At 34.5% G+C, this 113,741-nt stretch overlaps 12 protein-coding genes and 1 long non-coding RNA gene across 18 annotated transcripts; 7 read left to right on the top strand and 6 right to left on the bottom strand.

Annotated features, from left to right (window-relative positions):
• The first annotated feature begins 397 nt into the window (after nucleotides 1-397).
• Nucleotides 398-2,963, top strand: LOC130626103 (uncharacterized). Its single transcript, XM_057441208.1, has 2 exons — nucleotides 398-529; nucleotides 1,335-2,963. Exon 2 carries the CDS (start codon nucleotides 1,343-1,345, stop codon nucleotides 2,633-2,635), a length of 1,293 nt encoding a protein of 430 aa, XP_057297191.1. The 5' UTR covers nucleotides 398-529; nucleotides 1,335-1,342; the 3' UTR covers nucleotides 2,636-2,963.
• Nucleotides 2,964-2,995: 32 nt separating this feature from the next.
• Nucleotides 2,996-8,869, bottom strand: LOC130626101 (kelch-like protein 28). The gene is made up of 2 exons (XM_057441206.1): nucleotides 8,034-8,869; nucleotides 2,996-5,204 (listed from the first exon to the last, which is right to left on the bottom strand). Exons 1-2 carry the CDS (start codon nucleotides 8,761-8,763, stop codon nucleotides 4,063-4,065), a joined length of 1,872 nt encoding a protein of 623 aa, XP_057297189.1. The 5' UTR covers nucleotides 8,764-8,869; the 3' UTR covers nucleotides 2,996-4,062.
• A 64-nt stretch (nucleotides 8,870-8,933) lies between these two features.
• Nucleotides 8,934-9,971, bottom strand: LOC130626104 (flagellar calcium-binding protein TB-44A-like). The gene is made up of 2 exons (XM_057441209.1): nucleotides 9,819-9,971; nucleotides 8,934-9,602 (listed from the first exon to the last, which is right to left on the bottom strand). Exons 1-2 carry the CDS (start codon nucleotides 9,912-9,914, stop codon nucleotides 9,054-9,056), a joined length of 645 nt encoding a protein of 214 aa, XP_057297192.1. The 5' UTR covers nucleotides 9,915-9,971; the 3' UTR covers nucleotides 8,934-9,053.
• A 402-nt stretch (nucleotides 9,972-10,373) lies between these two features.
• Nucleotides 10,374-19,205, top strand: LOC130625610 (eukaryotic translation initiation factor 4E type 3-like). The gene is made up of 8 exons (XM_057440712.1): nucleotides 10,374-10,605; nucleotides 15,103-15,175; nucleotides 15,331-15,422; nucleotides 15,912-15,972; nucleotides 16,058-16,124; nucleotides 16,971-17,065; nucleotides 17,324-17,384; nucleotides 17,904-19,205. Exons 1-8 carry the CDS (start codon nucleotides 10,406-10,408, stop codon nucleotides 18,014-18,016), a joined length of 762 nt encoding a protein of 253 aa, XP_057296695.1. The 5' UTR covers nucleotides 10,374-10,405; the 3' UTR covers nucleotides 18,017-19,205.
• Nucleotides 19,206-22,256: 3,051 nt separating this feature from the next.
• On the top strand, nucleotides 22,257-31,421 carry LOC130625480 (zinc finger protein 286A-like). Of its 4 annotated transcripts, none has more exons than XM_057440581.1 (8): nucleotides 22,257-22,524; nucleotides 25,458-25,704; nucleotides 26,111-26,347; nucleotides 27,023-27,352; nucleotides 27,436-27,705; nucleotides 28,210-28,830; nucleotides 29,312-29,538; nucleotides 29,629-31,421. In XM_057440581.1, the coding sequence occupies exons 1-8, from the start codon at nucleotides 22,405-22,407 to the stop codon at nucleotides 30,322-30,324; spliced, it is 2,748 nt and encodes a 915-aa protein (XP_057296564.1). In that variant the 5' UTR covers nucleotides 22,257-22,404; the 3' UTR covers nucleotides 30,325-31,421. The 4 variants fall into 4 exon arrangements, with proteins under 4 accessions (XP_057296564.1, XP_057296566.1, XP_057296567.1 ...); XM_057440583.1 differs by lacking the exon at nucleotides 22,257-22,524 and adding an exon at nucleotides 23,973-24,349; XM_057440584.1 differs by lacking the exon at nucleotides 22,257-22,524 and adding an exon at nucleotides 24,482-25,143.
• A 949-nt stretch (nucleotides 31,422-32,370) lies between these two features.
• LOC130625795 (uncharacterized) lies at nucleotides 32,371-36,435 on the top strand. Its single transcript, XM_057440906.1, has 7 exons — nucleotides 32,371-32,507; nucleotides 33,219-33,458; nucleotides 33,986-34,236; nucleotides 34,348-34,456; nucleotides 34,627-35,257; nucleotides 35,522-35,549; nucleotides 35,625-36,435. Exons 2-7 carry the CDS (start codon nucleotides 33,245-33,247, stop codon nucleotides 36,084-36,086), a joined length of 1,695 nt encoding a protein of 564 aa, XP_057296889.1. The 5' UTR covers nucleotides 32,371-32,507; nucleotides 33,219-33,244; the 3' UTR covers nucleotides 36,087-36,435.
• Nucleotides 36,436-39,301: 2,866 nt separating this feature from the next.
• LOC130625291 (uncharacterized) lies at nucleotides 39,302-42,863 on the top strand. Its single transcript, XM_057440345.1, has 6 exons — nucleotides 39,302-39,866; nucleotides 40,040-40,272; nucleotides 40,397-40,505; nucleotides 40,825-41,743; nucleotides 41,840-41,870; nucleotides 41,987-42,863. Exons 1-6 carry the CDS (start codon nucleotides 39,659-39,661, stop codon nucleotides 42,662-42,664), a joined length of 2,178 nt encoding a protein of 725 aa, XP_057296328.1. The 5' UTR covers nucleotides 39,302-39,658; the 3' UTR covers nucleotides 42,665-42,863.
• A 145-nt stretch (nucleotides 42,864-43,008) lies between these two features.
• Nucleotides 43,009-59,239, bottom strand: LOC130625290 (gamma-tubulin complex component 6-like). The gene is made up of 28 exons (XM_057440344.1): nucleotides 58,622-59,239; nucleotides 58,140-58,245; nucleotides 57,310-57,465; nucleotides 57,065-57,213; nucleotides 56,329-56,530; nucleotides 55,437-55,680; nucleotides 55,014-55,077; nucleotides 54,835-54,913; nucleotides 54,368-54,477; nucleotides 54,206-54,297; nucleotides 53,908-54,041; nucleotides 53,622-53,771; nucleotides 53,462-53,543; nucleotides 52,524-52,612; nucleotides 52,277-52,380; nucleotides 50,123-51,747; nucleotides 49,431-49,523; nucleotides 49,188-49,341; nucleotides 48,730-48,871; nucleotides 48,185-48,344; nucleotides 47,482-47,519; nucleotides 47,041-47,097; nucleotides 46,759-46,834; nucleotides 46,196-46,250; nucleotides 45,829-45,928; nucleotides 45,665-45,726; nucleotides 44,384-44,583; nucleotides 43,009-43,759 (listed from the first exon to the last, which is right to left on the bottom strand). The coding sequence occupies exons 1-28, from the start codon at nucleotides 59,137-59,139 to the stop codon at nucleotides 43,656-43,658; spliced, it is 5,145 nt and encodes a 1,714-aa protein (XP_057296327.1). The 5' UTR covers nucleotides 59,140-59,239; the 3' UTR covers nucleotides 43,009-43,655.
• Nucleotides 59,240-59,379: 140 nt separating this feature from the next.
• Nucleotides 59,380-61,611, bottom strand: LOC130625294 (ribonuclease P protein subunit p21-like). The gene has a single exon (XM_057440350.1). The coding sequence runs from the start codon at nucleotides 60,853-60,855 to the stop codon at nucleotides 60,391-60,393; it is 465 nt and encodes a 154-aa protein (XP_057296333.1). The 5' UTR covers nucleotides 60,856-61,611; the 3' UTR covers nucleotides 59,380-60,390.
• An 11,898-nt stretch (nucleotides 61,612-73,509) lies between these two features.
• Nucleotides 73,510-83,051, top strand: LOC130625292 (ras-related protein Rap-1b). Of its 3 annotated transcripts, none has more exons than XM_057440347.1 (6): nucleotides 73,510-73,719; nucleotides 75,935-76,003; nucleotides 76,563-76,619; nucleotides 76,698-76,838; nucleotides 77,026-77,123; nucleotides 82,160-83,051. In XM_057440347.1, the coding sequence occupies exons 1-6, from the start codon at nucleotides 73,663-73,665 to the stop codon at nucleotides 82,299-82,301; spliced, it is 564 nt and encodes a 187-aa protein (XP_057296330.1). In that variant the 5' UTR covers nucleotides 73,510-73,662; the 3' UTR covers nucleotides 82,302-83,051. The 3 variants fall into 3 exon arrangements, with proteins under 3 accessions (XP_057296330.1, XP_057296331.1, XP_057296329.1); XM_057440348.1 differs by lacking the exon at nucleotides 82,160-83,051 and adding an exon at nucleotides 78,147-78,497 and having other exon boundaries at nucleotides 73,513-73,719; XM_057440346.1 differs by lacking the exon at nucleotides 82,160-83,051 and adding an exon at nucleotides 79,501-80,002 and having other exon boundaries at nucleotides 73,514-73,719.
• Nucleotides 83,052-84,795: 1,744 nt separating this feature from the next.
• LOC130625296 (uncharacterized) lies at nucleotides 84,796-86,929 on the top strand. Its single transcript, XR_008981696.1, has 2 exons — nucleotides 84,796-84,907; nucleotides 85,847-86,929. It is a non-coding gene; the product is annotated as an uncharacterized LOC130625296 (long non-coding RNA).
• A 3,249-nt stretch (nucleotides 86,930-90,178) lies between these two features.
• LOC130625293 (60S ribosomal protein L18a-like) lies at nucleotides 90,179-95,034 on the bottom strand. Its single transcript, XM_057440349.1, has 5 exons — nucleotides 94,900-95,034; nucleotides 93,744-93,923; nucleotides 92,204-92,333; nucleotides 91,699-91,808; nucleotides 90,179-90,300 (listed from the first exon to the last, which is right to left on the bottom strand). Exons 1-5 carry the CDS (start codon nucleotides 94,915-94,917, stop codon nucleotides 90,208-90,210), a joined length of 531 nt encoding a protein of 176 aa, XP_057296332.1. The 5' UTR covers nucleotides 94,918-95,034; the 3' UTR covers nucleotides 90,179-90,207.
• A 4,602-nt stretch (nucleotides 95,035-99,636) lies between these two features.
• Nucleotides 99,637-102,355, bottom strand: LOC130625124 (blastula protease 10-like). The gene is made up of 7 exons (XM_057440195.1): nucleotides 102,307-102,355; nucleotides 101,823-102,008; nucleotides 101,442-101,624; nucleotides 100,830-100,950; nucleotides 100,193-100,280; nucleotides 99,854-99,944; nucleotides 99,637-99,767 (listed from the first exon to the last, which is right to left on the bottom strand). The coding sequence occupies exons 1-7, from the start codon at nucleotides 102,353-102,355 to the stop codon at nucleotides 99,637-99,639; spliced, it is 849 nt and encodes a 282-aa protein (XP_057296178.1).
• Nucleotides 102,356-113,741: the final 11,386 nt, after the last annotated feature.

The following is a 113,741-nucleotide window of genomic DNA, read 5'->3' on the forward strand; positions in this document are numbered from 1 at the left end:
TTTAAAGGATAGAAAGAAAAGAGGAAACCAAAAACACATGTCACGCAGCTTACTCGCACGTTATACAATGTTTACGGTTCTATTATCCAGTGCTGTAAATCACACTGTTCTGCAAAATGCGTTGGTTGGTTCGCTCTCCGTGGGGACAAAAGAGGACGATTCAGGAAGATTTACTTTTATTCAAAACTTTATTATTTCACTAAAAGAAACATTCTTACTCATTAATTCCCGATAAAATATATATGCTAATTAGTGCATAATATTTCGATGTTACTATTCCTTATTTTTAATACATGCTCACAAAAAATTGCTTTGCATTCATTGCTGTTCCCCCGGTTACTAATTACTGTTCGGTACGTGCAGACCGAGCATCTGGTTTGAGACAAAAGACATAAAAGAGACAGACCAGACGTATTGTGCGTGAGTGGGACTTATCGTGATGTCTCAAAAAATCGTGTCGTAAATTTAACAAACTTTCGTAGGACGTGAGGTGAAAATATATTTTTAAAGCGTTGAAAAAGAAATTAAAGTAAGTACGTTTTTTATTTTTAAATCACTAAGCGCGTTTTTGCACAAAACTATCCAGAAATTTATAAAATTGCAATGTAAAACATTTCTGAATTACAGCCTGATTGTTGTAAACGAATAACAACACGAGTTATTTTCACAAATCCATTTGAATTCCTCGACAAACTTTTCTGTGGTCACAAAATGCCCTAAATTTTCATGTAAAGTGATTTTTTTTTTTTTTAATAAAATTTCATACATCTCGCTCGCAAGACAGTTTTGGAAAGTTAATATGCACCAAAACATATGCAATGAAACAAAAAATATATTTATTTTTAACGTGTAGCAAAATATTTTTGTGATGCAAATTTTTTTTACGTTATTTTTGTTTAAACTCTTTGTTTATTACAAGTTTCTTGCGTTGCGTGGGGTAAAAGATACACATCTTATGCTCAATCTTATGGAACTTCTCTACGTGCTATTTACGTCCATGTACGTGCTTCTTGCTGAATGTTCTAAATTCGCTCCTGCTTTGTGTATTAATTTTAAACAAAAATCAAAGCGTCCTGGGAACGAGGTTGTGAAAACCGCAATCACGTAAAACACGTTTTTGATGAATTTGTATAAAAGCAATTCCCCACGCATAGAGAGCAATTTAAATATTTCAAATCCTGTTTGTCAACAAAAAAAATTTAAAATCGTTCCCAGTATTTTTACTCCTATTGAGCAAGTCAGCGAAAGCTTTTTGAAAAAAAAAGTTAAATATTTATGCCGAAAAAGATAAAAGTTTTGGTTAGTCCATTTAATTTACACGGTTCGTTTTCTAGCACTGGTTATGATGGAAGAGTTCAGTGAAAAACACGATGAAAAAAGTTTTATTTTCGATAGTAAAATGAAAAATTACTCGGACTCTATTACCGCTGAATTTGATCGAATGCGTGCCGAAATGATGGAGAAAATGAGAAAAATGGAAAATGAACTGCGAAAAGAAGTGACAAAACCGAAAAGCTTCGACGCTTCCACTCAAACGAGCGAGCCAGGACAGGATAGAAACTCCACTTCAAGCGTACACAGTGCAAATGCAAAGAAAGAAATTAGTACCCAGACTCCAGCTGAAAGTGATGGAGACCAATACCTTCTGTTTCACATTGATTGTAAGTTAAACGCTATGAAAAAACTATTTTGTTCCAAAATGGATAAATGGCAGGCGACATATGAAAATACATTAAACCAACAAGCTGAAGCAGCAAACCATAACAGAATATATACTCACACACCTATGCAGGAGATGCTTCAGAATAAACGAACAATGGGATTGGACACTAGCATGGCATCTCCGCATACCTATATAACAACTGGAGGTAAAATATTACCTACCCACCCTACTTCATTGGTATATAAAGTGTGCAAAGGTTTTCGTACCCGTGAGAGTCTTGATCCAAATGAACAGCATATTCGCTATGAAGCAGAAGGTAGATCTATTGGGAGAAAAAACAGAGGTGTGAGTAAAATTTGTTCATACTCTCCTGAGAAAAACGTAAGCCTGCCGACGAAAGGACCGGATTCTGATACCGAAATAAGTTCCAATTTCTACAACAATAGAAGCCGTGTACGCCAAGGAAATAACTTAGAAGAATTTTCGGTGCCGGTAAAGAATTCTTGCGATGCTTATGAGTTTTTTCAAGATGGTGGGAATGTTGCTGAAAGTACGTCGCGATCAAGCTCCGAGGCAGATCCAAATGAACAGATGGCTGATAAAACCGTTGTAAACAAACCTATTTTCGAAAATCCAAGCGAGAAAGCTATCCAGTGTAATAGGGAAAGCTTGACGAGAAATCTCGTTGAGTCTATGTTTGAGAGACACATCCTTGCAAGCTCTAATGTAACTGGCGCACGAGGTAAATTCATGCTTGACCCGATAAAAATCGCAAAACTTCGCGAGATAGTTTTCACGCAATTTCCGGCGCAGTCGCAAGATGAAGAAGAGGATATTTGGCGTGTGCTAACGACAAAAATAAATACAAAATGTCGCGGAGTGAAGCGATTGCTAAAGCGAAAGATTATATACGGAGAAGCTCTTTATGATGATGAGAAAGGTGCAAGCACAAAAAGGATGCAAGCAAACTAATTCTAGAAAAGGAGAGAAAGGGAAAGAAAAATTAACCCCATGAGAAGATTCGCATGCCCAATGTCTTGAATATTAAAAATTATTTATAAATGGCAGCGTTGAGAAGTTAAAAATGGTGGTAATTGCTTAAAATGTACCTGACAACTTAATTTTCCTGTTTCCGTTCTTTAAAGTAGTGAAAAAATAGAAAATCCATTTTTATGCATTTTCTGCTTAAAATTTCCATCGTATTGTTTCTTTTAAAATATCAAAATATTCTACTTAAATGGCGGAAAGTACTGGTAGTTTGCTTAAAAATGACAATAAATAAAGTTGTTTTATATTGCGAATTAAAGATGGAGGGAAGTAAGAAGGCGATAATTTACAAAAATCATCTTACCCTAATAAGTCATAAACACTAACGTCGCAAAATTAATAACCCACGATACAACGGTCTGTAGAATTAACATGCTACGGGGATGAAACGCGTACAATGAGTTAAAGAAAGGCTACACCCCCTAGAATGCGAGATAAAAATATTGACCTGGCCTCTGTTCGAGAGTCCGGATTTTTCAACTTTGTTCCCGGTACATTTAGTCTCTCATCGTCACTACGCTTATTGACAGATCCGACAATAAGTGCCAGCAATGAGAAGTAACAAAATCCCTGCCAAAGCGGTTAGGGTTTGTTAAGGGAACCCGAGGTATAAAATGATGTTGGATTTATAATATAGAGCTTAAAAAGTTGGTGAACACGTCTTTTCAATTTTTTTAAAAAACTCTTTTCGTTTTTAAGATATTCACATTTAAAGAACTTCAGATTTAATTATGCTGCATAAATAATAACGTCATATTTAAGCAATAGCATATTTTGATATTTTCCGCATTCAGTAATTTTAGACTTGGGATCTGCATGTCGGTTTGCAATCAAATTTTGTGAGTAAACATATAAGACCTATACAAGTTTACACAAATTTTTTTTTTGCAAACCAATCCGCGGATCCCGAGTTATTGGGTCATTTGAAATTAAATTAAGGGGCCTGGGACGAGCAAACGAGTGTCATTTTAGCTAAAAATTATGTTAATCAATTCACCTTTAAATTTTTATGCATTGATAAAGTTTGAATGCACATCCCATAACAGGTCTAAAATTACTGATGACAGAAAATCAATGTCAAAATTTGCTACTACTTAAATATGATATCATAATTTATGCAGCATAATTAAATCTGAAATTCTTTTAATGTCTTTAAATATCTTGAGAACGAAAAAAGCTTTTTAAAAAATTTAAAAAGGCTTGTTAAATACCTTTTTAAGCTCTATAATATAAGTCCAACATTATTTTAGACCTCGGGTTTTCTTGGAAAGATATACTACTTCATATTTTGAATAAGATGACTAGATTATGTCACAACTAGAGATTGGAAAAACTTTAAGAGAACTTAAAACTTATACCCAAATACCCCACGGATCAAGATCCATCCAACCTTCGTCATCGTCTGAATCGATAAGGGAAGATTGTAGCGAACCACCACCATCACTACTGTCTTCTTCATAGTAATTACAATCGCACTGTGTCTCAGGTTGGTTTTGAATTTCATAGTTAAGGAGCGATATTATCTCATACTTCATACTTTTAGTACGATGGGAAGGATGGATAAATTCTTTAATGTGTTTCCAGTGCACACCCCTTCGTCCAACAACAGAGCACTGTAAAACCAGATCATCTCCCCAAGCAGACGAACCTATTGCCAGTATTTTGTCCTGCACAGCCAGCGCGCAGTGAATCGGCGTGGCGTACGGTACAGTTACGACAGTCCACTGACTTTCGTTCGATTCTAGAAATTCAAAATTGTTCAAGTCAAAAATTCCATTTCCGCCACCGAAAACAAAAACTTTCTCATTAAAAAATACTGCTGAGCTCAATATTCTCTCGTGGTTTAAGTCCGGTAATCTCTCCCATTTTTCTTTGCGAGGACAGTATCGTTCTGCTGTTTTTAAACCCCTAATGCCACTGCTACCTTCGCCTCCAATAACATAGACGTGTTTTTTTGACGCCGTTGCCGTGGCGGAGACCCGAGGGTCAGTCATTATTGTCTTCTGGCTCCACGATTTTGTTTTAGTGTCGTAACATTCAACAGTTTTCTCCAAATTGTTTGTTCTGTCCTCGCCTTTTCCTCCAAGAACATATAAACAGTCATGAAGAAAAGCCGAGCAATGTTTATATCGAGCGTGTGCCATGGATGCCAACTGGCTCCAATGTCCGGACGACACGTCATAACAGTATAACATATTACTGGTTGGGGTATGCAGCACAGAAACGTTTTGCGTCCCCCCGCATGCGTATATTTTATTGTTGGCTACACACAGTTCCCCAGGTTGTCGGCCCACAGGAAACCTTTCTAATCGACGAAAACGTTTAGTGGGTATGTCGTAACAATACGTCTCTCCATGTTTTCCTAAACAGAAAACGACTTCTTCTGTTCTCTGAGACGTGCGGCAAATAGTTTGACGTCTTGACGATCGTGACTGAAGCTTCTGTTCACAGGCGAACATTTTGACAAAATCATAAGAATGCTTCCCAGCCAATTCTAAAAAAAAGTGAAAAACATCTAAAGGAAATAAATTTTCGCGAGAAATAAATTTCGCGATTTTACCAATTTTTGATTAATTCGCGAAATTGAATTTTCTTCACAAAAACAAGTGTTAGGTAGCTGGGAAGAGATTGCTAAATACGTTGCCCTTTCGACAGGGAGGGTAATCTATAAGGCAAAATCGTGTAATTAAAATTCCACTAGTTTTGAAAAAAACTTAATTACGAAACCTATTTTTGCGAATAGGTGGTCGCAAAATGCTTTAATGGTTCGCTTCTCTTCTAACTTAAATTCACTTCTCTTCTCTTGTATGAATCAAACAGTTCTCTTCTGTTTCTCACACTTCTCCATTTTGACACTTCTCTTCGGCACTTAACATTTCTCTTCACGTGGTCCCAAACTTTCTCTTCACAACATAATTAACAAATTTCCTCCGCAATTTTACACCATGGTCTGTATATTTTTTTAATTCTCGCAAGAAAAGTAGTATACTTGGCTTAACACGTGCTCAAATTACCAACAGCTTATTGCAGCAGGTCTTGAAGCATGTGCACGTATAAAATAATATTACGTATCAATTCAGATTAGTAGCAGAGTAATTCATTTTATTTATTAATAAACACAATATTTGGTTGCTCAGAGTCCTCAAAATGGTGGTGTCAAGCAAATGCTTTTTCTTTATAATGGATGTGGTTTTAAGAATAACAGGCTGGGATTTTAGGTTGAAAACAAAAGTTCTTTTGTTTAGAACAATAGAAAAGTAAGAATAATGACCAGCCTGGATAGAATTTGTTCTTATAAAAAAGTGTGTATTGAAAAAGATGAAGAAATGCCTCAAACGGAATACCACAATAGCTATATATTTTTATCTAAAATATACAGCCCACTACACATAAAATATTTGGGGAGTTATTAATTACTAAGAACATTTGATCTTGTTCAAGGCCGGGAGCCGGTTTGCCATTTCTTCACCCTCGTCCCCAGGAATTTTCGTGGTCACCTCTTTTATTTCGAAAAGACAAAAATGAGGGTGGTCATTTATTCAAAATAAAGCTCAATCAATATTCCGGACCAAAATTGACTTTGGGTTTTTTTTCAGTTTATGGAAGAGGACCTTTGAAAAGAGAAGATTTCGGACGAAAGAAGAGAAGTGTTTTTATAAAACGAAAAGTGAGCCATAGGGTAATTTGCCCGAAATTTATGTTCGTAGATGCTAAAGATACAATAATTTTTGTCAGAAAGTAAATACCACTGCACATTTTTTTCTTCATCAGCAACTCGTTTATAAGCAACTGAACTGAAATTGAAAAATCATTAACAAAATTCAGTTCTGCACAAATTCAATAGAAGAACTTTGCTTCGTAGCTGGTGGATCATACAGACTTTGATCATCTGTAAGCTTATTTTTTTAGTACCGGGTTTAATTTTAACTACAACTACAAAAAAACATGGCAATAGTATTCATCTCAGAGCAAAGGGAAGCCTCGGGAAGCATTTCGCGATTTTCGCATTCTTTTGTGTAATTCGTGAAATTGAATGCCCGCAATGTCGCAGGCAACTTATTTTGCGAAAAATTGTGATTTTCGCTATCGGTTATTTTACTCACACCCGGGGAAATTCCGTGTTTTTAATTCGCGAAAATTAATCCTCACGAAATAATTTATGACTCGGAGAAATCAATTCCTGCGAAAATTCCTATATTGGATAAGACGATGGCTTAGAAAAATAGTTAAAAATAGTCAAAAAAAAGCAGGAGATGGAGTTAGTAGTTAAAAAAAATTGTGTTCACGAATTGACCTGCCCAGAAATCATTAACCTTAAATATCTTCGTTATCGTCGAACTCATTCAACTTAAAGATGAATAACTAGGATTACTGTGGTTAGCAACAAACTATCCTAAGCTTAGTAACAAAATTGGCCCAAACAAATTTGGCAAAAATGGCCATCAACACGTAAAGGTTCGTTGAAATATTATCATCCGATTGGTTTATGTTTTTACATTCTATTTTTCGACTAAATTTCATATAAACTAACCATCATCGAAAAATCATGTTGTTGATGGGAAAAAATCTTCTATATATTAATAATACCCGCATTTTGTCTGGACCGCGAGAAATAAAGTAACAATTGCGATATATATTTTATCCACTTTGTTGATAAATTTCAAAGACGGTCGAACCCGTGGATTTTTCTACAGGATAACGACAAACTACTTGTAGGGAATACGCGAAAACTAAATGTGCTATGCGCAACCTGAAGTCTTGTGAAAATTTAACAAATTAAGGTGTACGTCGTATAACTAAAAAATTGGGAGTGAGCTACAACATGGTATCACTACGACAGCCGTAAGCTTTTACGCTATGTTGTTTTAGATGCACTGTATAAAATACAATGCACAATAAACAAGTAATTTTCTAGAAACTAAGGTTACAGGTTAATTAGGTGTCCCCACCACAATGACCTCCTTATTCTTGCGGCCAACATGTCAAAGGAAATTCATAAGTAAAAAAAAAATATTCATTTGAGTATTAGTTTTCTTAAAAATTATAGAAACTTGGTCGGCACATAAATAATATATGTAGATTCCTCTATAGTTTCTAGTATATTTTTGTCATACAAAAAACAATTTGAATATTTGTTTTGCATGGCGATTTGGGAGTTTTCATAAGCTTCAACAAATGTTTAAGATATGAATCATGAATGAATCACCATAACTACAAACTTAGACATCTCAGGGTGGGGCAGTGAGTCTAATTACAGAGCTCCATTATTAAACAGTGTGAACTTTTAGATGTCATAAGCTTTACAAATAAACAAGAAAGTTACCTTTGAGAGCAGCTTGTAGACTACTTAGACCCTCCCTTGATAAAAACTTGACACGAATAGTTTTAAACAACAAACGTACTTCATTGACTTCAACATCTTGTCTAACTTTTAACCACTTTTGAAGCAGCAAAGCTACTGTGTCTTCCGTTTTACAGACAATGTCGTCAAAGGACAACAGTGTTTTTAAGTCTCCAAATCCCAGATTTAAGACCTCATTCTCAGAAACAAGTTTCTCAAAATTTCTTTTAATAAAGTCTGTGCATTTTAGAACAAGATCTTTGTCATCATAATTTACACCAATATTACGAACACGCAAGCAATTTGATAAGCTTAAATTCTTTTTAAGAAATTGGAAACATTCATTCGTTATATCCTTTAACAATAAAAGACTTGAAGCATGCACCATGTCCACAACTGAGAGCATGTCAATGGTAAAACTGCCTTCATAAATAAATTCTATGATCTGTTCAAACACTTCTGATGAAATGGATTCTAATATTATCTCTGTCTGTTTAGACTCAACTAGCTTTCCAGTAAACATAGCTTTAAAATAATCACTACAGGAAGACATTATACTTTTGTGTGCATTAAACTTTTTCCCATCCACAAGAAATGATACATCACATAAAGTCCCATCCTTACGGAAAGAAGATAATGATTTAAAGGTATCAGTGAAATGCGATGGCTGACGCATTGTCACTCTGTCCTCTATTTGCTGTTGAACAAACATGCCGATTTTTCTAAAGTAATAACCCAAAAATTATAAGAAAAACATTGCATGTATTTGATATAATTTTATAACAAGACGACCTTCTAAAGCTTGGAACTGAAAACTTGTTGAAATAATTGAGATACACAGTTGTTTTAGTTACCAGAAATCGAGACAATTAAAACTAAAGATTTCCAAGATGCAGAGTTTCTTTTAAATAAACGTAATACAAATGTAGAGTGAAATTATAATTAAAGAAAAGTGCAAATAAAAATATATGATATGCATGCAAAATATATATAAGTGTTTTCTTAATCTTCATCATCTTCTAAATCAAGATTCTTTGTAATTGCCCATTTGCAAAATTCATCAAATAAAATAAAGCCACCACCGTTTGTGTCTATTTTTTTGAATTCTTCCTCTGCATCTATTTTTCCTACCCATTGTTCAATAGTACTTTGAGCATTCTTGAATTCAGCAAGCTCTATACGTTTGTCAGAATCTTTGTCAACACGAGTAAATGCTACAAAGTACTCAAAATATTGACGTAGCGACAACAAGAAAAATTTGAACTCTTTACGTTCAATATAATCATCTCCAACAGATTTGCTGGACTTTTGACTGTCTTTAGCAATTTGAAAGGCTCTTATAATTGCTGGCTTGGCATCGAATACAGCATCAAGTTGAAGCACATCTCTGATAGCTTTATCAACTTCAGCTAAAGATAAAACACCATTGCCGTTGTCAAATTCCTGAAACATTTTCTTTCTTCTTGCTTTATCCTCATCTGATTTTCCAGTTGGAAGTTTAGCATTAACTTTTGCCCAGTCAATTTCAGCCATTTTGGATGTAAGTTGAATCTAAATTAAAGTAAAAACATTTTTTATAAATATTCCGAAATAAATGCATGCTTTTTTATTAGTAACAGCAAAAAAGCTTATTTGTTGGTCTTTATGTTATAGCAGTAATCAGGTCAAAAAGTCGAGCCTGTGAAAGCATAACTTAAATCACCAAAATTTTGTGCTTCATATGACAAAGCTGCACTAAAAAGAAAGTGAGACGGGAGTTACACCTACCTTATTGCGGCCAAGTTCAGAGTCCGAGAGTAAAGAGGGGTTTGCCGAACTTCCAGCAGTATTTATAGGAATCTCTGGGGCAAAATAGTCATGCATTGTTTTGAAAAAATGGTAGTATTGCAAGTATAACGATTATGCTTGATTGAAAAGATATGTAATTTTTATAGAACCTATTTCTTAAAATTATAATGCATTTACAATTGAACTAAACTTGATATCATTACAAAATTTTATGATGTTAGCAATAAATGATATCGTCTATGCTCTAAGAATAATTTTTTTTTCTTTCCGAGAACACAGTTGACGGGGACGTCATATAGTCATAATATAAGGTGTCAATTGCAGATCCTTGAAAAGTGAGCCTCTGCTAAACTTTGAAAATAGTATGAACATCTTTACGTCAGGTTTACGTGACGTTGTTCAATAAGATGTTACAGAGGAATCAAATATGATGGTATATTTAGGTTGTGTTGTATATTGAATATATCTAATACCTAATATAACAACTAAATGATGTCGCAGCCGAATAACCAGGTTTAGTTTATACTTCCCAGGCCTCTAATTTTTTGCTTGCAGGCGAATAAATCATGGCTGCCAGTCTGGGAAAAACATCAAGCGACTCAATTGGCATACCTGGACGACAAAATCAGACTCTTAAGGTACAAGAGCCAAATGACCTAAGTATAATTGCAAGTCCCAAGCTTTCACCTACATCAGTGGTGTCACTTGCTGACACTGAAAAGCTTGGCGTACCCTTAAAAACACCATGGACTTTCTGGTATGACCGGTGAGTCTTATTTTAAAATAAATTGAAAAGTTTAGAAATATTTTGTGGAACTGCATTTGGGTCAAGGTCAATTAGCATTAACAGTTAAGCTATTTTACGACATATTTCTCTGATACTTCCTACAATGTAATGTGATGTGTATTGTTTTGATTTTGTGTTAAAAACATTGGCATATTACAGTCAGGGAAAACCGCAAATTAGGCTATCACGCCAAATTAGGCTAGTAGCTTAGTTAGGAGATTTTTCATAGACTATTTAGGCGAGTATCTCCTATTTAGGCGATTTGCTATCTTCTTTGTTAAATATAACGGAAACGACGTATAGTCGCGCCATGTTTTTTTAGCTATCCAGTGGCCTGTCAAGTCGTCTTTGGTCAAGTAAAATTTCATGTAATTTGCTTCGCGGAACTAAAAATTATAGGCCAAAAGACTTTCTATCTGTTAATTAGGCTATGCTAGACTAATTAAGCTATGATATCTTATCAGAAGGTTATTTCGCGCCAATATTTTCCAGAAGCAACCGTGGCCGTAAAACAAAGAAGCCGTAACAGCGCATGCATTCTTAATCGAAACAAACTAAACGCTATATCTTCTGACAGCGCAAATAATAAAGAAAAATATATTTGGACCACCGAAAGGAGGTTCTATAGAATGTTTTTAGCTAATAAAATCATTGCGACTATGTAACAGAACAGCGATAGGCAGCAAAAACCATGTTGATAGCCTAATTAGGAGAGATAAATCGCCTAAATAGGCTATCGTAGACTAATTAGACTATCATAGCCTAATTTGCGGTTATCCCTGACTGTATTAGTAGGTAGCCAGCTACATGTAGAAAAGGTAAAAAAAATTAAGTTATATGATTTACTTCATTATTCCTGCCTCTTTGTTATTCTTACCTCTCTAGGAAAACCACCATTGGCATAGGTTAAAAAAAAAATCCTGCCTATCCCCCAATCTTCCTTCATGTGGGGTTGCTGTAATTTTTTTACGTTTACTGTATCTAGCTATGTTCTCAAATACATTAGTTGCCACGTGTCGTAATGTTTTGATTTTGCATCAAATGGACATGCTATGGACATGCATATACAAAAATATAAAGAACAGACTGCAGTTGAAGTAAAAAAAAGATTGGAACTAAAATTATTAAAATGCCCATACAGAGAAGATAATAATTAAGAAAAAAAATTCCAAAAAGTTTTTATTCTCTGAAAATCTATAATAGATCGTTTAAAAATCGTGAAAACGGTGTAGTAGAAAACGAAGAGATCGCCATAGATCGTTTAAAAATCATGAAAACGGGATTGTAGTAAACGAAAAGTTTGCCATAGATCGTTTAAAAATCATGAAAAACGGCATCGTAGAAGCTAAGAGATCGCCATAGATCGTTTAAAAATCATGAAAACAGGATCATAGAAAACGAAAAGACAGCCATATATCGTTTAAAAATCATAAAAAAGGGGATCGTAGAAAATTAAAAGATCGCCGTAGATTGTGTAGATTGAACCTATGAATATGCAATTTTTTTAGTCTTTTCAAAGTCAACCTTGTATATTTTACTTCTTTTATTTCTGGTTTTGTGTAAAGTTTGTATCATTTCTTTCGTATTTTAATAAAATTCGTTTAAGGTTACTGTAAAGGAAACAATTTTTTTTTTAGGTTTTTTGCAAAAAAATCATGACATATAGAAAAAAAAATTCTCTTTCCAATGACATAATTTATAGTCTATGAAAATATTTGGAACATTCTATTTTTCTGGAAAAAGCCTTTTTAGAGCTAAAAAATATGTGCAAAATGAGTTAAGCATATTTTTTGTAAACATTATGCATAATATGGAACCGTAACCGTATAAAAATATGCTTAATAATATTTTTTAGATAGTTTACTTTCACTATCGAATTAAAAAAAATCAAAGTTAAGGAATTTGCATATGAGCTGTCTCTTGTAACCCTGACTTCTGTCTATTTATGATTCTGAGCGCGTGTATGGATATTCAGCATAAAGAAAAAGTTTGCACTTCTATCATCTTTCTGCATACTCACTTCACACATTTTTATAACACCTACGAAAATCTTTAAAAACTAATATCTAGTTAGTAAATTTTTGCATATATGCCTTTACGTTAGTGGTCTCTTTTTCCGAAAGCTTCCTATTGGCTCATTGAAATTTTCGGTAGCTGAATAAATTATGCACAAAAGGTTCTCGGATTTTTTTGTATAAATTACTGAATAGCGAATTATGATGACAGAAAGAAAAAAATATGCATTTTTTATGAATGATTATATAAAATTACAAATAATTTCATAACAACGTTATTAGAAAAAAATAACCGGGAACATTTTTGAATTTAATTTATGCTGAATATAATTGTGCAAAAACGAGAAGTCTGCGACCACGTGTTCGGAAAAAGAAGCCATTTTAAAACGTACGGTGAAAAAAAATTGGTGTGTGTTTATTTCATTATATTTTCTTTTTGGAAAATTACCATCTCACGAAAATAGCACCATCAAAAAATTCTTTCATCAAGGATTCAGAAACAAAAAACATAAAAAAAAAATATAAAAGTATTGATAAATTATAAGGGTTTTTCTGAGACTACTCATCAAGTGAGTTTTTTCCTTTACAGTTCGTATCATTTCATTTTGTATGATAAAAAAACTTTGTTTAAGTTCGTACTATATATTAAAAAAATTCGTATAAACTTCGTTTTCATTTTTTATTTTAAACAAAGCACTTCATATGACATTTGTTTAACAAAACGAAGTACTTCGTAGCGTTCGTATAATTATACGAAAAAAACATACAAACATTTTGAGATCCCTAAAGTCGGTTCGCAAAAAAATCGGCAATGTAACCAATTAAACCACCATCTAGATGTAACCTGGGAACACCATAGATCAATGACCATTGGCTTGTTCAATCGTACAGTACTGGAAAAAGGTTGTTTAACATCGCGCTTCGCGTATCGCAACGGTATTCTCGATCCGCAATAGATGTTTTTTTCCTTTCAAATTGCATTGAGAGGGCTTCGCGATGCATTCGTCTCGATATCATTCTCGGAGCTATCGAGGCCATTAACACTTTTTCATAATAGAACTATTTTAAACATAAAAGTGTTTTTAACAATGATCGCGGATGTTTAAATATAATTATACTTCCTTTGTGTTTTATTTTTTAACTTACACATAACAATTGAGGGTGTGCAGCTAGCAATAATCTTCCTTTAGAAAACATTACAGAGATTGTGTGTATTTAATTAATATGAACTATATTTCCACATGTCTGGTTGATCTTACACACTTTCGATGATCTTGTTTATGCAGAAAATGTTTTTATTTTACACACATGGATTAAAAACTTTGATGAGCGAACACTTTTAAATAAATTGGTTTTTCATGATGTACCCACTGGGAAAGAGCTAACGTAACTAGTCTTTTTCTTATGATTTCTTTTTTTTTTAGATACTAAAAAAGGTCAAAAACATTATTCGACTGATGTGTCTGCTGGGTAATACAAAAGCACAAAGATAGGCTTACTGTTTTCCTATTTATTTCGCCGGTACTAAGTTATTCACTAGGCAACCTCAAATGTACCAGGACTTTTTATATGTTAAAGGGTGACAAAGACAGATTGCAATCGGAATTGTGGAAAACATTTTTTTAGAGAAAACATATTTACATAAGAAATAATTAAAAAAAATAAACTATAAAAAAAGTTCTTTTCTTCGTGCTGCTTCATTTATGGCGTCTTTGTACTTCTTCCAAACTAAATTCTTTTCTGCAGCACCCATCACGTGAAGAGAAAAAACATATTGCTCAATTAAATTTAGTCAATTAATATCTAATTGTTTTTTTCCTTTTAAACCAGCGCAGTTTCCTTCTCTTCTTTTCTGCCTCGTGATATTTGTTTGTTATTTGCATGTGTCTCAGTAACAGAAAAAAAATACGTTGAAAAAGCAATGCGCTAGGTTTACTTCAATAAATACGAAAGTTAAAAAGTTTCTTATAAAAAACACATATTTAAAATAAAATAAAAGATAAAGCAGCGTTGTTTGAAACAAAAAAAACTTTCTCTTTATTCTCATTAGCACCTACCATTGTGACACATCGAGACAGATTTTGTCACGATACTAGATTCTCGATAGATCGCGACAACTTATTTTAACTGTTTCTTATTATTATAAACACGGTACATTGCGTATTGAGGGAGTCCGCTCACGTTGCAAGCTCGATATGTTAAACAACCTTTTTCCAGTACTGTAAATAGCCACTTTGGCCTATATGCAAACGCATATACAGAACTTTGTAATTTATATAGTTCCACCACAGCGCAGTACATGTTAGAATTTTAATTAAAAGTTGTGTTTTATTGCACTGAAAAGCTTTGTCCTAAAATTACTTTCTATGCTTTTTACACATCAATAAAAATACAACATGATTTTTTTCTTGTGCAGTACTTGTATGTATATAAAAGTTTAACTTTTGAAACTCTATTTCAGTTACAAACGTGGTTTGTCTGCTGCTGAATACGAAGCAAACTTAAAGAAAATTTATACAGTAAGAACAGTGGAGGTAAAACATTTTTCTGAACATTCAGTTGCAATATTTTTTTTTCATTTTTCTTTCTTCAGAGTACTTTTTTATTTGTAAATTTGTTTTGTCGGTAAGTAATTTGAATCCTGTTGGTAGTGTGATGTAATGTATTTGAATCCTCGGATGTTTTTTAGGGATTTTGGAGTGTCTACAACAACATACCTCTTGTTGGTGAGATTGGTCTTGGTAGCTATCATTTAATGCGAGACGAGAGGCGTCCGTTATGGTGGGTGTACTTTTCAATGATTTTGCAGTGAAGCACGATATCTGATTTTTTTAAATTAACAGCAGTCAGTGAAAAAACATATCTTCTTAGGGTAGTGGTACACAGTTGCATTAATTTAATTCGATTTATCAAATTTAACAATTGTATCATACTAACGCATGTTTTAAGCATCAACTTTAATTTCAAAAAAGTCAACAACAAAAAAACTAACAAACTGTAGGGCGCTATAAAAACAAGATAAAAAGTAGATGTGGGAAGGAACTCCCTGGAATTTTATTGCCACAAAATCTCCTTATACAAACGAAAAGAAAAAAAAAAATTTTGTTTTGACTGAAATTTATTTAGTAACGTAATTTATAGACTCTTTTACCAATGTTTTCAAAAAAAACAAAGCAAAAATCTATTTTGTATATTACCACCAAGTTTTAATGCTCTATATAATTTGGACAAATCGAGTTCCATTAACAAATTGTGTATAACCTTACTTAGGGAAGATGAATGCAACGTTAAAGGTGGTTATTGGAAGATGAGATGCCCAAAAAACAAAACTGTGCGTTTATGTTTTCTTATCATTTCCTCATGTTTAAATGTGGGAATTAAAAAAATATATATATAATCTTGACATCAATCTTTAGAGTACTGTTTGGAAGGAGTTGCTGTTGGCACTTATAGGAGAACAGTTTGATGGTGCTGTTGGAAAAGGTACGTTCTATATACTTTAAAGTTGAAAAATTCTTAACAAGTAATTTCGGACATTAAATTTTGATGCAATAATGTTTGGACAAAGTTTCAAACTGAATTTTTGACTAGCCTGTGTTCTTCTTTAAAAGATTGACTTTAATAAAAAGAAAAAGTAGTTATCTTGTTAAAAATTTACAGATATTATTAAAATAAATCACAGTTGCTATTTTGGTCAAAAATACTTTGTGTATCCTTAGCGAAAAATCACCTTTCGTTACAGATAGAATACAGGCATTATTAAAAAATATTAATCTTAACTCCATTTCTAAAATGTTGTAAGATTATTGCTTTGCCCGAACTGAGAATTTATAAAACATTAGAGCATAACTTTAGGATATTGGAAATGTGTTTGGGTTGGGATTTTAGGCTAGCATTTTCAGACAATTGAATTTTTAAGTAGCCATTATTTGTAACTCAAGTGTGACAACTCGCCAATTGAAGAAAGTATATGCTACACGTCAATATAACATTTCATGGGAATAGATATTATGGTGCATAGACTATTTCTGTTTTGAAAATTTATCTGTTCCATGTTAATTGTTTTTCTTCGTGCCTAACATTGACTGCTCTAAGCCTCTGCATATAAATTTGTTTTATTAACACAATTTGGGCTCGATTATCCAAACATTATCGTTAACTTGATCAACTAAATAAATTATCATTGACATTCCAGGAGGGTAGTTAAAAGCAAAATCGTTAATTTGACGTGTACTTTACAAGCTATGAGTCGCCAAAGTGTTTTATCACAATAGACCTTCTGTCAACATGCCCTAAAAATTACTTTGTCACTGGTTATTTGTTTATTAGGTGATCTGATTGTTGGTGCAAGTGTTAGTGTTCGAGATAGGGATGACATCTTGCAGATTTGGAACAACGATAGCACTCAAATAAACGAGGCAAAGGTATGTTTGTAAAGTTGCACTCTGTTGTTTCATACAAGAATTATAACGAATCATATTAGTTATATTCAAGTTTGTTTTATAAGAGAAGAATCAATGAATAGTTCGAATTTATCCCCACTGGTTAAGCTCGTTGAGTCAGTGCATAAAAATATTTTAGAAATGATGAGCAACAAAATTGGCTTAAAGATGACATGTAGTACTAAATAATCCTCTGTTTGTTTAACCGTCTGTTATCTGAATGTGCTTGTTACCTTACAGGTTTTAGATAAACTTGCAAAGATCATCCCAGACTTTGACACAACAGGCGCTTTTTATAAACGTAAGTAGCATACAGTTTATTTATGCTCAGATCTTACTAATTTATGGTAAGCTGTTTAATAGGTGTAACAATAAAGCAGTGACATGTCTGCCATTTTTAATACGGATTCTCCGACAAGCAAAGAAGATATACAAAATAGGTCAGTTAAAATAGGATGCGTGTGACCAGGGGAGAATGGGTTGTTCGATCGCAAGTGGTTACAATGAATTTCAGAATATATATTACACTTCTATATTTTGTAAAATTAGCTCAAAATCCTTACAGCAAAGAAAAATTATTTGTAAAAAGATTGACCAGTACCCGGTAAAAGAGCAACGGAAATTTTAATGGGAGAAAATTTCATAAGGAAAATTTTAGAACGTATTTTTCTCCCCTTAAAGTAGAGCAGGCTTAACCTGTACTGCAGGAAAAATCTTTCAAGATGGTACGTTGACTGTGAAGGGAATTCTTAAGGTAGAGTCAGGGATTTTTGCCTTTGTTTACTTTTGTTATACTAATACGTCCGTTTGTTTATTTTAGAACACCAAGCACATGAAGCGTTCGAGTTAACATCGGGAAGAAATCGCAAGTCTTCGGGTGGTGGCCAGTCGCCGTTTGGAAATCTTCGTTCAAGCCCCTTCTCGTCGAGATAATAATTAACTCTGTTTTGTTTTTGTTTATTCGCCGTATGACGGCTGCAACACCTGCTCAAATCCAGCCTATTCATGACCTGTTCAACTACACCTCGGTCCTACTTCGTGTCAGTCTCTTTCTCTATGTTGTAACTAGGATTTTATTTTTTTGTAGAGCATTCATTCGCTATATATGTTTGCAATGATGAAACATAATGTCTTTTTAAAATTGTAAATAAGAATTTTGTGTCCCCACTTTTAATTTTACACGAAATTTTGTTGTTAATGTTGTTGTTGTTGTTTTTTTTACACTTTTTTACTGTTGTTTTTCTGATGTCTACGTCACTTCGTCTGCCATGTTTTTATGCGTAATGTAATTATAATATGCCACTTAATTACCAGTTCCCTGTGGTTGGCAGCTGTATAACTTGTAAATTTGTAAATAAGAATTTGATATGTGTGTGACAAAAGGGCAAAAGGAAAAATTTCTTTTTTAACCGAAACAAAATATCGCTTCTCTAAATTGCGTCTGGCTTGTTGGCTGATTTTAGTGTCTCTAAAGAACGATTTAAACTTACTAACCATTCAGGGTTGGTTCCTTGCTACTCGAATTTTCCCAAATTACCTTGAGTTTTGAACTACACACGGCTTTTTATAAGAACCTGTAACATCTGCTTACTGTTCTTATTTTTTAGGCTGATATGTTCTTATTTTGTTCGTAAAAGTAAGAACACTGCTTCGGAAGTGTTTTTGTTGCTAATAGAGTTCTATAATCGTGTTGGTGATAAATCGATAATCGGTAGCTTGAGAGATTTAAAACAGACTTATATTCTGGATTGTACTTATTTTATAGCAGTTTATTTGAGCCTAAAGCTGTTTTCATGTTGTTCTTATTTCTCGGCAAAATCTGAGGCTGGTGTTCTTAAAACATTGTTCTTATAAGAAAGCGTGTCTACAATGACAACAACTTTGTGTTATTTTTTTGTCTTTGTTTGCGTTCATCTTTTTGTGTGATATCACTGTTCCCTCAGTTTTATCTAAATAACTTTCACGTTTCTTTTTATAACTTTACCTGTTTTTTCAATTTAGTGGTCCTAATTATTTCCCTGTGCACTGTAACGTAACTCGCTTTGACAACATCCCGGAAAACATTTTCCTTTTCTGTCATGTATTATTATAGTCAGTGAAAATATTTTTAGCCATCTTAAAATGTTTGGTTTGTTTTTGTATTTTGTCTACTCTGATATTTAATTCCATGTTTGTTTGGTTGGTCTTGAAATTTCGCAGTTAGGCCGTTAAAATCCTCGGCAAACAAGCCAGGGTGTTTTTTAGATCGTGTTTATATGCAAAAAGCCTGAGCCAGTAAGTAGTCAAGTTCATACTTTAAGTACAATGTCAATAGTAACCGGTGCAGAAAAAAAGAAACTTGAAAAACAGATTTCGCGGATAAAAACAATCGTGTCTAAACGGGATAACTCGGTTCGTTTTTAGAAAAAATGCGCACCAGTTTGACTGCAAATTTCACGGAGATCACGGCGGGTTGACTGGCTTATTATGTAAACACATTTCGGTGCGGTCTAGTTTTGCTGCGCTGACTTGTTTAACCCGAAAACCATGCTTCATATAAACAGCTTCTAAATTCACCTCCGGGTTTGCCAGCGGAACAGGGAATAGGAAAGGACAATATTTTCAAATAATAATACCCGTATACGTCTGTCTTTCTGACACGCAAAATGGTTGCTTAGCTGCGCGGGTAGCGAGACGCACGCAATGCGGTATAAAATATTAACAAATAATGGGGAAACCAGGGAATTTTGTTAGAGTCACTTCCTAATTTGTAAATTAATGTTAATCAGTGAGTTTGTTTCGTGTGAACTTCTGTGAAATGATCTTTCATGTGGAACATACTTGGTGAAGGAGGATTTGTTACCACTGCAATGCTTTTCGAAAATACGAAAGAATTGTTTTTACCTTCCGAAGGAAGGTTAAGGATAATTTAGTATCTTAAAATTTAAAACCATATGAAGCGGACATTGTTTCTCATGCTCCAACTAGAAAATTGGCTCAATCTCGATTTAGGTTGTACCTGGACGACGAAAAGCAAAAAAGGAAGTAGGAAATAGACAACTTTCCATTGTTGATGATGAAATAGCAGATTTAAAACTTTGTAATAAAGAGTTAGCTAAAAAAGCTAGTGAATTGAATGATTTGGTAAATGTTAAATCTTCTTTCTAAGGAGACAGCGCAAAGCAGAAGAGAATGAGAGGGAATTGTGTTCTACTATCGACAGTTCTCTTGGATTGTTGCATGAGAAGAGGGAATGTATAAGTAGAAAATAGAATAGAATCCATGGTTTAATAATTTTGTTTGGACTAACAGTGAAAAAAACTCTTTTGTTATATACCTATTTGGACACTTTTTTTTTGCTTAATCTTAAAAAAAGAAACTTTGACTTTACACTTTGTTGCTTGGTTGTTCATATTCATTTTGTTTGCATTGTTTACATATAAGGTTTGGAAATACTTTTTATAGTCACACTAAAAAAAGTTACAGCTTACTGTCATGCTTTCTCACATAAAAAACAGAAAACCCTTTTATCTGTTGATTTGCCTACTGTAAACCAGCTGCATAATGTTTATAGATTGCTATAAGGACGAAACTGTTGCTATCTAATTTTTGTATTTTCTTGTTCTCCCCTTCCTTTCGGCTAGCTACATGAAATCAGAGAAAATCATGTCTTTTTTTACATTTTTAAATCAGGGAATTTGGTTTGTAAATTTGGGTGGCATTCCTGCACTGAATGTGCTTGCTAGTCTCACGAATATAACGGTGTTATGTAGCTATAAAGCATTTGCTGTAAGTTGCTTATACCGTATATTTGTGTATATTGGTGAAGTGTTTACTGTTTCGTAGAATTTCTTTAGATTTTAACCATGGCTATATTTATTGACCGGAATAGGCGAAACTATACTTTTGGTTAAAAAATACGTTTCCTTAAAAATTGACACAATCAATTTCGCTCGAAGTTTAAAACAGCAACAAAAACAAAAAACGGGTGTAATAATAATAATAATAAAAAAATCGGCAAGATTTTCAACTTCCTTTCCAAGCGTTCATTCTCGTCTTTTCGAAATTGAGGGTGGCGACGATGTGGTAAGGGTTTACAAGCGTCACATAACAAACCCTGAGATCAAGGAGGATGTACAGTTCTTATAAGTATATAAGTTACAAACCACAATCCTTCCAAATGGCAGTATTATTATTTATTTTGCAGTAACCTACATTCTCGTCCATAGTGCACTTTGAGATTAAAACCTCCATTTTAGAGTTTATCTCAAAAAGAGCTCTGGGGTCGAGAGTAAAGTAGCTTATATAAAGTCCACAGAATACGATCAAATAAAATTTATCAAGATATTTAATAATACGCTAGAGGTTTTCCCAGACAACCGGCTTTATTATTTTTGTTTGCGAATGCGACAGTTAAAACTTATAACTATTCCAATGTGTCATTATCAGTTTAAATGTGAATTTCTACTCAAAAACGCAATAGAACGTTTCGGAACGGAAAAATGACGGAATTGATGGATGAAATCTTCCGTTCCGATCCAAACTGAAAATTGAGGTTATTTCGTCAGGATAAAGCAAAAACAAAAGAATAATTACCAGATGGTTAATTATTCTTGTTTTGCTCCATTTTGCAACTGAGTGGAAATTCAGTTTTAGTTGGGAGCCAAAAAAGTTTATGGCAGAACAAAGTTCGCGTAAAGAAAACAAAAGGCAAAAGGTAGGTATATATGCGGTGTTTATGTGAGCAAAGAGATCCAATTGCTAAACATAACACACAAACAAGAAAGATCAATCTTGTCCAGAACTTCCTCTTTACACGTTTTCCGCATGCAATACTATATCAGCGAGAACATCAATCCCAGGACTGGGAACGAAGTTGATCTAGCAAGTCCGGGAACGCTATTGGGTGAAAAATTTGTTGGAAATTAAATAATAAGCACAAATCAAACAGCGTCACTCACAATTATCCCCAGTCGGATACTTTTTGTAAATTTCTACATTTCTTTGCGCATTGATGCTTTTACTACACTTATGGCCCAACTATTACTGGGAATAATGAGCACTAGGCTGCTCCATAATTATTCTACAGTTCACATAATTTCTTGCATAAATTATCATTAACAATTGAAAGTTTGTCGGTGTTGTTTTACAACCCCCCGCAAGAGTTTTGACGAATATTTTAATCAGGAGGTTTATTAACATTCTTTGTAATGTAGAAACAGCTGAAATAAATATATATTTTTGTGAGAACTTGAAATGTTACCAGTAATAAACCTAATAGTTACGTGTTAAAAAAGAAAGAATTAATTGAGTTAAAAAAGTTGATTCAATTTTTTTAAATTATGGAAAGTTTGTCAAGAAGTGAGTTGCATATAGAGAACACCCATCCACAGGCACAAAATGGCGGTTCTCTGGGTGAAGAAGAACCTGGTGGAACTAATTTAAAGCTAAAAATTTCTCAGGTATTTAAATTTCTTCCTTTCATAACATTTCTCTGTCATTTAGTATGGTGTATTTTTGTGTTTTTTCCAGAATTTATAAATACTCATTGAATAAACACCCTAAAAATATGGCTTTTGTGGATCCATATTCCCCCTGTAGTCGTATTTTTTCAGGGAACTATAAATGTATTTTGTTGTCCCCGTCGCGTGCACTTAAATTCCAGACCAGGATGTAGCTTAGATACTTATAGCAATTGATTCATTTTTTGATGGTTTTACTGGGTCTGTGAAGTTTAAAACTTTACTTTTTCTGGTCCTGTGGCAATGAAGCTATTCATCCATGACTTGTTGCTGAAAAAATGCCTACAAGAAAAACAAATTCAGCAGCTGCCCCCTTACAATATCTTGGATTTTGTCTCTAGCTGTATGCAGCAAAATCACTTTCATTTTCTAAAGATAAGTTGTGACTACCCTAGCCAGCATAAAAAAGGTGTTGCTTCTTTTTTAACCCCCAGGAGATTTTGGTAGAGCCAAATTTTAAAGTCAAGGGTTACCATCTACCTTAAAAACTTTTCTATTGTCATAGCTAATATTCATTTAAAGTTAAACTATTACAGATTTTTATAATTGTTGTAAATAATTTGTTAAAATTTACTTAGAAATGTACCCTTTTTGCTATTTTTATGACAGCCTTCCTCTCTGAAGCAAAAAACTTTAGCGGGTGAAAAAGATGTAAACAAATGATGTATTCGAATAAAGCAAGCATGATTATTTCAAGAATTACTGCGTTTGTTCAAAACAAGCAGCTTTCTATTTTCCCGATCAACAAATGTCACAAGGACGTATGCTTAAACTAATTACAGATCAGCATTTTTTTAGGTTAGCCATTATGATTTTTTGGATAACACGCCATTTACGTTGTCACCTTTTCATGTATATTTAAGCCTGACATATTTCAGGCTTGTTTAGTTTTACAGAGTTTTCGCTAATATAGCTTTACTTTTATTCATTATTCTTGTGGTTCTTGTTTAATTAAAGCTTCTTCTGTGAGAGTTTGACCAAAAAAGTGTGTGTTTTGCCTCAACTAAAAGTGGTACCATGTGACATTTCGACCAGAAGATTTCATTTTCAAATTAAAAAGATTTATAGCTAGCTTACGGCTGTATAACTTTGCCACAATTTCAAAAAACTTACCTAGAAATCTGCCTGCTATCACATAGGCCACAATTCTTGTACTAAATGATAGCCAAACTCTTGCTGCGTAACATGACACTTCACAGTATCGCCCTGCCTTAAGCGCTCATCACCTATTTTAAAAACTGTTTGCTTTATGAATGACTTGTAAATTCGCCATGCGTCGTATCAATTTGCCATATCGTTTTTTTATTATTTTTCAACAAATATCAGCATATGTTGTGAGAAGATGTCATGTTTTAATAATTTAGTACCACATAAAAAAAGTGTTAAAATCATTAAGACTTTATGCATGGCAAACGTACAAGGCCGTCACATACTTCTTCAGTTTAATGTCTTCTTCAGTTTAAAGTATGATTTTCTTTGTGCTATGTTGGAGTATGTACTTAGTGATTGTTACACTATAGAAGTATACTATCACTAACTATGAAAAAGTAGCAGGAGATGCAATGTCACTTGTGAGGAAGCACCATCACAAAGAATTTTGAAGCTGGAAAACTTACCTGCCTGGAGAACTTATACGACCGTATGCTATCATAAAAAAAGAAAGAACAATATTTTCCTGTGCTGACATAAAATAATGTATAGATTGTGTGAAGCTGAACTTTTGAAAATTTAGGAATGACTAATTGAATGAATTGCATTATATACTGTAAGTTGTCAAATTCATACCTTGTTTTCAGAGCCTGTTGTCTCTTTGATATTTTCAGTTGGTGAAACTTTTAAAAATTTGCCCCAGTTGTTGCTTATAAAGCTAAAAAGTATTTCGTCATATGATTAGAATATTTTAGGATATGAATTTTCTTACAATCTAAAGAAATCAATTTTGTTTTTACTTGTGGTCGTTTATTGGTGGCATTGAGAAGTTCTGTATATAAGAACTGTATATAAGGCTGTATATAACGCTGAATTTTGAAGTTCTTCAACCTCATTTGCAGCACCTGTTGTCTCTTTCTTCCAAATAGGGATGGTAAGACAAACATCACCCTGTCCAGATTTGGAAAAAGAGACGTGGTGCTGGGAATGAGTTTGGGAGCTATGTTCATATTAGTAGGCTGAAAATGCTCCAAAGAGAAAAGCAACCAGCCAGAAAACAGATTTAACAGGTTTTTTTAAAAAGATGTACTTACTTTGAAGAATATGGTGGCTAAGAATTCTAAGCTTTTTTCAGCAAGGCGTTGACCTCTCCCAAGGGCCCCTTAACTTTTGATGTTGGGATGATGTTGCCTTCTCAATATTAAAAAGTAAAAACCATCCATGGAGACAAGATTGACAAACCTTTTCTTGACATTTGTCTCCTTTAGTTAAATATATAGTTATTAATTTTATTAAACGTGCAACAAGGTGCAAGCACAAATCTAGACTGATAAAGAATTCAGTGGCCTATCTGGGTCTTCCACAAGTCTACACAAAACGTGTAGAGGTGAAGCTTTTAGTGTGAATTAGGTAAGATATTTAAGCATGTTCTCCATGTTCTTTGACAAAAAAATTTTTTTTTTGGAGATACTGGATCAGAAAGAAACTAATAAGTTTAGATTCATTGTCCATTCATTTTTCAATATAAAAAACGTTGTAGTTATAAACCTGCCTTAATGTGTAAGGTTGAACCACTAATCCTTCAGAGTAAATATGGTATATAAACAAAATTTATTTCCCTCTCTAAAAGTGTTTACTATATTGTTACTGATTTTTGCATATGCTTATTTTCACAAATCTTGTTAAAGTATTGCACATTAAGTTGTTTTTATTACTAAACACAGGCTCAACACCACACACAACATCAGTTCCAAAATAACACAATGCTCCAACAACACAGAATGATGACAGCCGATGAACAAGGTTTTGTTTTACAACATGGCTTCAGTAATCAAAATCTGCATGCTCAGCAGCAACTTCATCAAGTAGACTCACAACATCAACAACAGCAGAATCCATTTTCAATCACCAGCGCTGAAAGTTATGCTTCAAGTCCAAACTTTCCTCCAAGTAGTGGGTTTGGTTTACCAGGTAAAATGCTTACATGCACTTGCTCATTGGAGTTTTTAACTTTCTGGTTGTTTTTCTAGGTGCAATGCCTGTAAATTCAATAAAAAAATTTGCTCTTGTATAAATAAATATATTATATATTATAATATTATATATTATAAATTTTTAAAAGAATTAAAAAATTGGGGCCAGGAAATGTGTATTGCGATTTAAATAAAACTTACCACAAATAAAACAATGATTTTACTATGATACTACTATGATTTTATTATCAATAACTCAATAACCCACCAGTCAAACTCAACAAAGGTTGTTGTTCTAGTGTGTTTGGTGCTGTTTGGTACCATTGTGTGTAAGCTTGAATGTTCTCACCCTGGGTGCATTAAAAGCTTAGAAAGGAGCAATTTTTTATTTATGTTTGATTTAGGTTCTTCATTTACTGACAATGCACAAATGGACTACACCAAGACAACATCATCATTCAACACAACATTTTCTGCAGCAAACGACTTCACCATCACATCGCTCCATCAAACAATGACCAGCACTGAGCAACAATCGTCTGCAGACGAAAATGCAGCAGTAAACTTTGAACGGGAAGAAACAAAGCTTAGTCCACAGAAGGGACTGATAAGTCAGACCGAAAATGATGACGACTCCTCAGGTAAAATATTAGAGGTTGTTTTTCCTTGTAGTTAAAAAATCTAAACAAGAATTGATTTATTGTTTTATTTTATTTGTTTGTTTGTTTGCGTTTCTTTATATTTTTTAATTTGCTGATTAATGATTGCTATTCTATGTTCTATATTACTATATTATTTCTAATTTGTTCCCTTCTGCACACTGACTAATTCTACTTTTAGTGTGTACACTTCTTCCCTTACCTGTATGTTTATATCTAATTGAAACATGAAAAATTGAGAGTTACTGTTTATGCAGTTTAAGAGTTTTAGACTAAGTTAACATCTAAAACAATTTTATTAAATCTTACTATACCAAAGTTATTTAATCATGTGCTATTGTCAGTTTACGTTAGCAAAACAAAGCAAAGTTTACAGATTCGAGCAATTTTTACAACTTACTAACTTACTCGGTATTAAATACATTAAGTTTAAGAATTTTTCTTTTGGTAAAAAAAAATGTTAAAAGAATCTGTGCAGTTGAATTTAGGGTTGTTGACAAATAGAGAAATGAACAGTAGTCGGTTATAAGGAAGAAGTTCTCTTATTCTGTCTATTGGAAATAAATATATATGTTATTAGCCTTTCAGTATTGTTTACTACAGCTAAAGATATCACACCTAGTGGACTGTGTGTCTGAAGTGCTTCTTAATGTTTAGATGAAGATGTTCATCAGTGTGGTCGGTGCAAGCAAGTCTTTCACACTCTAAAAGAATACATGCAACATAAAACATCAAAAGTTTGTAAATATCCTAAGACTGAAAAACAAACTAGCCCTGTTGCTCCTATGAATAATCAAAATATCCTTGAGGCTGCTGCGAAGAATACTATTTTTCGCGACTCTTTTATACCCATGGGCACACCTACCGGGATGGACTCCGAAAATAAAGAAGAAGAAGACAAAGTTAATGAGCTTAAAGCTGAAAACGAAGAGTCCATGGCTGCATTGAAAAGTTTAAAAGAGGACAATAACGATGTCGTAAAAAGACGTATGTTGATGCCTATTTGTTTTTGTTTGAAATGTTAACGTTTTATCTAATACACATTAATGTTGCATGTGTGTGTTTTATAGGACGTGGCCGTCCACCTAAATCATCCTATCCTGTAGCGCCAGCAGAGCTTGATCAAGATGACGATTCGCCACCCAAAGCCAAAAGAAAGTCACGACCACCTCGTCGCCACAAACCTGATGAAGATGCAACAGGTGCACAGCTGGACTCTGGACTGCCAGACGAAATGATGGTTGATGGGCACCCAAAGAATATTTTACTTTCTGCTCTAGATCCATCAGGATTGCCTACTGTGGAAAACATACAAAAGTATTTTAGTTCCCGTGGAAGAGGTATAAGTCCTACAAAGAAAATTTGTCATACACAGTTCTTATATACACTGACAGCATTCAACAAATTGTTTATATCTTGACTTTTAAAACTCCCACAAGTTCTATTCATTTACTATTCGTTAAGAACAAATTTTTTGGCCTTATGGTGTACATTTTATTAATATGCTTACATTTTTTAGGATAATTCTAATGGCCTAAAAAATTAGAGAAATTTTAGAAATTTCAGTCAAAAAAATATCAGGAAAGTCAGGAAAGTAGGGAGTTAACATGGAGTGAATACAATGTTTTACTTCTCTTCTAGTTGTTCTTCAGCCACAGCCTGTCCAATATGTCAGGGATTTAAGGAATTTGCATTGAGTATTACTTAACTTTTCATTGGCAACTTCATTAGAATATGTGTAACAAAATAGCTACAAAAAGAAAGAAATATCAGGAAAATCAGGAGTTAATATTAAGTAGGCGTATTTATATATTGTGTTTGACTGTTTTGTTTATTCTGGTTAGGGCGTGGTCGAGGAAGAGGTAGGGGAAGACATGCATTGCATCGATGTCCAATCTGTCAGCTATTATTTCCTAACCGCGTGACAATGATCGAACACAAACGAAAACACACCAAATTATTTAAATGCAAAATATGTAACGAAGGTTTCTATACTGAGGACAAATTGGAAAAACACTCAACAAGGGAGAGTCATACGTATGGTTGTGATCAATGTGAACGAATACTAACAAGCAAGCCAGCTCTGGTCCGTCATAAACTCAGCCACAGTGACAAAATACATAAATGTGACGAGTGTGCAAAATGTTTTAAAACGGACAAGGACTTGAAAGGTCACAAACTTGGCATGCATAGTGCTACTCGTGATTTTGTTTGCGAAGTATGTGGTAAAGGTTTTTCGCGTCGTGAAAAGTTGAAGCGTCATCTTATGATACATGCGCCGGACAGACCGATCTACACGTGTCCGTTTAAAAATCATGTCGGTTGCGACAAAACCTTTTACCGTAAAGACAAACTTACGCGTCATTTATACTCGCACTCGAAAGTAAAGCCCTTCAAATGTGATCAGTGCGAGAAGAGTTTCGCAAGAACGGATAATCTTCGTGAGCATATTCGCTCGCATACAGGTGAGGGGATAGTTACGTTTGTTATCAGTGTTCTTACACAGTCATTCACGGAAGATGTGCGGAAGCCCATTAGTGCTGTCTAATTTGCCACTCTAACTGAAGCAAACAAGTCTTTGCAAGTAAAAAATAAAATATTTTTTTTTCACTTAAGGTGACATTGTGAAGCAAGATTAATAGCACTAATGGGCTTCCGTAGTATTGTTTATACAGACGTTGGTCAGTCCAATTATTAGCAGTGAACAGTCATGAGAAATCATAATTCAAGCTATTCAAAGTGTCAGTTTTAGCCAACATAAATCTATCTATCGAGCATCTTCAATCTCACCGGTTGTTTAAAAAGATTAGGCGGCTAGTGGATATTTAATTTCACGAGAAACAGGAATTTCATTTCGGAAAAGCCGTTCTTTAGTCATACTTGCTTTGTTTGATGTTTGACCTCTCTGATTAGAACAATAATTTTTGAGAAATATTTTGTTTTTAGGCGTTTTCAGGTATTATTGTACTGTATGCGGAAAGGGGCAGCCAGGGCCAAAAAAATTCTTGCAACACATGCTAAAACAACATAACGTAGAAAACGCGGACATACCACAACCGTTCGACGAGCTGGCTCCCGAACCGCTAATACAACAACATAAAGCAGTGGTTCAAGCCGAAACAGCCGCCCGACTTGCCCGAGCTGCATCTAGTGTTAAAAAAGAAAGAGATAAGGTGATGTTTCTGTTCCAGGCGTATTTGTCCTGCGTGGTAGCCTTACATCACCTTAATTATTTGGGGTTATTAACCTAATTTTTTGTTTAGAATGGTCAGAAATTGCGCAAGGATAGTATGGGCGTACAGGAGATAGACCTCGAGCCGCCGGCACATCATGTTACCTTGGCAACGATGAACAGTTTAGGGTTACAACCAACGCTGATTGCATCGCCCACGCAGCAAGCTGTGTCGTCAGAGCAACAAAACATGTCGCAAGCAAGATCGGGAATCGAGACATTGTACTCGATCAATCAACATACTGCAGGCTCACCTCAGTTTCAAATTAGCCGGCACATACCCGAAAACATGGTGCGACATTTGAGCGAGAGTATGCTACGCGACAGTATGGTGCGAGACACGTTGAATCGTGACAACAACATGCGGGATAACATGAATCGCGAGAATCTCGCCACGTCTCAAAATATGACGCGACACATTGATAGTGGAGAAGAGAATATCAATCGACAGTTGCGGCAAATTACTGAAAATAGCGCCAATCAGCAGACGCGGGAGGTGCAAGAACAACAACAACAACAGCAAGGTTTGCCCGCGGCTATTACAGTGGAGGCTGGGGAAATCCCTGTTTCAAGAGGATTGCATCTACTCTCACAGGGCGTGCTACCAGGAAGCCTGCAGTTCACAACTTTATTAAATAGTGATTTAGTTGCAATTGGTGAGGCTGTTATACGGAATCAAAGTGGAATACCAACTATGTTTCAACAAAAGTTTGGACCTGCGCAGTAACGATTGTACAACCGTTATGTGTTACCTATAGGTTTGCTGTGCAAGCTCGCATCGAATGCAAAGTGTTGTTAAAAAGTGCCGACAGCGATGATGGTGTTTTGAACAGGGTTGTCTGCACTCCCCAACACATCAAGGTAACCCGAACCCGAAATATGAAAGTTGGTTATCTCTAAGTAATGCCTGACGTACTGCCATTCCACTGACGCTTATAGGCAAAACAAGATCACGTGATTAATCACTAATCAGAGACGCTTTTGTTTTAGTAACTAGTTTTCGTTACGGTGGAGAATGAGATTCTATCGGCGCCAATGTTCTATATGTGTGATATTTTTATAAGAACATTAAACCTTTTTGAAAGGCTGAGAGCAAATTCTTTAACAAATTGTACGTATCATTTCATTTTTTATTTAAAGCTTCAATATATTCTTTCTAAAGTCTTCCCACTAACTTTAGAGATTGTGTTATTGATATATTTTGCGAAATCTTTATCAGATGCTGTGGATTTTTAAGTATAAAGCCACGTGGACTATCATAGAACTGTGTTTTATATTTCTTGTTTTTGTGTAAAAAAGAATGTGTTTATAACTTTTCGCTTATATTAGAATGTATAAACAATAGAGGAATGGATATTTTTCCAGCTATATTTAACTTCGTCTTGTGCTGTTAGAGAATACTCACAAATAGAAAATTGTGTGCTAATCTGAGGTTGAGGAGGAGGGAGGGTGGCATGCCGGGAAATATGGAGTTCTCGAAGAATAGAAAAAATATTTGGTTGTTAATCGCATGTTCTGGTTTCACTTTTTAGTGAAAGGGCTGGATGTTAAATGCACAGTTAAAACCTACTTTTATTCCATTCAAATTTTTAGCGTAATCGCATATTTAAAATGACGTTTTCAACGTCTTACAGGAAATTGGGAAGAACAACCTCGTCTCTAGGACTTTAGGTTTTTTACATCAGGACGGAAACTGAATATAAAAAAAAAATCTAAGAAGCCCTGTGGACGAGGTTCGGAAAATAAATTATGTATATATATAAATTTAACTTTGCAATCATTTTGCGTTGTGTGCTAACTTGGAAAGATATTTAATGTATTCAATCTTTTGTATTTTTGTATTACCCCGGTTAACCCTGGAATACACCTTTCCCGAATTTCATAAGTTATAATAATTATGACGTCATCCAAAATTTTATAATGTTCTGTGCTCTTCAAATATGGATATTCAGATAGAATATTAAATTATCACCACAAAAATGAAGTCTTTAGAGCAATATAATGTTCTGGTTGGATTTTATTTAAATTTGAATAATTATTTTGAAAACGAGGCTATCCTTAGGAAGCTCGGCTATATAAAGGGTCTGGCGGTAACTTTCAGCTCTGAATTAAGGCACTTAACAAATAAAAATATTTACGAATTTAGGTAATTTGTTCCACCTTTTGCTAAGGAACTTAGGGATAAGAATCATTTTTAACATCGACCTCTTTAATTGAGTTTTGCATAATTAGAAAATTCGGGAAAGGTGTATTTCCTTTATCACAAGTAACGCTAGTAGCGTATGTTTTAACAAGAAACCCGTGTATACGGAACTAGATGCAGAAGCATCAGAATAATTAAGAAACTTTCAGTACTGAACTTTTTTAGCTTATATTATTACAAACTTTTTTTTCAAAAAAAATAAAATTTGAAATCGAATCGAACAGCAAAATTGGATTAAGTCAGAAGAATAACCCTTTTATTACGTAGATCGTATCGTTTTGGCTGCTGTAAAAATTAAAAACCTGATAAGAAACGCATTACTGAAAGCACAAAAAAATAGGAAACATCGAGTGCCAGAGTCCTTTACTTGGTTTCTTACAACAACAAAAAAGTGTATATATGAAAACTCCCTTCGCTGAGAAAATAAAAAATCCTTCACTACTTGTACTTCTTATCACTATGGTAACTTTAAAAGTACTTTTGGTTCGTTCATTAATAGTATTGAATACTAAATAAAAACTCGTAATCCTTATCATAACGAATTATTTATTAGTTCTTTTAATATCTTTTCTATACAATATTCATTGGTGTTAAATGGACGTATCCTCAGCGCTAATTATGAAAAATGACGCTTGATATTACACGAGAAAGTTAGACAGTGTGGTATAGAGGGGAAAAAGTCGAAGTCAATATTGTCAGTTGTGGAGGTAATAGAGCAAACTTGAATTGGTTATATATTTTTATAATAACCAGGGAAATTTGATTTTTTGTTGGAGTTTTCTTATTATTAACATGTTCAGCCTGAAATTGTTCTTATTTTGTTCTTATATTTTGAGCATTATTTTTCAGTCATTCCCAGGTTGATTGTTTTTAATTAAATTGTTCTTATAAAAAAGTATTTTTCGTTTCGTATGTCTTTGGTAATTCTGAATATAATAAGAGATTGGCTAATGAAAAATTTCCAGGTTAAAATTAAACCTCGGAAACGCTACAGGCCCTAGGGTCGAGGTTAGTCAAAATTTAACTGGATTAAAAGGAAAAATTAAGTGACCAACTATTATTATTTCTCACGACGCTCACTTTTCTCAACCTTGTTCCCAGGACTTGTTAGACTTTTTATATTTGGACGGCCTAAACAAGCCTAACAAGTACTTGGGACAAGGTTGCTCCTTTCTCTCATGATACTAGGGTGGTCGCCTAATGTTTTCGTGATTTTCCGTAGTGTCTGTTGGACTGAATCTCTGCTTCGTTTAATATATAAACTTCAACCCTCGATCCCAATCATAAAAGCAAAACAAAAACAACTTGAAATTGAGAGTGAATTTGATTTCGTAGTAGACTTAGAATAAATAGTATTTTTCCCGAAGCCAAAACTTTGGGAAATTTATTATAATATCGTAACTTCGTTCTTTCATTAGATTGGTTAGATAACTGCTGAGTAAGCATGATGTGGTTAAATCATCTTTTATTAATTTCATGGTTGAGCGGTTGTTCATTTTTCCAAGTAAAACGTCAACAAGACTCCGATGTTGTATCCGACAGTGTCATTGGTGGAGTGTGTGGACAAGCATCATCATGCATATGTCCAAACCAGGACAGTCTTGGAACTACTTTTTTCTCTCCGGCAGGTGCCGACATGTGTGTTAATGAAATATCAGGTAAATGTTTCTGTTTTAAATCTTTAAGCATAGATTTTTCTCTCTTTCGTAATAGATCTCAGATAGCGCTAGAATCCCTTTATGTGTAATATTTACACTGAAATGTACAGTAGACTTTCTCTTATTTAAACACACGCCAACCTCGTACCCAGGGGTTCTTTCAATTTGTCATTAATGTAGTTAAGTAGGTGCTCGCGGCTTTGACATCAGACAACAAACTCTGGGGACGAGGATGAACACATACGGGACCCGAAAATTCGTTTGAATTATAGAGAGTTCAAATTGTAGAAAGTTGGACTGTTTGCAAAAATTTGCGAGAATGTCCCTCGTCCAATCCACTTTTATTCCTGTATCAACAGCCCTGTCTTTCTCCTTACGGCATTTTAACCGCTTGTCTGATCAAAGCATTGCAAATATAGAACCTGTTACAAAAAGCTAACCGCATTTCTCATGCTCGTCAATAATGCCACATATAAAACAAACGATGTTTGACATGTAAGTTGAGTAACGTCACAATTTAAGTTTAGATTGCAACTTGCTGGTTGAAGATGAAGACAACAAACTTCACAAATTATTTGCAGTAAAGGTCGGATCTTCTTCGCAGATGTTACACTCCATCACAGTTGTCACTGGAAATGCTAGTGTTTCTGTGTGTTCAAACGACAATCCTGTCGCGTCACCAATCTTTGTTCGTGATAATCTAAACACACTGGTTTGGAACGCCAATTGGTCACCAGAGTTCAAAAATCGCGTGGTGTCTGAGAAGTTTGGAAACAAAGTGAGTTTTCAATTTGTTTATCTTTTTAAAGTCAAAGCCCCTCCCCAGGTCCTTTTACCGACCAGAAAAAGTCAACATTCCCTAAAGACAAATATTTGTGTTTCGCTTTAGGTGAAGCTAAATATGAGCACCCACTGGAGTGGTTTACTCGTAAAAATTTATATTTCCTGCGGGACAGAAGAACAGTGCGTGGCTGTCAAGTTTTTGGGTACACAAGAATGTAAGTAAAAATTATATGAAGTACAGATAACTAATCAAGACCTTTATTTATATGTTCTCTTGTCTATATTTTAATTTGTCAATTAATCTGTCTGCTCCCAACCCTTCCACCTCTTTTCTTGCCTTTTTCTTCATTATTTTAATCTAAAAAAAACTTACCCCTGTCTGCAGATCCGTTACAAGAACAAGCTGTGTCCACCATTCTTGGTTCACGCTTACCTGAAAAGACATCTGTGATCAACAGTTTATCATTGAGTGTAGCATCACTACCTAAAAGTCGAATTTCCTCCACTGCAACATACACTAGTATGTCTTCTGAGACGATAACGCCGTCAACCCAGGATTTGTCAACTTCATCTCTGAAAACACAGTCGGCAAAGTTAACGACACTTACAGCGTCAATGACGACAGAAAGCCCCGCCAAACATAAATCATCATTTGAAACAATGTCTGAAACGCCTGCAGCAACGTCGGTAAAAACGCCTGAAGCAACGCCGCCAGCAACGTCAGCACCAACGTTGCCGTCATTCTCAATAAAATCGTCATCCCTCGAACCCGTGTTAGCCACACCTTCATTAATTCTTACAACTGCCAAGTTCACACACAACTTTGAAAGTATAAACCCAACCACTTCAACAACACATACGAATCAGGTTTCAAGTTCGACCACGGTGGTTATACCAAAGCAAGACAAATTGTTGGATGATGACGATGATAATAAGTTTTTAGAGATATTCATCAGTTTGAGCGTAGCTTTGATTTTAATCATCATAATTCTCTTCATTGTATGGTTCTGTAAGAGGTAAAAACTGTATTTCTGACATTGACCACCCGGCGCTTATTTAATTGTTTTGAAATTTAGGAAGGTTACTAGTTACGCTTCAACCTCTTTCCACAGGGCTTTTTTCTCCAACTGACAACTTTAAACAGCCTTCTCCCTCCTTTTTTTACAAATAACTACCTGTCTCTTGAGATACAGCGTGCTTGATAGTTTCCTTCATACGCGTTACGCACGCCATGCGTGGTCTCATTACCTTTAATTATGCTCACTTCTTTATCGTTACAGGAGAAGACGTAAAATCAAGATGGAGGAGGTAAGAATGCTTCCTCATCGAGGTTCTGATGTTGTGTATATGTAGTAGTAATATTAATTCTATCTCATTTGTTAGGAACGACGAAGGAACAGATTAAGAGTGGAGTATGCATCTATAAAATATTTAAACAACAGCGCAAACGGCTCGATCTCCTCCGCTGCTGCTGTTTTAAATAGCGCGAAAGCCCTCTCTACGAAAGGACTAATCGAGGAAGATGTGATGAAGAGCAATCCAACGTTCGAGTTGAGCGATAGAAGTTCAGAAGTCTCTCCTACGCATTCCGACGGCACGCTGCGAGAATTATCACCTTTGCCGGACGATAAGCCCATGTACGATGTGATTGAAACTTCAATATACGACAACCCAGGGTATACTAGTGAAGACGATCCAAAGCTTGAAAAGAGTGAGTACCCATCAAATGAAATGGTAGATGATGATACCATGTTTCATTTTAACCATGAAGATACCGGTCACGTAGAAAAAGTACGGAGGCACTCCTTAGAACCAATACAAGAACATTCGTATAATATCATATAATTGAGCTAAATTCCATGCTTCATAACCACCGAAATTTATTCTTCTTCATATTTTCAAGCAGCACAGAAGAATAGTCACAAACGAACTTATCTTTAAAATGACGCAGTGTCGTGCTAAGAATGGAACGCATACTACAAAGTTTTTAATAAATTACTTTTTTATATTTTAAGCGAATAAAAAGTAGGATGCTATAAAAAATGATAAAGGAGTTCCGTTGATAAATTGTATATAAAAGAATCTAGTTGTTATATGGATGGGTCATAGATGACGTCATCAAAACACGGCCCGGTAACAGGATTTTTCGCGGCCTATTAAACTAGTATCATAGAAAATAGACAAAGTAATCAGACAGAGGGCGTTTTCATATTTTTTTTAAAAAAAATTGAAAATATTTGAGATTTTAGAGTGAGGAATGAATTATTGTTGAAACCATGTAACATTTTTATAAATGCGACAGTTGTAAAACTAAAATTGAGGAGACTTGTCAACATTAAAGTAGAGGCGAACAAAATATTATTTTGCGGCATCCAGAAAATAAATTTCAAACGAGAGAAAATTCTTATAAATTTCTTAATCCTTAAAATCTACTACCTTAGAAGTACTAATTTTCGCAGGTACATTTTTTCTCGAATTTCGAGTTTTTGGACCATTTTCGCAAAATTAAATGCCCGCGAAATATTTCGCGATGTTAAATTTGCGAAAATTAATACCCGCGAAAAAATCTAAATTTATCATGTAGAGGTGATAAACAAGACAACCTTAAAAATACCACGCATATATTCCCAAAACCTAATCGACTACAAAGGTGGAGTCGTGAACACGTAAACAACACTAACAACCGCTAAAGCACTAATAAAAAGATACTCATTGCTTGAAAAGGAAAATCTCGTCTTAGGTGCACCTTGGGCGAAGAGCCTATTTCGCCCTATGGGTTTTGTTCTACGCCGAAAGACTACTGTAAAAGGGATCATTCCAGAAGTAGCGCTAAAAGAAGCCGAATTAAAATTTCCCCACCAAATTGTCAACTCCGTGGAAATATACCAGATACCACCATCACTAATTATCAACTTCGATCAGACACCTTCGAAATATGTCAAGATTTGTTCAAATACAATGGAAAAGAAAGGGACAAAAAACGTTCCAATTTCTGGAATAGATGATAAAAGATCACTGCCACGTTTTCTATCACCATGGAAAATAAATTTCTTCCGATACAGTTGATATGCAAGGGAAAGACTATTATGTTCTATGTTTAGTACTGTGGTTCGTGAGTCTGTGTTTTATACTGTGTGTCAAGTGTTTGTATATAAACCTGTAGTTAGTTTATGTTGAGCATATAATACGAAAAAAATTACTTGTATTCTCTCCATAATAAGTGGCGACGAGGATGGGAGCCAGAGTCTCCTGAAAATTCAGTTCCGAATGGATTCTCTTGGAGCACTAATTTGAAGCACTATAGCAACGAGACGGAGTCTTTGAAGTTTCTTAAGGAGATCATTATGCCGCACGTAAATACTGAACGGGAAAGGTTGGAGCTTGAAACACAACCAGCTTTGCTTATATATGGCTTCTTTCGAGGACAAACAAATGATAAGTTTCTGGATGTGCTGAAAGACAACAACATTTTGTCAACGAAGATACCACCGAACATGACACATGTGTTTCAACCACTGGATTTAACCTTGAACAAGTTCGCAACTTCATGAAGGGAAAGTTTACTGCATGGTTTTCAAGACAAATATCTCTAGGACTTGAAAATCGTGTGGAGCTAGATAACTATCGTCTTTCAGTTCTCAAACCATCGCACGCAAAATGGCTCGTTGAATTATATAATCATATGTCCGCGGATGAGAGGAAAGAAATTGTTGCCAATGGTTGGAAAAAAGCGAGCATCTCTGGCGCTATCAAACTTGGTTCAAGCCATCTCTAGATCCATTATTTGCAGATATATGCCCTCTGATTGAATCTTTCCAATTACCTGAAAACCTGAGTTTATCGACTCTCTTACCAGAAGAGCTTGATCGTTTTCGCGAGAAAATCCAGGAAAGTGAGGATGACTCCGACTCAGAATGAGAACCTGACGGTGATTCTGATAATTACTCAGCATCAGAATCAGATGATGATGGAAATGCGTTTGATGCATTCGACCATGGCTTATGATTAGTAAGAAAGCGGCAATTTTGTTAGAACATGTGTTTTAATTGCTTCAATTTCCCATTTCGGAAGGTTTCTCGTGGAATGCAAAGTTATTAAATTACATTTTTTATTTAAAGTCTACTTCCGCGAAAATCAATTCCCGCGAAAATTCGCAATACGAACAATTCGTGAAAACTAATACTCGCGAAAAATCAAAATTCGATTCGCGAAAATTAATACCCGCGAAGTACAACTTTTTTGATTCGCGAAAATAAATACCCGTGAAAATTAGTACTCCTAAGGTAAGATTATTACTATAATAACAAATAAATAACTGAATTTAACAAGTATCTAAATATCGTGTTAACATGAATTTAAAACAGCAGACAGTGCAGTGCGCAGTTCGCCTCTCCAATGAGGGAAATTTAGGAGTTTTGAGAAGGCGTCTTTGTCAGAAAAACCGCTTCTCTATATGTATAAAAAACTTTCCCCAACATATTCTCTTTTTAAGATTATCCCAAGTCTGGATTTTTTTTAAAATAATCAGATTTAAGTCCATGCGCCAAACAAAAACCATATCTAACATTATAAAGACTTAATTATTTCTTTTAAAGAAAAGTACCAACCTTGTTTCCAGGGAAATTTTTCACATTTTCGATATCTGAGACAGCGGGAAAAATTGCTCAGAAACGAGGTTGAAAAAAGTTTAATCAGTTACAATGATGGCAGCTCGGGAAAAAACCGTTCGGCTGCTACGCCCCCAAGTTTTTTATATTTGGTGGCCGGAATACGAATAGAAATCTAACAAGGCCTGGGGATGAGGTTTTTAAGGCCGCATTGTTTTCCCACAAAAGCCTTCATGTTTAGCCATGTTCTATAAAAGGATTGCCGATAATACAGCTCTATATAGTTTCCAGCGAAGGAGCGGCGTGTCCCCAGGGGTTCTTGCCAATTTGACATCGAGGCCGGCGCGAAAGAAACCGTCAAGTAAGCGAAAGGGCTTTGTCATTAGGCAACAAACCTAAGAGACGAGGATGGGCGGATCAGCCGTTATTAAAGTTCATATATTAGAAACTTTTTTGTAAACATAGAAAACTTTCCGCAATATGATAATGCGTCATCCGAAAAGAGAATATAATACATATTTTATTAAACATAAAACGCATGGAGAATATTCAGCTCGTTACTCACTGAATGTCTATTCGAAGAAAAGAATATCATTCAATCTTTTTCTAATTGAATAATTCATTTTGTGTTCTGTACTTTTTATCAATATTTTAAAACAACGATGTATTTACTTCATCCTAATATGCAACTTCCAATTTATTAAGGAAAAACAAAACATTTGTGTGACTATTACTATATCTGCTGTTGATAATTTTGAAGTTAAAGATAAAGCAAGAAAACTAATCGTAATTTGATGGAAGATATAACAAATGGATTCGTCGCCGCTGTACGTCACCATTTTATTAACACACTTGCATGTTAGTTTTTCTTTCCGAGTAAACCGTGCTATAACTGGTGACGTAATATCTGGCAATGGGATAGGAGATTACTGTGGTCCGGGCGTGACCTCTTGCTCGTGTAAAGCAAAAGAGACGTTTCTATCAGAATTGCCTAAGGCATGTGTAGCCACAGTACCAGGTAAAGATAACATGTACAGTAAATACCTTAAAGGTATAAAATTTCAAGGGTATTTAATTTCGCCATTTTCGCAAAATTGCGAAATTAAATATCCGCAAAATTTTGTACCTTTAAGGTAAAGTTGTTGCTGTTTTTGAGTCATTGGTAAACAAGAGGAAGTTCCTTTTTTTTAGAATGTCAGTTACTTGTGGAAGGGTCCTCTTCATCGCTGTACACAGCAAATAAAAGCCCCGGGGCCTTCTACGTCCTTAACATAATAACAGGGTCATCACAAGCAGTGTGCGAAGATGGGATGGCCGTCACTTTACCTGTATTTGTTAGAGATTTTCAAAACATCATGATATGGAACACACTGTGGACACACGATTTTAAGGAGAGGATCAAAGCTGAGGTTGTAGGAATGAAGGTGAGATTATGTCCCCCCTCTCTGTGGGATTATTTTGTTTTCCCGCAGACATACTTTGCGCTACTTGTTAACGAATAAGTGTAAATGCAGCACAAATATATTGTAGTCAACTTTATTTTCTTAGGTCAAACTTAGTCTCCGTTCACATTGGACTGGTCTGTTGATGAAGATCTACATTAACTGTGGCAACAAAGTGCAATGTTTGGCTATAAAGTTCAGAGGAGAACAGACTTGTAAGAAAGTTGTGTGAATTTGTTTTTATGAAAATTAGTGGTATGCAGACGTAGAAGCTGTCAGGTATTGTTTTGTAAGACAGCGGGATTTTACCCTTTAATGCCCAAGAATGTTCAAACATTTGGAGAAAATTTTGAAAAAGGTTGTGTTTTAAATCCTTACTGTCTTAAACAGAGTAATTAAACTACCTTTGTGAATATTTTCCTCCGCTACATCTCGAGAACTAACAGCACTCTTTTCACAGCATAGGGAGGGGAGGATTTCCCGGCTACTGAAAGATTTAGAATATAAAAAGCCGTCACTTCAACATATTTTCAGATCCACTGACGTTCGACGCCATGTCATCAATCATCGGACCTTACTTTCCATTACCATCCATTGTACAGCAGTCCACCACGGCAATAACAACGACATCTCAAATCAACTACTCTAAATCCTTTTTTGTGACGAGTACAAAAAACACATTAACCAGCACGTTGTCTGAAAACGTCATCATAAAATATTCTACGTCAACGCGTCGAATATCAACAACAACGTCGGATAAATCATCTTTTCCAGACGAAACAACCTTGGGTGAAAAAACCAGTACGTTAACATCAACCAATATAACAGCATCATTTAAAACATCAACATCGTCATTAAATGAAATAACAACAACACTGAAGTCGGAAAAAACAGTAGTAACATCGACACTGGATACGAAAAGAACAACGCAGACGGCAAATATAAAGATATCATTATTGACAATGAATAGAGAAATACCAACTAAAACATCGACCAGAACGTCGACAACAACAGCGACAAAGCCATCTTTACCTTCAACACTAACAAGTAGATTTTCTGTTAATAAAACAACAATGGCCGTCACTCAACGTGCAGTTTCTTTTAAGACCTTCACTCAGCATGCAGGTACAACATTCGCACGATCAGTTCATGACGTCACAACTTCAAGAATATACGGCAGCATAATACAAAAAACTGTATCCAGTATGAAGCCGACACCGTTACTTACCGCACGTTACTCGAAAATAATTGTCAATTCTTCCTTGACGTATGTTGTACGACCTACGACACACAGGCTAAACGTCGTCGTTTCGTCAACCCTGATTATCGTGCCAGCAGTAGCAGCACTTTCATCAAACGACGATGGATTAAGTGTCGGATGGATAGTTTTAATCATATTGTTGTTGTTGATCTTGCTCATACTTCTCATACTCATATGTTGGTTGTGCCTTCGGTAAGTTCACCTCCAATACCATAATTCTACGCCCTTGTTTTACCGCCCTCCAAAGAAAACCATTTAGTCTAATGTGTTTATTTTACAATCTTTCAGGAGGAAGAAAAAGCGGGTGCTTATAGCGGAGGTAGGTTTATATTAAAACATTTTTAGTTTTCTGGCCAACACGAGCAAAATTACAAAATGGTAGACAAGTTGCAATACTTGCAAATGTTTAACTTCTGTTTAAACTGTTCTCTTTAGGGAAATAAACACATCATTGAAAACGAGTATCCTTCTATCCTACAATTAAACCAAATGGGATCGCTGTCCTCTGCACCAGCCTTCCTAAACACTCATCAAACGCCAGATTTCAAAGCTTCAAGAGATAATCCAGTGTTTGAGTGGGACGAAGAAATCCACTTTGATCCCAACATTGATGTTGCAGATGACGTCATACCACTTACAATTCTTCCGAAAGACGTCACGGACGATTCTAATTCACCGTCATCATCAACCGATAAACGACCTTTAATTATTCATGACGTGTTAAGTAACGTTGAAGACAATGAGGAAAATAAAACAGATGTTGCCAACGCAAAGCTGACTAATCCTTTCCTAGACAGCCCTTCAGTTTCAGGCAGCGAGACCTCTGATGTTAATACTATATACGACATACGGGAAGAAACGAATCAAGACGGACAACTAGATGCTGCTGGCGGACGGCAAAACATGCCAGACGGCCAACAAAATGTTCCTGATGACTTAGATATCGGATTGAATGGTTTGATAGAAGAACCAAAACGTGCTGCACCTTTGCTAAATAATTCACACAAGAATAATCGGTTAACCAATAACCGGCAGTACAACAAGAAAACTATTTACGACTCACCAGAAAGCATTAGTAGGTATATAATGGAGAGAGGTGATAAGTTGCGATAATGTTTGTTTTGATACAGAGGAGTTAATCGTCAACGCGGAGGAGTCCATCATCAATCGCTAATACGGAGGGGTTCATCGTCAATACGGAGTAGTCCATCTCATTACGGAGGGGTTTATCGTCAACACGGAGAAGTTTATCGTAAAAAAGGAGCAGTTCATCTGTAATACGGAGGAGTTCATCGTCAACATGGAGGAGTTTATCTCAATACGAATGACTTCATCGTCAAAACAGAGGAGTTCATCTCAATATGGATGATTTCATCGTCAACACCGATCAACTCCTCCGTATTAAGATACGGAGGAGTTCATCGGTGTACATGAAGGGTCAAAGAGCCTTCGATATATTCAAAACATTATCATTTTTTTATAATAAATACCACAAACTCTTGTCCTATGTAACATGTACAAAATATAAATTTTTACAAAAAAAAGAAAATGCAACAAAAAGGGACGAAACAAAAACAACCTTTAGATTCTACAACAAAGAAAAAATTTAAATATCTTTCTAAATGCAAATAGAGATTCTTTGCAACAATCTTTTTTTATAACATTAAATATATAAAAATATTTAAACGTTTTAATTTTGTAAAAATGTTTTGTTTAATATTTACACCCAGGGTTCCCACAGTTTTCAACTTTTTTTGAGAAAATAAAGGTATTTTTAGTGAAACAAATGGACGAGATTTAAAGACATTTTATATTTTTTCAAATAAGTTGAGAGTATTTTAGGTGATTTTTGTGATGAAGTTTTGTAAAATTAAAATTGAGGAGATTCGAGGGGAAAGCTGTTAAAAATGGTACTTGTAAAGTAGATTTGAGGCGTTCTGAGAAGACTTTTCAAAATTTAGAAGGATCGAGAATTTTAAGGTGAACAACACAGTTATTAAGTCCCAAGTTGCCTAAAATTCTTAGAAGTTTAAATATACAAAAAATAAGTATAATATAAATATACAAAATTTCATAAACTTTCAGTTTGATCGGTACCGTAATATTATTTCTTAACAACAGCTGTTGTATAGTAAGCGTTAAAGTTGACCTGTAGTAGCAAGTCATCCAGATGATCTTGGTAGCCTCGCCTAACCAACTTTGATATCACTGAAACAATAATTAACAAATACGGGACGTTACGATCAGCATTTTTTTACTTCTAAACGTAGAAACCTTGTGAATTTTAATGACTATCCCTAAAATTATTCTGAAACGAATTATATGAATGATTTTTTTAAAGACAGACAATAAAAAAACATTTGCATTTCGCCCATGAATAAACAAATTTTGAACTTAGTTTGGGAGCGTATTAAAACCTAACCGGTAGCCTTATGGTAGAGCATTCGCTTCCAGCGCGGGAAGTCGTGGGTTCAAACCCCGGCCGAGTCATGCCAGATACTTTAAAAGTGTGAATCTATCCTTTTTGCTTAGCGTTCAGCATGAGAATAGGATTGATATCTTAGGCGGTTGTCTAGTTGAGCGATTGCTGTGCTTCCACGACTTTTGTAGCTCAAATGGGAGCTTTAAATGCACTAGGACCCCTTTCGCAGGACACTTGTTTATAGCAGCACCAATAGAAAATTTCAACAATAATAATAACCTCAAAAAAAAGTGAGAAAATGTAGTGCCAATTTTCAGCCAAGCACGACTCCGAAAATATTCTTAATTTTTACGGTTTTCCAGGCTAGTGGTTAGTATAAAGATGATTACTACAAAAAATGTATGAAATACCTGAGAAAAGAAATTCTCCACATTGTTTAAAAGCTCCATGCACAGCTTTTAATTTTGAAAACAAAGGATGAGTTACATATCCACTTTGCTCGTCTTGTTTCCACGACGTCGTGAGCAGTCTCGCTTCGAATTTAGCTATCATTCCAAATATGTCGTTTATAAGTTTGTAAACGGGAGCGGCATTTTTGCTGAGAAGGGATCTTAATTTAATATATATAGATAATTATTCATTTATTCGTTCATTCATTCCTTCATTTATTCATTCATTCATTCATTCATTTATTCATTCATTCATTTAGTTAGTTATTCATACAAAATATTCAGCCTAGCCAGGTTTAGGTTTTCACCCATACCTCTCGGTCCTTAGCACACAGGAGCTAATAAACAATACCCTATAACCTGAAAATACACAAGCTTAAATACAGTGAAATTCCACTGAAGCTGACATCGTCTTAAGCGGTCAGCTTTATAAGACGGACAGTGGTATTTGAAACGGATAGATCTTAGGCTAAACTTTCATAAAGAAAGTCTCTATTAAGCGGACAGTCATAAAGCGGACAGTCAATAAGACGGACAATTTTTTTGCACTATATGAAATTTTTACTATACACGCTCCCTATATAGCGGACATTATAAAAATAGAATGATGACAAAAAATATTCATCAATGTTTTTACGTTTTTCTATTTCGGACAACTTTATTATATACCTTATCAAACACTTTATATTTTTTCTGCCCATTTAACACTCAAGAAAGAAGGTAATCCTTTCAATCAAAGAATACTTTCTTATATTTCATGGTTTATTCCTTGCTATGAATCATGTTTTATACCCAAGTACATACTATCCTCGTAAAGCTTAAAAAACTTTTTTCAGTCAAAATTCAGCCTAAAACTATATTGCTGACAAAATCTTGACAATTTTTCGCACCAATGGTATTCGCTTTGTAGAGGCTACTCGCGGGTAATTATATCTTGCTTTCAGAAAAACAATGTTACAAGCAAACCCAAACAAATAATTATTATTATTATCAGCTTTTTGCTGAATGACGTCATTATATTTCTTAGTGTTTGATTCAAATGCAGCAAATATTGAACTTTCTCTATATTATTATTACCCATTGTTCGAGTGTTTGAAAAGCCGAATAGCTATTTTGTACTGAAGATACATGAAATAGCGAAACATGTACAGTAGAAAAAATCTAAGGACCGGCGAACCCGCGTGTTTTAGCACGGGCTAACCACTAGTAGAAGTAAAAACAAATCAAGTAAAAATGTGCTACCTGAAGATAATTTTATTGAGATAATTCACATGACATCTATGAAGATCATCCAAGCTGTCCACCTAAAGAGAATTTGGAAGCAGTGACTACAGTGCGATAAAAACACCTCCTAAATGCATCTCTTTCCCTCGGGAATTGTTGAGTAAAGTTTTTAGAAAGCATACCTTATTTTGAAGATCGTGTTGAAACTCCGTCCAACTAACGTGGATTATTTGATTAACAATGTATCTTTCAAGATTATTTACAAAGTGTTGCATTTCATGTCTAAAAAACAAAAAAACAGAGGCATACAACTACACAGTAAAGGAAGCAATAGCCTAGTGGTAATTCTGGGAGTGATTTTAAAAAGTAATGGGTACAATGTTGTTATCTACTCAGGCAGGAGTGTATTCTTTAAGAAAGTTAGGTGGCTCAATAGGAGCTTTTGCTTCTGGTGGCCTTCCTGCGGTATGGTAAGTGAAGCCCAACACTTACTCATGTCAACACAATTTAGGAAAGGGAGGCAAGACTTAATTTTAGGAATTCGCATACCTGTAAAGTTGGAGTTGTCTAAGTTGAGGCGAACTTGCAGATACCCTGTCATGACCTACATAAAAAGAAAGACAACAATTTTTTTTTCGCACTAAACTAGATAAATCGCCTGGTTTTCTTTGATTTTTTTAACAACATAATTTTTAAAAACAAGTAACTTAAAATCAATGTGAATCGAAAAAGTTTTGTTTTCGGTACACAATTGAGCATTACTACTTTTTTCAATTTGATATTCAGGACTTGGGTTTCATATCTCATTTAATCATCTAATAAAAATCATCTTTGTCAACTGAGTTACAAGTTCTGCATTACATTTTGTAGTTTTATTAAGTTTGGCACGACTTTAACTAAGAAAAGTTTGACAAATTTTTTAAAGTTCCTTCTTGTCTTCGATTAAGGTAATACTATTATCCATCTTCTAATTCTATTGCAACTCTACCCGAAAGAAAGTACTCGCTACACGCAAATGATGGACGCGGACCATAAAAAAACCATATCGCTTGGGATTTGCCTTACTAACATTGTCTGTTTAGACCGCTCCACTATCTTTATAAGTTGCTTACCAGCCTTCTTCAGGTTGACCCAGACCTCCTGCAGACTCCAACCAGCCTTCTTTAGTTTCAATAAAAATGAAAAAACCTAAAAACATAAGATTTATAGCAGTGTATGGTGAAAGTGAGACAACTTGGAAATATCAACACGGGCTGTGTAGACTTTGAGTAGTTCACATTAATTTCACGACGCACGCATGCGTCACGAGTTCTTTTCTACAAGGAAGAGTTATTAAATTAGTCTGTTACCCGTCGATTTTACAGCATGTTTTCAAATGGCATGATCACACTCACCTTATTATATTTCGTGATGCTATTTTCCGTTACAATAATATTGCATGGCCAAGGAACCTAGATGGAAAATATTAAATAAAATCAGAAGCGGCTGAATCAGATTTGACGAAATAACGATATATCTGAAATATGTGAGGCATTCCTGTGGCGACTAGTTTCAAATTAATTGTCCAGTATCCTTTAAAGATATGTTATAAATTTTCAGACATGACAGACTTTTTTTGCCATACTGAGCTTCGAAAAAAAATTATTTTTAAAAATGTTCTTCAAAAGTTGTTGAAAAACAAAATGCTTAACCGTACAAATCTATTTGATTTTTTGACAAAATTTTCAACGTTCTTAACTCTTAAAGCTTAACTTTTTGGTCTACAAAGCCTTGTGTCTTTGCATACTTAGTTTTGATAAAGAACATGTAAACGGTGTCAAAGAGAAAACAGTTACCCGATATCGCAGTTCAAGGAAGTCTAACGCACCAACATCTAAAACAAATGTGGTTATTAGAGTACAATATGTTCTGGTATTTTACAGAACAGGAGGTAACAAAAAACACGTTGCAGGTTCATCGTGTCCACTCAATATTAACTCCTATATATTCATGACATTCCTGATATTTTTTTGACATGTTCAAAGTTCCTGAGATTTCATAATTTTTCCAGCTGCTTATGGCTAAAATTTCACAATTATTGGAACCTCAAATTGCCATAAAAACTTAGTTACAAATATATTGCGAGAACAGGCAGTAAAAAAAAGTTAGGTAATCTAATCTTCGCAAATATTTTAAAGAATGAAAATAGTTCTGACCAACAGTTTAAACCTAAAATTCCTAACATTTTTCTGAAATTGTTTTGATTCCTGACATTTTTTTGTATTCCTGAGAGTGTGGACAGGAATTGTACCCTCAACTGTAATGTCATTCAAACAGGACTTTCTGGAGTCCAAATGATTTCCACATGTTAACTAACTAAGAAGCAAAATTCTTAAAACGTATGAAATTTTGGTTTTATGTAGAGATATAGGATATATATGCCTATATAGAATATATATACAGGCATCAAATCAAATAAGTTACCTGGTTTTAAAATTCAGGATACAAGAATTAACATTCAACACGATTAAATTAAACAAACAAACAAAAACATCTCACCTGACGCCTGAAACACGTCTGGCATCCATTTTAGTGAAAACGTGAGTTGTCGCGCGTATTCTATTCGCGACGCGTACAATGACAATCGCAACGCTTCTATCACGATGTTGTTTAAGCGTATCGTGTTACAAAACTCTTGAGGTTTCATTCCTGAAGATATCTGCGAAAGTAAATTAACTTAAGTTTAATTATTTTTCGCAAAGACTTATTTTCATGAGGTCTAAAAAATACATTTCGGGAAGATTATTTTTCGCCAATCCGTCATGTCGAGATGTTTTCGCGAAGAATTTTTTTCTCTAATAAATCACTATGATGCTTTTTGCGCAGAATTTTATTACCAAATCTAGTATTTTTTTCGCAATTTTAATTTATTTCAGGCCTGTTCATTGAGATAAGATAGCCTTTAATTGAGCTTACTCATATCACAGAAACTCGCCAAAATTTACGAACAAAAACTAAAGAAAAGTTAATTTTAGCAAAAAAGTTATACCTAGACTTAATCAATTTAAGGTAATAAAACCAATATAAAGTCTCTTATTACGTACCTTTTCAAATAACTGACTGCATAAGCTGTGGCCAAACTCTCCGTCTTCCAGCAACAGAAACTTGCGAAAAGCATCAAAGTGAACTTCAATGCGTAGATCTTCAAGAAAATACTTCACAACAGCACTGTTAACCAATGAAACCCTTTAAAAAATTAAACCACATATTACCAGTGAAAATATTTTTTTTATCCAGCTTAGTCTTCCTCCTAAAAAATATCAAACTAGGTAAAAACCTGCCGCCCCTTCGCCCACCCCTCTCCCGCCCATCACCCGCCACACACTTCCAGGACTTTTAAATCTCCAGACCCTAACTAACAAAATTGAAAAGAAACCACACCCTCGAAGAATTTGCTCAGAAGTGGAAGAGCCATAGGACAGCAGGCTGCAAGCTAGAAGACTTAAGCTCTCCTGTGCAGACGTGGAAATTTGATGCAGACGAGTACATTTAATATACTTACTGTGCTTGTATAGGAATGGTCAGTGATCTTTTTATAATCGTTTCTAGCGGTAACTGCTTCATAATATCACTGTTTTGATCCCGCTCTGATTGGTCGAAATGCCGAGCAATTGATTGGTTGGTATCTCCAAACAAATATGGTTGCGGATCGAGATCTAGGGGCACGAAATTGGTACAAGTAACAGGCGCAGTACTATAACGCGTACACAAAATAAGGAAGAGAGCAAGCACAATTCTAACGTACCCAACACACTGTATTCATCACGAAAAGGTTCAACGATAGAGTCCATCCATACTTCGTCCTTGGTTAGTGCTTTTTCCTCCTTTGTTGCTTCTTCTAAAGAAAACAAAAATAAAAAATCGTATTCTAAGATTGTATGCTTGAGAATGAGTTACTCTTACCGTGTCCATTTTTTATCGTTTATCGTACTGATTCGCACTGGGTTTTTTTCACAGGCGTTTAATTGGGAAGGGCGTTTAATTAAATATCGGGAAGGGCACTTAAGCAAAAGGCGCGCCTAATCAGGAAGAGCACTTCTTAATTTTACAAACATTTAATTAAATTCAAAAAAGAAAAAGAGTTTGTTTTTAGTTCCTATTAGGTATATACAAAATTTAACAAAATGTAAAAACAGCTGTATAGGAAGTTTCGTATTTATAAAAAAAATGCATTTCTTATTAGAGGGGGGGGGGGGGGGGGGGGGGGGGGGATTTACAATTAAAGAGTAAATGCTAAAGCTTTCACAGGAAGGTTCGTTGAGTGCTACCAACTAAGGTTTCACGATACTTAAAGATATGGGAGGTGGTGAAATTTAATCGTCAGATTGAAGATTTCGCGTACATACGTGACTTAATTGCCTTTTTGGTTGAATTGAACCAGTACAGTATTGGCAGGAGAACAAGCTTAACGGAAAACATACAGAAAGTGAGCCAAACCTTTTTTTATTACGTCAGGATACATCATCTTTTTAATTTGAGTGGGACGTTCAAATTCTCTTGTTACATGTTGTTGCAGCGTTGCAGCGTTCTCTTCGCTCGGATATAACAGCTCTTGCATCGTTGAAGGTCTTTCGAATTGTCGTGAACCATGTTGCGCCACGTCAGCAACATCAGAAGAAGGGTAGAGCAATTCTTTGGCTTCTGCACCTTCACTGTGAGAAGCAGCATCGTGCGTATTCCTGTTCATCAAACCGCCTGTCGAATCCTCTTCATATGAATACAGTAATCGCTTTGTTTCATCACCCTCCACCCTATGACCCCTTGTAGAAATATAACCATCTGTTACATCACCATCAATCGGATATAACAATGATTTAGCCTCGCTTTCTTCTTTACCAGTCTCGTCTAGCCTTAAGTACCCAGTGTTGATGGTATCGTTTCCGTAAAGAAGATGTTTAACCTCTTCACTATCATTTTGTTTGGAAAACTTTCTCACTGGTTTGTTCATAATGGGAGAGATTGGATACAATAGCTCTTTTGTTTCGCCACCCTCATCATGGTCATAGCCTCGCGTACTTTTGCGGAATATTGCCTTACTAGGATGAGTAGGATATAACAGCTCTTTCGTTTCACTACCCTCGTCACCATGTAACCCTCTATTGGATTGGACTGCTGGCGAATCATCCATGTTCAATGGATACAAAAGCTCTTTCGTTTCACTACCCTCGTCACCATGTAACCCTCTATTGGATTGGACTGCTGGCGAATCATCCATGTTCACTGGATACAAAAGGTCCTTTGTTTCACTACCCCCGTCACCATGTAACCCTCTAGTGGATTGAACGGCTGGAGAGTCATCCATATTCACTGGATACAAAAGCTCTTTTGTTTCACCACCATCCTCACCATGTATCCCTCTAGTGGATTGAACTAGTGGCGAGTCTTCCATGTTCGCTGGATATAAAAGCTCCTTCGTTTCAGCACCAATGTCACCACGTAACCCTCTAGTGGATTGAACTAGTGGCGAGTCTTCCATGTTCACTGGATACAAAAGCTCCTTCGTTTCACCACCATCATCACCATGTAACCCTCTAGTGGATTGGACTGGTGGCGGCGAGTCTTCCATGTTCGATGGATATAAAAGCTCTTTTGCTTCACCACCCTCATCAGCATGACATCCTCTAGTAGAATTAACTGCTGGCGAGTCATCTATGTTCGCTGGATACAAAAGCTCTTTCGCTTCACCGCCCTCATCAGCATGGAATTCTTTACTGGATTTTGCCCCTGGTGACACTGGGATATTCGTGATTCTGTTTACATGGCTGGCTGTAGCGGATTCATCACTTTGATCATCTTTTGAATCTTCTGTTAAAGCAGGTTTAGATTGGACTACTTGATTGGACTCGGGACCAACTGTCTTTCCATCCAGAGTATCCACAACCATATTCACTAATACACTATTCTTATATGAATTGTATTTTTTTATTATCAAATCGTTTTCAGCTTTCAGGAAATGCTTCCTCTTATCGTCCAACTCATGACGTTGAATTATCCAGTGCGCATGAAATTCGCGTGCTTCCGCCTTACGAGAGAGCCCCTCGTAGAAAGATATCAGTTCTTCCCTACAAAGGAAAATAATAATATAATTATCTCTCAGTTCACTTCTCAAAGAGGGCGAAAAAGATATCTACTCATCCAAAAAAAATCGTAAATAAAATTAATTATATAAATAGATCGTATAAAGAAATCTCTTTGCAGCCTTATGGCGAACCCCCGTCTGAGTAATTTTAATAGTTCATGTTAACAGGCGGACAAAATGCACGAAATACCGATCCGGGAAATATGTACGACGGCGAAATATCTGAGGGCCGGAGAACCAGTGGATTATTCCACAGGCTAACGACTAGTTCATTTAATAATAGCTGTATGCTGTGTGTTCAAAAGAGTTGCGCTCCTTCTTTACTCCGGGTCCCCCGTAGATTAAATAATTTGCAACCGGCGAACATGTGGGTTTTGCCACAGGCTAATGACTAGTGGTGTGTAAAAATCGGTCTAACAGAAGTACAGCTACTTTAAGCAACGCTAACCTGCCTGGCAGCGAGGGGGATTCGATCCGCCATCCCTAGACCCCTCAAAATACACAAGGTTCACCTCGCTTTTTGTTTTATCTCGTCCTCTTCTGTCTCCACCTTTTTCATCTCGTTTAACCAGAACTTATCTTCCTCGATCTTTTTTACCCGCCTTTCTTTTCTTTCCTACAAAAAAATTGATAGCCCTGTGTAACAAAAAAAATTGATAGCCCTGTGTAACAAAAAAAATTGATAGCCCTGTGTAACAGATTCACTATCTTCCTTCATTTTTCAGAGTAAACAAAAAAAGTATGACATGAAAAGATCACCTGCATAGCAGACTCGAATTGTCTTTTTAAGTCTTCGTACTCCTCTTGTTTCTTTTCTCGTATCGCAATACGAACTTTCATTTCCAGATCTAATAGAAAAATAGCGGAATAAATTAAACTCATCTAGGGTAGCTAACAAATTTAGGAAACAAAATTCAAAAAATTTCCAGGACTTTTTCAGACAAATAAGCTAAAAATTCCAGAACAGTTTTGTGATGGTCAAAGATAGTGCTCAAACATTGTTACGAATAAGTTAAACTAACAGCTGATTCAGGCAATAAGTCTTTTTTAAATTTTTTAGGCGCTTGCCATTTTGTCATTACGAATCCAGGGCTCTTGCCTTATATAGATTTTTATAAGCAACCGAATTGCTACGGCTAAAATTGGGTTCAAAACTTAAGCAGATGGTCAGGCATAAAATTTAAAAAGTTAAGCACCCAAGACTTGGATAATCTATGCAACCTGGATAATCTATGCAACCTGGATAATCTATGCAACCTGGATAATCTATGCAACCTGGATAATCTATGCAATCTGCAACGCAGTTCTTTAAAAGCATGTCTTTTTGAAAAAAATAAAAATATGGTAAGATTTCAGTATCACGCTTAGCAACTTAAAATTTTAGGCTGAAACGGAAAATGGAATTGCTTATAACAGAAATGTGTATACATCCTTTTCTAAGATATTTAATAGGAATTTAAATGTATAATAAAAAAAGTAAAGAAAAGAAGAGTTTGATATAAAATAACATCTGACAATCAACTGCGCAAAACAATATCTTTGGATGAAAACATTGCAACTCGATACGACAAAAAAATAAAGGTATTAGTAGAAACTATAACCAGGACTTCGGGAGATGCTTTTCAAATTGCAGGAGGTTTTTAGAGTTGTGTCATCAGATGTCAAATAGAACAGGCAAGTATGAAGACAACACAAACCTTCGATGTCTTTAATCATATTCTGCGTGATTTTCTTTTCTCGGTTCAGCTTATCTTTCCATTCCTCATTCTCCTTCAACCTCTAGATAACATATTTACAAAATTTTTCTTTAATGAATGTCTGACTAATCAAGTCCAATCAAGGCAAATAACAACAAACCTCCATCTCCTTCTTAGCAATATCTTTTTCTTTCATTTTTTCGACAAGTGTGACATACTCTCGACATTTCTCTTCGATTGAATCAAGCCTTACGGAGGAGAACGTGATGCTGATTGGTGGTGGAACAATGGAACGTTTAAATAAATAATGCTGAAAAAGATCAAGATATAGAACACTATCTGCTACTAACAATAAACAAGCAAGAAAAACAAGACATCACTTTTTCTCATTAGCACATACAATAATGGTAGAGTAAATCCAACAAAATATTAAAGAAAATTTATACATGTATATTTGTCAATTTCAAAAGATTGATGGCTTTTCCACATGCAAATATTTGATCTGCTAATTCGTCCAAAAACAAGGGAATGGCCTCTTTACTTTGTTTCATCTGAAAACCCTGGGTCCAAAAATGCTTATCTAAAGGCAAGAACGACAAGATATCAACAAACACAACAAAAAAAGATTTTAAAAAAAGCAAACAAATATACTTGAAGTAGAGTAATAAGTCGCAATAGTAAGAATTATCAACCTATATATTATCGATCTATATAATGCCTCATCACGTTAAAATATAGGCTTACCCCTATATCGTAAATACTGTTGGTCGATATGAACAAAAAACTCATTATACGGGTCATTGCAGACTCCGTCAAATAACCAATCAGATACCAGCCTAAAAGTGAAAACAAAGTCAGTTAAAAACAGTTTTGCTTTTAAAGGTTTACAAAGTTTGTATAACCTACCTAATAAACGGTGCAGATACTGATTTGAACAAAAATAAAAGAAGCGGATATTGCTCTGTAGAAGAGTTTTTCACAGCCAGTGAGTATAAATATGATAGTAGATTTGCACCCTAAACATAGCAGTATGACTTATTTACAAGGAGTGTTAATAAATAGAGTTTTTAGTGATTCTGGGGAACAAGGTTCCATGATAACAGCAGATGAAATATGACAAATCGAGAAAAAGGCTAAGACATAGTTACAGCCAAAGTTAATCTGAAAACACAAATTGAAGAAGTAGAGAAAGGTAGTCAGAAGACACAAAACTTGCAAAATCCTCAAAAGGCTAGAAATAAAAAAAGCGAATGGTGAATGTTATACGCACAGTGGGTCAGATTTATAGTTTCTCAAAAAGATGCCATAAAAAATCCTTAGGTCTCAAAAAATTCAACATGTTCAGGAATTCTGCAAAAAAAATATAGACATACCACTGGAAATTTCGGTTTGGGAGAGTTTCTTGATGTACGCTTAAATGCTTCTGAACACAAGCATATATCTGCAAGAAATCTGTAAAGAAAAAATATATTATTAATCAGAACAACGCTGCAATGCGGGATTGTGGACAAAGTTAAGAACAAAAACAGTGAGAAAACAACAATGAACTAACTTCAACTGTCTTCCACACATGTCAAACAAACCCCACAATTCCATCAGTGTCAACCCATCGTTACCTGCAGTGAGTAAACAAAAACTTTTTCAAGAATGTTTATTCAACAAGATTTTCATTGATAAGTTATCCAAATCTTTAGTGGTGTAAACACATTGATTTTTTAACATACATAACATCAGTTGCTAATTCTGATTCATAAAATCAGAATTAGCAACAAGGCTGAAATAAAAAATGGAGTTATTTATGAAAAACGTTTCTTCAATGGTAAACACACATTATTCTTTCAAAAATCAACAAGTAAAAATATATTTTGCTTAAGTAGGCATTAATTTTTAGTTTTTTCAAGAGTTGATTACTCTTAACTTTTGTGCATTACGAAATATGAAACACGTTGCATTTATGTCTCCATCTTTATCTTACCTTCTACCATGAAAACTGCTGACCAATAAGAATACAAAACATTATTTAAAGCATCAATAAAAGACTTCAAAATGTGTCCACCGCTAACACCAGTGATGGGCTTATCTGCATGATGAAGACAAAACTTCTTCAGCTGACGATAGTGAGTTCCAACTTGTGCAAATTTTATCGTTAAACCGTTTAAACTTTCAATGCTTGTTCCGGAACAGTGCAAGTTGAATTTTGGTTTTAACGAGCAACTCATCTAGAAAATGTGCATAAGGAAAACATAGCAGGCAAAGAAAGAATATTGTTGAGTCAACATTAAGACCAGTTAATCTTAAAGCTTACTTCCTGCAAAAAAACAAGTTGGGTTCATATGAAAGATCTCTGAAAGTTATCTAAGAATGTTTTTATTTTATTGAAAAATCTTTATTGGTTCTCAAGATATCTGACTTAAAAGTTGTGCTAATTATGCGAAATTATGACGTCATGAACTAGCTCTAAAAGATGTATTTGCATATTTATAGTAATATTGAATTTGAATTTAAATGGCCAAAACATTTTTAACCCTTGTCAAAACTGTTAAATACCACACCTACTCAGAGCTAGCTTATGATGTCATGCAAAATTAGTCAAACTTCTAAGTCCAAATTCTTAAGAACCAATAAAAAAATATACAAATTCCTAGACAACTTTTCAAGCTCTTTTATATAAAATTAACAGAGGTGCTTACCTCTGTTAATTTCGTATGAAATCAGTGGCATGCTTTTTAAATTTTGCTCACAATGATAAATGATAATAATCTAAGTACAGCCAAATTCCTTTTTTTCATGTAACACACATAAATCTTACATTGCACCCTAAGATATGGATGCAATAGACGTAACAGAAATAATGTCAAGAATCATACAGGATAAAATACATATGAACTTGATGGTATTCCAATCAGTGCATGTAACGAGTCTCGGTAAATTTGAGCAGCCGAAACCAAGTCCACGTCCACCTTTTTGCCAATGATTCGCTCCACTTCAGATATTCGTATGTTATACATGCAGTCAAATGCTTTGTCACCAAGCTCTGTGATGTAAAGATTCTCCAACTGCATGTCGTAACTGAATAAAATTACAAAATTGTATATTCAATCATGTTATACAATTGAAAGTTGAAAGCTGGTTAAAAAATGCTATCAATTAATGTCAAATTTACATAAACATTGGCCAATGTTCCCCGAGTTTACAGAAAATCAGAAAATCTGAAAGGTATACAATTTTTTATTAATTTTACAAATCCCTACAAAGATACTCACAAGACATTATTTTGTGCACATACATTAAGTTTGTGCACATACATGTACTACCATTGGAAAAAAATTTGCAACAGTGTTGCCACTCTTTCTACAGGGTCAAATTTAAGGAGATGTAAGGACTTTTGATGAGAACTTTTGATGAGAATTTTCAACCTTTCTTTAAGAAGATAATCTAATTTTTAAAGCAATCAAGAATATTTAATGAAATTTTAAAGGCGATGCTGATGAGATGGAGATTTTTCAAAATTGAGGAGAATTAAGAATTAAGGTGTGGCAACCCTGTCCCTGAGTTTTAAAAAAATAATAAAACATAACATAACAATGCAACATTACATCCAACCTGTTTATTTCATCCCATGCAAACATCTTCAGTTCCCCAGCAGCCTGTGCTTCATCCCAAACACTTATGTCATTATTGGTTAAATCAATGGATAATGAAGAAGGGGTGGAAAATTTAGACGGCTCATCAAAGCCTTCATCCAGTGATAACTACATTCATATAATAAAAAAATACAAAAAATAAAATAAAAACAAGAGCATTTAATTAAAAAAGTTTGATAAACACAATATTGAACATTGTTGTACCTCTTTAGGACTTGCCACAGAAAGCTCACGTTGGGCTGGGTATTGAGGAAGTTCTGGAAGGTTCAAGGCAATATCCATTGATGAGGACAAACCACTAGTCAAGCCACTGAACAAAGTGGATCGGGTTAGAACAGTATGTGTTGATTCTTTTGAAGACTAAACACAAGAAAACACAAAACTCCTATTAATAATTTATTTTCTTAGAGTTCTCTATACAACAACTCCCCTAACTTGCTTTTACATTAATCACAGACCAGTAACCACACCCATTATGCAACAACAGTTACCAATCAGGTAGCAGTGATTTTGCTGAAGCTTAGAAAAATAAATGATCTCCTCATCAACAGGCACCAAATAACATACAAACAAACCATAAACAATCCTATTCTATTAAAGTTAGAAACACTGAGGCTGCAGAAATCAAATTTTATAAATTATATTTCCATTCGACAACTTTAAAGGGAAAACAAAAGTAAAAAGACAAATGATTGTAAGATATGCGGTTGGTATTCGTATTTACAAGCATTGAAATATCACAAGCTTGTAATGACCGAATGAAAATAACATTTGGAATTCCCCAGTTTAATCATTTCAATATTAACTAGCTACAAATCAATTTTTGGGAAGGCTTTGTATAAATAAACGTAGAAGGACCAAAATGTTACTTGTCATTTGTGTATTATTAATACTTTGAAACATAGAAAAATTAATAAGTTCATTATGCATAGAAGGGGAGAATACTTAACAATGTATAGCTATAGATGGTAAGGCTAAGCAAATGCATTGTAAATATTACTAAAGAAACCGAAATAACAGAAAAGAAAAAAAACCTTATTCAAAAATGATGTTGATGCACCATGAAAGAATGATCCAGGGGGTTGACTGAACACATCTGTTTCTTGCAACAAAAAACTGTCATCATCAGCATCTGTAATCCTAAATCAAGACAGAAAAACTGAAAAATAGCAACGAAAAGGCCACTCTTCTCAGAGAAAGTTTTTGTAAGATTTTTTTGTTTCTTTATTCTCTAAAGTGAATTGCACAGCAAGATGTAAACCGAAATTCTTAAAACACTATTACTCTCTTCTGTAGTTCGAAATTCGCGATGTCAATATTAATTGCTAGGGGATTACTTAGATTTGTAAATTTCTTTGACAATGTATATTTTGGCGAAGTTTAACCTACTTCAAAGATTTCACGTCAATTTGTCTGCAGTTCAAGTAGATTTTAGACTAGATTGTTAAAAAAAATTGAAATAACAAACTAATCTGCAAATACAAAACAAACTTAAAATTATCACATGCATACCAACCTTCCAAAATGGTCAACACTATCATTCGTCATGGAAACAGCTTTGTTATCAAATTGGAAGTATGGTGCATCAATATTGGATAACTTCTTGAAACACAATCTTTCATGACTTTTCCCTTGGCAATCAGACGTTTTAGAAAGCAGAAGGAGAATGTGTACAACCTGTTCGATTGCAGTATCTTTTATATTTGTTAAAGTCTCGCTCTGATCAGATAATTTCAAAGCATCTTCATCCCTTCCATTAGCTTTCAAGATCAGAATATTTTCTTCCAAACCAGAATAAATGTTACAACATGCCAGATTTGTTGGAACATCTGTGTTACAATCAGGTACGACATATGGTGCATGTAATGCCAAATAAAATTTAGAATAAAGCAGTCTTTTCAGTTTCCCGATTTTGTTTTCTTCATACTTGCGTCCCAACACTAAAGCTTTTTTTTCGTCTGCGTTCACAGTGAGATGGTGCAAAATCAAGTCATTAAAGAGTTTTGTAATGCTTTCCTGAAATATGCTAGCCATGTTGACATCATATTAGAGACATCAACTACTGTGCATGCAAAACAACTATTGATTTTTAATAATATAACACTAAAAATATAAAGTAAGTCATTAATTTGCACCTGTTCAAGTAAAATACTTGCACACACAATAAAATAGCAACACTGATTACATTGAACTTATAACCTTTCCAACAAAAATAACTTCACAACGGCTTGAAAAAATTGATGTCTTCCTGCATTCAAGTTTTCTTATAAGAAGCAAATTTACTTTTAACTACTAACTCAAAAAATACTAAGAAAAGTGAAAAAAATAAATTGATGCAATGATCAGAATCTTGTTCAGAAGAGTTTATTTTCCTTTCTTTCCAAAAAAAATCACTTCTTGCAGTCTTAAAAATAATTTTGGTTAGATTCCCATGGTATACTGAATCACGTATTTAGGAATAATAAAACTTAATTCTGAATATTCATTGCCTCAAAGGTGTTAAAGTTTTACCCTAATCATGAATTATTTTAAAACAGCTTTTTGTAGTGTTTTTTATTCACAAATTTAAAATCTCTTCACAAAACTAGATAAGCTCTGTAAGGAAGGGTGCTACTTTCCCAAAACCAACGTGTTTATCTTTCTTTGTTTTATTTTATTAAAGAAATCTCTAGATATTTCCTTCAAAAAACAAAAGTTTAAGTCAAAAAATAGCATTTTTATAAATCAAAAATGGATACTATGGCAAAGATCAGTTTTGCATATATCTAGCAAGATTTAAAAGAACAGTGAATGAGAGTTGGAAGTGATGTAGTTTTGTAAAAGAAGTCGGTTTTTAAAGACTGAGTGTGTTTCAAAAATGTCTGGTTGTAAATTTTCAAAAACAGAAAAATATATATGGATGATAATAGAGTGTCTTGAATAGCTTAAAAGAGCTTTACGTATACCTAATAACCTGCTATATACAATAGCATTACAAACTTTGGTAAAAATGGCACTCCACAACAGCCTTTCATCTCTAATAAAGCATCAAAATGCATTTTGTGTTATCGCTTTCTGACAAACTTTTCCAAAACTTCCCAGGTCAATAACAATTTAAAAGGGCCATCCTAATACAGCATCCTTCACATCCATCTACTGGACAACAGAAACTGACATTACATTGATTGTCTAGCAAGAGTAAAAAATCTCTTGCTCACAAAAACCAAATGTTAATATTGTTTTGTGTTAAAGTCATCATGCATGATCTTCTTGTATCAGAAGATGTGAAAATAGTATTGGGTATATCTATTTTTTACCATCTTTGACCTTATCTCCATTTTTCTTTCTCGTTTTATGTTTTTTCTTTGCACTAATTTTACTACTTTGTTTAGATGTGTTTGCGCGTAATACAGCATTGCAACTCAGACATGTCATGACGAGCCTCCTATTGTTTCGAATACGAATCTGTGCTGTAATTCCGGCAACAAGCAGCATATTACAACCGTTACAAATACTCCTCTTCATTTCACGTGACCATCTCAAAACTTTCCTTTCTTTTATTTTACGCAAAGTTCTCATATAATAGCGAACCAGCTCTACATTTTCTGGTTGATTTCTTAGAATGTGCAAAGCACTCTGGTATAAGTAGTTCATACGTTCATAACCATCTCTTCCTTTGAGCTGCATATTCTTTGCTTTACCAGGCTGGGCAGTAGCATGCTGTGGTTTTGTTTCAGTAGAGTTTTCATCCGGCATACATTGCATATTCATTTGTACTAAAATATAGCCATGTTAAAAGGAGAATATTATGTTTCAAAGATTTAATTTAACACAATTTTAATTTAAATGTTATACTTAACATCAAATCCTTTAGAGGGTAACAAAGCAGTTAATAAGAATAGAATATGCATTATAAATATATTCTCACCCTTTACCAGGAAATCTTGATACTGATTGATAAGCAGACAGAAAAGAAGTCAGGCTTCGGATAAGTGGTTGCAATTCGCAATTTGCGAATTCAAATGCTGTCTTTACCACAGCTGCAAATTTTTGCGAACTGGGTTTATATTCCTAATTTGAACCCTGAAAGACTTCAGGGCTATATTATAAAAGTTCATTCATCCTTGTGAATATATGAAATATGTTTTGTTATGTATATTTTGCAAAAAAATTGAGACTCAACAAAACAAAGAGCTTTAAGATAGTGCCACAGACTAAAACAAACAACACCAAAATTGGTGTCGCTATGGCATGCATTATGTTCAACCACTTGGGTTCAGGTATATGTTCAACCATTAATAAATGCGTTTTCCATTATTTTTAAAATGTCGGAATGATATCAGTGAGGGATTCTGAATGCTATATACCTTTCCAATACATACATGGGTAAAGAAAAATAAAAGGCAAAGAAGTTGTGATAAAATCAAACAATAAAAACATTAATATAAAAAATAAAAAAACTTCAGTGAAATTAATAAAAAACTGCTATAGTGGAAAAACAAATTTGTTGCAAAACAAAAAAATTTCATTATTTTGGAGGAAAATAAAACATCATGTAAAAAAGCTATATGAAAGGAAATTTTCGTTATAATGTTAAAAATTTCAATATAATGGGTAGAGAAATTTGAGCTTTCTAGTGCAATGTTATTTAGATTGATATTTCAGGCCTGGTCAGGAATGGTGTTCGATCACAGGTACACTCCTCAATGCACTTCTAAATTAACTTATATGTGCAATGGCAATATTCTATGGTGTTTTCTACAAAAATTAAATTTCTGTAAACAAATTTTTAACTTTAAAAAACACCTTGGCAAACTCACTACTTTCATCAACAATTTATGTTTTCACAAATTTCATTGCAACATATTTCTAGCGTTCCCACTTTATATACAGCATTGTTCTCAATGTAGTCTTTTAATATTAGCGTAATAATTAGTTCGTGAAACATGGGTTTTAATGTTTAAGTTACTCCCAAAATAAATTTTCTTCACTTTCAATGATTTTTTTATTTAACAGAGAAAACTATTTTCTTTAATAATAGCTGCTATGGAAATACAAAATGAGATATATAAAAGACAGGCAACCCCATTTTTCGGACAAACAACTAGTACATTTATAAAAAAGACATGAGCCTTATGGTATGTATCTATGTAACAAAACAAGTAGTTTTAACCATCAGTACCTGTAAACACAAGTTAGTCAACTTTTGGAAATGGTTAAGTTTAATAAAAACTGTGAAATAGTATGCAATAAAAACACTTTAAAAATACATTAATAATTATTAAACTTTGATGCACATAAAACAGGTTAAATTAAATAAATTTTGTTTTAATGGTGATTTAATTTAACCATATGTAACTGTATAAACTGTTTTTTAATAATGTTATTGATGCTAAGAACATTTGTCGGATAAATTGTCCCATATAGCTTTTAATAACTTCATTCGATGCAGTACGAGGCTCTAGCAAAAACAATGCCTTTTTAGTTATATTAATTTCTTTTTTAAATGTGTGACCCCATAAGTTTTGGAACTGCTTGTGTGCAAGTTTACGGTAAGGAAATGTCTAATCCAACGTGGCATTGTGGTTATGTAGCTCGCTTCATAATCACAAGGTCCATGGTTTGGTCCACAGTGCAGGCATGTTTAGCAAGTGCCTTACCACAGCTACGGGTCAACCCACGCCATATGAGGGAAATTGGGTAGGTAATGTCGGTGTATACTTAATGTATACATTCCGAACACAGGACCCACATTGATAACAGTGTTTCCTGTTAATCTTCCATTCTAGGCAATTACTAATAAGAATCAATTGGTGGTGGGGTTTAATTGTGTTGAACCAATCTTGCTGGTGAAATCATTGTGTTTAGAATAGTGGTATATATTGTGTTGTGTATAAATCAATTGGGTTTATTTGGTGTTGCATTATTAGAAGAACTGTGAAGATAACCTACAGGTTAGTCATACACATATTGCGAGTTTAACAAATGGTAGCAGAGGAATAAAATTGCAAAGTATCATAGAGAAATGTCGAAAAGTTGGGTACCCCCACCATCATTGAATAGAGTCCAGTTACAAAGACTGAAAAAAAGAAGTTCAAATATGGCAAGCACTCACAGAACTAAAGGCAGAAAAACAATGGCCAGCTATATTCATGGGTTTGAAAGGAAAAGCTAAAGAAGCAGTATTAGAATTGGAAATTGAACAAATCAGTGCCACAACTGGGGTAAAAGCTATTACTGACAGATTGGACAAAATTTACTTAAAGGATGAAAATCAAACTGCGTACCTGGCTTATGAAACCTTTGAAAAATTTAAACGACCCTCTGAGATGAGCATGAATGATTACCTTATAGAGTTTGAACAATTATATCACCATATGGAACTTCCTGATGGAGTTTTGGCATACCGAGTTTTACAAAGCGCTATTCTTACACCAGAGCAGCAACAGTTGGCTAGAGCAACTATAAATGAATTACGCTATGATTCAATGGTATTACAGTTAAAGAAAATATTTGGTGATCATCTGTGTCAAATGATGCTGTAAAGATAGAGCCTGTTTTACAGGCAAGTGCAGATTCTATGGAGCAGAATTACTTCACTAAAAGAGGTGGATGTCAGCGTTCAGGGTTTAAAAGAGGAAGGGCTGCATCACCAAAACAAAGATATGGATGGAGGAAAACCAGATCCCGCAACAGAGTAATGAATCCGCCTGATGAATTTGGAAATATTTCAAAGTGCAATATTTGTCAGTCCATTTATCACTGGGCTGTGAATTTTCCCATTCTTATGAGAATCAGGAGTCTAAGATGTGAAAAAGGAAGAGAGTCGTTCAAAAGTTACATTTTTTTCTAAAATTAAAGAAAGTGAAATGCAATCCCTTGTTGGTGAAACTTTGTCATGTGCAGTTTTAGACTGTGGTTGTACCAAAACAGTCTGTGGTAAGAATTGGTACCAATGTTTCATTGAAAATATTGATAGTGATAAACTGCCAGAAGAGTATCCAGGTGGAACAAGATTTAAATTTAGAGATAGCGAAGCAGTTTGTTCCATAAAATGAGTAATCTTACCTGTATCATTGGTTCAAAAGAGGTTAATCTAGAAACAGAAGTTGTACCCAATGAAATACCTTTGCTTTTGAGTCAAACATCTATGAGAAAAGCAGATGCAGTTTTAGATTTTAGCAACGATACTGTTAAAATGTTTGGAGAATGCCATCCTTTAAAATTTACCACCACAGGTCACTGTTGCATACCTTCAAACAACAACAGAATAGAATTAGATGAAAAGAATTATGACCATTTGATTCCTCAAGTTGCCTTTGTATGCACAAGTGAAAAATCCAAAAAAAAACTTTATAATAAAACATTTTGAAAAAACAACATTTGATTGGTCACTAATACTCATCATGACCATTTTGTAGCACATTCAGTAAAAGTGTGCTATTTGCTCCTTGCTTTGTTAACACATCTGCTAACTGATGTTCATGGGCTATTGTGGTTCGTACGTAACATGAAATAAACACAAACCACAATGTTAACAAACCTTTTCACAGTACTGCAACTCACAATTCAACTTGTGGTACTCCTCTAGCATTTTTCCTGCTAAATCCACATTTTGGTCAGTAACAGTATCTTCATTCAAAATTTGAATTGCTGTGACAAAAAGACCAAGATGGCAGAAAATTTTATCTGGAATAGAACCTTTCAATAGTGGTAGAATGTCCAATGCTTTTGTTAAAAATTAATTTTTAGGATTCTGTAATTTCTAATTAAAACCCTAAGATATTCGTAAAATCTCTGCAACTGTAAGATTTTGTACAGTATTGTTGATATTGCGATTTGTGTTAATTCTGTTGTTATCTTTCAGTAACCAATACAATAGTATTAGAGACTGGTGAAGCCTTCAAGTTACCTCATCAAGGTAAGAATCATTTAACAATGGTAGCAGAGTTAAAAGGTACAGATCAACTGGCCTGGTATTTATGATCATTGTGCGAGTGACATTTGAGTTGAAAGAAAGCAATTGAGGGCACACACCCGGATGTGTTCCTTGAGGTAAAAGAGATAACTTTCCCTTTTGTTGGCTATTTGTTGACACGTGTGTGTGCAAACCAATTGGTGAAGTGGTTTGTGAACAATGGCAACAACAACATTGAAGGCTCCACCAGCGTTTAAAGAGGATGATGACTATAGCAGTTGGAAGAACGATTTGGAGATCTGGCAGATGTTTACAGAACTACCAAAGAAAAAGCAAGGTCCAGTTGTATACCTGTCACTGACTGGTCGGGCACGGGAGGCAGTACGCGACCTGACACCTGCAGAAGTGGGATCAGATGATGGTTTGGACAAGATTATATCTAAGCTAGATTCAATATATTTGAAAGATGAAAGCACAAGAGCATTTATTGCTTTTAAAGAGTTTTATGACTATAAGAGGAATAGTGGAGACAAATTTCCTGATTTTATTGTGCAGTTTGAGAAGCTTTACAATAAGATATCCAAATATGATATGGCATTGCCTGAAGCTGTCAGGGCATATTTTCTTCTCACAGCTGCGAATATGTCTGAAGAAAATGAAAAACTGGCTCGTACAACTTGTGCAGAACTCAAGTATAAGAATATGAAGGACACAATCATGAAGATATTTGGAGAACTGAACACAGCAGAAGACGCTGCACATTTGGGAGCTCGTCCTGTGAAACAAGAATGCTTATATGGAAATCTTCATGCTGATACCAAGGACAGCTTGTCAAGGAATACACGTTCAAGAATGAATCCTGTTGATAAGGATGGGAAACTCATGAGGTGCCATGAATGTGATTCAACAAGACATTTTGCTAATAAATGTCCTCATAGAAATCAAGAGCAAAGAGGTTTCAGATCACGGAACAATAGACCTACAGAAAAGAAACAAGATGTAAATGAGATCCATATCACCCTTTTTGCAGCCTCCGCAGACCAAAGGCAATATTGTCTTGTTGGAGAATCCTTTGGTAGAGGTGTCTTGGATTCTGGCTGTACAAAGACAGTGGCTGGGGAGAAATGGATGGATGAATATCTTGGGACTCTCTCTGAATCAGATAAAAATGCTGTAGTTTCAAATAGTACTGATTCTATATATAGATTTGGTGATGGAAAGGAAGTGAAAGCTACAAGAAATCTAATAATACCAGTTATTCTAGGTGGCAACAAGTATAAATTGTCTGTTGACATAGTAGAGATTGAAATACCACTACTGATTAGTCGTAGTACCATGAAGTCTCTCAGTATGAAGTTAGATTTTACCAGTGACTTGGCCCTTATTGGGAAGGAAAGAATTAACTTAATATGTACCACAACAGGACACTATTGTCTTCCACTAACACATTGTGATCTTGATGCTCAAAAAGGAACAAAAATCATTCTACATGGAGAAAATTTGAAAAATATTAGTAAGACAGAGAAAATGAAGAAAGCTATGAAACTGCACCGCCAATTCGCTCATGCTGGCAAAGATAAGCTACTCAAACTTGTAAAGGATAGTAATTTGTATGACAAGGAATTTTTGTCATGCATCGAAGAATGTTGCAATGATTGTGAAATATGTCACAAATATAAAAGGCCATACAGTAGACCAGTTGTGGGTATACCTCTGGCAAACACTTTTAATCAAGTAATATGTATGGATTTAAAGGTTTATGAACATAATAAACAACACATCTTACATATCATTGATGCTGCAACTCGTTACTCTGCTGGATGTCTTATCAAATCGAAACATAAAGATGTCATTGTCAGTAGAGTGTTTAGATTTTGGATTGCATACTTCGGATCACCAAGTACAATCTTGACTGACAATGGTGGTGAATTCTCGAATGAGGTTTTACAAGAAATGAATGAAAAGCTCAATATTGAGACAAAAACAACAGCAGGCGAATCTCCTTTCAGCAATGGTATTGTGGAAAGACATAATAAAATTCTGGCAGAGACCATGTTCAAGACAATTGAAGATACGAAGTGTGAACCAGACGTAGCACTAGCATGGGCCCTCAGCGCAAAGAATTCTTTACAGAATCATGGTGGCTACAGCCCAAACCAATTGGTATTTGGCCATAATGTGAACACACCCACTATTCTGACAGATCATTTACCAGCATTGGAGCCAACTACGTCAAGTGAAATAGTGAGAAAAAATCTATCTGCTCTGCATAAGGCAAGGGAGAATTTCATTAAAGCAGAATCCAGTGAGAGAATTAAAAGAGCGCTGAGACATAATGTTAGAACATATTCTGATGAGACGTATTTGAATGGAGAAAAAGTCTTCTACAAGCGCAAAAACACCAAGGGTTGGAAAGGTCCAGGTGTGGTTTTGGGACAAGATGGTCAAATGGTGCTTGTCAGACATGGTGGTAACTTTTACCGAGTGCATCCCTGTCAGTTGATGAAACATAGCCAAAATTGTAAAGTTAGTGAATTCAAGTCAGATCATGTCAAGAGGAAGGAAAGCCATTTGAATAAGTTGTGTGATATGAACGATAGCGTCAATGATTGTGATAATGATGATGATGATGATGATGATGGTGGTGATGATTATGATAATGATGATGATGATGATGATGACACAGCTGATAAGAATGTGATAGATGTTTATGATGATTCTGAAGATGTAGAGCAATATCATCAAGAACAAGCTAGAAATGTAGACGAAAATGACCAAGAAGATTCTGGCACAAGTGAAAATGAAGTTGAGGAAAACAGGGATACTCATAAAAATAATGAAACTGAAGAAGACGAAAGTAGTGGTTGTACAAGTGACATTTTCAGAAGACCATCTACAGAATCCAAGAAAGTTGAATCGAAACCAAAAGCAAAATCATACATCAAATACAATCTAAATGGAAGATGGTATCGTGCAAGAGTTCTCTCAGCACAACCCAAAAGAAGTGGCACTTATAAAAATTGGGTTAATGTGTCTAATGATGGTGATAGAAAGCCAAAAAGCATCAATTGGAATGATGTGTCCAAATGGGTCAAGCTGGAAAATCCGGAATTCCCTGTCTATATGTGTGATGTCGATATGTTTTCACAGAAAGTAGTTGATGCGAAGGAGAGAGAATTGCAGAATTTAAAAGAAAATGATGTCTTCGAAGAAGTTCCAGACACTGGTCAAACAACTGTATCAAGCAAATGGGTCATAACTGAGAAGTTCAAAGGTGAAAAAAGGGTTGTGAAAGCTAGATTGGTGGCTAGAGGCTTTGAAGAAAATTCACAATCGTTGAGAACAGATTCTCCAACTTGTGGCAAACAAAGTCTTCGACTTGCTATGGCTATCATAGTTAGCAATGATTGGCAGATCAATTCACTTGATATCACTGCAGCTTTTCTTCAGGGAGATGCTATTGAAAGAGAACTGTTTCTACAACCACCAAAAGACACATTGTCATTGGGAACAGTGTGGAAACTAAAGAGATGTTTGTATGGGTTAAACGATGCATCTAGAGCATGGTACAAACGAGTGAGAAGTGAAATGTTGAAACTTGGTGGTGAAATGTGTACCTACGACCCTGCTGTGTTTTGCTGGTATAGAGTCAAGCAAATCACTGGAATTCTTGTTTGCCATGTTGATGACTTTGTGTATGGTGGTAGTCCAGCTTTCCACAAAGAAGTTATTGCTAAACTTTTAGAAACGTTCAAAATCAGTACGCAATCAAGCTCAACCTTCAAGTATCTAGGATTAGATGTGGATCAATTTAAAAGCAAAATTAAGATTAATCAAGTGAGCTATATAGAGTCTTTGATAACTGTTAATATTGAAAATGATGTTAACAATGAACGAAAATTGACTAGCAAGGAAAAGACCATGCTGAGATCGTTGAGTGGGCAAATTGCTTGGGTGGCCGGACAAACCCGCCCTGATGTGGCTTATGATAGTTGCCAAACGTCTAATTATGGCAAGGAACCTACAGTTCAAAATTTGAAAGATGCCAACAAGATTATTCGAAAAATTAAGAGCAAGCATGTTGCAATAACCATTGCCAAAATTGCAAATATGAAAAATTGTGAAATTATTTGCTACACAGATGCAACTCATGCCAGTTTGAAGTGTGGATCATCACAAGGTGCATTCATCATATTTGTGAAACACCTGAGCGAAGTTATACCAATCTGCTGGCAATCAAAAAAACTACAAAGGGTAACCAAAAGCCCAATTGCTTCGGAAACACTTGCTCTGAGTGAAGGAGCTGATGCTAGTTTTTATTTGGCCAATGTCATACAGCAAATCTGCAAGTTGACGAAGGTTCCAAAGATCACTTGTATTATCGACAACAAGTCATTATTTGAAACCTTGAAAACGACAAATGTCACAAAGGATTTGAGATTGCGAGTTGATATAGCCAGATTGAGGCAGATGGTGGAACAAGATGAGATTACTGTCAAGTGGGTTGAAGGAAAACACCAATTAGCCGACTGCTTGACAAAACATGGAGCGTCTCCAAACAAGTTGCTTGAGGTTTTGGAGACATCCAAAATATCTCTACAATAATTGATTGTAGTGATTACCGTTGTGTTTTTTTTTTGATGATTTTAATTTGTTTGTCATGTTGACTATGACAAACAGTTGCAGCATGCAATTTGATATTCTACTTGTGTTGGCTTTAAAATTGTGTTACTGGTGGCAATGTTGATATTGCGATTTGTGTTAATTCTGTTGTTATCTTTCAGTAACCAATACAATAGTATTAGAGACTGGTGAAGCCTTCAAGTTACCTCATCAAGGTAAGAATCATTTAACAAGTATGATCATACAAAGAATAATGAAAGAACTTATAATATATCAACAATGTTGTAAGATCTTAACACAATTATTAGTAAGAGTTTTGTAAAATCTTACACTTTTTTGCAAAGATGTTGTAAGATCTTACCACAATTCTTTGTAAGAATCTTGGAAGATCTTGCAAGTTCTTGCCAGGATATTGGAAGATCTTATCAAGAATATTGTAAGATCTAGGTAAGATTCTTAGTAAGATCTTAGTAAGATAAGGAAGTAAACAGAGTTATGTGACTTTACTATCTATATATTTATATACCAAGCAAATAATGAGGACTCTAAGCAGCCAAATTTGCAACAAAGGTTGTTTCTTACCATCCGCAATATAGCTTTCATTATAGCTAGATAAAATTATGTCCAGTAAATTTGAGGCAAGGCTTTAGCTAGGACAACATGAGGAACTTTTTTGATGCACATGCAATGGGACTTTTTTCATTCCCGGTCTTTTTCAGGAGAGGCGTGCGATCGCACGCGCACGCCTTAGCACACGCCTAAATCGTTTCAGGCGTGTGATTAATCACACGCCTGAAAAATAAATATTGAGCTTACAAAATCAACCTTTATTTTGTAGCGTGCGATGGCAGCCCTCAAAAGAATTTTTGGACACTGCTCAGACAAAACGTCCAATAGATTTCCATCATGGTCGGACACTTTTAGATCTCAGAAATTATTGAATAGTCCTGGTCCTTTTAATCCACGAGCAAGCCTATTCATAGCCTATTCATAGCCAACTCCTGACTTACTAGTTAAAAGAACTACGCAGACATAAATCTCTTTTGCCTGCTCCCTTCATCATTGGTAACCAGGTCTTACACAAGAAATCCAGCCATGCGGTTCTTAACTAATGCGGAGGTAAACGCCGACAGAGCACGGATGAAGCAAGTCTGCAAAACTGCACTTACAGGCAGAATAGACATTTTATCATGGATTTAATTGTAGATAATTTCTTCAGGTCCGAATTTAATGGATATTTTCTTTATGCCTGTAAAAACGAAACCCATGTGCGGTGTAAATTTTTTTGAAGTTTTAAGCCACGCAGATAAAGATTTTTTTTAACTTGAAAACAAAGCATATTTTTGCCTATTTGGTTGTGATGACCTGAAAAGTGAACAATAAATATAAAAATGACAGTATAGTCATGCATACTATTTCGGACATGTAGAAAAGGAAGTAAAGATTGAGAGAGTCGCTATACCAGTAGACACTCAATCATTGTGTTTGGGGTTCACGATTTAAAATGTCCCTACTTTTCTACCGCAAAATGAATGCGCAACAAAAAATAACCTCGGAGCTTGTGTCGTATGCGTAACATTCTTTGCACGTGCGCTTTACATCGCACACGTTACTTGATTTACATGTGCGAATCATCGCACACCTACTCAAATATTCCTGAAAAAGACTGCATTCCATATGCCAAAAAATGTTGTGTGTGTAGTCACAAGAAAAAACCTTAAAAAATTTTACAAACGAAACCACGAAAGATGTAATCACCTAATGACTTTATCAATAAAAAAGATAAATCTGGAAATGGCGAAAAAATATTCCAAATAAAACGATTGAACGATTGAGGGTAATCACTTAAATTTTGTTCAGCCTTTTTACATGAAGAAATCAAGAATCTCATGCTTATTGTAAACATTTTTAAATGTTCGTTAGAGATAGTTGAGAACTTCTGTTACTTAGGTGATATGTTGGGCAGTGAAGGGGGTGTTGGAAGAAGTGTTACTTGCAGGATAGGTTCTGCTTCGAAAAAGTTCAGAGAGTTACTTCCTTTGTTGACTGGCAGAGTCCTGTCAATTGAGGTAAAAGGTAGGTTGTATGAGGCCTGTGTAAGAAGTGTTATGTTGTACGCTAGTGAGACATGGGCAGTGAAGCAGGAAGATCTTGACCGTTTAGAAAGGAATGATATGAGAATGGTTAGGTGGATGTGTAACGCCAGTCTGAGAGACAGAAAGAGTTCAGATGAGCTAAGAAGCAGGCTAAGTCTCCATAGAATTAAAGATGTTATCCAGATAAGAAGATTGAATTGGCTGGGGCACTTGGAAAGAATGGAGGAGGATAATTGGGTAAGAAAGTGTAGAGACTTGATAGTTCCAGGGGCAAAGCCCAGAGGCAGGCCTAGAAAGACTTGGCAGGAGGTTATAAGGACAGACTTGATACAGAGGAAGTTGAGTTTAGATCTAACACAGTCTAGATCAGATTGGAAGAGGGTCATTAATAAACCCCGTCCAACCCATGCTAGCATGGAAAACGGACGTTAAGCCCAGAATGATGATGATGATGATATGGGTGATTTTAATTTGTTAATAGAAAATATAGTGCTTTGTTGCAGTGTTGCAGCAACCTGCAAAGGGTGGCAACACAATTTTTTAAATATTGTTGTCAGCTCAAAATTCGTCCCTGCAACAGAATAGAATGAATCTATTTTGTCCCATGTTGCAGTAACATTTTTTTTTGTTCCGATAAACTTTTTTGATGTGTGGCAACATATTATTAGTTATTGGGCACAATGGGACTTCTACATGAGCGCACAATGCATCGTTCTGTATTGCAAGATCATGAAAAAAGTTCTTTGTGTGGCCCTAGCTTTAATGTCCTGCTGCTAATAAACACTCCTAGCATTTCTGGCAAATTGCCTCTCTTATGAATGACACAGAGTAAAATAATTTGAATGTTTCTTTCCAAATAAAACAGAGTACTATGCTAAACCTAAGTGTTCCTGTTGTACCTGTGAAAAATTAGTTTATAATAAAAACTAGACATAACTGTAAAGCTTTAAGTAAATCAGCATTTTTTTTTGCTCTTGGAAATATAAAAATGATACAACTGATCATTCTTCTCTGCCACTTGTCTTTAAACTGATTACAGGTCCGTATTTTTCAGGGTATCTATATGATTTGAGGGAAAATACACCATTCCACGCAGTCAGGTAGCTATAGATATAGCTACAGGTTGAATTTTTTATAGAATCTTTGTTTTCTAACTTCAAACCTGCGATATTGTGTAGTTTTAGGTAAGTTTTAGCTAATTTAGCTTTATTTTAATTCAGATACTTGTAGCTCTTGTTTTATCAAAGCTTTTCCTGTGAGAGCTTGACCGAAAAGGTCTGTGATTTCCCAAAAGTTGTACCACATGACATACCAACCATGCAAGGGTGGAGGGAGAATAAGGTCAAACACCAAATAAAGCAAAGCATGAAACAAGCATAATATCCAAGTTTTTTTTTTGTTTAATGCTGAAGGAGGACAAGGAAACGGGGATACATATTCTAGAGCCTATGATGATTTGTCTTATAGCTAACGCCAACTCATTTTAGTGGACTGTGGGCCTTTTGTGTAAAGCCAATTTGAAGTTGAAGCGATCACAAAGAAGTAAAGGGTCTTGCCTGGTTATCACAATTTAGGATACGGAAAGCTATTTTAAAAAACTTGTTGTCTGGAGGACTCTGTTTTGAGTGACTGGGCAGGCGACCGAAATCGAACAGTGGTAAGAGTTCGAGCCGTGTACACAGCTCATGGAATTCCGTGCAACTCCAACGTAACTCCGTGCACCCTGTGGATTATATACGGCCCTATCCTCTGCTTAAATAGATTACTACGACCGCACTATAAATTTTTGAAATAAACAAGGCGGCTCCATACCGAATGAAAGAGCAAACCGTGCAATTTTCTGGGTGCAACACTTTTATTTGATTATAATTAAGTTCTTCAGGCTAGCAAAAACATTCCTTTTCTTGTCCTTAGATACTATTAGAAATTAGAATTTGAACAATGAGGGAGTACAAACTTGTTGTTTTGGGATCTGGTGGTGTTGGAAAAAGTGCACTGGTAAGTAAAAGTCCCTCTGCTGGCTGATAAAGTTCAAGTAGCAGTGATTTTTATGTTGTGGTTAGCCCTGCTGATTTCGGTGGAGTTACCCCGACAGTTGCTTTCATACTGCTTCTTAGATAGGTGCAGTCCACAAAAAGAGGGTGCAGACTCACTTATTATTCCCTAACTCGCCCCAATTCCGAAATTTAAAACAGCGCGTTTATCAATTTCTTGACTCAAAAAAAGACTACTTTTGAAGTGTTATAATGAGTTGTGTGACCTTATTAACTATATATTTATCAAGCAAATTGTATCAAATGAGGTTTTTTAAAAACTCTAGGCCAAGGAGTTTTGAACAAAGTTTGTTCGTGGTACTAACAGACTTTGACCATCTTAGGCGATAGGCGTTTAGGCTTATCTGCTATGGTGTGACGAAAAGATTATTTAACATACCTTAAGTGGATAAATTTTGGCGGGAATTTAATTTAATGAATTTCAGTGAAAAACTGACTTTGCCAAATTTAATACTTGCCAAATTTAATACTTGCCAAAATTTATCCACTTAAGGTATTACATATATACATTATAACAGAAACTGTAACAAAACTGAAACAAAATTATAAATAATATCTGTGGTTAGTTATGGAGACAGTTGGTAATGACAACAAGCTTATAATATTTGTTGTTGTTTTAGTTTATCCCACTATGTCAAAAACTCTGAACATACTTGAAGTCTGGCTTATTTTTTTTGCATTTTGAACACTTTTGTCAACAGTACCTAGGGCTCTAATAGAGCTTAAAGCTCTGAAATGGAGCATATAACCAGGAATCTTAGTTAATCTTCTGAAAAAATAAGAACACAAAGATTGTTGACTTTTTATTATGTTGATGCGTTAGGTATGTTGCATAAAGTTGATCCTTGGCTTGTTTGCCAAATTGGATTAAAACGGTGATAATATTCTGACACCATGTGTAGGGACGAGTTTAGGCATTTTCAGGGTTTTTGTCATTACCCAGAAACACCTGTGCTGTTTGATACTGCTTGGTACCACTTGAACTATTCCAGATGCAACACATATGTTGATTTGGGTCTTTCGTTGGCGTTTATACGCAAGTTTTAGGGTTTTTCAGAATATACAAATCTCCACCCAAAACCTTGTTGTGTTAAGAGTTATCCATTAACCTTTCATCTCTAAATTTCCATAACTATACCTAAGCTCTATCAAGACATCTCTTCAGTAAGCTCTAGCATCTTGTTGCCTGTGTTGACATTAAAAAGGGTTAATTGGTACTCCCTTCTGTTTGTTTAAAGACCTTATTTGTGTGTTTATTAGTTTGTATTTATCAGGTGTTCATTTTAAATGTGCATGATGGGGACTGGATGAAGGTAAATAAACAAGTCTGCATAACTGCATTATTGTTGTTGGTACAATTTTGAAAATAAAATATGTTTTGTGTTAATTTAAAAAAAAACAATTATTTTAAAGTACCAAGGTCCAAAATATATATATTTCACCATTAGCCATTTTTTTGTCGATCTGGCAGAGCAATCAATAGCTCAGATATTTCCTCATTTCTCAGAATTGGGTGTGTCTTTGGTTGCACAAACTATTGCTCTCCCCTTACAGATAAGCCTTAAATGGTATTGATAATTTTGAGGAAACTTGCTGGAATTTATCAGTAAAATCAGAATTTTTTTCTAAGATTTTGCTGGGAACTATGACTTGCTGTAATTTGTCTGATGCCAGTATTCTGAAGTATATCAAGAGGCTTGTCTATCTTAGACATAATATTTTTACACTGAGTTGTATTTGTCAGTGAAATAAAACTACAGAAGCGAACTTTGTCTTGAAAACTCCATCTTGTAAATTTGAGGAAACAGTAGCATGTACGATGGCTAATATTTTACATCCCCAAAGTGTATTAAAATTTAACTTTTACATACTAATTACAATGGATCATTTTTTAAATTCAACCTTTCTTTTTTCACCTTCCTTTTTCCAACAACTTTTTTATTTTTTTATTTATTGGATTTGTCCCACTCTCTCACAGATTTCCAATATTTAATTTTGCTGCTAATATATTCATCTACCAGTTCAAACTCTTTAAGGCTACTGTGAAATATAGAAAATGTATAAAAATAAAGAGTAGGTCATGTATGCACCCCTTTTTGTTTTGTTTTTTTGTATTCCTTTCTATTATGTTTGATGAGTTATTTAAAACTTTAATTTAGACTGTCCAATTTGTCCAAGGTATATTTGTTGAAAAATATGATCCAACTATAGAAGATTCATATAGAAAGGTTAGAAATATCTCTTTTTGTTTCATTTCAATGTTAGGTAAAACTTAACTCTAAATATACTTAGCTGGGGGATCACTATCTGTTTTAGATTCAATTACTTAAGTTCTAGAAGGAATTTTAACATTCTGTTTATAGTTTTTCGTAGCCAAATAAAAGTTATTTAACATATTTTTCGGTTTTTACATAATTTGCATAAAAAAGGGCGAAGAATTTATCTTCAGGTAAAAGAATATCCCCCCTCCCTCTGTATATTTAGGGTAAGCAACCTTCAGTAATGATTTGTTAAACTTTTAAGAAGGACATTGTTTTTACGACATTGTGGTTAAACTCAATAATTGTTTTTGTTGTAGACACAATGTTTTCTGTAAATGTGAAGTATGTGTAATTAATAAAAGTTGATTTTGATTGCAAGCCGCAGTTTCCACATAAAAAAGCCACATCTTGCATTCTTAGCATTACTACCTACACCTAATGTGGGTGTTGAAAGTCTTTCCTGTTTCTGAATAAAAATATGTGCAGGGTTTATTTTGATGTCTGCTACTTTTGTTGTTGTTTCTAGCAAGTTGAAGTGGATGGGCAGCAAGCCATGTTGGAAATCCTTGACACTGCTGGTACTGTAAGTAGAGTTATCCATCTGTATAAGTTGCTTTACTTTCAAAGTTTATCTGCATTGTTTTTCAATCTTTTTTCTTAGGAACAATTTACAGCTATGAGAGATTTATATATGAAAAACGGCCAAGGCTTTGTGTTGGTGTACTCTATAACTGCACAAAGTACGTTTAACGACTTAATGGATTTACGTGATCAGATACTAAAAGTGAAAGACACAAACGACGTGAGTTTGTTTTTTAATTCATTTAATGCAAATCTCCTGGGTAAAGAGTTAACTAGCGATAGGGCAGTTTCATCGAAGTGTTTTACAACTTTCTAAGGTTCGAATCTCTCACTAATTCGAATTTTAATCTTTCTCCATGACATTCAAATTAAAAAGAGTCAACTGTATTCTGATTTGTTATTTGCAGGTACCTATGGTTTTAGTTGGAAATAAATGCGATTTAGAAGACGAACGAGTTGTAGGAAAAGATCAGGGACAAAATCTCGCCAAGCAGTTTGAAAACTGGTAAGTGCTGTTTTGCAGTGTTAAAATAGTTAAGCTTTATGATAAATTGTTCAGGGTTCCCACGCCTCCTAAATATCCTAAATAATTCCTAAAAATTCTAAAATCTCCTGATTTTTTTTTGTAAAAACTTCTAAAAAAATCTAAATTTTTAGGTAACATCCATATGTCGAACTTAATTTTTATAATGGATTTTCTTTTCTGGAATACAAGTCAAAAATATTTATATCCTGCAGGCATCAGCTAATGCAAAAATAAAGTTTGATTAATTCATTTTGTTTTTCTTGTTCAATTTCTTTGACTCTCCTGATTCTTGTGATTCCAAATTATACATTAAATAATTCAAATTCTCCTCTTTGTATGTGTTGACCCCACTAATTGGAAAAATCTCCTTAAAAAAATAGCTAAAAAAACCTACTAAATATCCTTAAAAATATGTAGTTGTAAAATAAATGGGAACCCTGTTACGCTGTGTATATACTGCCAACAAGAGCGCCAGATTTTTTTCAAATGGAGAGATGATCTTTTGTCACTAACCCACTAATCATTCTAACTAACCTACCTACTACTTATTCTAAAAATAAATTCACGTTTTGATCTACATTAATTGTTATTAACAGGAAATTAACGGATCGTAATAAAATAAAATCATAAAAATTTAACGAGGATTACTACACTTCTCTGTTCAATGTTATTTTTATGCACGCATTAAAGCACCAATTTCCTCATATCCTTGTTAATGGTGTTGCTTTTTAATTAATGTGACTGCTAACTTTGTTGTAAATATTTTTGGTAATTTTCAAATTCTAAACTGATTTATATTGGATTCGTGACAGCGGTATGATGAAATATCACTTTTGTGTCATTCGCGTTATTTAGATTCGCTAATTTCCTGTGATAAAATGTAAATTCAAGTTGTTGCCCAAGCAACACACCTAACTGCGTTTATTAAATACACACATACTCATGCCATTATCCATACGTAAACATTATTCACTGAATCCATTCTCATTTATTTACTTTTAGCACATTCATGGAAACGTCAGCTAAAATGAAAATTAACGTAAACGAAATTTTTCACGATCTCGTGCGACAAATAAACCAAGTAGTACCACCTCCTACTAATAAAAGTAAAAAGAAAAGCGGATGCACTTTATTGTAAATGATTTTTCCTCTACACGTCATTTTAATGGAAGTCTAACAACACACTATCCTTGTTTAAACTGCTGTCGTTAAATGGAGCAAAGAGACGAGCACACCGATATTTTTACGAACTTCTGTCTCTATATATAATTATATGATATAATATATGTATTCATTTTTGACACATGTGGAATGATTGTGTGGTTTTAAATGTGGTTTAACCAGTAAACAATCTATTATGTGTTCTTACTGCTTCTCCTTTGTTCTAATAATACATCTCCATCATAATTTTAAAACTTAACTTTTGTCATTTTTTTCTTAGAAGCTTTAATCTGCAATATGTTTGTTTTTGCTTGATTGATTATAAAGCGGTTAATCAACACCTTTCCCAAAACCTCCTAACTTTAAAATTTGTACTCATATTATTGACTTCCACTAAAATTTACACAAAGTTCACACAACCAACATTTTATTTTTTCTTTCAACGTATTAATTTATTATCACGTTTTCAAAAAAGGTCTTTATTGTTACCAACTTTATTTCAGTCTAAAATTTGATTAAAAGCCTAACCGAACAGCTGTGCATATAAAAGATATATTGATTAAATGAAGCCTGCGCTTGACAAGCTAATGTTCAGGTTTATTTATACAAAGAAGCAGAATTTATTCACATTAATTTTCACGCGTATTAAGTTTCCCATATTTGCGCAAATAATTACGTTATGGCGCAAAATTAAGCACAAAATTACGATAACGGTTTACATAAAGAAAACATTTGAACCCGAAAAACCCGAAATTTTACCCTTTTTTGTTATTTGTTGGGAATTTAAAGAAATTTTTTATCAATTTGAGGGATGATTATTCGTTACTTAAGAGTAGTGAGGTCTGGCCTGAAAAGAACACGCTTTAGCACCCCTTTTTTTGCGTTATTGTTCTGCACGAGTTGACTTAATAAGCATAACACATATACCATCACATTGAAATCTATACACTGCAGTATATAGACCAAGCACAACCCCCGTTTCCATATTTTTTTGAAACTAATTTTCGTTAAATTGAGAAAAACTCACAAAATTCGAAAATATTTATTCACTGAAGATAACCGCCCAACCCAAAAAAACAACTTAATGCACTGATGCTATTAAGAAGTATATGACACGCCCGCGTTACGTAAAATTTAGTGACGTTGTTACACCGCACTGACGTACACTATTGCACACTGCACCTTTTCTTTTTAGCACGTTCCTGGAGACCTCGGCCAAGATGAAAATTAACGTCAACGAAATTTTTCACGATTTGGTACGACAAGTTAATCGACGCCAGCCAGACAGTGAAAGAAAAAATCCTGGCAAAAAGAAAGGCGGTTGTGTTTTGTTGTGATTCAGTTTGTTTCAGGCCACTTTTCATTTTGGCTGCCTCGTGTCGTCATATATGCAGTTTATACGATCGTCTGCATCTAACATTTTAAAAATGACAATTTGAATAGTTTGTCAAGTTTTACCCATTTATATTTTAAGGTTAAAAAAAGTAGAAATGACGTAAACGAAATGAAAAATATTTTTGTAAGAGTCGTAAATCTCGCATTTTAGGATGCGTTTTTGACTATTAATTTTATTTTCATTTTTACAACTCTTTTCTGACTAAAGGTTTCGTTTTCAAGCTAGCTAAGTGTCAAAGTTGGTTATTGTTCTCAATGGCGGACCTTTGTATTTATTTTTTCAATATATTAAATTTGCTACATCTTTGTTCCAAATTTCCTTCCTTGTTTTAATGAGCCAGGTATGATTTTAATTTGCAATTTCTTCATGCCAATGTTACCACACGAAATTTAAAGCACGTCAAACTCGTCCCAAGAGCTCTTCTATCTTTATGATATTCTGTCGAGTAGAGCCTTGGGGACGAGATTAAAAGCACGTAACCCCATTAATTCTTCTTTTATAATATTCTGTTTTATGTTCTTATTTATAACTAAAGTCCTTGGGTCGAAGTTAGGTATTTCTTCCACAATGAAAGGTTAGACATTTCTGTCCTTGTCTATACTATTACTTTTATTCTAAAGTGCCGAAAATTTCGTAAAAAATATGTCTGGCGAATATAAACAATTCGCGAAATTTTTGAATTTTGTAAATATAAATTTTCGCGAATCGATATGCTCTTTAAAAATTTAACGAGCGTTAAATTTCGCGAGTCGCCCAAAATTGAATGAAACTGAAACAGGCCATTCTATGGTGACATTACTTTGCAAAACTATGCAAAATTTTCTGAACTCAGTAATCTTCAGCAACATTATTTCTTATGGGAAATGTGTTCTTCATCAGGAAGGCTTTTTTCATTAGCACACAATTACCAGGACCAAGTTCCAATTATCCGACCAAATTCTACTGATAAGGCATGCTATATACAAGTCATCTTATTCAAAAAAACAACAAGACGTATGATATACGTAAACAACCTCGCGAATAAAGTTTACAAAAAGCTGTCAATCAGATTGTGATTTCTGTTACGAAGTTAGAAACGACATATGCTATTCAGATAGGCTATAATAGTTGTTACGCACTATGCAGTTATTTTTCAAAATTGATTTGTGATATCTTTTTGAACGGAAAACTCCTCGAATTTGAAGCCCAGAAGAGGAATGCAGAAAGTTGATGGTTGTCTTCGTTTCTCTCTTACGTAATGTTGTGGAAATTTTGCAGACTATACTTTCCAGGCATTTGGGAGACCTTAAGTCTGCTTACATTCACCTTTGTAAACTTTGATGGAGACACTTTTACTTTACCATTTAGTTAAAGAATGATTTTGAACACTTATCTTATATAACAGCAAAAAAAAAAAAAGTAAAAATAATTACCAAGATGAGATTCGAACACACGACTACTCCCATTTCGGTGGTCAGAGAGGCAAAAATTTCCATTCTTGTGGGACACATTTGCGTTTTAATACAAGCTCACGAGCTTGTAACAAGCTCACGAGCTTGTAACAAGCTCACGAGCTTGTAATTAGAAGGAACGCTTTTTTTATAAGTAATTGCTAAAATGTGTGGACATCATGAGAAACAATCCAGGCCTACTTCAATAGAGTAATTGTATGGCTTGCCAATGTTTATAAAAGTTTGCGATTTGTGTACATGCAGGAAAAAAAGCAAGGTCGTATAGGGTAAAATCAACCTCATCCCCAGGACCTTTTTGTGATGGGGACGGCGCGAGGAATGCCAGTATCTTGATATTGGCGGTGGTTACCAGCATTTGGCTTTTCTTGTTCATTTCTCCCCCGTTTAATTTCTTGTAACGTGTTGGTTTTGGCGTTAAATAATGTTATTAACGTGATGACATTTAATTTGCATGCTGTCATAGGCTTCCTGTATTAGGTCTGCGCCCTTGTGTGTTTTTATCAGGTACATCAAATATTTTTGCATCATATTAGAAACGCATCATGCAAAGTAAAATCGTATTGTTTATTGTTGGGCCATTGCTAGCGTCATCAAAATTCAAATGATGGATGTTTTCCATATTGTTCTTTTGCCTAAGTGGATTATACTACAGGCCTTATCGGCTAGTTTTATGACAGTACAAGCGCCATATATTTTCGTGTTTTGAATAGCTTATGATCTCATTCTGCATTATTTTTTGATAAATATGTTTTGTTTATAAACCATTCGTCCATTGCTAAAAGGCCGCCATTTTTTAATATTTGTGCCTTGACAACCGCAGAGCAGATCTTTGTGGTCACACCCTATTAAATTGAAAAGCTTCCCTACATTTAAGTAACAAAATTTTGCCGCCTAAGCCAAACACTTATACTTCGCGATGCAGTATGAGTGCCCGGGCGACTAGTTTGACGCTTTTTAGTGATTGTGTTATAAAGTTTGTAGCTTAATTTTGTACGTTCGTTTTTTAGTACGTTTCTGGAGACGTCTGCTAAACAGAAGATCAATGTTAGTGAAATATTTCATGACTTGGTGAGACAAGTAAATCAGAGACAGCCCGACCCATCAAGAAAGAAAGGAGGAAAGGATCCAAAAAAATGCGCTATATTATAACTTATTTTCAAAGTACCTCGCACATATTTTTGATGTCGTGTTTTTTACTACAAAATGCCATATCGCACATTCTGTCGCCATATCTATTGCGTCATCTGCAATACATGACTTGTCCGTTGTCGCACTAGTGGAGCATCGCATTTTTTTTTTTTTTATTTATTTTTTTATTTTTTGATTTAAAAAATAAAATAAGTAAATGGTCTTCCTTTTTTTTCGCCATGAATATCACACTTTGTTAAGTCGCATTACACGCTTGAGCAACATTTTATAAGCAACACGAGGCTAAATCTTTACAACAGGACTAAATCACAGCTAGCCTGAAATAAATAATTAAGCGATACAACAGGAATTTAAAAAATAGCAAAAGTTTCCGAGGCTTTCCTGGTGCTAAAAGTCAAACAATTTTCTTATAGCGACAACATGATTAAAATTTGATGTCAAAAGGGCACCAGTCTAATTGAGCAATTAGATTGGTGAATAAAGTCTTTATTAGATAGTCAGCAAGCAACTAGGTAACTGAAACTGTAAAATACAGACTTTAAGTAACATTGAATCTCGGCGAAATTTCGTGTTGCGTATAAGAAAAGCGTGTAGTTCACTACAAAATGAGATGTAAAAACGTGGTATATATTTTTTTATCATCGCATTAAGATGACGCGTAAATATTATACGTTTTTGTACCGTCATAAAATTTAGTTGGTGAGAACAGAAATTCCGATTATATTCACGAAAAATTACTTTACAATATGTTATCTCGAATTATTATTGACTTCCGACTCTTAAACCTCTTCTATTCGTCGTTAACTGGAAACTCGAATCATTGTTATCCACTAACGCTAACTTCCACAACACAGTTCGAATATAAAACTAAATATTTTATATTTATAATTTCTTGACACAAAACAGACATTTTTACTGTCTGCATTTTCTTGTAAACCTTTTCCATTGGTGTATAAAAATTAGCTAACATTCCGTTTATATCAAAAGGGAGCCTGTTTAGTTTGAACCAGCCTCGTTTCCATAGCTTTTTTTCCCTTTTAATATATCAAAGAGGGGTATCAACTTCATCCTTGCTAAAAAAAAATAAGAAACCGGTGGGGACGAAGTTACGAAGAACTAAATTACAAGTTATACACAAGAAGAGGGGTAAGCGTTGTTTACAACAACCCCCCAAAAACAATTCTTTAGCGCGAAGCAAATGAATGAGCAGATACTATTAAAATCGAGTCAACAGTAAATCTGTACCTAGCATCAAATCAACGCGGATAATGCAAGAAAAAACAAGAAAAATTTAGATGGAAATAAAAATGGAAAAGTAAAATAACAATAATACTGCAAACGTTTTATTGCTTTGTATTCACAGAAGAAAGATGCTTCGGAATATAATTACTTCTATGATTTCTAAAGAAAACGCTATCAGGAAACAGTTACTTTCAAAACCACAACAGATAAAAATTAGAAAAAAGAGAAAACCTTGGTTTAGAAAACGTCGTACTGATAAATGGTGGGTTGATATGATGTTCGTTGCTGTTTCAATAGAAGAATTATGAAAAAAAAAATTTAGACTCTCTCGAACAAAACAAATTCTAGCTACCATTAGAGTTCATGATATCGTGTACCCCGCATGCGCCAACTCGCTTCTGACCCGGGACAAACTATTACATGGGGCGAGTCAGCTCACTTACGCAACCTTGCCCGGGTTGAAAAAACGAGCTGGCTGAGCCAACCCGTTTTCAACCCGCCTCATATAATCGATTGTCTTTAAGAAGAAATTTCTACAATAGTTGGGTTGTGTTTAAAAATAGATTTCCCTTTAAACAAGCCAGCACCGGGTCAGCTCGCCTCTATAATCAGCCCTGCCTCATAATGAGCCTCCCCAAGAAGTGAAATTTATCGTTGATAGTGGATCCAGTGTTACTACCATTGACAAAGACATGGTATACTCAATGTTTCGTTAAAAAAGTTAAAAACAGTTTTAATGTCATATGGGGCAGAAGCATCTTTGGATCTTCATAGGCAATTATAAGTAACATTTACCTTCTGCAACAACAAGTTAGAGTATATGTTATCAACAAGGACAGAAGTGGCTGTCTACTAAGTTGTGTTTAGTTTCTTTAGATCCCAAAAATTAAATGGTTAGCAACATACCACAGAACTAGATCAGACTCTAAAATAAAAAAAGAAGTTTTCCGAAGGTATAGGAAAACTCATTATTTTTAAACTGAAGTATGGTGGCCGAGAGCTGCCACACGAAAAAACTCTGTTTAATTGCATTTTTAATTGATTTATAAATTTATTTAATTTCGATTTTTTGTTTTTTATTAACTTTTATTTTACTTTTACTTTTAATTTAATTAGGCTGTTTAGTCACGTGATCAAAAGCCGTAGAATTTTTTTTGCCGTAGCGAACTCGCATACCGTAGACAGATTTTCCCGAGATTTTATACGTATGTGCCCATCCAAAGCTATTTTCCGACTATGTTTTTCCTTATTAGGCATTTTTCGATAGGCACCTCTTTGCACAGAATAGGCCGAGGTTTGTTTTGATTGATGATAGAAGTTTGTAGCTGTTAACGTTGAAGAGTTACAGGATTTTGAATTTTAAGGTTGCGATTATTTTTGTATTGTATGTGTTATTTAAACTTCTATCATATCAAGTAGTAAAGTTTAAAGTATGTAGAATTGTCCTTATCAAATTAATAGTTAGTTAGAAAAAGGAAAAGCTGTCGGATTTCACATTTTTTTGTTGACACTTTTGGATCCCCCCTGGCAGACAGAGCTAACAACAGCTACAAACATGGCGGACTAAATCTCAAAAATAAGTTTATGGGGTTATAGCTACTAGTTCACTTTTGTATATTAATAAGAGACTGTTCACAATAAGAGATGTTCAATGTTTATAGTTGCATATATTTATAGTTTAGCTAGATAGTGATAGATAGTAAAACAAAGATTTAAGCGACTATATAGCTAGGTGGTATTTGGGGTTATATTCTAGCTAGCTAGTTAAGCTTTGTGTTTGTTATTTTATCACTATAATTACCTCTAGTATGGATGCTAAGGTATGTCTAGCTAGTTTTCACAGCTTGTTTAGTGTTTTGTATAGATTAAAATTTTTTATTAAAAATGAAGAATGTGGGATCAGGGTTCAATCATTTACAGCTTTCTCAAGATTTTCAGACAGAGTTTAATGTTCAAGTAGAGTGCGATTCCTGTAGTTTATTGACAAAAATTAAAAGATTAGCCATTAATGTTAAAACATTGAGGAAAAAGAGAAATAATGAGAAATTAAGAGAGTTGTTTGAAATTATGTTATGTCGTTAATTCGGTATATAATAATAGTTTATGTTCACATGGTATACATTAGTTTTGTTGATATATAATATTTTAATGGGAAAAAGTCAGTCTATTTTAGTCCATTTAATTTTAGTATATACAAGTTTTGTATTGGCATTTGTAGACTGTATGAGATTTTGTTCTGAGATTTTGTTCTTTGAAATATGCCGCTCTGCCTATCCTATATGCTTTTTTTTATTACTAACTAGAATTTGACTTCAAGATATCTTGGCCAAACATCTGAATGCAGTGGTTGTACAGTTAAACGTGTTTATATACTTTGTAAAAAAAATGGTATTTCTGGCATGACTATAAAATGCTTATATTATGTCAATGACTTTATATTAAAGTTTTTATTTAGCTTAATTTTATGATTTTGATATTTGTTTCTTTCTGGATTTTTGCCCATCTCTCCTCTACAGTATTTAACAGCCTGGTCTGCAAAACATCAATAATATTATATAGTTTAATTTACTGTTTTTATCACAATTCTGTTAATTAACCTATACAAACTTCGCAGATGGCTTATATACCTGGTTTCCTTTTTAGTTCTTACCCCCGCCTTTTTTAAATTTAACAGTCTGGTCTGTAAATTACACATATTTATCACATGATATTTTTTGTAGTTTTAATTACTGTTTTACCATGGTTCTGTTTTTTTTTTAATTTAATGCAACTTCGCCAACAATGGCTTATTTAAAACTGGTTTCTTTTTAGTTTTACCCCCGTCTTTCTCTATTTAACTGTCTGGTCTGTAAAATACACACCTTATCACGTGATATTTTTTGTAGTTTTAATTACTGTTTTATCACAGCAATTTAATGCAACTTCGCCAATGACTTATTTATAACTGGTTTCTTTTTAGTTTTACCCCCGTCTTTCTCTATTTAACTGTCTGGTCTGTAAAATACACATATTATCACATGATATTTTTTGTAATTTGAATTATATACTGTTTTATCACAGTTCTTTTTTTTTATTAATTTAATGCAACTTCGCCAATGGCTTATTTATTACTGGTTTCTTTTTAGTTTTACCCCCGTCTTTCCCTGTTAACAGCCTGACCTGTAAAATACACATCATATCACGTGATAATTTTATAGGTTTTCTTCTTTTAAGTTCTAGTGACGTTTATAGTTACTTATTTCTAGTTACGTGATAGGATTTCTTTTTCATTTTCATGTTAGTTTTTGCCGTTATTTTACCAATGTTATGTATATTTTACCATATATGGAAAAAGTGAAAATGGCGGCATAATGACGTCAGATATGAAAAAAAAAATTGCAAATGTCTTTCTTAGCATAAATTTTACCAACCCTAAAATTTTCATTCTATAATGTTTAGTTATACCAAAGTTATTGTACATGTAGCAAAGGTCTCAAAATGAGTTTAAAAACAGTCGTTTTGGTGCCAAAAATGTTCTACTTGGAATGCACTTATTTTTTCTAATTTTTGCTACCAATTACGCATACTAAAATAGCCATAACTTTTGAACTATTTATCGTAGAAGGAAGTTTGACCCCTCGTTGAATTTCAAATGGCCCAGCCATTCTGAAAACAAGAACATTATAGACTCCTACCCAAAGCTTTAAAACTCCCGAAAGTGCCTAATTTAATTTATTTTTAATTTGCTTTTTCTATTTTAATTTATTTCACTTTGCTTAAAAAATCAACTTTATTTTTTATTTTTTTTATTTTTAATTTAATTTTAATTTAAACTTGTTTTCATTTACTTTTAAGTTTTTTATTTAAAAAAAATAAATTGAATTGAAAAAATTAAATTGAAAATCTGACTTGGCCGACAGCTGCTATAGTATACCATAATGCAATTCGAACACCTGGTTTCTATATTGTCATAACGACATGTAGTGTTAGACATCTTGTTGCTTTGTTGTTGTCATTGGCAGGTACACCTGGTTTCTACATTGTAATAAGCTCGTGTATTGTTAGACTCGGACGTAACTTGTGCTTAGGCCCTTTTTTATTCAGGCGCTATTTCAAGAGTGGCGTGGTTTGGATTAAGGGTCTGTACAAAAAAATAGTCTAAATAACGTATCGGTTATTATATTTTACATATAACAACACACATGGTGGCTTAAGAATAGCAACTTAAATATAACTTTGTTTTTTTCTGTTCACAAACGAATATATAGTTCTAGATAAGATACAAAGCCCTTAGTCAAGGGCACAGACCTCGCAAGCTCGGTTTGTTTTTTTGACCTCGGGCTTTGTATTTTACAGTACCACATCAAAACTGATCAGTATCAGTTTATTAATACACGTTTTTCAAGTTAAGGACATTTTGAGACTTCACATTAAAAAGGTTAAGAAAATTTGAAGGCTTTTTTCAGGTTAAGTGTTCTTGTAAAAAAAGTGCAATTCATTGTTCTCGTTCTAAATGTTTAACCAATGAAATTCTTACATGTTAAAGCAAGAAATGCATGGAGCTGCAACGTTTTCAAAAGAAGACTTAGTATCATCAGCATGGAATTGGATGAACACTCCATTATCGTCCACAGAGCAACCTCGATCCCAGGACAAGTTGTCTCTTTTTGAATATCAGACGGCGACAATAAGCACAGCGCCGATGAGAGACAAAAAGCACCGGGAACGAGGTCCACAGAGCTCTTTGACAGATCAAAGAGCTTTAGGGTCGAAGAAGTGAACACTTAAGACCATTTACTACATTTTAAACACAAGCTGGACTTAGATATAAACGGTTATCACTGGGCATTACTTCTGCCTCAGAATTCTATCAGCATACGTTAAAACAAATCTCCATGAACTGACAGGAGCCGGAAATATATCTGGTGATATTATGGTATGGGGCTAAACAGAATTAGTGTACAGGACAAGAGGGACAGCAGTTATAGCACAAGGACCCATTGAGAAAAAGTAATAATGAGCCTTAGTAAGTAATACATTTTATATCTCATTTTATTTTATTTTAACAAGTCAAGTACACGATAACAATCTGTTACCCCGTCTAAGCGAAAACAGTACGTCAGCTTTTTGTTATTTCCCGTAAAAAGTTCTTGCGAAAGTTCAATAATTTTTGGAAAAGCCAGCAGGATGGACGCTTAGTACAGGTAAACCATGTCGCACATCTGTGTGGGGATTACCTCGGTCCACCGTATAGCCGCAATGCCCTTTTAAAGAAAACCTTATCGCAACTTCGGTTTAAATAAAAACACAGAAAACAACTCGTTGGTGTTTTTGCGAAATTTGCAAATCATTTTGAGTTTTTATATAAAAACATGCAGCCTGTAGTTTTACTAATTTATTTTTGGTAAAAGCCCTTAAATCACCACTTTAGACCCCTTCGCAGGTACTTCTACAAAACCCTATGACATTATCATAATAAATTACAAGTCTGCATAAATTATCTTAAAATTGTTGGCGGCAGGTTGAAACAACCCTAGTTGGAATCAAAGAAGCAGAAATTCTAGCCCAGGATATGCATGAGAATGCCGTTGAGCATGACTTAAATTTGACTCGGACATGGTGCAATGAGTATATAAGCATCGTGAGAAAGCCCAATTCAAGAGTAAGCTATTACCAATAACATGGCGCCCAGGTTGTTATTGGGACATATCAGAAGATGAAATGAATTCTTAGTCATTGGGGTTGAATTCCTCGGGTTAAAAAACCCACGAGTAAATGAACTTTATTGTAACAGAATTGTCCTAAGGAGGGTGTTACATGTTACTACTACTTGGCTGTTAATTATATCGCCGGTCATCTGAAGAACATAGTTGTGGACTTCCTGGCTGCTCAAATTTGCCTGATAAATTTGCTTTGGTTTATTCCAGACCAAAGAAATGTCACCAAGCTATCGAGTACTCGCCCTGGATGGTAATAGATATCCCACTTCAATATCTGACCCAGGAAGTGTACAAAAAGAATATTGAATTAGATTCTAATGTACTTAGATTTATTTCAGAGAACTTGGTGACTGATGAGATGTGTGGGAAGGTTGTTGAGCAGTGGGACTGGATGCTTTAGCATATCCCGGAATGGTTCGCACATTTCAGATGGCGGAGAAGCTGAATAAGCGTTGGTGGTAGGAGAGCTAGCACATTAACGTAATTATTACCATCAACGGAAAACGATGAAAGTTTAAATTAAGCGAGATCTATTACCAATTTCACCCTACTAGAGCTGTAAAATGGTGCTTTTCTGAAGGCAAGAAGGACCTTCAACAATTACGGAATTGAGTGCAATATCATGCCCGTTAGCCAATGCTATTTGATGTCTGAACATTACCGAAGATGTCTTTTAAATTCGGAAAGGAAACCGTAACAGTGGTGTCGTTGCGCACAGAGTCAAAAACCTGGTGACCAACGAGGTAAGAATAAGAGATTCCTCATTGGATACCGTTCTCAGGACGGTATCTCCCCTTACTTAAAGGTACCTTTATGTACGGCATAAAATAATTTGGATTATGATTCTCTTCCTGTATATCAACTATAATCGACACTCCACCGCCAGCCCAATCCTCCCTAGGCTGCCACAACCCTGAAACGACAGGAAAAAAACAGTTTTAACAACTCATAATTTTTCAATCCTATTACATGAATGTATGAGGTCGCTTGGCTTGGAAGGTTGATTTGAATTGCGATCGCATTACCCTGTGTGTCAATGGAAACCTCATCTTGCTGTTCTAAAAGAAATATACAAATGCCTTTAAATTTTAACTAAACATTGTCAACAAAAAAAACACAAGGTAGTGAGTGTTTACGCAAGACCGAATTTGTGTTCCACCCGTGAAAAGTTTGACTGTGTATCTGTTTCACTTCGGGTTGAATTTAAAATTCAAAAGTGGCACGTAAGCTGAAGTGATTTTTAATTCGCCTTAGTGATTAGACTTGATAAGCAGTCCTAAGAACCTGATCTTATGTTAACGTACTCTTATGATTTGTTTGAAGGCAATTATTAACGTCAAACACAAGTATGTTCGCATCAATCATGAACTTCAAATCACTTTACCGAAATGCTATTATCAAGCGTTTATAGGGAAAAAACAGTCGATACACTCTGAACATTTCGGATGGATTTTCTTGAATTAAAAAGTAAACAAAACTAACCACTTTTAGACTTGTGTATTACAGAGTTAACTCTGTGGTTCCCAATATAACGGGAATGGAAAATTCCCAAAAAGCTAGGGGGGGGGGGGGGGGGTGGGGGTGAAATGGGGTGAAATTAACGGGGGAAAAATTTCTCGCATAAATGTTATGTCATGATGAAAATGATTCAAATCTTTACTAATAAAAGATTACTCATAAAATGATCAAGGAAGTCTAATGCCCTTTTTTGGTATTATTGGTATTAAATGTTCTCGAGAATGCCAAAAAAGTTCCTTCGTCTTCCTGATCAAAAATAACTTTTTTTTGAAATAAATTGTCCTAGGTGGTACAAAAATCTAAAATTTAACTGGCAAGGACGTCTAACACACCAAAGAGTATCTATAACTTCAACCAATAAAGTTAAAATAGGCAGCATAAGAAAGAAAACCCTAGCAAGGTATTACTACCAAATGGACAACTATCTTACCTTTAGCCAAATAGTGAACCGCCTATAATACACACATCCGAGCTAAACAAGCTTTAGCGTCAACTTAAAACCCTCATCGACTTAAACAAAAAGAGTCATGCCGCTCTTAAAGCGATCAGCATTAACAAAGTTTAATCATTGGGTTTGCTGCCTATTTTTTTGTTTAAATATATCCTCACCATTATTTACACAGAATGCCATCACAAGACAACCATGTTTGGTTTATAGGTGATGTTTTAATATAGCAAGGTGAAAAATTGAACTAGAGTATAAAAAACTACCAGCACAGAGTGTTACTTGCACTAAAAATATTAAATGTCGATTTATTTGTCTAATATTTCTTAATGATTGATGTATAATTGTAAAACACCAAACGAATATAAAAACATCGTTCTGTTGTTGCAGGTTATTATTGGAACACTATCACAGAAAATAGTCCCCTGCCCAATAATCTGCATGAGAAACAGTATAGACAAAGTTATTATCAAACAGAATATTTAACACTTACATGCATTTGCTTAACGTGTGGTCTTCGACATTTACTGGACGGTACAACTTCAACTTTCAAAATTTGAATAGAACTAGCTCGAGCACGATGTCTAGCAGCCATGTCACGATCTAAAATGATGCAAGACATTACAAATAAAATATAATAAACATTACTGTACCTCAAACTCTAAAGGTGAAATTAATGATAATTGAAAATAAAAAGATGGGTTGTTGTCATGTCTGTGGTTTATAAACATCAGGACAAGAACTAAAAAATATCTTCGATCATTTTTTAATGTAAAATTAAAGAAAATTTATAAAACTTTCTATTTTTTCTTTTTCTTTCCATTATGATCTATTACAAAATTTTCTATTTTGTAATATATCATGGAAAATTATCATTGAACAATCGGTGCATTTTAGTCAACACATATATCTGCTAGAATGGTTCACAAAGTATTAAACACACAGATAAACTTTCTGCTAGAAATGTTCACAACGTATTAAACACACAGATAACTTACAACATTGGGTGACAGCACTAGTCACTGTTATATCTCTGTATTCTCTGTACATGTTGTGGGTACCACTTCGAGAGTTGTATCGGATCCAAACTCCAAAGTTTTTAACTGTGGTTGGACTTTTGTCAAACACCTACACAATAATTCAAAATTACTAAATGATCCATTGGCAACAAACACAGCTTACACAAATATGCAGTTAAAATATCTTGGACATCTAAAAAAACAGAGCAGAACACTTAACCAAGCAGTCCTGAGAATCACACTCCAGGCCTGATCTTGTGTAAACATACTGTGAAAAGACATGCATTTGTTTGAAGGCAATTATTAACGTCAAACACAAGTATGTTCGCATCAATCATGAACTTCAAATCACTTTACCAAAATGCTATTATCAAGCGTTTATAGGGAAAAACAGTCAATACACTTTAAACATTTTGGATGGATTTTCTTAAATTAAAAAGTAAACAAAACTAACAACTTTTGGACTTGTGCATTACAAGGTTTACTCTCTGGTGCCTTATAGAGAGGGGGTTAAGGAATTCCTAAAAACCTAATAGCCGGAGGGCATGGAAGAAAATCTTTCTCATAGACTTTGCACGGCCAATCTGAAGTTTTTGCAGGCCATCAAGATTTCTTAAAGTTGCTCAAGTTACTGCAAAAAGGAAGCTTATAATAACCAATTTAATAACTTGTGAAATTGATATACAATCAAACATTGAAATAGATTATACTTTTTTTAAAGAAATGTCTAAAACTAGATGAAGTTCCTGAATACTGGCCTCTCTTTATATCAAATCATATTTACTTTCCACTTGCATCTAATTTTTAATTTTAAATCCTCGTCTACTTGCACCAAGAACAGTTAAAAGTCAATTTATTTGTATCCAATATTTCTTAATGATTGATGTATAATTGTAGAACACCAAATAAAAAAATTATCATTCTGTTGTAGCAGGTTATTATTGGAACACTATCACAGAAAATAGTCCCCTGCCCAATATTCTGCCTTAAAATAGCAGCATAAATGAAGAGAATTTATTTACAGTTAAATGTCAATTTATTTGTATCCAATATTTCTTAATGATTGATGTATAATTGTAAAACACCAAACCATTAAAAAAATTATCATTCTGTTGTAGCAGGTTATTATTGGAACACTATCACAGAAAATAGTCCCCTGCCCAATAATCTGCATTAGAATAGCAGCATAAATGAATAGAATTTTTTTACAGTTAAATGTCAATTTATTTGTATCCAATATTTCTTAATGATTGATGTATAATTGTAAAACACCAAATGAATAAAAAACATCGTTTTGCTGTAGCAGGTTATTATTGGAACACTATCACAGAAAATAGTCCCCTGCCCAATAATCTGCATTAGAATAGCAGCAAAGATAAATAGAATTTAAGTTTGCTATATTAAAACAAGCATCAAAATAATCTTTTGCAAGGGTACGTATCTGCCAATTTGCCAAAACAAGGTTTTAAAAAATGCCAGAATAGACACAAATTCGCAAGAAGGTATATGAAATACAAACCTCAGAGCACATGACTACTTCTCCAACAGTTTTTTTCAGTTTCTTCAACTTTTTCATAAAGTACCAAAATCTTGACCTCGCTGAAACAGCATCTGGAGCAAAAATGCGCATGCGATACAATGGTGGGTTTGGATTTTTCTCAGAGGGGATACGTCTCCCAATGATTTTGTACTCCCTCAACTAAAAGTTAAAATTAACACATTAATATTATTCATCCCTTTTTAATACAAACTCTATTGTAATTTAAAGATTGAATGTTTCCACTCAAAAATAAATTTTAGAAGAAACTGGAGTAAACAGGAAAGTTATGCAATAGGTGGAGGGGGTTAATGGGTCATCTACCAATTTTGTGCTAACATTTTCTGCAAATTTAGTTGCATATAATTTGTAGAAAAATCTTATACAATTCGTATAATGTAAATCAGTTATACAATCTTTTTAAAATCGCATACAAATTTTATAAAACGTCATACCAATTACACGAATTATCAATTAATTACCCAATACGAATTGCCCTTTTTTTGCTAAAATAATCAAAGCAATATTGTATAGGCAATGCCTGATTTAAAGTCATCAAAATGCTATTGTAAAAAGCTATTGTAAGAAGGTATTGTAATTTCCGCTCAGTTGTATTCTTTTAAAAATAATTTAAAACTTATATATGCGGGCGTTTGTGGCTTATCGGCACCCTCTGTGAAGAAAATGACTACTGATGGCTTATCGAAAATAAAATAGAAATTATCACACAAACTAATGAACTTTATGCTCACATATACATGGGCAGTAAAAAGAAACTGAAATGTAGATTTCCTTGGCATAACAGACAAAAAATCCTGTTGGTAATGATAGGTCTAAAATAAATTTTTGCAGGACTCTTCAGTTTTCCTATACTTTCCTATACTAGATTTTTATTTAACCTAGCTACTACCATGTGAAAACCTTGAAAAGCCTATCTAATCATTATATCAGCTGTGGTATTATTTAAGCAGGGAGTTTAAATTTGTTTCACAAACTGTAATATCTCCCAAAACTATTTTAGATCAACAAATTTAATAAAAAATAACCAATTTTTTTACAAAACTGCTTATAAACATATCATTTACAGCTACTTTGCAATAAATAATTCAAAGGAACTACAAAAACAAAAGGTTTTTACCTCTCCAAGGCACTTCATCTTGCCTTCTACACGAGGAGATATAAAAGAAAGATGGCTGTCAACACTATCCCAAAATGCACCAAGTCATTGGTGGCGTTTTTTCCTGCGTGCTTTTTATTCTGCAGACTCCCCGCCCCCGCGCTTGCTCCTTTATCCCTAGTTTCCCGATTTTTTATTTTCCTGGTGATTTTGATTTTGGTAAAAAACCTAACTAGTGACGTTATCTTTACTCAATTTATATTGAGACACTTTTGTTTACCTTTGATGTTCTGGAGATTTGTTGAAATACGCAAAGCAAAACACGTTCTTAATATATGTGCACGAAAAGCATTAGAACATTGTCCAACATATTTTTTTCGGAAAGTATAATCGATTACTTTGCTGGTGCCCAGGGCTTAAAGTGAAATGACGTATATTTCAGCAACTAACAGTTAATACAGGATGTATGTCATACAATGACCATATAAAAAACGTGGTCATTCTGTGGCCATTGGGGTGTTAGCTGCCAAAGGAGATTCTTCCTAAATTTCGTATATTGCTTTACAAACCTGTTCTAGGGTGTTAAGGTATAGCAAAATCAACCGTAAAAGTGTGCTAATATGCCGATTTTGAAGAAAAAAAGAGGTTAAGACAATATATGTTGTAAATATGACATTTTTCATTGGTAAAAAAGTAAAAAATTTAAGTGTTATGTAAATTTGGGCCCTTGCCCAACCTCGATCCCAGGATATGTTGTCACTTTTTGCATATCGGACGGCAAGACGAACACCTTTATTGTTTACGGTTAGTCTCAGCGTGAATATTTCACGGACCGAGTGACGTATTAATCTTTCGCATAAAATAGGTGGAAATTCTTGACCAATCACGGCTCGGAATAAAACCAGCCTCCTCCAGGGCCCTTTTCGTCAGACCCCTATCAATAAGCACAGCGCCGCTGAGAGAGACAATAAGCCCTGGAAACGAGGTTGGCCTTTGCTAAATTGGAGCGAAATTTCTATCTGAAACGTTTTTATTTAGTTTTGCTTCGATAACAGCTATAACTAAACACCTATAGTGTTTAACATTTCCTCCTTAGATTATAGCTTTTTAAGATAAGCCAGGTTTGCCTCAAAGAGCAAGGGGGGACCAAGACATGCAGCTGAGATAACAAAACTAACGGAGATAAAAAAAACTAACTACATGTATGTTCTTAACCACTGTATCTTGTTGCAGACTCTAATTTCGTGTCAAATATTAGAATACTATTGCTAATGCTTGCCAATATGACTGGTGGAGAGACCGGTGGAGAGACAGGATGAAGATTTTTTTTCAAAACATTTTAAAAATTTTCAAGCGGTGAAGAATTCTTTTCAACAAGTGCATTGCCCTATTGGGCCCCCGCACAGCATTAAAAGTTAGTGAAACAAAAGCTAATGTAATTAAGAAATAACGTTTTTTGCTGTAATAAATATAAAGCTCAAGTTGTTAAGGATTATACTAAAAATTTGCTTCAAAACTTACTTAGCAACTTTCAATTCCCACACAATCTTATTTAAAAACCTTTCTCATTTTCTTCATAACAATGGCTCAGGGGCAGAGAAATCTTGGCGACGAGGAATATGACATTTAGTACTGTTGAGGCCAAAATTAATCAAAAAATGACCTCAAAGACCCTCTAAGAAATTTAAAAAGTTTTCGCTAGAATTCAGAACCTTAAATGATCTTTATTAACGCGTACCTCGGCACTTATCTTTGAGCCAGCAACAACCTTTTCTTATCCTTAGGATACACGCTTATTTAATACAAGCAATGTCTTAAAACCTTAAAACCTTTTTGAAAGCAAACGTTATACACGTCAGTTTTAAATGTGATTAATAAGAATATCAAACATATATTTTGTCATTTCCAATAAAATTTCATACTGCAGTCTTTAAAATTTGGAGTTCATGTTAGCCAATTCAGAGAGTTGGACCATTAGACCGAACCATGATGGGGTCTACTTATCCACTTAATACGAAGAAACATCTTTAAATTTACAACCTTGTTCCTCCTACTAAACACAGGGGGATGCACCACTGAGCATTGACTTTTGGTTCGCACCCCTTCTTTGTCATAACATCCTCTTGGTAGAAGAACCTGTCAATCTTTGCATTTATTATAAGGACATGGTCATGAAACTCATCAAATTTTGAAGTATAGAGAAAGTACACCGCCCCCTTTCCTTTTGTCCAGTGAAAAAATGATTAAAGAATTTAATTCGAAACAAATATATTAGAGCAGATCAGAATTTATGCCACAACTAAGCAACCTGCTAGCTGTTTTCCCAATTAACCTCTACGTAAGAACGAGGCTTGATAGAGAGAATACCTGATTATGAAACTTTACACAGTAAATCTGAAGCGATTTTGGATAATTTAAGGCAATGCGAATTACGTCGATATTTATGACTAGTTTGGGGAAGGTGAAGTGCAACGACTATTATGTAAGGAAAGCTAAAAATCCTCGGAACGCGTTTTATTCAGTTTAAAGATTAGTACGCTACATTACATAGAAATTGTTGTAATTAACCGAACATGATAGTAATTTGGGAATGATAATTTTTACATCTTCTTTGGTACCATCTTCCATAGCATTTTCGTTGACAAACGAAATTAGTGAGACTCCCGTAACCATATCGTGTGGAATGCAGCCCAGCACCATATCGAACCACGTGCACCGCAGCAATTGGATAACCATAACTTCTCGCTTTCTTCCATGCCGTGACAACCGACCATTTTGCATTGCAACTCTAAAAAAAAGAGAAACATTATGCGTTTTTTTAAATCCGTGTCTGATTTAAGCAAGTTCCAAGAAGTTTGAAAATTATTTTTGTTATGCTTTTATTTATTCTTTTTAACAATTTTAAATGTCAACAAGCCTGGCAAACTGACCTTTCCCTGAATGGCAGCCACTGTACTTCTTGAAATGCGAGCTCTATTTGATGAAGAAGGGTACTTCGAGGATTTTCTTGCATAACAAACCACAAGGTTTCGATTATAATATCTCCATACATACGCACATCTTCCGATAACACTGGCAAGGGAAGATCCTGAGATTGCTCTGTAGGTATCCAACATAAAGAAATAGCTGGGATATGTTTTTCTTAAAAAGTTAAATACTGCATTTCGGAAGCGATTGCTTACTTGTCCACGGTATGCTTTTAAGAAACTCTTCATTTGTCTTGTCAACGTTGCTCTGTAGACAATATTTTTCGTAGATGGGCGTGGTGGGGTAGGTCGCGGAGGAGTGGGTTGCGGAGGAGTGGGTCGCGGAGGAGTGGGTCGCGGAGGAGTGGGTCGCGGAGGAGTGGGTCGCGGAGGAGTGGGTCTACCACCTGGCCCGGAACAGTACATGGCCTTTAATTGAGCTATATCGATCGTTGATAGACCACAGGAGGAGCATTGACCCAACTTTTGTCGGGGATTATTTTTAGGAACAATTGTTAACTTCTTGAGTATTCTACCAGAGGAACTTCTGTAGGTCGCACCAAACGCATCTCTGAAATTATGAAAAATATTTTAAAATACGTGCAATATCTCATGTAGTATGTGTGATATCGTATATGATGTGTGTGATATCATATGTGATGTGTGTGATATCGCATGTAGTGTGTGTGATATCGCATGTCATATGTGTGATATTGCATGTCATATGAGATTCATCGCATTAAATGTGTGTGTGATATCGCATGTAATGTGTGTGTGATGTCGTATGTGATGTGTGTGATATAGTATGTCATATGAGATTCATCGCATTAAATGTGTGTGATATCGCATTTAATGTGTGTGATTAACCCTATAATAACTGTTTATGAGGGTAACACCAGAGAATATTGACCGACGTCAAAGTACTGCCCGAGCTTGTGAGGGCAATACGTGACAGAGGTTAATAATTGAAGGTATTGCCCGAAATAAACTGTTATTATATGGATTATTATCCGAGTGATGCATTTTACGAGAAAGAACATTTTAAGCAGGATGTAGAAATCATGTCTTTATAGAAACTATCCCCATATGGAACGCACATTCGAACTAAAATTTTATTTTTAAAAATCGAATATCGTTTAAACATTACGGGTTTTTATTGTAGACAACATGAAATTCTTTAAAAGATAAAAGTAAGTTTCACTTCTGTTTACGTTTTTCTTAATTTTCTCCGTGTTTATTTACATTTAATACTACCATATTTAAACTTCAAACACGGTTGCTATGGTAGCGGGCAATACCGTGGAATATTGCAATGACGTAAGTTCTAACCAATCACATTGCGTGATTTATGAAAATATTGATGCTGCCCTAACCCGGGTAATAAATCACATATAGCGTGGTTTTTTGGATAATACCATTAACCTATACTTACTTAGGATAATGCATCACCGATCTGTAATCGTAGGGATGACCGAATGTTGTTACTTCTGCTGTTGATTTTTTATCAAAATTTGAAATCATAGCTAGAAAAAAATTTATATACCTATAATCTTATTTTTTCAAATCAATGTGCAACTAAAATGTTTTAATTCTTAGGGGTAAGCGGGACGCGTTACCCAGGTTACATGGGACAGTTTCCGTCTACATATCCGAGATCTGGATTCCATAAAGTAGAACTTCCGAAAACCAGTTGGCGCGGTTAGCAGTTAAACTTCTTTTAAAGAGTGATTATACTCTTAAAGGAGGATGGGTGTGTTTTACACACTAGCGGATATGGAGTAGTGGTAGCGTGTCAAACTTTCAATTTTAAGTTTTCAGGTTCGAATTCTTTAGATGTAGTGTTTCCAACCCATTTGGTGCCATATATTGACCGTAAATCAGCTTGTGTTAGAGCCAAGCAAGTTGGAGCACAGATGTACCTATCTCTGGTGGTAATGTAACATAGTTGCAGACGGAGGAGAGGAACAGCAAAACATTAGGATGGAATCGTTTAATAATTTTATATATACCTTTATTTTGGATATTATGTAAGTTGATGGTGACATATCTATCTCGATCTGGTCTCGATTGTTCATGATAAAATCCTAACGCGTGCATTATCTAAACAAGAATGTAACTTACGTACTTAGTTGTTTTGACATACAATTACAGGGCCGCCAAATCTGTTTTAAAAGTGAAGTGACTAAGGAAAAATCTTTGGCGCGAAAATTAATACGAATAAGGCAGTAAATATAACATAATAGCATTTTATCAACATCGTCCCCAGAGCTTTTTTTCTCTCAAACGTCTATTTCTTTTCGCCGTTTAAGAGAAAAAGAGCCGTGGGGACGAGGTTGGAATGTTATTACTTCGTGGATTGCTGTTTTTTTGTACTGGCATCCATCTCCGAGTGAGATGCGCTGACCTCCTCCAGATCTTCCAACATAACTCCAGCATCTACAAGAATAGTAGAAGAAAAACACGTCAACAAAAAAAAAAAAATGAAAAATAATTGTATAAAAAAATTGTGTGTTTTGCAGGAAAAGCAGCGTGTTTTTTGTCTGCCACACCTTTTCCAAATTCACTAAAGCAATTACAGTGCACATTTGCTAATTCGAACACGGAGGGGATCAAAAAAATATGTTCGAATATTCGAATGTACGATTTAAGAAGCAGTAAAAAAAGAGTTTGATAAAGGGTGAGAAATGTGTTTGAAATGGCAGATGTTCAAATTTGCGAATGTGTTTTTATAACAAATATTTCTTTTGAACATGCATATCTATCCTTTTTAGCCACGTTTGGAAATCTTTTGAGCATATATACGAAACATAACCACCCTTGATTTCTCAAATTTTATATAAATGTATTTAATGTTTTAAATTGAGTTTTCCATCTAAGTAATATTTTAAGGTTAAGCATTTTAAGATTGATTTTTATTTATGCACTGTCATTTTCTTCAATTTTGTAAGTAAATAATAAGCAACGCTTCTAAGATGTTAAACTAACCCTGAACCTTTGTAGAACGACATATAGGAACGATCTCCAGTTTTTCGATGGCGAAACCGGATACACGTTTTAGTCGCATATTCTGCAATGGCTTGTTTGACAGCGGATCTTGCAGAAGAGGCTAAATATGAAGTGTTGATACCAAAGAATTATAATAGAACATGAAACTTAGGACTTTGTAATGCATAAAAATCTAGCTAGAGGAAAATGTTTGGCATTCAAAGCTTAGTCGCCGAAAACGAAGACACCTTAAAAATACACGCTTTTCTATAAAAATATGCTCTATAAAAACGTTTAAGATGAATTTAGACAAAAAGTTAAGCACATCCTAAGAATATGTCTGTCTTGTAGTTTTGCTTGCATCCTAAACGAAGTAAACGCAAAAAGGCAAAGTATACATCAACTTGCATTCTCAGGTCTTTTAATCTGTGCTAAGAATATGCTAACAATATATCGGGATGATTTTTGCCCAAAGTTTAAAAACATTGGTGTTTAAACGTCAAGAAAAGACTATTTTTACAAAGAAGGCGTGTATCCCCAAATTTATGCATCTGGAATTACTAGAAATTTAGCAAAACTCTCATGTATGGTTCTCTGTAAAAACTGACATACTAAGACTTGGTTCGATTTGATAGGGTATTGGTAACTTCCATCTTTTGTTTATATTCCTGACTGCGTCTTGGTACTGCTCATCTAATACCTCATCTCCGAGTGCTTGACTAGTATGGCCAAATACTGCTTTTTCCTCTCCCTTCCTGAACATGATATCACCATGACCGACGTATTCCATGCGATCTAAAAACAAAAACAAAACAGTTTCTGTTGAAAATGTACAATGGTGGTTTACTTTATCATTAACTTGACTTCAAAAAAAGTACAGTTGTCTGTAAAAAGTATTATCAACACGTTTTAAACTTAAAATATGGATTGATTATCCCAATTTTTGTTCCTTAATGTCCTTTATTTAAGTATCAGATTCTCTTTACTCCTTACGTTGGCCTTTGATTATCTTGTGTAAGTTTTCATTCACATCAATTTCATTGTGCGGCTTTCTTCCTGCATCTTTGTCATCAACAACATCACCAACGTCATCTGCGTTTTCATAAAATTTCTCATCACTATCTTCTTCGTTTATGTGATGTTCATTCGCAGTTACCAGTTGAAGTATGGTTAGCAAAGCTATGATAAGAGATTAAAAGTCCTACTATTACATGCAAAGCTTAACAATCTTAAAGTAAGAAATTTGTACGAGTAACTTGTAGCCCGTAAAAACAATGCTATTTGGTCATCTCTGCGTCATCATTTTAATCCTTATACATACCTGACAAAGGCGGTCCAACGGTTGGACTGTTATAAGTTCGGAGGATTTAGTTGGTGTGTTTTAAAAAGAAAATAAATTGAACTATATAATACATGAACAATCTAGATCTCTTCCTCAAGCCAACAATTGCAACTTAAATTTTGGAAAGTAAATTACTTTCAACCAACCATGGAAGTCTAAAAAAGGGCTCGTTAATAATATGCATTGAGGTAAAAAAGAAAACATGGCTCAAGAAAAAAATTAATGCTTAATGGTTTTATGAACATTTTTTTTTGGTTTGTGCTATAATACACTAAATCAATTCTCCCCACTTCTAGTTTTCATATATCTATAATATTACTGAAACAGAGAGAATAACTATAAAAACCACATTCCTAGAAGCTTCATTGCGTTCTCCGTATGAAATGTAAAAAAAAAAAAATTCTGCTATTAATAAAAACGCGCTTTTTATATCTTTCCAAGTCTGAACAATGTCCCTTTGCTCTTTCTTGCAATAAGCGCGGCGACACAAAAATAGTATTTTGGTCTCATGTGGTTTTTCAGGTTAAAGTTTAAGTTCCTCATTGTTATCCCTATTTAAAAAAGCTTCCCTTCTGGGGAGTAGAAATATAGATGAAATCTAAAATCACAGAAGGGTTCTTAAGAAATCAATTAAAAGCACTTTAGATTATATTTACCTTGCGATATTTAATTCCTGGAGCGATTGAACAATGGCAGATCATGCCATTTTTTTCATACAGTTAATCATGTCTCATTCTCGCCCCAAAAGCTCTATGAGATTAAAAGCTCGAGTTTATCTCAAAGAGGTCTGGGGCGAGAATTGATCATGTCCGTGTTTTTTGCAACGCAGCTATTTTTCAGACTTAATTACATTTTTCCTCTTATCCTCCAGTTGCCTTTGCCTTGATGTCTCAAAAATTGATTAAAAACACACTGCGCGAGAGATTATGGCGTAGCTAACATAAGAAAAATATACCGCAAAATTGAAAAAAAATTGAGGACTGTAAATGTTTAAGAAGCTTTATAATACATTTGGTCTTGCCTTTGGTTTAATAGTTTATGGGGATAAATTTTCGTGGAGATGAAATTTTTTCTTTTTCGCAGATTTCTCGGAATTTGGCCTAATGCGCGAAATTTAGTCTCCGCGAAAAATTAAAAAGTAGCCATCCACCAAAATTTGTACCCGCGAAATTTTTGAATAATTGTCTGATCCGCAAAATTTATATAAGAAAGTTTCCGAACAATCTCCACTTCCAGAAGCGTTTATAACTTACCTTAATTTCTTTTGTCACCTCGTGTTTAGCTTTTTGTAGCGAAAATTACCGAGAGCTAATTTTGCCAGTTTCAAAAAATAGTTAAAAATATCGAAACGCGAAATTAAGTCCGCGCGAATTGTTAGAAAATTGCTCATCCGCAAAAGTAAATGAAATGATTGATATTTTTGCGATGAGCTCAACCGCGAAAATTAATCCCCGCGAAAGTTTATCCCAATACGGTGATTAGAACGTTTTAGACGTAAAATAAAGAAAAAGTTGGTGGTAAACTATCCTTATACGTATAATACAAGCAAGCTAATTATTATTCCAGGAAAAGATCATTCCTTTTGTTCGCCTACCAATCTTGAATATGCTTATCTTACAATTTTTAGCTACCAACATTCTATCGACTAAGATTTATTTCGCCGAACTAACACCCTTTGTTGTTTATTTTATGATTTAAAATGGTTAGGCACTAAATAATTCATACTAACTACTTTAGGGGGAGAAACTGTCCCGAATTTTAGCCTAATTCGCGAGATTTTATGTAGGCGAAAAAAAAAAGTGATATTAAGTTGGTGAGTTTTAATTATGATTTTCCTGATCTTAAAAGACTTCACTAGCCCACGATTGACCGGTTTCAATTTTTCTATTAATATAATAGTACCTTTCTAAGGAAATTACTCGTAATTTCTTCCAAAAATCCTAAAAAATTACGGATTCATGAAAGTTTATGTTCGCGACATTTTAACTAAGGCTCAATCGCGAAAGTTTTTGCTCGCGAAATGCAAAAATGTTCGAATTTTCTCATTCTGTTTGCGAAATTTTCTTCCCATAAAGTAGCTAACCATATCTGTTAAAGTTAAGGTAGAAAAATGTTCCCACCACCACTACCACTATCGTCCACTAGAACTACATATTTCTGTCAAATTGAAATTGTTGAAATAAGAAAGCAATGGTCACACTTACTTACAACTAATTACAGTGCAATACAACACCCGTGGAGATAATTGATAAAACGTGTTATTCGAAATGATGGTTTTATGAACATTTTTTTGGTTTGTGCTATAATACACTAAATTAATTCTTCCCGCTTCTATTTTCGCGGGTTTTTTTTTATATTTCTAATCTTAACAACATCCCCTTTGCTTTTTTTGGCTGTAAGCACCGCGATAATAACATAAGGGACGGTATTATTGGACTCGTGCAGGTTTTAGTGTTTAAGTTTAAGGTTCTCTTTTTATCCTTATTTAAAAAAAAACTCATGGAAGAAGTCTAAAAGCACAGAATGGTTGTTAAGAAATCTATTAAGAACAATTTTAATTATATTTTTCTTAAGATAATTAACTCTTTAAGCGATTGAATAATACCAGATCATACATTGCATCTTTTCACACGGTCGATTATGTTTACGCTTTTTAAAACGTAGCATTTTTTATCAGAATTTTAATCTTAATAACATTTTTCCTCTTTTCCTCGAACTGCACTTGCCTTGTTGATTCAAAAAAGTGATTAAAAAGATATTGCACGATAGATTATGGCGTAGCTGACATTAGAAAAATGTGTCGCATATTGGCAAAAATTGGAATAGTGCCGTAACCGCCGGGGACCAGGGAAGGCCCTAATAATTTTTCTAATGAAAAAAAAGGAAAGAGAGAGAGAGAAAAAGAAAGAAAGAAAGAAAAGAAAGAAAAAAAGAAAGAAAGAAAGAAAGAGAGAGAGAGAGAGATTTAGTGTCATTTCTCCAAAAGTTAGATAGCCCAATAAAACTGCTTTTGTTTGACGTTATAAAAGTGGGAAAACTGATGTTAGTTATGCCTGCTACAAATGCTGTTAGCGAATGATGTTTTTCAGCTTTGAACCGCATTTTCTAAAAAGTACCAGCACCCTTAAAATTTCTAGTTTTCTTATCATTTTTTATATTATTGTAGTTGTGTAATGTAAATATGTATCTCTTTCTACCTTTTGGTTTCTAATGGAAATTTATATTTAAATTTTGATGCCAGTTAAACAACACAGCTTTTCTAAATTACTAAAATATCAAAACATTCATCGTGATTTTTAACATTCAACCATGAGATCGTTGACGTCTGGAAGGGTATTTTCCACCAGTCTAGAGATGTAAAATTAAAAAATTTCTCACTCGGCGCCCACCATGGGGTAGCTTCGGGTAGCCACTATATAGAGCGAACTTTATATATGTAATGTTTTCTATATAGGACCCCCCAATATTAAAATTGTGCTTAAGGCACTGTGGAAAGACTAAAGGTATTATAAACTTTAAAGTACATTTGGTCTTGCTATTGTGCTATTGGTGCAACAGTGTAGTTATAGCGCTGTAGACGTAAAATTCATTAAAATTAGAGAGTAAAAGCGGTGATACTCTAACTTTTGGGGGTCCTTGCAAAATATGCAATGCAGGGAAAAGTTGGTGTTAATCCTATTCAGTCCAAGATTTTTAAATATATTATGATAGAGGGAAGGGAGGGCAGTTCCACCGTATAAATCTTTCACATTTTAAAGGAAAGTATACAGAAAATTAAAATATTTAATGCAGAAGTTTACTGCCTTGGTTGGGTATGTTCTGATTTTCTGATGACTTTGTCACAATTCAAAGCTTTCACTGAATAGTTCTTCTATTCCATCTCACATGTGAGAAAAAATTAGCAATATATATAATCAAAATCTAAAAATATTAGCAAATTGAATTGTTTATACTGTAAAACTTTATAAACGCCCTATACTTTAATAAATTTTAGGATGGGCGTTAATTAAAGAGGTGGCCTAAGAAAAAAAGTAGTCTACGGATACACAATTTTCCACTCTATCCAGAAATTTTCAATATAAAAAAAATGTTTTAAGGAAAAATGTGTTTTGTAAAAATTGTTTTTTGTTTTTTACTTAAAAGTATGAATAAGTTGAATTTATTGGTTGTATTTTTTTAGTTATCCTGATGAAGGAAGAAAATTCCAAAATATATTGACAAAAAAATAAACTCATTGTTGGTGAATCACCTTTCTAAATATATCTTTCATGAAAATTTCAGATTATTTCCGTTCAAAGTTCGGACAAAGAGAGTCTTTATAAGGAGAGAGAGTTTAACTTGAGATTTGGTATTTATTAAGTCTTTGAGAGCTTAATGACGCTTTAATTAGAAAGGGGAGTTGGAAAGAGATTGGGCGTTAAATAAAACCTTTATAGTAATTTTGGTATTTTGTTTTGATTCTATCATAAAATTCATTAAAACTCATTCCAAACAAATCATTTAGAGGTTATGAAAACGCCAGAACACCCTGCTACGTACAGAAAGAAATTCAACAAGGGCTTCTGACTTCAATTAACTATAGCCTAATATCACTCATCGAATTTTATTCCCCTATCGTTTTCAGCGGTCTACTGTGTTGGAATAAATTCAAATAAAAATTCTTGAAATTCTGGGGACCGCGGATCGAATCCCGCTCACTGCTTGACAGTATGTTAGTGATGAACAAAGTAGTTCTTCTTCAATATGACTTACACGCATTATACTCGCCCGTCATGATCAGAGGTCTGATCGGGGTGAAGCATTCTCTGTTGAGAATGAAATACGGTTGTGCTATGATAAATGTTCCACCTATATGTATACACACCATCCGGATAAACTATCTGAGTTCATCGCTAACATATTGCCGCACGTAGTGTAGTGGGTTCGTCTGCGGCTCCCAGTTCTGGGGACCGCGGATCGAATCCCGCTTACTGCTTGGAAGTATGTTAGTGATGAACAAAGTAGTTCTTCTTCAATATAAAAATTCTTGACCCAATTGGTCTAGCAAACTAGCTTGACTTGACTGGTCTAGCAAACTAGCTTGACTTGATTGGTCTAGCAAACTAGCTTGACTTGATTGGTCTAGCAAACTAGCTTGACTTGATTGGTCTAGCAAACTAGCTTGACTTGATTGGTCTAGCAAGCTATCTTGACTTGATTGGTCTAGCAAACTAGCTTGACTTGATTGGTCTTGCAAGCTAGCTTAACTTGATTGGTCTAGCAAACCAGCTTGACTTGATTGGTCTAGCAAGCTAGCTTTACCCAATTGGTCTAGCAAACTAGCTTGATTTGATTAGTCTAGCAAACTAGCTTGACTTGATTGGTCTAGCAAGCTAGCTTGACTTTATTAGCGACTGCCAAACAATATGCAGCTATCAAAAAATTTGCAAAGTACATGCTCAGATCACAAAACATATCTTAAAAATTCGATTGCCAGAGGAAATTCGATGAAGGGAAATTAAACTTATGAATCAGTCTGGAGAAAGTGGGCTTGCTGGTGTGATAAACAAAATAACATTAGATTTTTTTGCTTACTTGCACGAATAAGTGTGCATCAATAAAATAAGTATTGTTGTTTTTTTGGGGGGGATTATTTATTGTAGTGCATTAAAACTTTTAAAGAACAGAAGCAACAGGTAAATGGGTAAATGATATCTGAAGTGTCTATCTATATTCTCTAACCACCCTACGGAAACAATAGAAAGGACACAGGCTTCGCTAACATGATTAAAAAGGACAGGCGAAACTTTGGATTTATCGCTACTGACTAATGCGCTACCATACCTGCCCGTTCCTAACGTGCAAATTGGATATGTTCATTTTTTTATCTACCTGGAATAAGTCTTTTTTGTTAACTACCCATTAGTTTGACGAGTGAGTAATTAGTGAGTAATTAGTGTAACCATTGCCTATCAGTTGAAACTTTGAGACGAAATAACTTGAAAATAGGAAAATGACGTTTGAGTCATTTTTCAGCGCGCAAGTCACTAGGAGCAAAATGATACAAATTTAAAGCTAAAGTTAGGTCAAACCATCCGGCGTGTTGATGATGTCTTTAAAAAAAATTAAACTCAAATATCTCTTTAAAAGTTCGTCAAAAGCACTCTAATACATTCCACATTCGATTTATCATCATTTCAATCCCTACAAAATAGTAGCAACGAATCAAGGAGGTTTGAACAAATAAACAAATTTACGAGAAAAAGTTTTCGTCTGAATGGATTGATAACGTCACCATATTCAACTAATGGATCTTTTCATTGTTGTTTTGTCTAAGCAGATTTTTCCAAGGGTTTATCCACCAATATGATATAAATACCGCAAAACTTCTTTTCCATAGTGTCTCTCTGTAACAAGCGCGTGTTAATAGCGAGAGTTAAAATTTGACAATCAATAAATCAATACAGATTGGTAGGTCAACCAGCAACAATTCAATTTGTTTCCAAGTGAACCCTAATTAACGCTATACATTGTAAGATCGTTGGTAAGTCATCACTAAAAATTTATTATTAAAGGTTGGTCCAGACATGGAAACACCATTAAATAAGTTCTAATGACATCCTGTTGAGAATTAGGAACATCCGGTTAGATACCACACCCAAGCTAAAATAAACATAGATACCGCTTTTTGGCATATTGACAGGTTCGCAGTTCTATGATTACATTGCTTAAATACTCGATTTTGGTATTGGCGTATTAACACAAGAACATGTAGCTACTTTACTGCAATAAATAATGTTACAAATTAGTTTGAGCAAGTGCGAAAATGGTATACCCTTTTTTAACCGCAATCTTCATAAATCCGAGGTTTTTTCAGGACATGCAGGAGTTCCGCTGTTCATGTTGTTTATGTTGGTGGTCTGGCCGTAATAAACCGTTTTTTCAAGGAAATCATGATACGGTTTTCTCTTAAATTAAAGCTTTGAGGCAATCAATATTTTTGGGAGGAAATTCTGAATTCTAAGGAGGTCGTTTTTTTAGTGACTTGTGTTTTTATTAGTGGTCACATTTGTGGAGCAACATTGGATATCAACATGTTTCTTTGTGTGGTAAGTGAAACGCTGATTCAATACACTCAGGTAGATTTATTTTCATAAATTCGAAAAATATGAGAGGAATTCTTAAGTCTTTAGGTTCCAATTTTAATGGATGACTGGGACAACACTCAGAAGCTCATTTGCTGCTTAGGCCAGCAAAAAGATCAGACTAAATTGAGGGACGTGGAAACAAAATGACTGAAAATAATGTTGATTTTATGTCTTGCTTATTCCATCGTAGCTAAAAACTGACTTTATACTTTAGTCGAAAAAATATAAAAATCTTCTCACTGTCACATGACCCAGTAGCCAAGACAACGTAAGCCCAATAAAACCCTTTTAATATGCAAAATACGAAGTGCGCAATGCAGCGTCCACTCAAGAATGGAAGGTCAAGAAAATTCGCTGAGTCTACATAATCCATGCATTTTGTCTTTTTACAATATTACTAACCTTGAATCAGCTGGACTGAAGTATGATCAAGGCAGCATAAAACACAAAGTTCTTATCGCTTTTCTTTATTGATTGCCCGATTGAACAATCCTTGCTTATCGTTATATTGTTTCAAATTAACACCTAGAATGTTAACAATCACTAATTTACATTATAAAATGTAGATGGAGGTATTTTAATCATTTTCCAACGTATTATTTACTGCTTAGCAAAAAAGTGAGAGCTATAGTACTCTCTCTTTCTCCCGATCCTTGTGGCACGTAGGACCTGAATAGATAAAACTAATTCTTTTAAGATTTTTTTTCTTTTATATAAGTACGAAGGAAAAAAATATATAATTTTGATTTTGATTTTGATTATTGAAATTGCCCTCATACACATAATTTTTGCGACATAAATCAAAGCATAAAAAAATATAAGAAATGTCTATAAAAAAACCTGTAAAATAGTTTGCTGATGTTTCATTTTTAATATTAATTCACGTAAATTAATATGCATGAAGAATGAAATATTAAAAAAATTAGTAAACAAATACACTCGGTAAATTTAGAGTAATAAAAATCAGTTTGACCTTCGTGACTTATAAAAAAATGTACTTTATACATATACAACTTAATTGGTTTCCGGACATTTTTTTCCGGACATAATTTGTTTTTCTTTAATCATTACCTAAATTGAAATTTAAGATGAAATTAGAATTTTGCTCTTCGTTGCTATGGCACCAGTCATCAACAATAGATTATCTCAATCTGATTTCGTTTATCCTTGATGCGTTTCCTACGCAATAGCCTTGTTGCCACTCACTATGACTATTTTGGCTGTGTTTACAAGACGTCGCTAGGCAACGAATGTCTTTTTTTTTCGAATTGCATGATTGTGTAGTTTTGTTCAATTTATGTCATTCTTTTTTAGTAAAGGTTGAGCCCTGAGGTATAAAAAAACTGACAGTGAGAGAAAAACAGAATGCAGCATTAAAAGTTGTTATGATGGTAACATATCTTTTTTCTTTTTCTATATTTTATGTAAACTTTTTGCCGACGTAACTGTACAGCTAACGTGAAAAGTTTCTTTTTATTCTATTTAAAATTTTAGACCAGTTGCGTAATAGAATTAAATTTTTTCTCCTCTTTTTTTCTTTCTTTAATTGGGCAACTTCCGGTCACTAACATACAGTAAATTTTGCAGTTAACAAGCCGTATTTCAATGAAGCTGCCTTTTGAAAATGCCCATTTTTGACAAGTAGAAAGTTTACGTAGATGAACCTGTGTCGCCAGAATAGCTTTTTGTTACTCGCCACATTTTTCCCCCCAGTAAGATCCAATGAATATTGGAGTAACAGAAAAATGTTACAGGTAACAAAAAACACTTTTTACTTAAGATTTCCATACTTCGAAGTCAACAATTTTGTATTTAGCCAATCAGAACGCAATAATAATACGGAATTCTTTCTTTGTTACTACCCTTATGTTGTTTTAATATTTTTGGTTTAAATTATCAACATAAGAAAATATAAATCAACCAATAAAGCTGAAGCAAGATATCATATCACCTTCTCGTGCTAATAGCTCGTTGAGATATTCCTACGTTTATGTCAAAGAGCTCTGGGGACGAGAATGACCTTATTACAAATAATTTAGACCGACAAATAAATTGAAGAATTTTATTTAAAATATTTTAGATATTTTTTTCAATAAGAGATACCTGGTAATTTTCGGAATCAGTAATAAAGGTTGGAAAATGGTCTAAATAATTGATTAGTTGTTAACCCATGAAAAAGTTCAAGGGTTTGTTCATCAGATTTTTGCCCGAAAGTAGAGATCAAAATTCGTTAAATTAATCAGTTTTCTATTTACATAATTTTCCAACAGAAAAATCTTAAAATCATACCTCACAATAATTTGACGCACTTTGATGTATCTTAGGTCTATGTTACTATCTGTATCAGATTTTTAATCGCCATATCATAAATAGTCCACACTCTCGTAGCCATTGTATTCTGTCTGGCAATAACCATTTTATCTGCGTGTGTTTCGAATAAAAATTTATGCAAAGAAAACAACTGCTTCTTTGTTAATTTGATACTGTCTGCAAGAAAACCTACACCTTGCTGCTGCGATACCAAACCTGTTTTTAATAAGACGTCTACCTCTTGATGATCTTTGCATCTATGATTTTAAAATGAATGGTTTTTAAACGTAAATTCATCTCGTCTGCACAAATTAACTGGATTATAATTTTTTTTTCTATATTTTTTATTTCAAGCGAAAAATTAAATCACTGGACCATCAACCAGTTAAACTGTGCCACAAAATATTACGTAACGTTTTTTCTTTAAAATATCTAATTTTTTAAATCGGTTCATCCTGAAAATTTACTGGAACTTCTATTCACACAATTCACAGAATTTGGTGTTTGGCTTTATCTTTTTTTGTCTTTGGAAGAAAAATTGAGTCATCATGACACATATTTTTATCATGACACATATTTTTTGGTATTTGTGGAGTTACTTGTCCGAAACGTTTTTACATGCTTTGACTGGCTAAGTTCTGCGAAGCCAAAATTTATTCGAAATTCAACAGGTACTTCCTAAAGAAAACAAGACAACCCAAACTAGCCTGTAAGGTTAGAATACGCTCTGTTTATTCCTGTTCTTGAAACCTGCTTAAGGACAGCTAGCTAGTTAGCATATGAGTGTATAGTATATATATATCTCAGCTAGCCAACTATAGCTGCTATAGAGGTAAGTTAAAGGAGCTACAAAGCGGCTGTTGGTTTTCGACTTTAGTGACTTATACGAAAGTCGACCTAATGGCGGTGGAAAAGTTTATGATCACTGAGAATAAAAACAACAACTTAAATCATCTTAAATATTAGTTGAGCATCCAAATATAACTGAAATAACAGAAAAGTTCCCTATATATGATGGATATCCATCATTTATTCGACATAAGTACTTACCTTGCTTTTAATTTAAACTTTTTAATAAAATGAATTTTAAACCTTTTAAACTAGCTGGCCAAATTTTCTATGCCAAATTTCCTTCGAAATTTAGCATAGAAAAACTTAAGTTCATTGCACATAAAGCCAGTCTAAGCAACAACAATGACTTTAATATATTTTTGAGGCATCGAGGTATTAATTACCTTCTTAGGTAGTAACATAGCATTTTTTAGCAAATGCAGCTCCTCGTGTTGTCTCTGTTCCCTCGTAAAAACAAACTTTTAATTTACTAATATTTAGTATATTTTACAGACCGTAGGTTATTTTACCGCCAAAGTAATACTAAAGGGTGATTTTTCTTTTTTGGGGGAATAAAAATAAAATAGTGGCATATTCATCATAAAAAATAATTATTCATAAACAGGTTTTCTAGAGGTTTATGTGGTTCTAAAGTGTGTATAATTTCTTGCACCTTGACCTTTTGAGCGGTCCGTTTATTACACGCCATTTTTCGGAAATTGCTTATTGAACACGCCGTTCTTTTACTTACGGGGATTGAGCTTATTGAATTATTTCGTAGCCCTTTAAAGTTATTGAAGCCGAAGTGAAGGTGGACAGCATTCGAAATAAAGTTCCAAGTGGTGCATAGACTTTACTGTTGTTGTTGCTGTTGCATCCTGGTAACAATAAGAACATCACACCTAACAGCAAACACACTCACCTTACTTTATTACATGACTTGCTTAGAATAATATTTTAGGAGCGTTTGACTTAGTGTTTGTTTTCCTTAAAAGCCAAGTTACATGACTTTTTTTGCTAGAAGATAGCTTGCAAACATTACCTGACTGCCTTACAGCTTCTCGTCAACTTTGCATTCTTTTTTTTGCTCGACACAACTGATAAAACTGCAAGTTTTTCTTGTTCTATTTGGGCGACCCTATCAGAAGTAATGGAGTGGGAAGAATCAGCCCTCTCGCACTCCCTTTCTCCCCCATCGGACATAGTATATTTGACCCCAACTCTATCTCCCTCCCCCTCACCCCTCCTCTGACTACACAGAGGCAATTGAGGCACCTTATATAACCATACCCTAAACTATTA

Source organism: Hydractinia symbiolongicarpus, chromosome 14 (genome assembly GCF_029227915.1).
Source record: "Hydractinia symbiolongicarpus strain clone_291-10 chromosome 14, HSymV2.1, whole genome shotgun sequence".
NCBI classification, from domain to species: domain Eukaryota; kingdom Metazoa; phylum Cnidaria; class Hydrozoa; order Anthoathecata; family Hydractiniidae; genus Hydractinia; species Hydractinia symbiolongicarpus.

Excerpts from the sequence above, each read along its gene's own strand:
- LOC130625480 (XM_057440581.1), top strand. The coding sequence starts at position 22,405 with ATGGAAAGTTTGTCAAGAAGTGAGTTGCATATAGAGAACACCCATCCA. Across the intron at positions 22,525-25,457 it reads TAAAGCTAAAAATTTCTCAG|GCTCAACACCACACACAACA; the intron begins GTATTTAAATTT and ends TACTAAACACAG. Across the intron at positions 25,705-26,110 it reads TAGTGGGTTTGGTTTACCAG|GTTCTTCATTTACTGACAAT; the intron begins GTAAAATGCTTA and ends TGTTTGATTTAG.
- LOC130625293 (XM_057440349.1), bottom strand. Across the intron at positions 91,809-92,203 it reads TAGTGCTGTCACCCAATGTT|ATCGTGACATGGCTGCTAGA; the intron begins GTAAGTTATCTG and ends GCATCATTTTAG. Across the intron at positions 90,301-91,698 it reads CACACGTTAAGCAAATGCAT|AACAGCAAGATGAGGTTTCC; the intron begins GTAAGTGTTAAA and ends TATTTCTTTTAG.
- LOC130625795 (XM_057440906.1), top strand. The coding sequence starts at position 33,245 with ATGATGTGGTTAAATCATCTTTTATTAATTTCATGGTTGAGCGGTTGT. Across the intron at positions 33,459-33,985 it reads GTGTGTTAATGAAATATCAG|ATTGCAACTTGCTGGTTGAA; the intron begins GTAAATGTTTCT and ends ATTTAAGTTTAG. Across the intron at positions 35,550-35,624 it reads GTAAAATCAAGATGGAGGAG|GAACGACGAAGGAACAGATT; the intron begins GTAAGAATGCTT and ends CTCATTTGTTAG.
- LOC130626104 (XM_057441209.1), bottom strand. The coding sequence starts at position 9,914 with ATGCATGACTATTTTGCCCCAGAGATTCCTATAAATACTGCTGGAAGT. Across the intron at positions 9,603-9,818 it reads CTGAACTTGGCCGCAATAAG|ATTCAACTTACATCCAAAAT; the intron begins GTAGGTGTAACT and ends ACTTTAATTTAG.
- LOC130625124 (XM_057440195.1), bottom strand. The coding sequence starts at position 102,355 with ATGCATATTATTAACGAGCCCTTTTTTAGACTTCCATGGTTGGTTGAA. Across the intron at positions 101,625-101,822 it reads CAAGATAATCAAAGGCCAAC|ATCGCATGGAATACGTCGGT; the intron begins GTAAGGAGTAAA and ends TTTTGTTTTTAG. Across the intron at positions 100,281-100,829 it reads TCGTTCTACAAAGGTTCAGG|ATGCTGGAGTTATGTTGGAA; the intron begins GTTAGTTTAACA and ends CTATTCTTGTAG.
- LOC130625610 (XM_057440712.1), top strand. The coding sequence starts at position 10,406 with ATGGCTGCCAGTCTGGGAAAAACATCAAGCGACTCAATTGGCATACCT. Across the intron at positions 15,176-15,330 it reads ATACAGTAAGAACAGTGGAG|GGATTTTGGAGTGTCTACAA; the intron begins GTAAAACATTTT and ends GATGTTTTTTAG. Across the intron at positions 17,066-17,323 it reads CTCAAATAAACGAGGCAAAG|GTTTTAGATAAACTTGCAAA; the intron begins GTATGTTTGTAA and ends GTTACCTTACAG.
- LOC130626101 (XM_057441206.1), bottom strand. The coding sequence starts at position 8,763 with ATGTTTGTTCAACAGCAAATAGAGGACAGAGTGACAATGCGTCAGCCA. Across the intron at positions 5,205-8,033 it reads TCTACAAGCTGCTCTCAAAG|AATTGGCTGGGAAGCATTCT; the intron begins GTAACTTTCTTG and ends ACTTTTTTTTAG.
- LOC130625292 (XM_057440347.1), top strand. The coding sequence starts at position 73,663 with ATGAGGGAGTACAAACTTGTTGTTTTGGGATCTGGTGGTGTTGGAAAA. Across the intron at positions 76,620-76,697 it reads TCCTTGACACTGCTGGTACT|GAACAATTTACAGCTATGAG; the intron begins GTAAGTAGAGTT and ends CTTTTTTCTTAG. Across the intron at positions 76,839-77,025 it reads AAGTGAAAGACACAAACGAC|GTACCTATGGTTTTAGTTGG; the intron begins GTGAGTTTGTTT and ends TGTTATTTGCAG.
- LOC130626103 (XM_057441208.1), top strand. The coding sequence starts at position 1,343 with ATGATGGAAGAGTTCAGTGAAAAACACGATGAAAAAAGTTTTATTTTC.
- LOC130625291 (XM_057440345.1), top strand. The coding sequence starts at position 39,659 with ATGGATTCGTCGCCGCTGTACGTCACCATTTTATTAACACACTTGCAT. Across the intron at positions 40,273-40,396 it reads CTGAGGTTGTAGGAATGAAG|GTCAAACTTAGTCTCCGTTC; the intron begins GTGAGATTATGT and ends TTATTTTCTTAG. Across the intron at positions 40,506-40,824 it reads GTTCAGAGGAGAACAGACTT|ATCCACTGACGTTCGACGCC; the intron begins GTAAGAAAGTTG and ends ACATATTTTCAG.
- LOC130625294 (XM_057440350.1), bottom strand. The coding sequence starts at position 60,855 with ATGAATATGCAATGTATGCCGGATGAAAACTCTACTGAAACAAAACCA.
- LOC130625290 (XM_057440344.1), bottom strand. The coding sequence starts at position 59,139 with ATGGCTAGCATATTTCAGGAAAGCATTACAAAACTCTTTAATGACTTG. Across the intron at positions 53,772-53,907 it reads TGAAATTGACAAATATACAT|CATTATTTATTTAAACGTTC; the intron begins GTATAAATTTTC and ends GATCTTTTTCAG. Across the intron at positions 48,345-48,729 it reads GCAGTCAGTTATTTGAAAAG|ATATCTTCAGGAATGAAACC; the intron begins GTACGTAATAAG and ends TTACTTTCGCAG.